General features: G+C 45.2%; 10 protein-coding genes, 1 long non-coding RNA gene and 1 pseudogene across 21 annotated transcripts in view; 7 read left to right on the top strand and 5 right to left on the bottom strand.

The window, feature by feature from the left end:
- Positions 1 to 3,376, top strand: part of nos1 (nitric oxide synthase 1 (neuronal)) — a 40,946-nt gene extending 37,570 nt beyond the window's left edge. For 4 of the 5 annotated variants that reach the window (XM_058069603.1, XM_058069602.1, XM_058069600.1 and 1 more), the window contains one exon: positions 1 to 568. This exon is cut by the window's left edge and continues 553 nt beyond it. Coding sequence is in view for 1 of the 5 variants with exons in the window: in XM_058069601.1 (XP_057925584.1) it covers positions 599 to 614 (16 nt within the window). In the remaining 4 variants the exon portion in view is untranslated. Of the gene's footprint in view, positions 569 to 598 lie in introns of those variants that run through there. The other variant, XM_058069601.1, reaches the window with a different exon arrangement.
- A 9,282-nt stretch (positions 3,377 to 12,658) lies between these two features.
- On the top strand, positions 12,659 to 14,593 carry LOC131127605 (zinc finger protein with KRAB and SCAN domains 8-like). Its single transcript, XM_058069663.1, has 2 exons — positions 12,659 to 13,007; positions 13,460 to 14,593. The coding sequence occupies exons 1-2, from the start codon at positions 12,836 to 12,838 to the stop codon at positions 14,398 to 14,400; spliced, it is 1,113 nt and encodes a 370-aa protein (XP_057925646.1). The 5' UTR covers positions 12,659 to 12,835; the 3' UTR covers positions 14,401 to 14,593.
- A 166-nt stretch (positions 14,594 to 14,759) lies between these two features.
- LOC131127590 (gastrula zinc finger protein XlCGF57.1-like) lies at positions 14,760 to 18,243 on the top strand. The gene is made up of 2 exons (XM_058069639.1): positions 14,760 to 15,010; positions 16,058 to 18,243. The coding sequence occupies exons 1-2, from the start codon at positions 14,827 to 14,829 to the stop codon at positions 17,596 to 17,598; spliced, it is 1,725 nt and encodes a 574-aa protein (XP_057925622.1). The 5' UTR covers positions 14,760 to 14,826; the 3' UTR covers positions 17,599 to 18,243.
- Positions 18,244 to 21,654: 3,411 nt separating this feature from the next.
- LOC131127778 (zinc finger protein 135-like) lies at positions 21,655 to 37,644 on the top strand. The gene is made up of 6 exons (XM_058070005.1): positions 21,655 to 22,096; positions 22,964 to 25,329; positions 26,127 to 26,984; positions 28,674 to 28,744; positions 28,967 to 29,528; positions 35,122 to 37,644. The coding sequence occupies exons 2-6, from the start codon at positions 25,158 to 25,160 to the stop codon at positions 36,450 to 36,452; spliced, it is 2,994 nt and encodes a 997-aa protein (XP_057925988.1). The 5' UTR covers positions 21,655 to 22,096; positions 22,964 to 25,157; the 3' UTR covers positions 36,453 to 37,644.
- Positions 37,645 to 59,208: 21,564 nt separating this feature from the next.
- Positions 59,209 to 81,545, bottom strand: LOC131127777 (uncharacterized protein K02A2.6-like; annotated as a pseudogene).
- A 6,072-nt stretch (positions 81,546 to 87,617) lies between these two features.
- LOC131127631 (uncharacterized) lies at positions 87,618 to 92,888 on the top strand. Its single transcript, XR_009129533.1, has 3 exons — positions 87,618 to 87,732; positions 87,823 to 88,164; positions 91,691 to 92,888. It is a non-coding gene; the product is annotated as an uncharacterized LOC131127631 (long non-coding RNA).
- On the bottom strand, positions 88,762 to 91,223 carry LOC131127614 (gastrula zinc finger protein XlCGF57.1-like). The gene is made up of 2 exons (XM_058069673.1): positions 90,814 to 91,223; positions 88,762 to 89,871 (listed from the first exon to the last, which is right to left on the bottom strand). The coding sequence occupies exons 1-2, from the start codon at positions 90,989 to 90,991 to the stop codon at positions 88,934 to 88,936; spliced, it is 1,116 nt and encodes a 371-aa protein (XP_057925656.1). The 5' UTR covers positions 90,992 to 91,223; the 3' UTR covers positions 88,762 to 88,933.
- Positions 92,889 to 95,275: 2,387 nt separating the features above from the next.
- LOC131127616 (gastrula zinc finger protein XlCGF8.2DB-like) lies at positions 95,276 to 98,393 on the top strand. The gene is made up of 2 exons (XM_058069676.1): positions 95,276 to 95,530; positions 97,018 to 98,393. Exons 1-2 carry the CDS (start codon positions 95,353 to 95,355, stop codon positions 97,866 to 97,868), a joined length of 1,029 nt encoding a protein of 342 aa, XP_057925659.1. The 5' UTR covers positions 95,276 to 95,352; the 3' UTR covers positions 97,869 to 98,393.
- A 4,551-nt stretch (positions 98,394 to 102,944) lies between these two features.
- On the bottom strand, positions 102,945 to 107,816 carry LOC131127622 (gastrula zinc finger protein XlCGF7.1-like). Of its 4 annotated transcripts, none has more exons than XM_058069687.1 (3): positions 107,393 to 107,816; positions 105,142 to 105,534; positions 102,945 to 104,519 (listed from the first exon to the last, which is right to left on the bottom strand). In XM_058069687.1, the coding sequence occupies exons 2-3, from the start codon at positions 105,317 to 105,319 to the stop codon at positions 103,756 to 103,758; spliced, it is 942 nt and encodes a 313-aa protein (XP_057925670.1). In that variant the 5' UTR covers positions 105,320 to 105,534; positions 107,393 to 107,816; the 3' UTR covers positions 102,945 to 103,755. The 4 variants fall into 4 exon arrangements, with proteins under 4 accessions (XP_057925670.1, XP_057925671.1, XP_057925669.1 ...); XM_058069688.1 differs by having other exon boundaries at positions 105,142 to 105,418; XM_058069686.1 differs by lacking the exon at positions 107,393 to 107,816 and adding an exon at positions 105,712 to 107,281.
- Positions 106,686 to 110,667, top strand: LOC131127580 (zinc finger protein 3-like). 3 transcript variants are annotated; one of them, XM_058069622.1, is made up of 4 exons: positions 106,686 to 107,268; positions 108,157 to 108,272; positions 108,817 to 108,865; positions 108,944 to 110,667. In XM_058069622.1, exons 1-4 carry the CDS (start codon positions 107,019 to 107,021, stop codon positions 110,587 to 110,589), a joined length of 2,061 nt encoding a protein of 686 aa, XP_057925605.1. In that variant the 5' UTR covers positions 106,686 to 107,018; the 3' UTR covers positions 110,590 to 110,667. The 3 variants fall into 3 exon arrangements, with proteins under 3 accessions (XP_057925605.1, XP_057925606.1, XP_057925607.1); XM_058069623.1 differs by having other exon boundaries at positions 106,687 to 107,268; positions 108,947 to 110,667; XM_058069624.1 differs by lacking the exon at positions 106,686 to 107,268 and adding an exon at positions 107,286 to 107,944.
- On the bottom strand, positions 110,145 to 116,662 carry LOC131127776 (zinc finger protein 691-like). Its single transcript, XM_058070004.1, has 4 exons — positions 116,320 to 116,662; positions 112,401 to 114,416; positions 112,213 to 112,271; positions 110,145 to 111,996 (listed from the first exon to the last, which is right to left on the bottom strand). Exons 1-2 carry the CDS (start codon positions 116,660 to 116,662, stop codon positions 113,560 to 113,562), a joined length of 1,200 nt encoding a protein of 399 aa, XP_057925987.1. The 3' UTR covers positions 110,145 to 111,996; positions 112,213 to 112,271; positions 112,401 to 113,559.
- Positions 116,663 to 124,617: 7,955 nt separating this feature from the next.
- On the bottom strand, positions 124,618 to 129,782 carry LOC131127584 (gastrula zinc finger protein XlCGF57.1-like). Of its 2 annotated transcripts, XM_058069628.1 has the most exons (2): positions 129,510 to 129,782; positions 124,618 to 128,779 (listed from the first exon to the last, which is right to left on the bottom strand). In XM_058069628.1, exon 2 carries the CDS (start codon positions 128,526 to 128,528, stop codon positions 127,095 to 127,097), a length of 1,434 nt encoding a protein of 477 aa, XP_057925611.1. In that variant the 5' UTR covers positions 128,529 to 128,779; positions 129,510 to 129,782; the 3' UTR covers positions 124,618 to 127,094. The 2 variants fall into 2 exon arrangements, with proteins under 2 accessions (XP_057925611.1, XP_057925610.1); XM_058069627.1 differs by lacking the exon at positions 129,510 to 129,782 and having other exon boundaries at positions 124,618 to 129,490.
- Between the last annotated feature and the right edge of the window lie 12,061 nt (positions 129,783 to 141,843).

Here is a 141,843-nt window from a genome sequence, read left to right as displayed (position 1 = left end):
TAAATACAAATATAGATGTACAGGAAGTCAACATGTTGACATACATGGGTGGACTTTCACTGGAATACGAATGATGATGATAATAAACGTTGGCGGCACAGATTTATGACGACTCGTACATCCCGTTATGGACAGGAAATGTACACACATGTACACACATATACACACGTGTACGCACGTGTGTACACAGGTGTACACACATGTACACAGGTGTACACACATGTACACAGGTGTACACACATGTACACAGGTGTACACACATGTACACACGTGTACACACGGGTACACACGTGTACACACGGGTACACACGTGTACACACGGGTACACACGTGTGCAGGCTGCCAGATTGATGATACTGTAGCTTTCTTTGTGTTTCCCTCATGAATGCGTGGGCTTTTGTACCACGCATTTCCACTCCTCCAAGTGTCTCCATCTTCCATCGAAGCGCTGGAAACGCACACTGACTGTAAACATGTCACCACGTCAACACACATGCAAACAAGTGTGTAACCATGGCAACACGTGGGTAACGCGGCAAAGCTGGGGCCCGTGTGCTGGTGGTGTGCTACGTCTCTCTTTCTGTGTGCATCCCCGCAGGGTCTTCTGCTCCTAGGCCCGCCACGTGACAGCGATGGTGACGGCGGCAGAAGGGGCGCCAGGATGCAGCAGCTCCATTTCGACAATACTGTGCCAATTTTTCTACTGTAAAAAAAGAAAGGAAGTAAGAAGATATATATAGATATATATATATATATATATACTGTATGTTGATGTGTTTCTTTTTTATACCGTCTGTTCCGCTGAGGCTCGTTATGCTGATGGGTCGTCTTTACTTGTAACCACCTGCCTTCATTGTGAATGCATGACCTGAGACTCAAGAATATAATCCAAGTCTGTGTGTGTCCGTGCTGCACCGCAGGCTTCCTGTTCCGTTTGTGGGGCGTGTAACTGCCACAAAAAAGAAAAAAAAGGGGGGGGGGGGGGGGGTGCCGCAATGCATGATGGTATGTGTGAGTGTCCCTTGTTTGCGTGTGTTGTCCAGGGACGTAGACAGAGGCCATGCTATAATCCAGCAAACACACAGCCCACGGAAGCGTGATAGTTCAGTGAAGGACATCATACCACTACACTACCTGGTTGTTCCTTTCACTGTCAAATGAAAACGCAGGAAAACGTGTATGGTATCCTCACCACGCCACCACTCCCTCTAGCATTCGCTAGCATTCTCCCCTGTGGCCAGCAGGAGGCGATGTTTCAGCCAAAAATGCACTTCCATTGATGGCCCACAGGGGCGATGTTCTCCGGTCGGAACTCTGACCACAGCGTCCATCTTGTTCCACCTTTGAATCAGTCACTTGTTTGCTGTAAATGGAAGTGCCATTCTAGAACCTTCTAAATCACATTTTATTTGCATTTGCACCTTGCACATTTGTTTGCCTCGTCGTTCGCGTTCTGAAATCCTTTGCTTCAACGGAAAATGGCCCCGCTTACATTTGCAGTTCATTCATTGTCCATGGTCAGCAGGGGGCGGTGCTTTGTGTTTCAGAAAATGATGGACAGGAGACCCTGGACGGATTTTCTTGTTCAGATTTTCAATCATTATTAGCCAAATGGAATACATCTCTTCCATATGTTGGACTTTTAAAAGATTTGGAATCAATGAATATTCTCCCCCAAATCCTTTTTAGCTGTATTTCATTTAAAAAACAAAACAAAACAAGAAACAGATTTGTCAGATTTTGTTCAGATTTTGAATCAGTGTTTGGTTTTCCTGAAATCTTTTGCTATTTTCAAAGATCTACATATAAAGTCGTTTTTACAGCGCCTTATTTTTACCTATTTTTGGGCGTTCATGCAGGCTTTGTTCAGATTCGGAATAAATGACTATTTTGGAATAGGTTTAAGTTCTATTTTATGAAAACGAGTTATACTGACGTGTCATTTTCAGCAAAGAGATTTTGTTCAGATTTTGAATACATTTGGATTTCCCTAAAATGTTGCTCCATTTTAGAACATTTACTTCCAAGGTTTATGACGTCAACCTTATTTTCCAAAGTCTCATTTTGACTTGTTTGAAGTCCTTTCAAGCAGACTTTGTTCAGATTTTGAATCCGAGATTTCTTTTTGCCCCATCAGAGGAGATTTCATGTGATATTTGAAGTCATATTTCAAAGACGGTAACAGACAAAGCCGTATTCAGTCGGCTTTGCGGTTTTGCGTTGTCAACTTCTGGATTCATGGTTGTTTGGCTTCCACGTCATTTTCTCCCAGAAATGTCGGCCAAATCCAGAGCCGTCGCTGGGAAAACAATTCAAGTTGTGGGATTCGGCGAGATGTAGATGAAAGAAAGCGGCCTCGGCTCGGTTCTCCTCAGCCCAGGCTGACGTTCCTCTGCGGGGAACGTGGTCTTCAAGAGAACACTCCCACGGATGAAGGTCTCCTCTGCGTCTTTGTTTGTTTGTATGGGAAGGGGCGTGGTTACGTTGGCGGTGTAAAGTGTGTAACGGCCTGACTCGTACATACAGTACCTGTACTCATAAGACAGTATAGAGTACACAGTACAGTATATAGCCTCTATAGAAATATAAACCACTTGGGTCTTTTCCCAGAATGTATTTTGAATATGTCAAAGGGTAAAAGAAGATCAAGACAAATGCATGGTGATGTTCTCGTGCTTGTGTATGACCAGCACCGTGTCGGCCCGTCTGTGTCGTGACTTTCTTTGTCCGGTGGGCTTTTGGGCGGCTTCCTGTCCTTCCCGCCTTCTCTGCTTTCTTTCGTTCTTTCTTTAGGGCTCTAATTTTGTAGACCAGGCACAGGGCGTGCCAACGGGTTGAGGCCAGCGCACTTTGCAAATTTAGTGAGCAGCGCAGTCTGGCGCAGTGCCGCGCAACCACGCCTCCACGCCTCCATCCCTCCCACAAAAAGGCAAAAATGTCCATGCTGGTTCAGCCGCTGACATTCAGTAGTGGTTGCTGTCATTGGTTTTTACGCTGAAATGTGTGACACTCTGAAAAATCTTCGCTGTGCCTGCGCTTCGCCTGCGCCCCAATCAGACCAGGTCTAGCGTACTGTTTTGTCACAAAACTGTCAAAATGTGGACTCCTCCCCTGGTGCGCTGCGTCCATCTCAGCGCAGTCCAGTCTACTGAATGACCAAATTGGCTGCGCACAGTGGCGCCCTGGACCACGTCACCACTGCCTGGGCTGCGCCACAAAATTAGAGCCCTCAGTGTCTTTGCGTTTTTGGCTGCTGCTCTAAAGAACACATGTGATCCCGTTGACTTTGATGGCCTCCATTGCCAGGACATTCCTACATCGAATGTGTCCACTGCAAGGACTTGGCTTTGACCAATAAACCACAACATTTACCAAATACTCTCTCGCCTTCCTCTCTTTCTTCTTCACATGTACTCCTACACCAGCACACTGCTCCTCTCATATAGAGGATCTTTGACTCGCCTTTTTTGCAGCAGATTCCCAAAAAAAGCATAGCGCTCCTGCCCTACACCACATTGGTGTCTCGAAATAGGTTCTAAAAAAACAGCACACCCCTCTGTCATTGAAAGGATCTTTGACTCATTTTTTGCACTCTTCTTAAATAGAGCACAGTGCTACTACTAGCATAGAGGATCTTTGGCTAGTGTTTTTTCAATAAGTCACACAGAGGATCTTTGATGAGCACTCCTGTCAAGTAGAAGATCTTTGATTAATTAGGTCCTTAACAGAGTCTGTTCAAAGCAGGATCTTTGTCTACGTAGGTCCTGAAATACTCCTGCCATATAGACCATCTTTGTAAGTAAGATTTTTTTATTTAAAAAAAAAAAAGCAGAGCACTCCTGTTATGTTGAGGATCTTTGCGTGCAGCAGAGTGTGCGGTGAGGGGTCAAGGGTCGATAGTGCAGGTGGACGTGGATAAGATGGGAGGCGTCCCATGGCAGCCAGTCAACAAAGCCGCCTCCGTGCGGTGCAGGGATTGAACAGGAGGAAGACAACATGACTTCTCAAGTTGCCTCGTTGTGCGTACGTGAAGAAGACGTGGAAGCGTCCATGGTGGACCTTCAAGGGAGACCTTTACCTTGCTGAGGAAACTTCTAGAAAGTCAGGCGGACGCGCTGTCATCGTGAGACACGGCGTCTTCACCGCTCCGCTTCAGGCCGGTTCAGACGTTCGGCGAGGACGCCTTCTCGTCGTCTCCGTCGTCCACTCGCCATACGCCAACCTTGACGGGAGGTGGCATGCGTGGGGTGACGAGCCACTGCGCCGCCCCGATGTGGATGTTTCAGACAGAGGTGAAGAAGACGCTGGATCTGAAGGTGCTGTAGACTGGACAAAAGAATTTGGACACAGATGCTGTCCTCTGTTGTCTCATCCCGCTTGTCTCATATCTCATGTTTGGCATCTGTCTCATGCCTCATGTCTTCTCTCATAGCCCGTCTCAAGTCTCATCTCTGATGCTTCTCAGCTCATCTCATGTCTCATACCTCCTGGTTGAAACATGTCTTATATCTCATACCTCATCCTCAAACCTCCTGTTTGAAATTCGTGTTATGGACTTTAAAAGCTAAGCAGGCTGAATGAGAATGAGAAGATTGACGTGAGCGTCGAGCATTGCGGCGTAAAGGACTCATTAATTCCAAGTCAGGTCCCCCCCAGGAGGACGGAGCGTGTTAAGTCCTCTCATTCCAGCAGCTCATGTACGTACATAACCTCACACGCTAACGCCACCCCGCCATCTGCACACCTCAAGTGGACACACGCTGACTCCTCCTCCTTCCCTCTTCCTGTGCAGCTTCGACGTGTCTCATATTTCGTATCACCTTTCTTGTCTTATGTCTCCAGACTGAGGCTCTCACGCCTCATGTGTCATCCCTCCTGTTTGAAACATGTCTTTTGTCTCATGCTTGTTGGCATTGATTCACGTCTCTTGTCTCATCCCTCATGTCTCATACTTGATGCCTTACTGTTCTTGTGTCACATCTCATACCTCATGACTCATATCTGTCCTATGTCTTGTCTCATATCCTTGGTCTCGTCTCTTATGTTTCTTGTTCCACGCCACAAACCTCATGTTTCACATCTGTCTCATATCTCATACCTCATGTCTATCTCATATCTTATGTCTCATGTTTCATGTCTCACATCTCATGTCTTACATCTGCCTTATGTCTTATATCTCATGCCCAATATCTTACATCTGTCTTATGTCTCTTACCTCATGTCTTACATCTGTCTTATGTCTTATATGTCATGCCCGAAGTCTTACATCTGTCCTATGTATCATATGTCATGATTCAACTCTGTCTTGTCTATGTCTTGTCCAGGGCCCACTGGTGCAGGTTGTCTCCGTGGAGACAACGCTGTGGTGTTATGAAACGTGTTCTTGGAAGTGTGCAGCTGCCAGTCATGCTGCTGTGTTGGAATAAAGGAAAAGTCCTCCTTGGTCTTTCTGTCAAATGTCTTTTTCCCTGAATCTTCCTCACCCGGCTGGCTGGGTGTTCTGTTACAAGGATGATGATGATGATGATGTTTGTAGGGGAGCAAAGCGCTGGCGGTCACCGTGGCAACCAACACTTCAATCCTCAGCCTCAACCTGCCACATAATGGCCTGGGGGGGTCAGGCGGAGCTGCCGTGGCCCACGTGCTGACGGAGAATCGTCACATGACAGGTGCTTGTCTCACATGCACACGCACACATGCACACTCTTTGTTGTGTTAAATGTCAGTTGGCACATCCTGTACAGATGCTGTTCATAAGTATTTGGACAGTGACACACGGGGAGAACCACCATTTTGCAGTAGGTCCTTAAAAGCCGTAGAGTGCTCCTGTCACATAGAGGATCTTTGCCCAGTGTACCTCGCATTGACGTTAAATCGGAAATAAGAACCCCCACCCTGGGAGGCCCCCCAACCCCATTTGTGTGAATGTGGCGGATGTGCTTGGCCAGCTGGCTGATGAAGAGCAGCAGCGTGCAGCGGGTCTACACATGGCGAGGTGAGGATTTGGGGAGATGGAAGAGCGAGACGAGCGTCTGGATGGGGGGGCCGCCGGCAGACTGTGGCATTCAAAGGTCAACCGGGTTGTCCCTCATTAAGCGGCCTTGGGGTTGTCACGCTTATGAGCTTCGTGGCGACACCGCCATCGCATCGTGTTCGTTGGGGGGGCACGGCAGCGTGGAGCCGCTTCTTCGGTGCACGTTGGAAATGCCATTTCCTGCTCTTTTATACTGAAAGGACTCAGACGCTGGCCTCCAACTTTATTGGAAAGTTGTTTTTTGTCCGTCTCAACAAACTTCATCAGCTTCTGTTCGGGAAGTTTGCCTATTATTATTATTCATTCATTCATTCATTTTATTAATCTTATTATTATTAGTCTTATTACAACTTCTTCCCAAAACCAATTTGACCAAAAATTAAATTTTATTTGGGTTTTTCATAATATTGCAATTACTTGATGTTATTATTCCTCCTGATATTACCACTTTCATATCGTAAAATTGGGACTTTTTTTCCATTCGATTATGATATTGGATTTTAATCTCCAAAAATAAACAGCATTTTTTTCCCATTTTTGCTGTTTTTTTCATTTAATCATTCTTTGAAAGTCAACTTTGTGCATTGTGCAAAAAATATTATGACTTTATTGCCATCATGTTCCCAAAAATGACAACGTGATCTTGTTGGTTTTTCATAATCTGACTTCATATTTGAACGTTCATCTCAGAAAATTACAGCAGTTTTTTTCAATCTTTTCTGTTGTTGTTCTGTTGTTTCATTTAAAGTACTTTTAGAGTACTTTTGGGGACAGATGCAGAAGACAGGTTTGGATGGAGGTTGGACGGGGGTTGGATGGAGATTAGACATGGGTTGGATGGAGGTTGGATGGAGGTTGGACAGAGGTTGGACGGGGGTTGGATGGAGATTAGACATGGGTTGGATGAGGGTTGGACAGGGGTTGGATGGGAGTTGGACAGGGGTTGGACAGAGGTTGGACGGGGGTTGGATGGAGGTTAGACGTGGATTGGACAGAGGTTGGACAGAGGTTGGACGGGGTTTGGATGGGGGTTGGATGGGTGTTGGACGGAGGTTGAATGGGGGTTGGATGGAGGTTGGATGGAGGTTGGACGGGGGTTGGATGGGAGTTGAAAGGGGGTTGAAAGGGGGTTGAAAGGGGGTTGAAAGGGGGTTGGATGGAGGTTGAATGGAGGTTGGATGGGGCGCTGTCTGAGTAGTTCCTCCTTCAGGGTGAGCCAGGAGTTGGAAAACCTATAGGAGGCGTAAGGGCCATCCCGGCCACGCTCAGCATCCGTCACGGCAGCAGGATCTGCATGTTCAGGAACACGCAAGCTTGAGAAAGTTCTTCTTTTTTATTGTGGGGGGGGCTTCAACGGTTGCCCTGTGGACGTAGTGAAGGTTCATTGTCCTTTCTAGCTTCGCCCCTTCCCTTCATACGTTCTACATGAGTTATGAAACATGTATTAATCCAGCGACGATCTAATTGGGTGTTACGTAATGTCAGTGGGTAGAATAATAGCCCCCTCATTGTGTCAACACAAGAGAAAACGGCCGCTGCCACAAAAAGGCTTGAAGTGGCATCAAATAGAGAGCAGGCGGCTAGGAGCACAACCGGACGCCACTCACCCGCAGCTCCCCCATTTTCATGGGGGTGGGGGGGGGGGGGGGGACTGCTATTCTGCTAGAAACTTCTCTGCAACCTCTTTTTACAAAAAGACACCACCTGTCATCTCACCAAAACCCTGCCATTGGCTGGCCCCGCCTCTCCCCCAAGACAGCTGGGGTAAGCTCCAGCGTTCCCCCACCCTGGTGAGGACAAGTGGCCTCGAAGATGGATGGATGGATCTTATTCCCCGAACAGGGCAACTTTTGTCTCCAATATTTCTTTTTGGTTTGTTCCATGGGCCAATCATCAAACAGCTGCCCCCGAGCCACTCTTTGGGGAAACCAAACGTTGCCACTCCCTCCCACATTTTTGGGGTGAAAAGCAGAGTTGAGATGACGTTTCAGCTCTGGGATGCATATAAGACGTGTAGCGAAGCCTGGCCTGTGTCCTGGGCGGAGCCAAGGGATGAATCGGCGTGTTGCCACCCCATGTGTTTACCTCGTAATGACGGGCCGATGGTCTGAAAGCGAGTGGCTAAAAATAGTCCCCAATTAAAGCCTCACTGACCTTCAAAGTTTGTCGCCTCCAAAAGCTTTGGCGAGTTGAAAGAAGCGAGTGACTTTGACAGGACTCCAGAGTACCTGCCCGCGTCTCCTAATCCGCGCTAATCCAGCAGCAAAGGCTGTGATGTCGACTTTGACATTGAGGAGGTCTTCCTGAGGATTTCTTGTTTTGCCACTTTGGAGGAAAAGAAACCCCCCACGCAAACAAGACCGCCACGCATCCCACCCTTCCTGGAGACCGCAGGAGCCGCTGTGGCATCTGTAAAGCTGACCTTTATCCAGTTTGTTTCTCAGCAGGACCTTCTTACCTAATGCCCTTCATCATCTGGTCCTTGTGTATTATTCTGGGAATAAGATGAGAAGCGGTCACAAGTGTATGTGCGGACTCAGGAAGGGAGATGTCGGGGGGCCAAACTGTGGCCTGGGGGCCATTTGCAGCCCGCTGATCTCACTGTTCTCGCTGTTCTAGGAATGTCAGGTAACGAGAAACCTTGAACCAAACTGGAAACATCTGCAGTAACTCCACAAGAACAAAGTCTAGTTGTTCCTGGGAAAAATATTTAAGAATTGATTTATTACGACAGAAAAACAAGAAAACGAATGAAATTAAAATATGAAGTCTTATATGAGAGAAGAATATCTTCCACAGCACACGCTTGGAAAAGCACTGAAAAAGACCCCACCAATTCATAACATGGACCAGAAGAAAATCTTTAACAATGGAAGAAATATGAATAATATCTCATAATTTCAGGCTGCATGGCGATGGAGTGGTTAGCGCACAGGCCTCAGAGGTAGGAGACCCGAGTTCAATTCCACCCTCGGCCATCTCTGTGTGGAGTTTTCTCCAGGTACTCCGGTTTCCTCCCCCTTTCCAAAAACATGTTAGCTTCATTGCCCCCCCTCCCCCCCAAATTGTCCATAGGTATAAATGTGAGTGTGAATGGTTGTTTGTCTATACAGTGAAGAAAATAAGTATTTGAACACCCTGCTATTTTGCTATTTCTCCCACTTAGAAATCATGGAGGGGTCTGAAATTTTCATCGTAGGTGCATGTCCACTGTGAGAGAGATAAACTAAAAAGAAAAATCCAGAAATCACAATGCATGATTTTTTAACAATTTATTTGTGTGATACAGCTGCAAATAAGTATTTGAACACCTGAGAAAATGAATGTTAATATTTGGTACAGTAGCCTTTGTTTGCTATTACAGAGGTCAAACGTTTCCTGTAGTTTTTCACCAGGTTTGCACACACTGCAGGAGGGATCTTGGCCCACTCCTCCACACAGATCTTCTCTAGATCAGTCAGGTTTCTGGGCTGTCGCTGAGAAACACGGAGTTTGAGCTCCCTCCAAAGATTTTCGATTGGGTTCAGGTCTGGAGACTGGCTGGGCCATGCTAGAACCTTGATATGCTTCTTACGGAGCCACTCCTTGGTTTTCCTGGCTGTGTGCTTCGGGTCGTTGTCGTGTTGGAAGACCCAGCCACGACCCATCTTCAATGCTCTGACAGAGGGAAGGAGGTTGTTCCCCAAAATCTCACAATACACGGCCCCAGTCATCCTCTCTTTAATGCAGTGCACTCGTCCTGTCCCATGTGCAGAAAAACACCCCCAAAGCATGATGCTACCACCCCCATGCTTCACAGTAGGGATGGTGTTCTTCGGATTGTACTCTTCATTCTTCTTCCTCCAAACACGCTTATTGGAATTATGACCAAAAAGTTCTATTTTGGTCTCATCTGACCATAAAACTTTCTCCCATGACTCCTCTGTATCATCCAAATGGTCATATGCAAACTTAAGACGGGCCTTGACATGTGCTGGTTTAAGCAGGGGAACCTTTCGTGCCATGCATGATTTCACATCATGACGTCTTAGTGTATTACCTACAGTAACCTTGGAAACGGTGGTCCCAGCTCTTTTCAGGTCATTGACCAAGTCCTGTCGTGTAGTTCTGGGCTGATTCCTCACCTTTCTTAGAATCATTGAGACCCCACGAGGTGATATCTTGCATGGGGCTCCACTCCGATTGAGATTGACCGTCATGTTTAGCTTCTTCCATTTTCTAATGATAGCTCCAACAGTGGACCTTTTTTCACCAAGCTGCTTGGTAATTGCTCCGTAGCCCTTTCCAGCCTTGTGGAGGTGTACAATTTTGTCTCTGGTGTCTTTGGACAGCTCTTTGGTCTTCGCCATGTTACAAGTTAAAGTCTTACTGATTGTATGGGGTGGACAGGTGTCTTTATGCAGCTAACGACCTCAAACAGGTGCATCTGATTCAGGATGATACATGGAGTGCAGGTGGACTTCTAATGGGCAGACTAACAGGTCTTTCAGGGTCAGAATTCTAGATGATACACAGGTGTTCAAATACTTATTTGCAGCTGTATCACACAAATAAATTGTTAAAAAATCATGCACTGTGATTTCTGGATTTTTCTTTTTAGTTTATCTCTCTCACAGTGGACATGCACCTACGATGAAAATTTCAGACCCCTCCATGATTTCTAAGTGGGAGAAATAGCAAAATAGCAGGGTGTTCAAATACTTATTTTCTTCACTGTATGTGCCCTGTGATTGGCTGGCCACCAATCCAGGGTGGACCCGCCTCTCTCCCCAAGACAGCTGGAATAGGCTCCAGCACCCCCTTGTGAGGATAAGCGGTAGAAAATGAATGAATCTCTCCATGTCATCATCATCATATCATCATCATGTCATCATCATATCATCATGTCATCATCATATCATCATCATATCATCATGTCATCATCATGTCATCATCATGTCATCATCATATCATCATCATCATGTCATCGTCATCATATCATCATCATCTCATCATCATATCATCATCATGTCATCATCATCATGTCATCATCATGTCATCACTCGCCTTTATGGCAAATGTTGACTAGAAATCAGAAGGAGGCGGTTTTCTGAGCGTGCCATACAGTCACAGCAGATTCTCATCCAAACCGGACCATCAGCTAGCGTCACACTGGAGGGAAAATGCGGCGATATTTGGCTTTCGGCCCTTTCCAGGTTTGACGACCACATGGATGATCCCGCCCACATCCGTCACCGAACAGCCGCACGGTCTTTTAACACACACAGCACAGCAGCACGGTGAGGTTCTACCTTCTACACGCACTCGCATCGCCTCGCTCCGCCTTTGGTGGAACTTTCTTTCACACCATTCCGATCACGGCACCAAGAGGATGCTGGGAAAGATGCCTGCTACAAAGAACCAAAGTGCTTTAGGAATGGAACGTCTTCCTCTCCTATAGGGCGGCTGCACGTGACCGCCTCTTTTATGAATGGAACATCTTACACTCGGGGTGGCTGCACGTGACCGCCTCTTTTAGGAATGGAAACCTTCAGCGCTCCAGCGAGTCGCTGGCGTGTGGTGCTCTTAAACATCCACTCTGGGATCAACACGGGCTCGAATGTGCTCGGAGAAATCCGTCACCGTCGGCAGCTTCGGTGTTTTTTGTTGGCGTTGAGAACTGAGCCAATCTCTCGCGTGCGAGTCTCAATCCGAGTGTGAAATTGCTTCTTGAAGAAGAATTGGATTGTTTCCGCTGATGTTAGACGGCTGCTGATTCCTTTTTTGTTTGTTTGGTTCCAGAGGTTGAAACCCGAGCTCCCGGAAGCCGACGAATTTCCTTTTTATTGTCTTTCAAACGTTCCGACTCCCCTGGGAGCTCATTGGCTGCTTTTTCCTTGTGGTGGGAGAACATTCACGGGATTCATTAAGCGGGAAATGGAAGTCATAGCCGTAATGAGTGCAAAGCATTTGCACCCTTTCCTCCTGCCTGGGGGGGGGGGGGGGGGGGGGGGCACCCAATTTTCCAAAAAAAAATTTTTTTCCAATTTTTCATTGTTGTTTCTTTCTCATATAGTTAAAAAATAACTTTTAAATATTTTAACTACTAAAATGACTCAACTCACATGTAAATTATTCTTTATTCATGAAATTATTCTTACATTTCATATTTAATTTGGATCATTTTAAGAATAGAATTTTGTTTTTTTTAAGACAAGACCTGAGCACACAAAGGAGAGTCTTTCCCGCGCAGAGCCACACTGACATCTGCTGGTTTGTCTGCGCAGTCGAGATGCGCGAGTCCTGAACGAGTCCTTCGAAACTCGCGAGTCTTTCATTGAATTGGGACTCACGGGTACTCGTCACTCACCCCTGCAACCGCTAGCTTCAATTTGTGCGCATGCGCTCTGTGGTGAGTAATTGGAGTGAGTTGAGTATCCGATTCACATAGATACCTTCATCCGTCCATCCATCCATCCGTCCATCCATCCATCCCTCCACCCATCCCCCATCCATCCCTCCATCATCCGTCCATCCATCCATCTATCTCCTACAGCGTTTGTCCCCATTAGGGTATTAGGGTATGCTGGAGCCTACAGGCAGGTTTCAATGCATTGGCTCTTCTTCTTTCCCTTCGCTCATCTTGAGCCGCCGTCCTTTGTCGCCGCCAGGTGGCAGCAGTGTGTCGTAATCTATGCTTCAACCGTCGTAAAAAAAACCTCGAAGAGGAAAAAGGCGGAAGTTGGCAGAGACACGTCAAAGGGACCCCAACCGCAGACAAAGCGCAAAGACGGCCGTCGAGTTGGGGGGGAAAGGTTCAAAATGTTGAGAGTGTTGGTCAGGGAGCGATTAATCGCCGCAGCTGATGAAATAATTGGCCTTTTTGAAAGCACGATGGCGTCGTACGAGGAGGAACTTTGTCGAACAAAAGAGGAGAACCAGCGGCAGCGACAACAACTGGAAGCTGTTTATACGTGCCGACTGCACGTCAAGGGTGTGTGTCCATCTTGGCTGACCTTCTGCTTCTTTATTTTTCACTTTCGCTATGGATCGCCAATAGTCACTGTTGTCTGGACAAATGTCCTGCGGGGACAAATAAGGCTAAAGCTAGTAAAGCCGCTCCGACCAAGTAGCCCCAATTTCCTTTCGGGGGACTTCTGGTGGCCCATGGTTACGTTTCCGTTTGTTGATGTCATACTTTGTCGGGATGAGCAGATAATAACGTGTGTGTGCGAGCGCGTGTGCCTGTAGCTTGCTATGCTATGCTAGCAGCCGTCTTTTGTCCCTGCGGAGATCCCATTGCCCATTGATGTGAATGTAAAAAAAGAAACATCATGTCCACAGTATTGTTGATTTATAACATATTTGTTAGCTTCTCTTTCTGCTTATGAAATATTCCTATTTGAGGACAATATCATATCTGACATGTCTTTCTGTGTCCCTCAGATGACCAGCAGCCGATTGGTCGTCCAGAGGGAAGTCCCCCTCCTACGCAGAGAGGGAGCTCGGCTTGGGAGCGAGAGGATCCCCAGCCCCCGAAGGTGAAAGAGGAAGAGGGGGAACACTGGACCACTCAAGGGGGCGAGGGCCTCGTCGGGCCGCAGGGGGCCGATCTGACCGTCGTCGCCGTGAAGACGGAAGATGACGAGGAAGATGAACCGCGATGCGACCTCTTAGCTCCGCTGTCAGACAGCGACGACGCAACATTGTGGTCCCCCGAGGCCGAAGGCAGGAAGGACGCCCGAGAACCCATGAGCGGCGAGGCAAACCATGCGGGTGAAGCGAGGACTTATGCCGGCTGCAAACCATCGGAATTAACGGACAAGAAGGCAACTCTGGGCAGCAGCAACCAAACACAAGCCAGATGTCGAACGGCTAAAAAAAGCTTTGGTCGCTCTGTTTGGGGGAAACGATTCCCTCAGCATCCCACTTTGGTGTTGCACACGGCGCCACACGCGGAAGGGAAGGCTTACATTTGCTCTGTTTGTGGCGACGCCTTTTCTCGTAAGAGCAATTTCACCCTCCACATGAGAACGCACACCGGGGAAAAACCTTTTACTTGCCCAGTTTGCGGTAAGAGGTTCTCTCAAAAGTCCAACATGGTGTCACACATGAGGATCCACACGGGGGAGAAACCTTTTACCTGCTCGCTTTGCGGCAAAGGCTTCTGTCAGAAGACAAACATGCTGTCACACATGAGAACCCACACAGGAGAGAGACCTTTTATTTGCTCTATTTGCGGCGAAACCTTCGTCCAGAAGGTTTCTTTGATTGCTCACGAGAGAACACACACAGGAGAGAAAGCCTTTGATTGTCCCGTCTGCGGTAAAAGCTATTCCTATAAGAAAACTTTAGCAGCGCACATGCGGACGCACACTGGAGAGTAAACGCTAAAATTCCAAATTCCTTTTGGCGTTGTGTTCAAACGTCCCTGGGAAGCTCTTCCTGGCCCGTTTGTGCTACAAGGTTGTCCGATCGGAGAAGTACACCCCCACATTTGACGACCCCCCAACAAAGTAGTGTTGATGATAAAGATGTTTGCTGTAACCATGATTATTGCTAATAAAGCTTCTACCAATCCGAAGGCCTCCATTTCGATGTTTGAGCAACCATTTTACTTTCCTTCTCTGTCCCAACACCGTAAACCTCAGACTGGTGCTTTCTTCGATGCCGCCGCAGGATGGCAGCAGCGTCTCGCCATGGACGTTTGATAGCAGCACCGCCTCCGCCGAAGAAGATAGGCGGAAGTTTGCAAGCGCAGACGACGACAAAGCGCCCGGTGACCGTCATTTCATCGCGGAGATAAAAGAGAAATGTCGTTTATCAAAGAGTTTGTCAGAGAGCGCCTGATGGCGGTCGCTGATGAAATATTCCAGATGTTCGAAACGACTATTACGTCGTACGAGGAGGAACTTTCGCGAACGAGAGAGGAGAACAAGCTACAACGACAGCAATTGGAAGCTGTCGGCAAGACATACAACGCGATGCCACGCAAAGGTAGGATTGTTCCGGTGTTTTCGTCATGCTTCAACACGGCTTCTATTGCAACATAAAGAGGTAGAATTCAAATCCTTCCCACACGGCACAGTCCAATCCATAATCCAAGATGGCGGCCATTGTATCTTATTGACGGGAGAAACCTTCCTTCCCTCTCGCCCATCGTACTGCTGTGTGTTGCTATTCTTATACGGTGCTATTCTCACTAAATCGGTCATTCGTCAACTGTTTGGTGCTTGAAAAACCGATAAGAGAGCGGTGGTGTCCAAACTCTGGCGCCAATTAAGCGCCACTTTTATGCGATCAAACGCATCTCAGCTTTCAGAGTTATTAGAATCAACTTTGATCTTTGCTCCCTCTCCCCCATTTTTGCTATTTTGTGTCTAAATATTTTCTTCTTATAATATCATTCTTATTTTTCTTTACTTTCCTATTTTGCTTTGTTTTATTTTGAAGTGATCGCGTTCATGGAAACTGAATTTATCTATCTATCCTTTTAGCTGTTTTTATCAATACAAACTTATATAAACACTTTTAATGCTATTGTGGTTCGTGTTAAGATGCTAACGCCAGCATTTCACCATTGCTAACATGAGCATAGTATAATTTTTTTGCCATTTTCATCGGTGTTAACATCGACAGACACCTACTGCTATCGTGCTAGGTTTAGCATGCTAATGTTGAGATTGTTAACATCCTAACACGAGCACAGTGACACTGTCATGATCACGTAAGGTGTTAGCATGTTAGTGCTATCATGCTCGCATGGGCATAGTAGCTCTCCCATGCATGCTACATGTTAGCATTGTTATGCTTACATTAGCATAGTAGCATTTTAGCTGTTTTTGTGAATAGAGACTTGTGTAAACACGCGATGCTACCATGCTAGGTAGCATTCATACGTCCGTGCTGTGAAGCATTCACTGTCTTCAGACAGACGAGTTCGGGAAGCCTCACTGGATCTCCTGAGTTCCTTCCGTCCACCAAAGGAATGAAAGGCGACGACGCTACGATTGTTTGACTTCAAGTGTTGTTTGTGTCCTCCAGATGATCAGCGGCTGATGGGTCGTTATGAAAAACACTCCCTTCGGCCGCAGGGAGGGGGCTCCACCTTGGAGCAGGAGGCTGCCCAGCCCCCCCATGTTAAAGAGGAAGAGGAGGAGCTCTGGATCACGCAGGAAGGAGATTGCCTTCGAGGGCCGGAGGAGGCCGATCTCACCAAGTTGCCGCTGACCGTCGTCTCTGTGAAGGCCGAAGACGACGAAGAAGAGCCTGAAGCGGACAACCTCCTGGCGCCGCTGTCAGATAGCGAGGCCGAAGACCGGACCGACGACCCCTTGAGCAGCGACGCAGACTGCGAAGGCGATGTGCCGGCTCGCACTGACATCGAAGACTCTGAATGCTCGAAAACGCTGACAGGAGAAAAACCCTTTTGTTGCTCAGTTTGTGGGAAAAGGTTTTCTTTCAAGGTGAACATGGTAACACACATGCGGACGCACACCGGGGAGAAACCTTTCAGCTGTTCGGTTTGTGGTAAACGCTTCTCTCAAAAGGTCACGCTGGTGTCCCACATGAGGACCCACACGGGTGAAATGCCTTTCATGTGCTCGGTATGTGGCGAAAGCTTTTCGTACAAGCGCAATCTGAGTCGACACATGCGTGCGCACACGGGAGAGAAGCCTTTCAGTTGCTCAGTTTGCGGGAAAAGCTTTTCTCAAAAGGTCACAATGGTATTGCACCTGAGAACGCACACTGGAGAAAAACCTTTCAGTTGCTCGGTGTGCGGCGAAAGCTTTTCTTGCAAGAGCAACTTGAGCGGACACATGCAGACGCACACGGGGGAAAAACCCTTCAGGTGTTCCGTTTGTGATAAAAGATTCTCCCGCAAAACAAGCATGGTATTGCACATGAGGACGCACACGGGAGAAAAACCTTACAGCTGTTCAGTTTGCGACAAACGATTCCCTCAAAAGATAACACTGGTGACGCACATGAGGACGCACACCGGAGAAAAACCTTTTAGTTGTTCAGTTTGTGACGAAAGCTTCTCTCACAAGTACAGCCTGAATCTACACATGCACAAACACGCCGGGGACGAACACGTTACTTCCTCGGACTGTGAGGGAAAGGTCTCCCCGAGGTCGCGGTTTACAGCGGCAGCAGAGAAACCCTTCTCCTGCTCGGTTTGCGACGAGAGCTTTTCTCACGGAAGCGCACTGACGCGACACATGCGGACGCACAGCGGAGAAAAACCCTTTGGTTGCTCGGATTGTGGGTTAACCTTCTTCCGGAAGTCCAGCATGGTCTTACACATGCGGACGCACACGGGGGAGAAGCCATTTAGCTGCTCGGTGTGCGGTGCCAGCTTCGCTCAGAGGTCCACTTTGAACACACACATGAGAAGACACACGGGAGAAAAACCTTTCAGCTGTTCGGTGTGCGGGGATAAGTTTGCTCAGAGGTCCACTTTGAACACGCACATGAAGAGACACACGGGTAAAAACCCTTTTAGCTGTCCGATTTGCGGGGAGGGCTTTGCCCGGAAGTCCTTTATGACGGCACACATGCAGACGCACGAAGCAGAATAAGCATTTCCGGTCTCTGCAAGCTTAGTCGTGGCCACAAAGTGACAGCGTCCTGATCCCCCCCCCCTTTTGCGGGGTGAATAAATAAAGACCCCCGCTGTTTAAAATAGAACAGCATGAACGTTTGAGCCAATTGCAGTAAGGGGTGGGGCGGCCACGTGCAGCGAACTGCTGCCATCTTCGGTCGGATCAGTGGAAGTACAAGGAATGTTGGAAGACTTGGAATGTTTTAGTAAGAATTAAACAAAAAGTAATGCTGTGAAATGTCTTTGTTTATTAGGAAAATTCCATATTCACAAATCCAGAGTCATGTCATGCAAGCCAAATATTCACCGGTTTTCTTCTGAACTGAAAATATTATATGAATCAGTGAAACTGATATTCAAAAACAGAAAAGCACTGAAAACCTTTCATACATTGGAAAACGTTCTAAAAACAATTCATATGAAGAACAAGCTTAAGTCACATGTTTTCTATTTTCATTTTGTTGTTCTTATTTTTAAGCAATGTCCCTCGCACATTCCTTTTATTTAAAAAAAAACTTTAATTTTAAAAATTTAAATTTATATATTTTATTTATGTTGATATTGTTCTGTAGAATTGCACTTTTATGTTCCTGTAATTCTGCTTATATTGTTACTGTTTTGTACAATTGAAGCTTGTAATAAAATATTTAAAAAATTAATTAATTAATTAAATAATTTAAAAAAAGAATTAAACAAAAAGCCTCCTAGGGAGACATTCGTTGTGCTTTGCCTTTTTGAATGAACTGTCAATCAACCTCGCTTTGCATTGCTTCAGGTGTGTGCGCCAATCCAACCGAACTTGATCTGCCAGAAGGACGTTTTGCGCATGCGTGCGCCACCACCCCTTCCTGGAAACGTCTACGGAACACCGTTGGTGTCAAAATAGGATTTCTACATTTCGTCTACACAACATCTGTCACTGCTTTATTATTTTTTATTATTGTTTTTATTTTTTTATCATTTCGGAACTACGGAGAGCTTCCGCCGTTTTTTAACGGTCAAGCCTCGAAGAAAAGTTAGTCTCCGAGCTGTGAGGCCTGCGCTAACCACTCGGTGTTGATATTGTTGAGGAATACGAATGTTTTCTTACAGCAGTTGTTGCAAAGGGGATATAATAGCCAGACACACAGGATGGCCTCCGAAGCCGGTAAGACGTTTTCAAAAGTTTTGAAATCACTCACTCGCTCAATATTGATTTCAGAGGCTATTCGGGGTTTTTTTTTACATTCCCAAAACCCGTGTATTGATATGTTTAGTGGATATAATTCTTCCGGTCATGTGGTTTTACAGGGGGGGGGGGAGTATTTTATGTATGTATATATATATATATGTGTGTGCATATATATGTATGTGTGTGTGTGTATACATATGTATATATGTACAAGTAGCTCGAAAGTATTTCTAATGAAAAAATGATCATTCTATTCATGATAAAATGTATAGTATATAAAGTATATACGTACTTTAAATCCAAATCTAAAAGCAGTTCTTTCCGCCGCCAGTCGGCAGCAGTGTGTAGTCACGGATGCCGTATATCTCCGTCGAAGAAAAAGTTAGCATCGCCGCTGCAACAACGCGAGGCGGACGTCATTAAACATTAAAATAGACATTAAAATGTTGAAAGAGTCGATCAGGGAGCGACTATTGGTGGCGGCCGATGAAATATTCGTACTGTTGGAAAGAACGATGGCGTCCTACGAGGAGGAACTTTCTCGAACAAGAGAGGAGAACGAGCGCCAACGGCGACAACTGGAAGCTGTTAGCAAGACTCGGTTTGTGCTCCAGGTTGAAGGTATCGGTACACGCCCTACTTCTAGCGGTGTTTAGCAGTGTGGTACATTTACGGAGAGTACCTGAACCAGATTGAAGAGATTGTTTCCCCCAGAAAATCACAGTGTAGCAAATGTGCAATCCAAGATGGCGGCCAACGTACACTGAGCTAGGCGAACAAGATGGCAGCTGTGGTTTAACAAGTCATCCCACAGCAGGAAGGAAAAATAAACAAGGGCCTCCTTCTTGGTCCACATGTAAAATATTCCTATGCGGCGGACTAAGCAATACATGTCTGAGCTGCAGTGTGTTTGTGTCCTGCAGGCCCCCAGCGTGTGGTTGGTCATCAAGAAGAACGTCCCCCTCGGCCTCAGGGGAGCGCCACGTTGGAGCAGGAGGATCCCCAGCCCTCCCACGTTAAAGAGGAAGAGGAGGAGCTCCGACTCACTCGGGAGGGAGAGTGTCTTGTCAGGTCAGATCTGATGGTTATCTCTGTGAAGACGGAAGACAACGAAGAGGAAGCGGAAGCAGGCATTCTCTTGGCGCCGCTGTCAGATGGCGACGACACAACCGAGGATGAAGACGGGGACGACAGCAGCGATGCTGACTGTGAAGGTGATATGACGACTGACGACGTGCACACCGAGTGCTCAGAGAAGAAGACGGGTGAAGAACGTCTGACCTGCTCAGTTTGCGGCAAAAGGTTTTCCAAAATGGGCGATTTGACTCGACACACGAGGACGCACACGGGAGAAAAACCCTTTGGATGCTCGCTTTGCGGTGAAAGGTTTGCTCGAAAGGTGTCGTTGATGACGCACGTGAAGACGCACACGGGGGAAAAACCTTTCAGTTGCTCCATCTGTGGCGATAAGTTTCTACAGAGTTCCACCTTGAGTACGCACATGAGGACGCACACGGGAGAAAAACCTTTTGGTTGCTTGGTTTGCGGCGACGCGTTTGCTCAGAGGGCCAGCTTGAACGGACACATGAGGACGCACACAGGAGAAAAACCTTTTTGTTGTGTGTTTTGTGGGAAAGGCTTCTCTGGGAAGAGCAACATGAACGTGCACATGAGGACGCACACGGGAGAAAAACCCTTTTGTTGTTCCGTGTGTGGTAAAATTTATTCTCATAAGAAAAACCTGACGGCACACATGTTGACGCACAATGGAGAGTGAGCCTTTTCCTGTCCTGACAAGGTCAGTCTGGTAGGTTGAGGAAAACGTGGATGGAAGCGTTTTTTTCATCTTCTATCTATCTACTAAAGTCTTCTATTATATCACACCTGACCTGTTCTCCACCCGTTTCATCCTGCCTGCACACGCTTCTTCACCTCCTTTTCACCATCTCCATTCTTCTGGACTGTTGACCCCAGGCACTTCACATTCTCCACATTCTGTATCCACCCGGGTCCCTCTCCTTTCCAGGGCAAACCTCCACTCCTCTAGCATCTCCTCCACCTGTTCCCTACTCTCACTCCAAATCCCAATGTCATCTGCAAACATCATAGTCCATGGGGATTCTTGTCTCAGCTCATCTGTCAGCCTGTCCATCACCATAGCAAACAAGAAAGGGCTCAGAGCTGATCCCTGATGCAGTCCCACCTCCAGCACATCTTACCCCTGTCTTCCAGTCCTCATACATGTCCTGCACCACAACATACTTCTCTGTCACTCCAGACTTCCTCATACAATACCACAGTTCCTCTCTAGGCACCCTGTCCTAGGCTTTCTCCACATCTACAAAAACCTTCTCTGTACTTCTCTATGAACATTCTTAAAGCAAATACTGCACCTGGAGTACTCTTTGTTGGCATGAAACCATACTGCTGCTCCCAGATGCTGACTTCTGCCCTTAGTCTAGCTTCAATTACTCTTTCCATATCTCCATGGTATGGTTCATTAGCTTTATACCTCTGGAGTTGCCCCAGCTCTGCACATCACCTTTGTTTTTCAAAATGGCCACCAACACACTTCTCCATTCCTGGGGCATCTTCTCACCACCAACATCCTATTGAACAACCCGGTCAGGAACTCTACTGCTACCTCTACCTCCATACCTCCACAGCTAGACCATCAGGACCAAGTGCCTTCCTGCTCTTCACTCTCAGAAGTAACAATAACTACAATGACATTCATAATAATAAACACCTGAAAACAATGATAAACATAAACAATGATTACAACTTTGTGTTCCTTCAATGCATTAAGCCAACAGTAAGAAGCCATAAATAACTGTACAGTTAGTGTTGACTCATGTGGACAACATGGATGGGGGGGGGTCCTCACGTTGACATCACATAATTAGTTTCTATATTACTGCAATAAAATCAATTGCATGCATTTGAAATAAAGGCTCTGTAAATGGGAGCCCTTCGTCTTCCTCAGCTTGAACAACCTGCAATTCCGCCACTAGGCAGCAGCATCGTGACGCTCAACAGCCGAAAATCTCAACCGAAGAAGAAAAAGGCGGACGTTAGCAACTCTGTTGCGAAACGCAAAGCGAAGAGAGGAGGACGACATAGAAAATGTTGAAAGAGTTGGTGAAGGAGCGACTCCTGGCTGCAGCCGATGAAATATTTGCGCTTTTTGAAAGAACCATAACGTCCTACGAGGAGGAACTTTCTCGAACGAGAGAGGAGAACGAGCGACATCGACAACAACTGGAAGCTGTTAGCAAGACTCAAGTTGTGTCTAAAGATGAAGGTATGTTTGCACGTTGTATTTAACGGAAACGACACGAGCTACTTCTGTTTCTTGAATCACAGAAGTGTCAATATATCATCCAAGATGGCGGCCAGCGTACTATTGCAACTGAGCTAGGACGGTGAACAAGATGGCGGCCTGAGGGGCTGTGGCTTCCCTGTGTGGAAGATTTGCAATAACAGATATAGCAATGTACACCTCAGAGATTTATTTTTGGAGTGTGTCTGCGTATGGATAGGTTAATTGGGAAAACAACCATGTCATCTTAGTAAGATCTTCTTGAAATATTCAGTAATAAAATATAAATTTTTAAGGTCAATATGAGAAACAAACAACAAAAATGAGAGGGAGAGAGAGACCAAAGTGGAGGAAGAAGAAGGCTGGGGTGGGTTACAATATTATGGAACTAAAAGAAATATTTTGGGAAGAAAATGTCCAGAAATGATTGAAGAAGGAAATTGCAAGACTTTATATGTGGATACCTTTGAAAATAAAAAAAGGCTACTATGCTAATGTTAACAAAAATGACAGTTATGCTAGCAATGCTAACTTTAGCATGTTTACATGCAGCATAATAATGCTAGGTGCTCATATGTGGCTACGGAAAATGGCTAAAAATGCTATGTTAATGTTAGCATGGGGAAAGGCTGAATTTGGGGGATTTTGAATCACCCCAAATCACTTCTTCCATATTCCGTTTCTGACAATTCCTTAAAATTTCATCCAAATCCAAGCAGAACCTTTTGAGTCATTTTGAAGACAAAAACACAACCGGAGGTAACAAACGCAAAGCACCCGGACCGTCCAACCATTGGTCGGCGTGTCGTGACGCTCCCAGCGTTTCTCTGTATTGTTTGTGTCCCGCAGATGTCCAGCAGCCGATTGGTCGTCCCGCTCAGCCGCTGGGAGGGAGCTCCGCTTTGAAGCAGGGGGCAGCCCAGCCCCCCCACATTAAGGAGGAAGAAGAGGGCGAAGGTCTTGTCGGGTCGGAGGAGACCTCTCTCACCAAGTTGCTGCTGACCGTGAAGACGGAAGACCACGGTGTCTTCCGTCAGACAGCAAGGATGACGACATGGACGACCCCCACCAGTCGCTGAGCAGCGGCACGGATGGTGAAGGCGATACGAGCGGAAAACGCTCGGAGCGCTCCAAATGGCTGATGGTTAAAAAACGTTTTACCTGCCCGGTCTGTGACAGAAGCTTTTCTTTTAAGAGGGATTTGAACCGACACACGCGTGTGGTGATGCCAAGCCCCGCATCTGTCTGGAATAGTTGGTATATAATAGTATACGTATAGTATACGTATAGTATACGTATAGTATACGTATAGTATACGTATAGTATACGTATAGTATACGTATAGTTTACATATTTGGGGGACTAATTAGGAGAACATTTTTGTGTTGTCTCAGACATTTATCTTATAGGAGTGGGATGACATCATATGTTGATTGAATTGATATTCCTGATCACAAAGTCTTGTCTCGTTACGATTTTGATTTGATTGGCTTGAATTCTGAGGCCTGCACTGCAATCGACACGAGACCTCATTTGTCTCTTGATCATTTTTGTCATTTTTTTTCACTCTTTCTAAAAGCAAGCTTATGGGATCCCGGTGGACATTAGCCTTCAGCATAAGGACCCGGATTTTGATGACTTCCTCACATTAAGCTCAACTGATGACCTGAAAAATATTTGCATACACGCCGTACCCAAGTGATGCAGTGTGCAGTTGCAGAACTCTCATAAAGGAAGATCCATGTTTGAAGGAACCAGGATCTTTCAATGGTCTCTATGATGGCAACATTACAGAGGCAGAGTTCTACAACTTAAGGTTAATTATCTAAAGCACAAGAGTCCTGAAGCTAATAAACCAGCTATGAATGTTAAAAAAAAAGCCAGGAAGCTGAGGTTAACATTTGGTGACTTTGTCCCTTTATGACAACGCACACGGGAGAAAAACCTTTTAGTTGCTCAATTTCAATCGTCACGAACGATTTCCTCGGTGGTCAAAGCATGGCGTCGCACAGGAGAACGCACACAGATGAAAAACATTTCAGTTGCTCCTTTTGTGGCGAACGATACTCCCAGAAGGCAATCATGTCATTACACATGCAAACGCACACAGGGAAAGACCTTTCAGTTGCTCCTTTTGTGGTCATAAATCTACGGAGAGCTCCACTTTGACCACACACGAGAGGAAAATGTTCCCCTTGCTCCGTCTTTTCTCCAACCAACCGTAATGTGAGCGTGTGTAACGAGAGCCAGCTGGCGCAGCTTCGTGGAAGTGCGACGGTCAATCCCACCGCCTGACACCGTAAGAGTCCCACTCCGTAGATCGGAGTTGACATCTTATTTTTCACTTCAATGATCACGAAAAAGCCTTCGCGTTATGGCAGTTCCAGATGTTACTGCAAAAGAACGCCCGCACATAGTTTGAAAGACTATTATCAATGGGATAAGTGGTTAGCACGTAGGCCACACAGTCAGGAGATCGTGGGTTTTATTCTCTGTGTGGAGTTTGCATGTTCTCCCCGTGCATGCGTAGCTTTTCTCCTTCCTAAAATATGCTGGCCTCATTGGCAGGCGTGTAATTTGCATGGCGGTGCTATATACCCCCCAATATAATCACATCATTCTAATTGAATAAAAATAAACATTACATTATCTTGCATTACATATCTTGCATCTTGTTGACTTTATTTGATATCATTTGCCAGCAGTAGCTGGCAAAAGCTGGCAGCAGTAGTTTAATTATCCGGTAATGTAGCCCCCCTCGCCCGCTGCATACTTGGTATTACCCCTTACTCCCCTAATGTTGTCACTGTTGCTGACGTTGCTATGATACTCTGTGTTGCCTCGCTCCCTTTTTTCTTCTACGGGTCCTATTTGCAGCTCGTCTTTAGTACATCCCGTCACACGGTGGCAACAGTGTGACGTCATGGATGCCGAGCAGCCGTAAGGCCCCATAGAAGAAAAAAAAGCGGAAGTTAGCAACGCTGCTACCAAAACACTAAACAAAGGGGCATCCAGCGAAAAGGAAACATTTTAAGATTCCAGAATGTTAAAAGAGTTAGTGAGGGAGCGACTCATGGCGGCAGCTGATGAAATATTCGCGCTGTTTGAAAGAACGATATCTTCGTACGACGAGGAACTTTCTCGAACAAGAGAGGAGAAGGAGCAATGCCGACGACAACTGGAAGCCGTTCGCAAGTTTGTGGTACACACGGAAGGTATGTTTACATGTTGGACCTCATCTGTCGCAAATGTACGGAGTCTACATCAGGAGTTGTTTTTAAATCACAGAGTCTACAATCAAAGATGGCGACCACCGTGTTTACCCACGCTCGTTTAGCTACTAATGCGAACAAGGTTGTTCCCAAAAGAAGCCACGAAGAGCCACAGTAGAGATGTGCAATTATGACCGAATCATTCAAAGAGTTTACGGAATTGCTGGGTCACGTGACTTTACATCCGGTTGTTGTCACGGGCTCAAGGAGGTTAATCTTACAGCAGCAATTGGCCACTTGACTCTATTAGTGTTTTTCCAGCACATATTCATAAAGCTTGTTTTGTGGTGAAATTGGCCTATTAGTGGTAGAAAACTTGCATACTCAAGCAAATGTATTCTATTTCCTGCTGATATGAAGCATGTTTTAGCATAAAAATGTCCAAATGAACTAACATAGAAATGTAAGGCATTCAGAAGATGCCTTTAAAGACACTAGGATATGTAATATTCTACAGTGGCTAGTAGGGGTCAATGATGTTACGGTAACATTGAGCTTCTGACGATTTCACAACAGGCACAATGAGCCCCAACAGGGGCGCAACCCACACCAAGCTAAAGCTCAACTTCCTGTCCCCTGCAGATCAGCGGGACTTGGCTGAGTGAGAATCGACGCATTTATTCAAACGCTTCATCCCGCTGTCCTTGAATCCCAATAGACCAGGATGTGCAGAAGATGTGCCATAGAATATTTTACATTATTATAATATTTGACGTCTGAGTTGTGTTTGTGTCCTGCAGACGTCCAGCAGCTGATTGGTCGTCAAGAAGAACGTGCCCGTCCGCTGCAGGGGGGGAGCTCCGCTTCGAAGCGGGAGGATCCCCAGCCCCCCCACATTAAAGAGGAAGAAGAGGAACTCTGGGGGCCTAAGGAGTGTCTTCTCGGGTCGGAGGAGGCCGACCTCACCAAGTTGCCGCTGACTGTCGTCTGTGTGAAGACCGAAGTCCATGAAGAGAAACCACCAAGCAGCAGCCCACCACCACAGCACATGACAACAGAAGCCGACGGACACCACCGCGGAGGCTCAGCAGCAGTTAGCCTCTTTGCTCCGCTGGCAGATTGTGAGGCTGAAGATGGGGACGACGACCAAGAAGCTCTCAGCAGCGATACTGACTGTGAAGGCGTCACGCGGAGTCACACGGACAACAAACACTCTGAATGCTCTCAAAAGAAGGCAGCGAAAAAACGTTTGACTTGCTCGGTTTGCGCGAAAAGCTTCTCTGATAAGTGTGACTTGACCCGACACATGAGGACGCACACGGGAGAAAAACCTTTTCCTTGCTCAGTTTGTGGTAAAAGATTCTCTGATAAGTCAAATATGGTGAAACACATGAGAACGCACACGGGAGAAAAACCCTTTAGTTGCTCAGTTTGTGGCAATAAGTTTGTGCAGAGCTCCACTTTGAACACCCACATGAGAAAGCACACGGGAGAAAAACCTTTCTGTTGCTCGTTTTGTGGGAAAACCTTCTCCTGTAAGAGCAATATGAACGTGCACATGAGAACACACAAACTACAAAAATCTTTTAATTGCTCAGTTTGTGGTCAAATTAATTCTCGCGAGACAGCTTTGACAGCGCACATGTCGACGCACAGCGGCGAATAAATCACCTCAGGAATTCGTACAGAACTCGTACTCGTTAAGGCGTTTAGATTTCACATGTTCCGGTTCCGATTTTAAGATTTGCGGAGAACAACGAAGAAATCCTTTTTACTATATACACAAGGTAATCGTGACAAATGTGTCTGTACCTTTAATGGGCGGGGCTTGGGAAGTGACGTGTCCGACGTCACGCGCAGGAGTGGGAACAGTGTTCTCGCTCGGTGCTAGCTGGGGGGTGAGAGTGGATGAAAACCGGCTTGGCGTGGGTTGTGGCCGACAGCGGTTCTCGTGTTTCTGCTGTTTAATGAAGCGGTTGAAGTGCATCGGCGAGTCTCTCCTTCACCTCAACCAGGGGCGTTACAGGATTACCCAAGATGGCGTCCAGCGTCCAGGTCTACACTTTTGGTCGTTGAAAGAGGACGGAGAACAAGGTGGCGGCTTGTTTGGAAGTCTCAAATGTTTATTTGAATTAGTGCTGTCAAAATTATACATTAACAGCGGAAAGTGATGTATCGCATCAACAGAGAACAAAAATCATATTAGCTGTTTGAATATGTCATTTTAATCAATAATTTTAATCAATTATTCCATAATTAAAAGCAAAAGTAGAATAACACCACTACAATAAATCTAAACCGAGGAATGTACTAATGTAATAAAACTGCAAATGAAATAAGAACTGCATACATTATTTGAAATAAAAAGTATTTGTAATACGACCTCTCTGAGACTGCTTCTGTCGTCCTGAGCTGTTTCCAACTTCGCCACCAGGTGGCAGCGTTTAGCGTCATGGATGCTTAGCAGCCGCAAATCTGCGTCGAAGAAGAAAGTCAGCTATTAGCAAGGCAGCTGCAAAAACACTAGACAAAAGCGGGATATAATCGGGATTAAAATGTTGAAAGAGTCGATCAGGGAGCGGCTAATGGTGGCAGCTGATGAAATATTCGCGCTTTTTGAAAGATCGATTGCTTTGTACGAGGAGGAACTTTCTGGAATGAGAGAGGAGAACGAGCGGCTACGTCAACAACTAGAAGCTGTTAGCAGGACTCAAACTGTGGTCCACGTCGACGGTATGTCTCCATGTTGTATTTAACGATTTGACACATCATCTCGACGTGAATGTGTTTTATGTTGACATTTAAATCACATTGAAGTAAACGGTCAATCCAAGATGGCGGCCAACATATAGCATTAGTAATACAGGACGGGACTGTAGTTTGGGTCAGGGGCTAGCAGGAGTTTTATTCCCGTCCCAATTGGGGTATTTACTCTCATTATCTCACCTCAATTGGGAAAACTAGTGTTACGTCATTTATAGCCGCCATTACAATGCCGTGATGAGACAGTAATCATTGCAGGAAAACCAAAACAACACGGAAAAGTTATGTCTCCTTTATTCGGTGATAAGAGTGTCAGGGTGACTGTAAGGGTGGTAGTTCGTCCGTGACTGAGTCGGAGCCTATCCCAGCGGACGTCCGGTGTGTGGCGGGAACACCCTGGACTGGTGCCGGCTAATCACGTGGCCAAAATTGCGTATGAAGGAAATATCGGAAAATATATATGTACTGTTATCACATTTATTTTTGCATTTTTCAAGACAAATCTTAGTTAATCACACACTCTCACACTGCCCCCTTGTGGCCAAACTTGAGATAGCTTTCGTGTTTGCCCAAACGTGTTCCAGCTACTCAGTCTGCACACAGCCACCACACAGTGCACATCAGTGACGGTTCATCTGCAGTTTTCAGCCTTGGGGTATCTTAGTCCTTTTACAACTTGTTACAAGAGATTACTGCCTGCAAGCCAAGTAAAGCTCTAAGAACATACATGGCCACGGAGTATTTCTTTGGTTGTTTGCTATCTGTCTAGCCTTGGTAGACGTCACACCATCGTGAGGACAGAATAGTAAAAGGACTGTTACACAGCGGGCTAAAACACCATCTGCTGTTACTAAAGCACGTGTCCAGATGATACAAGATGGAGCAGCAAAACGAGTCGGACCAGCCGCAAAAGCTCTACGACACCAGGTCAGTCGCCTCAAAAACAAAGACTTCAAGGTCCAGCAGGTCCTCAACCAGCTCCGCAGCCACCAAAGCAAGGGCTAGAGCCGAAGCAGCCCTGGTGGAGGCGAAATATGCAGCCCGAGAAGCAGAAATGATGAAAGCAAAGGCTAAAATAGAGGCTGAAGCAGCACAACGCAAAGCAGAACTGGAGGCCAGTCTGTATGTGCTAAAGATCGAGAGAAGTGCCACGGCAGCCGCAGCTGAAGCAGCAGTCTATGAAGGCGCAGCAGCAGTGGAAGGCAGCTCTCTCGAAGACCTGGCACAGATCCCTCCAGAGGACACCGCTCAACGCACCAGCGAGTATGTGAAGGCTCACTACGTGACACCCGACGCTCAGCAGCCAGCTCCGGTCCCACAGCAGCCACTCACCACATCCACGCCAGCACCACAAGCATCATTACCAGCACCACCATCTTCAGTCCAGTGGTATCTGCTCCCCGGCACCGTCACAAACCAGCCTAAGACCCTTGTTAATGGTGAGGCTATGTTTGATTACAATCAAAATAAGTCCTCACATTGTCCTCCTGCTCCAGTGTCTCACACAGCTAGCCTCAGAGACTATCCTTGTGAACCAGCACAAATGACTGATCTTGCTAAACATCTCGTTAGAAGAGAACTTGTGAGCTCTGGACTTTTGAAATTTGATGACTGTCCAGAAAACTACTGGGCCTGGAAAACCTCTTTCCAGGATGTGATTAGAGGGCTTAATTTAACAGCTAGAGAAGAGCTTGATTTACTGTTAAGGTGGCTCGGCCCCGAGTCTTCCACACAGGCTATGCGTATCAGGTCCGCACATGTTCACAACATTACAGCAGGAGTAGCTTTGGTGTGGGAGAGGTTAGATGATACATATGGCTCACCAGAGGTCATTGAGAATGCTCTTTTGTCAAAACTAGAGAACTTCCCTAAAATCTCGAACAAAGATAATCAGCGTCTCAGAGAGTTAGGGGACATTCTTTTGGAGATTCAGGCAGCTAAGTCAGAGGGATATCTGCCTGGTCTAGCTTATCTTGACACAGCTAGGGGGGTAAATCCTATTGTCGAGAAGCTCCCCTACGGTCTGCAAGAACGCTGGATATCACTCAGGTCTATGTACAAAGAAGAACATAGGGTTTCCTTTCCACCATTCACTTACTTTGTAAGTTTTATATCCAGGCAAGCAAAAACCCGAAACGATCCAAGTTTTGCGTTCTCATCGAACTGCGCTGTAAAACATGAAAGATATGCAAAACAATATAACAATCCCAAAACAGTTTCAGTGAGAAAAACAGAGGTAACAGCAAAACCTACAAGTAACAGTGTTAAAGAAAAGAAAACAGATGAGCCAGCAGATCAATGCCCAATACATAACAAGCCACACCCCTTATCAAAATGTTGTGGGTTTAGGGTCAAACCGAAAAGCTTATCTAAAAGAAAACTCAATCTGTTTTCGCTGTTGCGCTACCACAAAACATGTAGCCAAAGACTGTAAAATAGCTGTGAAATGCAAAGAGTGTGGCAGCGACAGGCACATCAGTGCGCTACATCCCGGTCCAGCTCCCTGGTCAACTTCGGCTCAAGTAACGGAGCAAGAGCAAGGCGGGGAGTGTGAAAACAGTTTCCCTGAAGTGACCTCAAAATGCACTGAAATCTGTGACAAAGTGCATGGACTCAGGTCATGTTCTAAAATCTCACTTGTGAATGTGTACCCTGCTGATCGTCCTGACCAATCTCAGAAAATGTACATTGTGTTAGATGACCAAAGCAACCGGTCTCTGGCAAAGTCAGAGTTTTTTGAGCTGTTTAATGTCAAATCAGCCCCATCCCGTTACATTTTGAAAACATGTTCTGGTATTAGTGAGACCACAGGCAGGAAAGCTCACAACTTTGTTGTTTCTTCACTTGATGGTGGCAATCGCGTAACTCTTCCATCTCTGCTGGAGTGCAATGCAATGCCAGATGACCTCAGTGAAATTCTCACGCCTGACATTGTACAGTACTTCCCGCACCTCGCACCCATTGCTGGTAAGATACCACCTTTAGAGCCTGACACACCTATTTTGCTTTTGTTGGGGCGAGACGTTTTGAGTGTACATAAAGTGCGTGAACAGTACAATGGCCCACACAACACACCTTATGCCCAGCGTTTAGACTTGGGGTGGGTTATTGTTGGCGAAATATGTCTAAATGGAGTACACAAACAGACAAAAGTAAACGTGTACAAAACAAACATCTTACCAAATGTCCGGTCTTCTTTTCTTGAGCCTTGCACAAACACAATTAAAGTGAAAGAGACATTTGTCATGTCAAGACAAAAGACTAATGCCTTCTGTGACTTTGAGACTGCTCCATTCAGACAGACTGATACCCTGGGTGTCGATGTCTTTCAAAGAAGTGCTGATGACGACAAACCAGGTTTGTCAATAGAAGACAGAAAGTTCATCGAAATAATGGACAAAGAAATGTACATAGACAATGACAACCACTGGGTAGCGCCTTTGCCCTTTCGTGACCCGCGCCCACTCCTTCCCAACAACAGAGAGCAGGCTCTGAAACGCCTCAGTGTTTTGAAACGGACCTTAGACAAAAAAACATTATGAGAGAGCAGTTCATTGAATTCATGCAGAGAATCCTTGATAATGACCAAGCTGAAGTGGCTCCAGATTTAACGCCAGGTGAAGAGTGTTGGTACCTCCCAATATTTGGAGTGTATCATCCTCAGAAACCGGGCAAAATCCGAGTTGTATTCGATTCAAGCGCCCAGTTTGACGGTGTCTCGCTAAATGACACTCTCCTCAGAGGGCCCGATTTGAACAATACGCTGCTTGGTGTTTTACTGCGCTTCAGAAGAGAACAAGTTGCAGTTACTGTCGATGTAGAACAGATGTTTTACTGTTTTCGAGTGAAAGAATCGCACAGAAACTATCTAAGGTTTCTCTGGTTCAAAGACAATGATCCAAACAAAGCCATCACCGAGTTTCGCATGAAAGTCCCAGTTTTTGGGAACAGCCCTTCTCCAGCCATTGCTATCTATGGTCTAAGACGAGCAGCTGAGCTAGGAGAAAAAGAGCATGGATTAAAGGCCAAAGAGTTTGTCTTCCGCAATTTCTATGTGGATGATAGACTCGCTTCTGTCTCCAAGGAGAGCGAAGCCGTTGAACTTTTAGAGGATGCAAGACACATGCTGGCTGAGTCAAACATTAGGCTTCACAAGATCGCGTCTAATGTTGGTCATGTCATGAATGCATTTCCTCCAGAGGAAAGAGCCACAGATCTTAAAGATTTGGATTTGGATGTGGACCCTCTGCCTCTCCAGTGCAGTCTTGGGGTGAGTTGGGACCTAGAAAATGACAGTTTTACCTTTCGAGTTGCAAAAGACACTAAACCTTTCACCCGGCGTGGCATACTTTCAGTTGCCAATAGCCTGTATGATCCCCTCGGATTTGTTGCACCTGTGACAATTCAGGGCAAAGCATTGTACAGAGGGCTGACACTTGAGCAACAAGATTGGGACGACCCTCTACCAACAGACAAAGAAGCACAGTGGTCAAAATGGACTGAATCACTCAGTGCACTAGAAAGTCTACAGATTCAGAGACCTTTTGTTTCCATTTCATTATCTGAGACACAAACACGAGAGCTTTGCATCTTCTCAGATGCTTCGACGATGGCAATAGCAGCTGTGGCATATCTCAAAGTGACCGACAGAGATGGACAGTGTCATGTTGGCTTTGTCATGGGCAAGTCAAAGCTAGCGTCGTCTTCTGCTCACACAGTTCCTCGCTTGGAACTGTGCGCGGCTGTGCTTGCCGTAGAACTGGCTCAAATCATTGTTGATGAATGTGACATAGAGTTTGATGCAGTTAAGTTTTACACAGACAGTCGAATAGTTCTTGGGTATATTCACAACAGCACTCGCAGATTTTATGTCTATGTGACAAATCGAGTTGCCTAGATTCGTAAATCAACCAAACCTGAGCAGTGGCATTATGTAGCCACAGACCAAAACCCAGCAGACCATGGCACCAGGCTAGTTCAAGCTTCTCACTTGCAAAACACTACTTGGCTTACTGGTCCACAGTTCTTAGCACGGTCAGAGACAGAACAAACAGAAACGTTTGCACTTGTGAATCCATCAGAGGACAAGTTGTTAGGTCAAAATCCAAAGTATCTCAGGCAAACGTTGGAACGTGAAACATTCACATACGAAAGCTGTCATAATCAAATGTGCGCAACAAGAAATCTATCAAGAGGAGATTGAAATACTGTCAAAAGGGAAAGAACTCCCCTCACACAGCCCCATCGGAAAGCTTGACCCCTTTATTGATGAGGACGGCTTACTAAGGGTTGGGGGACGTTTGCAATCTGCAGATCTTTCCGAAATCGAAAAGCATCCTGTGATAATACCAAATTCTCACCATTTAGCAGCTCTCTTGGTCAGACATTATCACAATGAGGTAGCCCATCAGGGGCGTCAGTTCACTGAAGGCGCCTTGCGCACTGCAGGACTGTGGATTGTAGGAGCTAAGAGACTCATATCCACCCTTATACACAAATGTGTCTTGTGTAGGAAGTTAAGAGGCTGCTTTGAAGAACAGAAAATGGCTAGTCTTCCTTCTGATAGACTTACTGTTGACCCACCATTTACTCACGTAGGTCTAGATGTTTTCGGACCTTGGAGTGTCACGTCACGTCGCACAAGAGCAAACAGTGCTGAGAGCAAAAGGTGGGCTGTGATGTTTACTTGTCTCTGTACAAGAGCTGTTCACATTGAAGTTGTCGAGTCGATGTCTACCTCCAGCTTCATAAATGCTCTTCGCCGCTTCCTGTCAATCAGAGGACCAGTTAAAAATCTGAGATCAGATCAAGGTACTAATTTCATTGGCGCCTGCAATGAGTTGCAAATCAATGTGGATGATCCAGAGTTAAAGGAATACTTGCAGGACCAAAGCTGCACTTGGACTTTCAACGCTCCGCACTCTTCTCACATGGGAGGAGTGTGGGAGAGGATGATAGGTCTTGTTCGTAACATCCTTGACGGCTTGCTTATAAAAGGCCCAACCACTCGCCTCACACATGAGGTACTGGTCACTCTTATGGCTGAGGTCATGGCCATAATGAACGCCAGACCATTAGTCCCTGTATCAACGGATCATGAAGCACCTGAAGTTCTCTCGCCTGGAATGCTTCTCACTCAAAAGGCCAGTCCAGTGTTAGCACCCCCTGGTAACTTTGAACTCAAAGACTTATACAGAGCCCAGTGGCATCAAGTTCAGGGTCTCGCAGATTGTTTCTGGAAAAGATGGAAGCAGGAGTACCTCGCTACACTGCAGACTAGGCGCAAGTGGAAGGGAGAGAAACCGAATGTGAAAGAGGGTGACATTGTTTTGTTAAAAGACAATCTTGGACGCATCTAACTGGTCAGTCAAACGCAGTGAATGGCCTCTTGGTACTGTTATTAAGGCCATTCCTAGACGCGATAACAGAGTAAGAAAGGTGGAGGTAAAAATCGTAAAACAAGGTTCTGCTAAAACTTATACCAGGCCTATCACAGATGTAATCTTACTTTGCGCTGAAAATTGAAATCACAATAGTGGTATATTTTTAATATACCAGACGGGGAGTGTACTGTTATCACATTTATTTTTGCATTTTTCAAGACAAATCTTAGTTAATCACACACTCTCACACTGCCCCCTTGTGGCCAAACTTGAGATAGCTTTCGTTTTTGCCCAAACGTGTTCCAGCTACTCAGTCTGCACACAGCCACCACACCGTGCACATCAGTGACGGTTCATCTGCAGTTTTCAGCCTTGGAGTATCTTAGTCCTTTTACAACTTGTTACAAGAGATTACTGCCTGCAAGCCAAGTAAAGCTCTAAGAACATACATGGCCACGGAGTATTTCTTTGGTTGTTTGCTATCTGTCTAGCCTTGGTAGACGTCACACCATCGTGAGGACAGAATAATATATCTGGAAATGTAAATGGGACAGGGGGACAGGGGAGGGAGCGTCAAGTGTGCATGAGTGTGCGTGTGTGTGTTTGAATTCACAGAGCTAACTTGGCTTTACTTGTTTGTGTCCTGCAGACGTCCGACAGTCAATTGGTCATGAGGAAGAATGCCCCCCACGGCCGCAGGGGGGGTGCTGCCGCCACGTTAAAGGGGAAGAGGCTCCCCAGCCCCCCCACATTAAAGAGGAAGAGGAGGAACTCTGGATCAACCTGCCACTGACCGTTGTCTGTGTGAAGACCGAAGACCATGACGACGACCCACCTGAGTTCTCATGGCTCCGTCACAGCCCGAGTGAGGAGATCGGAGGGGCGGAGCCTCCGAGCAACAGCAGCTCACCGCAGCACGTGACAACAGAAGCTGATGGAGGCCACTGGGAGGAATCCCAAGCAGACGAGCTGTTAGCGCCGCTGTCAGATAGTGAGGACATAACGCCACAGTCTGCTGAGGATGAAGACAGGGACGACAACCAGGAAGCTCTGGGCAGCGATACAGACCGTGACGCCGCAACAAGGGCTCACGCAGACCACAAACACTCTGAGTGTTCTGAAAACGAGACAGGAGAAAAGGCTCTGGTCTGCTCGGTTTGTGATAAACGCTTTTCAAAAAAGCGCAATTTGACTCGACACGTGAGGACGCACACAGAAGAAAAACCTTTTAGTTGCTCAATTTGCAGCGATGCATTTGCTCAGCGGGCCTACCTGAACAGTCACATGAGGACGCACACAGGAGAGAAACCTTTTAGCTGCTCAGTTTGTGGAATTAAATTTGTGCAGCGCTACACTTTGAATAGACACATGAGAACGCACACAGGAGAGAAACCTTTTTCTTGCTCAATTTGCGGTGATAAATTTGTGCAGAGTTCCTCGCTGAATAGACACAAGATGACGCACACGGGAGAAAAAAATTTCATTTGCTCTGTTTGTGGTGACACGTTTGTGCAGCGCTACACTTTGAATAGACACATGAGAACGCACACGGGAGAGAAACCTTTTTCTTGCTCAATTTGTGGCAATACATTTTTGCGGAGTTCTTCCCTGAGTAGACACATGAGGACGCACACGGGAGAAAGACCTTTCAGTTGCTCAGTCTGTGGCGACACGTTTGCTCACAGGGTCAGTTTGAACACACACATGAGGACACACACAGGAGAGAAACCTTTTAGTTGCTCATTTTGTGGCAAACGTTTTTCTTGTAAGGGCAATATGAGCGTGCACATGACAACACACACAGGGGAGAAACCTTTTTGTTGCTCATTTTGTGGTAAACGTTTTACTTGTAAGATTCACATGACTGTGCACATGAGGACGCACACGCAGGAAAAACCCTTTAGTTGTCCAGTGTGTGGTAAAAGGTATTCTCATAAAAAGAATGTGACAGCACACATGTTAACGCACGATGGAGAATGAACGTTTTTCTCAGCACTTTCCATCATTTCATGTCCTGTGTGAAAAGTCACCTCGAAAGCGATGATGTCCTGTGTGTGTGGCGCTAAGAAGAACATCTCCACAACTTTGACAACAACAACTCTGAAGCAAACAAGAAATGTTGACAGCCTGATTTGGACGATGGACTTTCTTCACCTAACTTTTTGATGATCATTAAAATGTGTTTGTGTCACAAAATGTAATAAAACTGAAACAAGAACCGCATACAATGACGAGACAGGGTCAAATAATCAAGTAAAACATTTTCAAATGTTGACTAATGGTGCCATTTCTAAAGCTTTGGGACTCCAGCAAACCACAATGAGAGCCATTATCCCCAAATGGTGAAAACACGGAAGAGTAGTGACCCTTCCCAGGATTGGCCGGCCAACCAAAATGACCCCAAGAACGCAGCGAGGACTGATCGGAGAGGTCACAAAAGACGCCACAACAACATCCAAAGAAGTGCAGGCCTCACCTGCCTAAGGTGCCTTAAGGTCGGTGTTCGTGACTGGACCATAAGAAATGCTGGGCAGAAACAGACTGTATGGTAGAGTTCCACGACCAAAAGCACAGCTGAAGAAAAAGAACGTTAAGGCTGGTCTCCATTTTGCCAGAAAACATCTTGATGATCCCCGAGACGTACTCTGGTCTGACCGCTTGGAAAGCCACATTGCGAAGTACGCCTTGCTGACCTTTTGACCCCTGTCCTATACAAGATGCCACAGGTTGTCAACAAGTCGTTTGTGTGTCTGCTCGGATGCTTGAAGAATTGTCAGGAACTTTGGCCATCACGTCCACTAGAGAGAGATAGAGAATAGGGTTTATGACAACATTTGATTGATGGCCCCACCCGCCTGAACCCAGTTGACCTTTTGACCCTGTCAAAATCTGATGGATGACCGTGGCAACCTTGCTGACCCTGTCAAAGTTTGATGGATGACCATGGTGACCTTGTTGACCCGATCAAAGTTGGGTGTCTTTTTCACCCCGGTCAAATGTGATTTATGACCCCTCCAGGGGACCCCAGGGGTGGCATCGCATCCTTTGTTGTAAACATGATGACATCATCATGTGATTTACAACCCCCCAGGGGCGACATTGCATCCACGGTTGTAGATATGACGGCATCGTATTGTGATTTATGACCCCCCAGGGGTAGCATCACAGCTGCCGTTGTATCAGGCTATGACGTCATCACCTGGCAAAGGCCTAGAATCAAAAACGCCGGAGATCAAAGGATAATTCGGATTAAACATTGGGGTTGGATTAATGGAACTGAATATCTTCTAAATCACACAACACCATGTTTAGCCATTGTAGCGTGCCTGTGCGTGTGTGTGTGTGGGCCTGCGGGCCTCTTGCCCCCCTTTACCTTCCCCCCGGCCCTCACCCCCCATCCGGGGGACTCTCTCTGTAGCCGTTTATATTAAACAAATGAATATCAAAATAAAAAAATACATTATTGAATTATACCAGTCCAGGGTGTACCCCGCCTCTCGCCCGAAGACAACTCAGATAGGCTCCAGCACCCCCTGCGACCCTCGTGAGGAAAAAGCGGTAGAAAATGAATGAATGAATGAATTATTGAATTAAAGAAATAATTCCTACATTACCTTGGAGATCCTCCGGCAGTCCTCCGGCTGTCCATCCAGCGGGGGGGGGTATAACGTGTGATAGAATAACTATCAAACCCCCCTTAACCTAAGAGCCACCCACCAACACGCCCCTTAGCTTCAGACCCTCCCACGTACACGTCCCAACAACACGGCCCCACCACGGCAAGCCCCTTAGCTTCAGACCCTCCCACAAACACACCTCTTAGCTTCAGACCCCCCCAGCTACACGCACACACCGACACGCCCCTCAACCACAGACCCCCCCCAGCTACACGTACCGACCAACAAGCCCCCACCACATCACGCCTCTAAGTCCAACCTCAGACCATCCCACCATCATGCCCCCACCGATCAAGGGCCCAACACAGTTGTAGGAGGAGGGTACCATAGGACCCCCTGATATATGAATGACCGACACATGTTGAAAAAACAACAACCGTAGGCATTAGCGGTTTGACCCCCACCCACCCCAGACTCAAAGAGTTGGGATCAAGATGATCCCGATCTCATATGACTGTAAGATATACGACGCACTGTAAGATATACGACGTGGACCGCCACATGTTTTTTGTTTTAAAAACAGCGGTGAACTCGACATGAAGGGATCATGAGAAACTTACACATGTACGGACATGTCCAAATTAAAAAAATAGTGCAAAAAGTATACAAAAAACTATATGAGACACTTAGACATGTACGGACATGCCCGAATTAAAAAACTATTGCAAAAAATAGAAAAAACTAATGCAACATCAGCATGACGTATCGGGGCGTGGAACGTAATACTCAACAAATAAAACCTGGACCCAAACCTCCCATCATCATAACCCTCCACAGTGCTCATGAAAAAATGCTTCACGTAAAACCATCATGTTTCTACAACGAGTCCAAAAACACCCAAATTACCCTCTGGGTGAGTTGGACCGAGAATGTGAGGAGTGGGAAATGTGTGGGAGTCCCCCGAGGGTGTCAAAAAGTGAATTGTTTGGTCTTGTTGAAGGTCAGGTTATGAGTGGCTTGGTAAGTCAGGATAAGAATAAAGAAGACAGATGGTACGTAAGACATGGGAAGTGTGAGATGGACAGAGTTGTGATAATATTGTGAAGGTTCAGGGTAAGTTCAGACGGGAGGAGGGAAAGATTATGAAATAAATAAGACAGGTGGAGGAGAAAATTGAGCAGGCGTCATTCTGGCAGAAGTCAGAACTTAATAAGACGCTGAAAAAATTGGAAGATTACAGGCGAATGATTCATTCGATGGGGATGGCAAGCTTGGCTTTGGCCGCCCCGTACATGACGCGGGAAAAACAGTCGAAGGCGAGAAGGGCCCTAGTGGTCACGCCATCGGCACCCCCGCCCAATCCAAACCCTCCCAGTGGAATCTATCCTACTCTAAGATTCCAGGGAGAAGTAGACCTTGATGGGGAGGAGTTAAATAGACACGTTCCGACCCTACAACAAGCAAGGCGCCATCCCCCAACAGACATGGGCGATCCCATGCCACAGGTTGGCGACCCATCAGTGGAGACTGGCGGTGCGACTTCCTGCACGGGTGCGGCGCAAAACATGTCCCTTGTAGATTCGGCCAGACACAGCAAAAGCGTATCTAAGATTTTTAAAACAAATTGACATGTCTAATGTGTTGCCAGAAGGCAGTACCAGGCGCCGATACACTGCTGAGATGGATTACGGCAGGCGCCAGCCGGCGACACCTACGGCGGAACGGGACACCCAATCGGATGATGACATGTCCCTAACGCCGTCTTCACCAACCCCTGTGAAACGGGACAACACAGGGGCTCGATCTAAAACAGTTATGCCTTGAAAAGTTGACGTGGCGGGCCAGCACACAGAATACACACCTTTTACCATAACAGACATTGACGGCATGTGTCGTAAGTGGCCTCCACTAGCCCGTGGAGCAGACCCATGGATCAACGAGGTATTGCGCCTCACAGCTGGCCTCAGTTTGGCCTGGGGAGACGTCCGCTGTCTGTGACCACACTGTTTTGAGCGGCAGTGCTAGCTGGAATGCCCTCGTCAGTGGCTAATAAATTAAAAGATGTTCCTAATCTGTCAGTCGAAACAGAAAAATCATACAAAGCGATCTTGTTACACCACATGCGCAGGCACCGTGAGGAGGAGGACGAAAAAGATAAAACACAAAAGGATTTAGCAGCACAACTGTTGAAATTACAATTGGCTAAAGAACGAGAAATACACCTCAAATAAAAAGAGAGAGGAAAACATAATGTGGCAGGGGTGTGGTGGCATGTCTAACCGAGGTGGGAGAAGGGGTGGACCGTATCAGGGCTACACTGGCTGTTTCGTGTGCGGAGCTCTTGACCACTGGGCACGTGATTGCCTCACCTGCACTGGACAGTGGCCACCATCAGGACCACTGCAGTCGCTCCCACAACAACAGCAGCAGCAACCATGGGCTCATCAACCACAAGGCATGCAGTCACAAGGAGGCTCACGTTGGCGGGGCGGCCCATTCCACCGACCTCAGCAACAGCAAGCGGCTTCTCAACCTTCCCCTGCTGGTCAACACTACCAAGACCAGGACGGCGGTGCCAACTGGTTTGAACTTGATTGGTCGTGACATATTGACTGCTTCTAATGCTACTATTTTGTGCACAGACTCTGGTTTAACCCTGACGTTGCCAGACGGCACGACAGTGGACTGCAACAACCAAAGTACAGGAGGACAATACCTGCTCAAACAACTGCCGGCAACCACAACAGCCGACATTTATTGGTGCCTTCTGACTCGGACTTCGTCACCGAGCAGTGTGGTGTCCGTCTATGAGACGTGGAAACCATGGCTCCTGTCCAAGGCCACGTATATGTCTCCCACCACCCCGTTACATTGCACATTGTTTTACGACACACAACAGGATATGACATATCAGGAAGAAATTTAAGGTATGGAGTGGTGGTTAAATTCTTCTCGTCTTTTCGCAGGTCCTGAGGGGGTGGCGGCCAGCATCTATTTTGTTAAGTTGGAACAGGCCTGGTACAAAGGCACCCCTGATTCGGCGCCACACATCTCTTTGGCTGTGGCCCCAGGACATGAACAACGGTCCTTGGGTCCCATGGTGAAACGGTTGTTGGCAGCTAAAGACTGGACGCCGCTCCCTGAGGTACCGGAGGTACAACACTCTCCCTCGGAGTCGGCGTATCGTGTGGTGTGCCAATGCACAGACGTGTCCGTTGTTCAACATCGCTTGATTGACAGGTACGAGCTAAAACACTGACAGATCACGAACTCTCCAGACCCATGTTGGACACCATCCCGGAGGGGGTGTGGTCCAACGGTCCATTTGACGTAGGTTGTTGTGAGTTGAAAGTATTTTGCTTTCACCTATCATGGCCAACGGTTCCAGTACACCCGCATGCCCCAAGGTTTCAAGAACAGCCCTGGTTTGCTCAATCATCATTTGCGCCAGGTGTTGTCAGTTTTGCAGCTTCCAGATGGATGGACGATCTCCTCCTCGCCACTGACTCTGCTGATTGTTGTTTGCAGGTCACAGAAGCTGTGCTGCTGTGCCTGTACGAATTGGGTTTCAAAGTCTCACGCAAAAAGCTACAATGCTGCAGGAAATCTGTCACCTTTCTGGGTCGTGTTCTCTCAGCTGCTGGCTACGCCATGTCGGACGCCCATCGTGCGTCCATCCTCAGGCATCCCAAGCCTTCCACGGTGGGTGAAGTGCTGTCCTTTTTGGGACTGTGTGGTTACAGTCGACAGTACATCCCCTGCTAGGCGGAACGCACTGCACCCTTGTGCGCGTTAGTCCGTGCCAAGGGCTCTAAGCATGCCAACGCCAGGCTGGCCTGGGACTCGGAGACTTCACAAGCCTTCGTGACCCTAGTTCAGTCGCTGGCCTCTGCTTTGGCTGCGCAGACAACCGTTGTGTACTCGTTACACCGCGGGGGTCGCGACTCTCTTCCAAAAGACCACCCTGCCCCGGAGGATGTCTCATGTCTTAGGTCGCCTCGGTCTGCATTGGATGCAGCCCGTGAGGGGGGAGGTGGTGAAGATGTCGCTGCCCTTGGCGATATCCCGAGCCCTGGGGGCTCCTCCTCCCCAACCAACAACTGAGGCGATTTCTGCATTAACTAACGCACACACACACACACACACACACACACACACACACACACACACACGCACACACACTGATAGTTCAGCCCCTGATTGCACTGATACTGTACAACATACATGCAAGTGGCAAACTATATTACATGACACTTATGATAAGCTTCCTGGCTTTGTTTTGACATTTTTGTTATTAGCTATAGCCCTTTATCTCACTCTGTGTTCTTTTCGTCTGTAGGTGTGGTCGGAGGCCCAAGAACTGCCACGGTGGTCCCAGACGGAATGGTGTCCACCAGTGCTTCTAAACGTTACAAGAGAGAGTTCCAGACGAATATAAACTAGTCAATCAGATTGCAGCAGGTTTTGAGTCAATTATCCCTTGGATCACCGTTAATAAAAATGTTGATTGCATCAATTATGTGCATTACAATCTACAGCGCCTCTCCAATCAGACCGAAGAAGGCTTCAAGGCGGTAAGTGAACAGTTGCGGGCCACGTCTTTGATGTCCTTTCAAAATCGTATCGCTCTCGATATGTTATTGGCAGAAAAACATGGCGTGTGTGCAATGATTGGCACGGAATGTTGCACTTTCATCCCAAACAATACGGCACCGGGTGGTCGTTTGTCTCGTGCAATTGAAGGTCTCACAGCTTTGAATAAAATCACATGAAATCACATGTCGGTGTGGACACCAGCCCGTGGGACTCGTTGATGAGCTATTTTGGTAAGGGGAAAGAGTTGGCCTCCGGCATTATTATTACAGTTTTAGTGTTTCTTGTTTTGGCTGGTCTTTTCGTTTGTTCGTTGTCAGTTTGCTGTTGTCTCCCGTGTTCCAAGTGCCTTTTCCAGCTCATCCTGTCCAGGGTGATGGTGGCCGATGGGCGAGGTCAATACCAGTTGGCCCGCCTGCATCCACCGCCCCCACAGGGGGACCAGGTGCTTCTTCCCTTACTCTGATCCGGTATTTCACCTTGTGGCCTCTGTTGAGGCCATGAGGGGGATTGAAGGATTTCATGTGTGTTTGTCTCCTATTTTTTGTGTCTCATGTATGTTTGTCTCCTATTTCTTGTGTCTCACTCATATAACTATGCACTACATTTAATCAAGTAGAACCAAGCAGCCTTGGGCAAATCACAGGACACATAATCGCTTTCAGGCACATACAGTTCCGGAGCTCTCCTACACATCCACAATTTTGACTAACAACAGATAACGGGAGAGCATGACGTCGGCAGCCACGGCCTGTCGATAACGGCTGGTTCCACTGCTCCACCCCGCTCACCTTGCGTTGGTGAGAAGACGTCGGCCGAGGAGAGGGGGGTCGGGGGCACCTGTGATGCGCCAGAGATCTACCGACATTTCTTAGCATAATAAAAGCCGGGCAGGGACAGTTAGCTGTACTCATTTGTTCTGACCTGTAAGTAAAGCCTACGTCTCTGCAGGTATTAGGGAAAGACTTATGAGCCCGGAGCTCCGTGTAATCTGACTGGTCTGAGAGTAAACCACATAACTGACAAGTTTGTTGTCATCTCTTGCATCCAACACGACACCCACAGGAATCACTGACCTATGAACAGGAGGTCAAATTCCAACAAAACGCAATACAAAAGTCATTACTATAGAGAAATTGACATGATGATACTTCATACAACAAACGGAGCGTCCTGTTGCGTCAAATCGTGAAAATCCGCATAACTGAAAAGCCTTGAAATTCCTGTAAGTGATACCGCACACTACGGTAAGTGCACCGTAGTACACCAAAGGAATGGCGCCAGTTTGTAAGAGTTTAACAGCAGCACTAATATAGAATATTGACTTCACCAGCAAATATTTTGAGAGCTTTAGGGGCCATCCATAATTTTCAACATTTTCACAAGAGTACAAAGAGTACTCTTTTGAGCAACCCCCCCCCCCCCCCCCCCCCCCTAAAAAGAGTACAATCCCAAATGAAAAATGTTGATAGGTCCATGACCAACTGACCCAATACAGCCAGGAAATTCGAACATGTCCAATAGTGTTCTCTGGCTGTATTTTGGGACTCTGGTCAATCAGTCACTGCCCATCAACATTGTATTGAACACGAACAAGATAAAAAATTATATCAAATGCCTTTTTTGTATTTTTCTTTCAAGAAAATACAAATGTATTACAAATTTGGTCTTTTTGTATTGTTCTTTCTATCAAATGATACATGTAGAAAAGTCCTGATGCAACAACTGTTTTCCACAGGATTTTTTAAACAAGGGAATACTTGTATACACACATGATTACTCAAGGAGCAGAAGAGTTGCCCCTGGTTTCCAAAAGCCTGAGGAGATAAAATCTTCTTTGAAATGATGGACACAACCCTTGAACTCAACTCTATGCGAAGTATGCAATAAAGATGCCACAACTGTTTTGAAAAGGCTTAACAATCACACCTATAGTCTAATCCAGGGGTGCTCATTAAGTCGATCGCGATCTACCGGTCGATAGCGGAGGTGGTACTGGTCGATCGCGGCGTGACATTAAAAAAATATCATCCTCGCATCAATGCCGTCACTTGATTGATATACAGGGCAGCCATTCAGATGACAACTGAATGTTGCCCTTCGGGTGACCAATCAAATCAAACAACGTCTCTAAGTGCAGCAGAACTTACGATGTCAGCCTATCATCCATCCCCGTTACTTGATTGACATACAGGACAACCAGTCAGATGACAACTGAATTTTGACCTTTAGGTCACCGCTCATGCGCAAACAGCGATGCAAAGTGCTAAGCTAGTCGGCGAATTGCGTCAGATTTTAAGCCCTCGCTAAAGTTTATGGCCACTAAAATGAGTGATAGTAGCTGGACCAAGTAAAAAGGCAAAAACATATCACTTCCATACGGAATGGGAGGTGGACTTTTTTTTCCACAATGTCTTTTTCGAAGTGCGTTTGCCTCATATGCCATTCTACCATCGCAGTACCAAAGAAGGGAAATGTGGAGTAATGTGGAGGTAATTACAAAAAAAATTAATTGTTAATTATTTGTGTTTTGCAATATTGGCTCATTTGGTTATGTAAGGTACATCAACATACAATGTACGTACAAATAATCCTCAATACATTTGAAAATAAATAGATGTTTTGCATTTTTGTAGTGGGTAGATCATTTTGACTCGGTCATTTTAAAAGTAGCTCGCATGCTGAAAAAGTGTGAGCACCCCTGGTCTAGTCAGTGTATCACAGGAAGTGAAAATCACATTGATTATTACTGCACTGTCCACAAAGTCAAATTCACCACCACAGAGTAATTCAGAAAATGGCAATCACAGCCAGGTCCATGCCCAAATATAGAAAATAAACACAGAGCTGGCAAATAGATTCAGGATGGTCGGTTTAGTTTTGATCTTCTCCATTTTCGCAACGGCACTTCGGAACAAATCCGCCCTGCTCGAGTCCTTCGATTTGGAACCTTTCCAAGCCGCCTGGCCAGCCGCTAAAGCGTCCTTCCGCTTTCTTTCCGAACGCACAAAGCAGTAAACATTGATGTATTGTTCGTATGCATTCCTCGGTGAGCGATGAATGGCAGCAATTCTCTTTTTGATGAACGAAAATAGGTAATCGAAATCACCGGGGTCGGCCATTGTCTGATTGTTGTGTTGGAATGAGAAGCACGCAGAGCCACGTGAAGTATCGCGTGGACTGGTACGCTCTCGCGCTAGCACACGACGACATTTTAGTCTACTCGCGCTAAAATTTGACTGCGTCCCGCGGTTCGAACATACAGACATCGACATTTTCTGGTTTTCAAAAAAGCGTACGTTGATGTCTTAACCCCCTCCCCCCTTTGTACGGTTTGTACGCTCGTGAAAATGTTGAAAATTATGGATGGCCCCTTACTGTTTTGTATCTAAAGTCGTTTTCAAACATTTACATCGAGGGGCGCCAATGTGGTGCCCGTAGGCAGGTAGCCCGCATGACCTCGGACGGTTTTTCTTTCGGTTTCCGATTATTCATGTAAGATTGCTAGAAAGAAATGCATTCTGATATACAAAATGTGAGTTGTGGCAACTGGTATTTTTTTAATCTTCTGGTGAAACACGCATATTTGGCTTGTTTTGGTTGAAACTATGAAAATAAACGGGACAAAAATTTGTAGCTATTGGCCTGTTTGTACTCCTTTTGGACATGTGGAACTGTGAATTGATTATGTGATGTATTCCCTTGTATGTTGATGCATGTTGAAATAAAATGAAACCACATTGTAGAAACATGATGGTTTTACGCGAAGCATTTTTGGTGTCATCCTCCCCGCGATGATAAATAGAGACCGGTATTTCGTTGATCATGTCGTTGGCTTTTTCAGAGTTTTCACTCGCAGGCTTTCATGAACACCATGGAGGGTTGTGATGATGGGAGGGTTGGGTCGAGGTTTTATTTGTTGAGTATTACATTCCACGCCCCCTGATACGTCATGCTGACGTTGCATTAGTTTTTCTATTTTTTTGCAATAGTTTTTGAATTAGGGCACGTCCGTACATGTCCAAGTGTTTTATGTAGTTTTTTGGATATTTTTTGCACTAAAAGCTAACAATAACCCTTTGCCTAAAATGTCATCCGATACTTGTCACCAAGAGAGGAGAAATATGATCTCAGGGGAAAACTACATTTCAACCACTTCTATGTGAGGACAAGGTTAAAAAGCTACAGCATTTCAGTATTTCAGTTTCAGGAAGGGATTGGTTACGGAAGTCAAACAATGTACAAGGATGAGGGAATTCAAGAAACAATACAAGCAGTTGATGTTTGCTAAATACAAGGATGAAGAGTCTTGATATGTTTATTTGTTGTTAAAAATCACTCGTTTGATGGTTATTATAAGATAAGATATGCCTTTATTCATCCCTCAGTGGGGAAATTTGCATATTTATGGTTACCATAATGTCATTATGTGGTTACATCACCTTATACTTCTGTATGTGTAAAAACAAAATTATACCAGGAAGGCAGGAAGTTACCAAAAGCAACAGTTACGGACTGTAAAGTAATAGATGGAGGGGTAGGATTCAATGAGCTTTGCTTTTTCTTACTCCTTTTGGACATGTGGAACTGTGAATTGATTATGTGATGTATTCCCTTTATGTTGATGCATGTTGAAATCAAATTAAACCACATTGTAGAAACATGATGGTAACAGGGCTACTGAGAAAAAACTACATTATATTTTTGAAATAAAATACATTAAACATTTTCCATCAAGGCCTGTCAACAGTGGAACCCAACAGAAATCAAATGAACCCAAAATCAAATGAATGATATGAAACTATTGATGAGAAAGGTTGAGTCTTAAAAGAAAAACAAAGTTGTACATACTGTATTAGTCCTGATCATTGCTACTCACTTCGAAACGGCCAAACTAAAGGTTATTTCCCACACAAGTTTCTCGTGAACCCTGCAAGTCAACAAAAAAAAACAAACAAAAAAAAACACATGTCCCCGCTGTATATATTGTATTTATTGCTTCATTTATCTTAGGGGCCATCCATAATTTTCAACATTTTCACGAGCGTACAAACCGTACGAGGGGGGGAGGGGGTTAAGCCATCAACGTACGCTTTTTTGAAAACCAGAAAATGTCGATGTCTGTATGTTCGAACCGCGGGACGCAGTCAAATTTTAGCGCGAGTAGACTGGTCCCCTGTCGTCGTATGCTAGCGCGAGAGCGTACCAGTCCATGCGATACTTCACGTGGCTCTGCGTGCTTCGCATTCCAACACAACAATCAGACAATGGTCGACCCCGGTGATTTCGATTACCTATTTTCGTTCATCAAAAAGAGAATTACTGCCATTCATCGCTCACCGAGCAATGCATACGAACAATACATCAATGTTTACTGCTTTGTGCGTTCGGAAAGAAAGCGGAAGGACGCTGTAGCGGCTGGCCAGGCGGCTTGGAAAGGTTCCAAATCGAAGGACTCGAGCAGGGCGGATTTGTTCCGAAGTGCCGTTGCGAAAATGGAGAAGATCAAAACTAAACCGACCATCCTGAATCTATTCGCCAGCTCTGTGTTTATTTTCTATATTTGGGCATGGACCTGGCTGTGATTGCCATTTTCTGAATTACTCTGTGGTGGTGAATTTGACTTTGTGGACAGTGCAGTAACAATCAATGTGATTTTCACTTCCTGTGATACACTGACTAGACCAGGGGTGGGCAAACTACGGCCCGGGGGCCACATCCGGCCCGCCAAGTGTTTGAATACCGTTCTTTCCAAAGTATTTCATTTAAAGTCAACATACAAGCTGGCATCATGGCTTGAGACGACATTTTCATGGTTTTATCAATTTCGTTATTTGATGCGTTCTGTTTATATTATATTATTATTATATATTATTGTAAATGTATAACCCACTTTACATCAAATAAATTATCTCAAAGTGCACATATAGCAGATTGCATAACACTTTTACAGATACAATAATTTCGTTATTTGATGCGGTCTGTTGTTTACTAAGTGCTCCTGAAAAAAGGGACACAGGCACATAATAATAATAATAATAATAACAAATAATAATAAAATAATAATAACAAATAATATAAAATAATACTAAATTTATTCTTCTTATTATAAATGTATAGTGCACTTCACATAATAATAATAATAAAAATAATATAAAATAATAATAAATAATATCAAATAATAATAAATTTATTCTTATTATTATAAATTTATAACGCACTTTACATCAAATAAATGATCTCAAAGTGCACATATAGCAGATTGCATGACACAGATTTAATAATTTCGTTATTTGATGTGGTCTGTTATTTACAAAGTGCTCCTGAAAAAAGGGACACGAGCATATAATAATAATAATACAAATAATAATAACAAATAATAATAATATAAATGATAATACATTTATTATTATAAATTTATAACGCACTTTACATCAAATAAATGATCTCAAAGTGCCTATAAAGCAGATTGCATGACACTTTTACAGATACAATAATTCCAGCTGGACTGTTACGTGTAAAATATCGAGTCTGGCCCCCCCCCCGTCAATTTTGTTAAATCAATGCGGCCCGCCAGTCAAAAAGTTTGCCCACCCCTGGACTAGACTATAGGTGTGATTGTTAAGCCTTTTCAAAACAGTTGTGGCATCTTTATTGTATACTTCGCATAGAGTTGAGTTCAAGGGTTGTGTCCATCATTTCAAAGAAGATTTTATCTCCTCAGGCTTTTGGAAACCATGGGCAACTCTTCTGCTCCTTGAGTAATCATGTGTGTATACAAGAAGTATTCCCTTGTTTAAAAAATCCTGTGGAAAACAGTTGTTGCATCAGGACTTTTCTACATGTATCATTTGATAGAAAGAACAATACAAAAAGACCAAATTTGTAATACATTTGTATTTTCTTGAAAGAAAAATACAAAAAAGGCATTTGATATAATTTTTTTTATCTTTTTCGTGTTCAATACAATGTTGATGGGCAGTGACTGATTGACCAGAGTCCCAAAATACAGCCAGAGAACACTATTGGACATGTTCGAATTTCCTGGCTGTATTGGGTCAGTTGGTCATGGACCTATCAACATTTTTCATTTGGGATTGTACTCTTTTTAGGGGGGTGGGGGTTGCTCAAAAGAGTACTCTTTGTACTCTTGTGAAAATGTTGAAAATTATGGATGGCCCCTTAAACATGATGAGTGAAGACAATTTAGTTATTTTGAGTGTGCAGTACTTAACTTACATATTTTGTTACGTTCATGCAACTTAACAAAATTAAGTTATCATTTTTGTGATTATTATTTTTATGTGTCTTATTTTTTTTGTGTTGTCTGCACTGATTGGAACTAATTTAACACTACTTAAATCAATCACTGGCCACAACTTAATTCTCAGTTCTACTCACTCATTATTTTTTATGTTCACCTAATGGAAAAAAAACTAAATTTCCTTGAAGTAAGAGAAACAAAACAAAATGTATCTATAAATGCATTAAGTGAAGTGTAATTACCCCTCAAAATAATGCATTGAAAACAATCTTTAGTTTGCTCCAGTAGCATTAAAACTTTTATTTTCAAATGCCACAAAAAGTAATACAACAAAAGTTGAATTTTGGACAGATATGGGCTGAACAATAAATGTGTATAATATTGCCATTTTATTAGGATTATTTCAACACTGTCCAATTTAAATTGAATCTTAAATTAATTTAATTTAAATTGAATCTTAAATTAATTTAATTTAAATTAATCTTGTACATTGTCTGTATGTGTATTGTATGTAACCATTACCTCAAACAACAGCGGAACATAACATTTGCATTACATCGGATAGTCAGACAAAGTAAAACCCCTTTTATGCATTTTTCCTTAATAGAAGGACCTATTCACAATCTGGTGTCATGGTAACTGTTCACCACATGACTGTGAAAATATTTAAGTGCATTTCTGATGAAGCTGACTACAACAAACATTTTTTTAATCAAATTTAGCATCAGTCCTGGGTTAAAACAACACTTTCCTAGAAAAGATCAACACACTTAGGCATTTGGATCACATATCAGAAAAACTTGATTAAAACCTTTCAGAGTATACATGAAAAACCGATTCCTCGATGCATTTCCGGCCACTTTTTCTTACCTCCTTTGTCTTACTTTTCAAAACACTATCACAAAACTCGGACTTTTCTTTCGAGTAAAAATTAAAGTATTTAACTTTCCCTCATAACAATAGAGAGGATATTTTCACAAAGTATAAAACCTTGCACTTATAACAGTAGAGTTTAACATTTCACAAAGTATTCAACGCTTTTATCACAAACATAATGTTTCAACAAAGTGCTATGTGTTAGGGTATGACTCTTCACTGGTCTAAGCAAGTAGACTGTTTTTCAGAGTAAGCAGTTTTGGTGGTAAGCTTTTCTTTCCCAGCCCAAGCATCACAGTCTGAATGAATTTGAGTGTATTTGCCATGCATTTTGGGTAATCCAAGTGTAAAGCATATGTCAGCCCAAATAACAGGCAAACCGCTTGAGGAAAATCTTTAATGTTGTCAATGACAATACCTCCCTCAAGTACGATGGCTGTGGCGATCGGCTGAAGGTGCTTTGAGCTTGGATCCTCTTGAAGACCGTCTTCGCTGAGAACAGTGAGCACACCAACTGTAACAGATGCTAGGGCCTCATCTCTTGTTGAATCCTAAAAAAGAAACAGAACATATATCAGCAAGTTATGCTTGTATCCCAATGGATTTATTTATAAATTTTTATATATTTATCTCATTAGAATATTTTATATATTATATATATATTATAATATATAGCATACCAGTAAGTACATTTTTGACCAGTGACACTCATTGTTCACTACTAATTCCTACTCCTGCAATTTTAAATGAATTGATGACTATCAATTTTAATTAGTGTTTACATATCTATCAGAACTTGAGCCCAAAACATTTGTCACTGTTCAGAAACCTACATACTTTCTTGGTTATTGTGCAGACATAGTTAGGCATTAGTTATTCTGAGTAATGAATATGATTTGTCAATTATTAATGTACTTTGTACTTGTAGTAATGTACTTTTTTGTGTAGAAGAACTTACCAAGCATGTCTTGTAGAATTCACTGGAGTCATCGCCGACTATAATGGGAATGCCTTTGAGGACAATGGAGCGCAGTGAAGTCACATCTGATGTCTAATGATAGAGGTACAAAAGATCAGCGAGGAGACAAATTTACAAAGCACAAGCTAAGCCAGACAAGGAACGAAATAGGTTAGTCTGTATTAAGGTTCCAATTTTGAAGTAGTGTTATAAATATACATGTAATTAACAATACCATAACGATATGAAATTACTTACCACCAAGTTGAATTGCTGCATTAACTCGGTCAGTTTCTGTCCAACGGTTCCTGTAGGAGCCATGAATGAATTTGGATTGATTCTTTGTAGGTGAATGATAGTTGAATACTTGAATAGTGGTGTTTGTTATTGTTTATGATATTATTTAGATTCGTTGTGATCACGTGGACACGGGAAGTAGGTCAATTGGTTATGGGCGGTGACATTTCGTTAATATAGGCACCTGTTCACCTGTGTGGCCAGAGAGAGACAAAGAGAGAGGGTGAGCAGGGTTGCTGTATTTTTTGTTGACCGCTAATTCATTTAATCTCTGTGATTACTTTGATTATGAGTTTGTGCACGGTATCATAAGTTGATCATTAATTTTCTTTAATAAGAGGTTGAACTCATTTTTTGTATCTCAGAGATTTTTTATGTGTGGCGCGTCAGACAAAGTAAGGGCCCGGCTTCAGCCTCTCAGCGACTCTTTTGGATGAAGTCGCTATATTTTGTCAACAAAAAAAGGCATGTAATAGGAAACACCAGGACAGCACAACGGATCAAGAGGACAAAAAAAGGAAGCTGATTAAATCCAACAACCATCGGACATAAAGTACGGAGGTAGGCGCTGGCTGTCAAACAAATTTGGAGCCGTGCAAAGCGAACTACAGCCAGGCAAGCTCACCTGTGGATGTGCGCATGAAGCTGTATGTTAATGGAAGAAATGCGGCTTGTAAATTGACTGCTGTTTGTTATCGGGAATGATTGCGCGATGGATTGAGGACTGAATCTTTCGGCGCATCGGCGTTATTTATTGCAAGACATCCTGGTGCTGAAGTTATCTCCATGCTATAAATATGTGAAATATCGCTCTCTCGTTCCGACGTTGCTGCTGCTCTGCCGTTATGTGGGATGATTTTTGAATGAATTTCCTTTTTGGCTGTGGATGCAATTTAAATGCACAAAGAATACATTGAAGAAAAACCCAAAAGGAAATGAATGGAGGAAACGGAGTCAAATAAATGCTGCTGTTGCAAGTTTTGAAGTCCATGTGTTTCAAAGGTGCAAACGAATAAATCAAAAGGATGTGTTTTAAAGGATCTCAAAAGGAGAAAAATTAAGTGAAATCAAAATATAAAGATGAGTGAAATAAATGCTGGTGCTGGTGAAATGGAGTGTGGAAAAAGAGAAACGAAACTCACAGCCAAGGCCTGCAAATTGAAAAACTTCAGCATGAATGCAAAACCTTTGTGAATAAAATTAAAGGGCTCATACCTGAAATCAAAACGCTTATGAAAAGCAAGGGAAACGTCTCACATGTTCAATCTCACCTGGAGTTCTTTCAACTTAATTCAACTTTGTGAAAATGCTATCACATCACATAATGTGTTGATTCCTTTACTTCCTGAGGACGAACTAAATAAACAAAATGAATGGTTTGCCAGCATCATGAAATATGGTAACACATTTGAAGAGGATGTTAAAAGGTGGCTTAGTGAAGCCGAGGAGCCACAGCAAAATAACAGCCTTGGTCAACCAGATCCTGCTGCAGTCAGTGAAGAAGTGCTTCATTTACCAACTGAGGATGAACATCAGGCACCAACTCAGGCTGTGTCCATAATCATGACAGAGGACATGCAAGATAACATAAAACCAAGTGACAGTGTATCAAACGTGGGAAGCAAGAACTATGTTACTGGCGGAAAGTCTGTTGTCTCTGCTGCTTCTTCGGCACGTCTTAAAGCTGAGGCTGATTTGGCAGCTTTAATGGCAAGACAGAGACTACTGAAGGACAAACAGGAACTGGAGGAGCAGGAGGAACAACTGAGGAGAAAGAAAGAGCAATTAAAATTGGATGAAGACATTGCAGCGCACATGGCTATGTGCTACGATCTCAGAGCATCTTAAGTGGAACCTCATCCAAGCGCTCCGATGGAATGAACTCTAACCTGGAGAAAGGAAAATCTAAACCAAAAGCTCTCAATGCTAACGCAAAAACATTTACTCCACAAACATCACCGAAACAAAAGGAAACCAAACATGATTACATGGATCCAGGTGCAAGGGGAGAAAGCTGTACCCCAGTTCATCTATTCTGAGCCTGTGTCACTTAATGAACCCAAACAACGTTCAGTGAACCACCGCGCTCATGGAAACACTCAAACTCGAAACGAAGATTTATGGAGTGCAGCATTTGAATCAAAAAATGAGGATCAAAACAATATGCTAGGAATTATGAGGAAGCAAAATGAAATAACAACGCTTCTGATACAACAGCAATGCCTCTCATCATTGCCAAAGAGAGAGATCCCAATTTTTGATGGTGATCCATTAAAATATCAAGCGTTTACTAAAGCTTTTGAGAATGGTGTGGAACGAAACACTCAGAGTTACAGTGATAGACTTTATTTCCTGGAGCAGTACACTACAGGTCACCCTAAGGAACTGGTTAGAAGCTGCCAGCATTTTAACCCAGAGAGGGGCTACGTCAAAGCCAAAGCTCTATTGAGGGAGCATTTTGGGAATGAGCAGAAAGTAGCCGCAGCATATATGGAAAGGGCTCTTTCATGGCCTTCCATCAAAATGGAGGATGCAAAGGCTCTCCAGGACTACAGTCTTTTCCTCAGAGGCTGTTCTAACGCCATGGCAGGGGTGGGATATTTGCATGAGTTAGATCTGCCTGCCAATATGCTCTCCATTATAAGGAAGTTGCCTTGCAAATTCAGAGACAAGTGGAGAACCGTAGCCTGTGAGCTGCAGGAGAGGCGCAATCAGAGACCAACGTTCAATGACATCACCAATTTTATTGCGAGACAAGTGAAGATCTTGACTGATCCAGTGTTTGGAAATATATATGATGCTCCCCCAGCGACAATAAATAAAGGTGTAAGCAAATTCAAGCAACAGTCTCGTTCTGGAATGAAAGGAATCAGCTTCGCCACCACGGTAGCTCCTGTAGAAAACACTCATTCTAGAACCAAAGAGAAAGAACAATTTCAAGCTGCAAGGAGGATGTGTCTTTGTTGTGGAGGAGGACACATATTGGATTCGTGTCCCCAGTTGGAGAAAAGACCCCACAAGGAGAAGATGCTTCTTACGAGAAAAAGGTGTCTGTTTTGGCTACTTGTGTATAGGACACATTAGCAGGGATTGCAGAAAACGAATTTCTTGTGCAAAGTGTGGTCTTTTACATCCAAATGTTCTTCATATTCCAAAGTCAAAGGACTCTGATCAGGCCGAAGGGAAAACAGAGAAAGCAGTGGACAGCACCCTGGTGTCAAGTGGTCTCACTGGGGCTGGTGATCATGATTGTAAACTTCCCATAGTCCGCGGACAAGTTAAGTCGAAGAAGGGCAGCAAGATTATTATAACCTATGCTTTCTTTGATCAGGGAAGTACAGCAGTATTCTGCACAGAGGCACTACTGCACAAGCTGGGCCTCACAGGAAAGAAGGCACGTATTCTCTTGCGGACCATGGGCCAAGAAAGGGTAGTGAGCAGCCATATTGTGTCAGGACTGCAGGTGGCTGGTTTAAACTGCGATAATTTCTGTGATCTGCCCAAAACTTTCACACAGGAGTATATGCCCGTCCACAGTGGGAACATTCCAAGACAGAGGGATCTTCAGAGATGGCCACATTTGAAACATGTCCCGTTGCCTGAGGTGGAGGCAGGGATTGAGCTGCTGATTGGGACAAATGCTCCCAAGGCTTTGGAACCATTGCAAGTCATTCATAGCGTCAATGGTGGGCCCTATGCAATTAGGACAATGCTGGGCTGGACTGTGAATGGACCTCTAAATGGAGAAAGTGAGGAAGCAATGGATTGTGAGCATCCAGAGTTATCTGTGAACCGAGTGTCAGTTGTGAATTTGGATGAACTTTGGCAGCAGCAGTTCAAAGTGGATTTCCCTGAATGTAGTATGGATGAGCAACCTGGAATGTCAAGAGAGGATCAGAAGTTTATGGACTTGGTTAGAAACTCAGCAAAGCAAGTGAATGGTCATTACCAGATCAGATTACAGATTATATACGTATATATGTATATATGTGCATATATATGTGTATATATGTGCATATATATGTATATATGTACACATATATATGTATATTATTCACTAATAATTTTGTATGCTTTTATTGAAGTCATGATTTGTATTTCAGAAAGTCCCTTCAGTACATAGAGTATAGTCCATGTATCTACTGTATATATTGAAGTTGTGTATTCATGTCATTTTGCTTCCGCTTTCCTTAAAGTCGCTTTTATGATAAGATAAGATATGCCTTTATTCGTCCCTCAGTGGGGAAATTTGCATTGCACAATAGCAAGAGTAGAGACCTGCATGATCTATTTTTATTTACTGTCAAGAAAGATTGACTTCATTGTTTTTACACTTTGAAGTCATTTTCAAATATTCATAAAGAAGCTGTTAATTAATTTTTATGAGAATTAATAATTGTGAGAATAAAATAAGATGCAACGTTTTAGCAGCGGTACGGTGAAATGGTCAAGAAAAAGAAATATTTTGAAGTTGTAGTATTGCAGTAGTATTGCAGTATGAGAAGCGACAAGCTTTTGGCCAAAACTTAGTGGTGTGGTGAGAAGACGGCTAGCATTCCCGCTAACCATGGAAGGTCATGGCGCTCCTCGCTGAAAGGCGGCGCCATGATTGATGCATAAAAAGCAGAATGTCATCACCCTGAGATTCATGTGTCTCTGTCCCCCCCTCCTCCTCAGACCACCCAGGGATGAGTCCAGGTAAGCGGACCAATGAGTGTTTGTGTTTTGTACGTACGAAGACGTGAAGACAAAGCTCATTAGCGGCCTGAGAGCACCCACACGTCTTCTTCTTTATTGACTTCTCCTGCAGTCGCTCGCCTGGTGCGGAGTGTCAGTTGTGAATTTGGATGAACTTTGGCAGCAGCAGTTCAAAGTGGATTTCCCTGAATGTAGTATGGATGAGCAACCTGGAATGTCAAGAGAGGATCAGAAATTTATGGACTTGGTTAGAAACTCAGCAAAGCAAGTGAATGGTCATTACCAGATCAGATTACCATTAAGGAATGAGGAACTCAACATGCCAAATAATAGAATAATTGTTGAGCAACGTGCAAAATACCTGAAGAGGAGGCTTCTGAAGGACTCGTCATTCCACGCAGAATATACAGCCTTCATGAATGATCTGGTTGCCAAAGGTTATGCCGAAGAGGAGTTGGACCACTGTGATGGCAAGGTTTGGTATCATGGTGTCTATCATCCGAAGAAGAGGAAAATCAGAGTTGTTTTCGACTGTGGAGCGAGTTTCCAAGGAACATCTCTTAATGCTGAGCTCCTGCAAGGACCGGACCTGACCAGTTCATTGATTGGAGTGGTGACCAGGTTCCGGAAAGAACCAGTGGTGATCATGGCAGATATTGAGTCCATGTTTCACCAGGTAAGGGTACCAGTTGTTGAGGTTTCTCTGGTGGCCTGGTGGGGATTTAAATCAAGAACCCAGTGACTTCAGGATGATGGTGCATCTCTTCGGGGCAACTTCGTCTCCCAGCTGCGCCAATTTTGCTCTCAGGAAACGTGCAGAAGATAATAAGGAACAGTTCAGCCAAGAAGTGATTGATAAGGTCCTACATTGCTTCTATGTTGATGATTGTCTGGTGTCGGTGACTTCAGAGGAGGAAGCTGTATCTCTCCATCATGACCTTGTCTCCATCTGTGCAAAGGGTGGTTTTAAGCTTAGGAAATGGATAAGCAACAGACGTGAGGTTATGGTTGCAATACCTGAAAGCCACCGAGCAACAGACATGACAGACTTGGACCTGGATCAGGATCAGCTACCAGTGGAGAGAGTGCTGGGTGTGGAATGGTGTATTCAGTCGGACACTTTTAAGTTTAAGATTATTATTAAGGACAGACCACTCACCAGGAGGGGAATTCTCTCAACTGTCAGCTCCATCTATGATCCTCTTGGAATCCTGAGCCCTGTAGTATTATTGGCTAAGAAAATCTTGAGAGATCTGTGCAGGAGATCACTTGGCTGGGATGACATCATACCTGAACCAGTTGTCAAAGAATGGCGTGGCTACAGGAACTGTGCCGTCTAGAGGGTTTTAACGTCATGAGATGCCTGAAACCACTAAACTTTGGAGAGATGACCACAGCACAGCTGCACCATTTCTGTGATGCAAGTGAAGAAGGCTACAGGGTAGTGACTTACCTGCTGTCACATAACAAAGACTCTCAGGTACACAGTGCTTTTGTCATGGGAAAGGCTAGGGTGGCTCCACTTAAGTCTGTTACCATCCCTCGTATGGAGCTAATCGCTGCCACTATGGCGAGCCGTATTGATGTCCTGTGGAGGAAAGAGCTACATTTGGATCTTCAGGATTTTGGACAGACAGTGCATCTGTACTCAAATATATCAAGAATGAGACTTCCAGGTTCAAAGTTTTTGTTGCCAACAGGGTCTCAGAGATTCTCAAAGTTTCACGGTCTTCTCAATGGAGGTACGTAGACACTGCAAGTAATCCAGCAGATGTGGCCTCGAGAGGCTTGAAAGTGGATGCATTCCTCAAAAATCTAACATGGGTGTCAGGTCCACCTTTTCTCCATCAACCTGAGAGTACGTGGGCTGTTAATCCTGAGGATGTGCAACAGCTTCCATCAGATGACCCTGACGTCAAGAAAGCTGCTGCAGTGAATGCTGTACAGGCCAGCGAGAAGGATGATGCTTTCATTCGCATGATCAGTTATTTCTCATCTTGGACTGGTCTGAAAAGGTCTGTAGCTTGGATGTTGAGATTCAAGAACTGGCTTTTGGCTTGCTGTCAGAAAAGGAAACAGTTGACCACCGAGCTTGCCCAGTCTGATTTGGATGTGATACACAAGGAATGTTCTTTGAAGAAGAATATGGATGTTTTCAAAAGGGAGAATCGTTCAAGTTGTCTGTCAGTGGAGGAGCTGGAGAAGGCCGGGATGGAAATCATCGGGTTTTGCCAAAGGAACAAGTTTCCAGAGGAATTCTCCAGGCTACAACAAGGCAAAAGTGTTAAGGGCCATAGCCATATTTATAAACTCTGCCCACCGGTCGAAGATGGTGTTCTGAGAGTTGGCGGTCGACTGAGCAGGTCTTCTATGCCTGCAGAGGCTAAACATCCCATTATATTGGCTAAAGATTTCCATATCTCAGACATTATTCTAAGGCATATTCACCAGGAAGTGGGACATGGTGGCCGTAACCACATGCTCGCCAAACTGCGGGAGAAGTATTGGATCACTGGGGCTAGTTCAGCCATAAGGAGAGCTCTGTCTAAGTGTGTCATCTCTCGGAGACTGAATGCTCAGCCAGTGTCCCAGCAGATGGCAGATCTACCTGCTGAAAGAGTGACTCCAGACGAGCCGCCTTTTACTCGTGTTGGAGTTGACTATTTTGGACCGTTTGAAGTGAAGAGCAGAAGGAGCGTTGTAAAGAGGTATGGTGTTATTTTTACCTGTTTGGCCATACGGGCAATTCACATTGAAGTAGCATCTTCATTGGACACAGACTCCTTCATAAATGCACTCAGACGCTTATAGCAAGACGAGGTCAAGTCCAGGAACTGCGCTCGGACAATGGGACAAACTTCATTGGAGCAGAGCGTGAGTTGAGAACCGCTATTGAACAATGGAATCAGTCACAGATTAACAATGCACTTCTTCAGAAAGGAATAAAATGGACCTTTAACCCCCCCGCTGGCTCACATCATGGAGGATCTTGGGAGAGGTTAATCCGGTCTGTGAGGAAAGTCCTAAATTCTAATCTGAACGTGCAAAATCTGGATGAAGAGGGCCTTCACACGGTTCTTTGTGAGGTGGAGTCCATCGTTAACAGCAGGCCGATTACCAAGGCATCTACAGATCCGAATGATCTGGAGGCCTTGACGCCAAATTACCTGTTGCTGCTGAAGACCTTACCATCTTTACCACCAGGAGACTGCCAGGCAGCTGACCTTTTACGCTCGCAGGCGATGGAGGCAGGTGCAATACATATCAGATTTATTCTGGAAAAGGTGGATTAAAGAATACTTACCACAACTGCAGGAGCGTCAGAGATGGTCCAGAGTGAGGCGCAACATTGTCCCTGGAGATATAGTGCTTATTGTGGACAACACAGCACCTCGAAATTCCTGGGTTATCGGAAAAGTTCTTCAAACCTTTCCAGATAGAAGAGGATTAGTGCGGCAGGTGCGGATCAAAACAAAGGGCAGTTGCCTGGATCGTCCAATAACGAAGATCTGCCTACTACAGGAGGCTGAAGATTTGCCACAGAATGATGGCTAAAATCTTTTGATTGAGCCTGATTATTGACTTCACAGACTTTGGATTCAAGAAGAAAGAAGACAGAAGATAATATATGTATTATGGACTTTAAATATGAAGCTTTTAATTGTTACATGTCTCCTATTGATATGAATATGGGTAATTATTATGTGTGAACCTAATAATTAGGGGCTGGAATGTAGGAGCCATGAATGAATTTGGATTGATTCTTTGTAGGTGAATGATAGTTTAAACTTGAATAGTGGTGTTTGTTATTGTTTATGATATTATTTAGATTCGTTGTGATCACGTGGACACGGGAAGTAGGTCAATTGGTTATGGGCGGTGACATTTCGTTAATATAGGCACCTGTTCACCTGTGTGGCCAGAGAGAGACAAAGAGAGAGGGTGAGCAGGGTTGCCGTATTTTTTGTTGACCGCTAATTCATTTAATCTCTGTGATTACTTTGATTATGAGTTTGTGCACGGTATCATAAGTTGATCATTAATTTTCTTTAATAAGAGGTTGAACTCATTTTTTGTATCTCGGAGATTTTTTATGTGTGGCGCGTCAGACAGAGTAAGGGCCCGGCTTCAGCCTCTCAGCGACTCTTTTGGATGAAGTTGCTATAGTTCCCTTTTTGGACCTGAAGAGTTTGATGAAACGTGGCGTGTGCTGGTCAAGAGCCTCAAAAAATTCTCCCTCAAGATTCTTACTGGCAATTCTATTAAACTCAACAAACACCTGAAAAATAAAAGGAGGGTTGTCTGCTTACAACATAGAAAGTTGAGGTATGCTTCCAGCTTACTAAAGGTGTAACACCGTATAACAAATGAGAATAGTCCATGCCACTTTCTCACCAACAGAAAATACTGATTTGTATTATCTTGTGTAAAACAAACAAAACAACAGTTTATGTTCCTACAAGTGATATTTCTGGCCTCACGGCTTTGATTATGGCCCACCTGTCTTTCAGTGAACAATGCTGGCCATCTTTCAACCATGTTCTTCACCTCAGGCTCATTTTTAACAATCTCTTGTCTGCGTAGTGGGAATGTCTGGTCCATCACTTTTGATATGAGGATGCCATTTGGTCTTCTTTTCTTCATTTCCTCAACAAGAGTCTGTCTGTCATTTTCAAGACTTGTTTCATCATGTCCTTCTGGTAAATTCGGCAGATAGTTTGCTTCGCCCCTTTTTGGCCGTTTAATGTTCTTGCTGGATGAGTCTCCCTCTGGGTTGCCTTTGCTCCTTTTACCCCCGTTTAATGTTCTTGCTGGATGAGTCTCCCTCTGGGTTGCCTTTGCTCCTTTTACCCCCATTGATTGAGACATCCTCACATCCAGCTTTTTCGAAGTTTAGTTCGGTAGTTAGCCATCTTAAATTTAAGACTGTTCTTCCAGCCGTACCATCCAGGCTGAGGACCAGGCTCAGTTAGACCAGGGTGCTTGCTAATCAATGCTTTTGCAACATTGCTGAAGTTGTCATCTTCAGGATAAGCCTTGTAAGAGTACATTGTCTCTGCAAGCTTTTCCAGTATGTCATGCTTCATATCTCTTGTCAGAGCTGTTCGTGTGCCATCTTTCATATAAGCAAGATCTCCTTGTCTGAGTCTGTATGCAACATCAACTGAGAAATTTGGTATGTCAAAGAAATCTGGCCACTGTTCCCTCAACAATGGTGATGTTCCAGCACTAGAGAGGATCTCAGTGTTTGCGTTGCTGCACTCTGTGTCTGAAGTTGTGGTTGGTGATGACAGGGCTGTTACATGCAGAGTCACGAGAGGGATGATTTTCAGTGTAGCTTTATCAGGCAAGTCTGTTATTTCAGTGAGATTGCAAAGAGCATTACTGAAGTCTTGATCTTCATACTGCAGTTTAAAGTCATACTGCAGCAATAGTTCATCCTTCAATTGCATTTTTAAATCTTCAATGGAATCAGGTCTTTCATTTAAAGTTACTTTTCTAATATCTTCTTCATCAATGACAACTCTCAGCAATAACTTTTGGTCCATTTTGATAACTTAACCTGAGAAAATAGGATAAATCTGTGTTGGATTTTTACATTTCAGAGTTTGTCACTCAGCATACAATCAATTACAATGAAACCACCACACTTTCCTGACCATAAATTTGTTGTTTTGACTACCTTTGAACAGCACAATAGGTTTAAAAATAGGAAGTAAATTAAGACATCTGTTAATTTCAGAGAGAATATGTTTATGGAGTCACAAGATAGGAATAAACACATTTTAACTTGCTGAATTTATTTTAATTTTGTTGTTATCCAACTTACTAAAACTCATAAAATAAATAGAAGTGCTTAAAGATAGTTTAATTTGCAGATATTAGGTTATATCACCTTTTAGTGTTGGATGGAATGCCCACCAAACCTTTGAGCCGCAAAACTGCAAGAGAAACAGGGTGCAGGTGAAAAGCTATGTCAAAGACCTATAAACCACAAAGACATTTCTAATATTTACATTTATATATCCTTGACATGAGCAACATGAACAATAATCTAGCAAGCCGAGTATGACACCCAATATCTCAACTACTGTAACGGGTTATGTCACTTTGTTAAATACATACTCACGGACGAGGACAAATCGACATGTGAACAGTTGAATTCGCTGCTCGAAAAGAGTCCGGGTCTCTCTATATGCGGCAGCGGACTGAGCTGGGTGAAAGCAGACCCGCTGCCTCGGCAGCTCGTGGGGCAAAAATAAAAAGCAAAAAAGTATCGCGACGCATCCTAGCTGCATGCTGTGGGGTCGGTTGTATTAGCTAGAGCACCCCATAAACGTATTTTATCGCAATGGTTAAAATTTGCAACAGGATGTCGCCACGGTTGTATGGTTTAATGGTAATGGTTTAATTTCTATCCTTAAATGTGGCGTTCTGTTGCTTTTTTTCTTGACAGATTTCAATAGTTATGCATTCTAAGATATTGTCAATAGCAAGTGACATATTCTTTACCGCTTTGTAATGTAGTTGTTTGTCCACATACAACTCCTCCTCCCCTTGTGTTGTTGTATGGCTCAGTTAAGCTAACATTAGCCCGAATTAAAATCTCAATGAACTGCGCACTTATTAATAAAAAGACAATCGTTCATCTGTGAAAGAGTGACATATTTACTTACCAAAGCGTTCGAAGCACAGGAATCAAAGCAATCCCGACAAAAGTGACCACTTCAGTAGCATGGACATCCGCTCGCTGGACTTGTCGGGACGCGGAAGTTAATTAAGCGCCAAATAGATGAGGGCTCCTTGATGGTACTTGCTTAAATTGAGTGTTCGTAACAAATTGACGAAAAGTTAGTTAGGTTCACTTGGTATTTTTTATTAAGCTCCATGTTATGTTTTACAGTGTGGCTGTTGCAGGAAAGACTCACTTGTTTGTCTTATGCAGAGCTTTATTTCTTGACGGCTCAGAAACCACACCCAATATATAGTGCTAACATTTACGCGCCAAAAAGAGGGATCAAACCACGCCCCCAACACGCCTACCGACTGGGTGAGAGACCTGCCCCCTAGTGTCCACCACACAACCCCCCCCCCCGAACACCCAGAAGGGAATACTAGGGAGAAGGTGAAAACCTAACACCATCTGCCTCACCAGCCTGCCACCACGGCTGCGATGACCATCAGTCGGAGGAAGGGGCAAAACCTGCAAAGGGGAAGAAGGACAGTCCTCTCTGATCCGTGCAGGGTTGGTCGGGGACCTCGGGGGGCGACCACGACGAGGGACCTGTGCCGGCAACATCCCTTCCCCCGCTACCATGTGCGCAGGTTTAAGCCTATCCACCGTAACAAGCTCGTTGCGGCCGCCAAAATCCAGCACAAAACCTTTACACCCACGCTCGAGCACTCGAAAAGGACCATCGTAGGGGGGCTGAAGGGGTGACCGGTGGGCGTCATGACGTACAAAAACAAAACGCGCTGAACTGAGGTCCAGTGGCACGAACGAACGTGGAAAACAGTGGTGAATGGGCCCAGGGGCCCCAGGGCCCTTGGACACGAAGGGGCGCGGAAGTAGAGCTCTCGGGTAAAAACTCGCCTGGAATGCGAAGCGGTTGTCCGAGTACCAATTCAGCAGGCGCGGCCTCCAGGTCCTCCTTGGGAGCCGACCGCAACCCCAGCATGACCCAAGGCAAACGGTCGACCCAGTTGCCATCGGTGAGCGAGGCCCGCAACGCAGCCTTGAGAGACCGGTGAAAACGCTCACATAAACCGTTAGCCTGAGGGTGGTAGGCTGTAGTGCGGTGCACCTGCACACCCAAGGATGCAGCCAACGCTGACCAGAGCTCCGATACGAACTGGGGCCCCCTATCTGAGGTGATATCAGACGGCGTGCCAAAACGTGCAACCCAGGCCGATAGAAATGCGCGGGCTACGTCAGCAGAGGCAGTGGCAAACAACGGGACCGCCTCGGGCCATTTGGTGGTGCAATCCACCATAGTGAGCAGGTGCGTATACCCCTGCAAGGGAGGTAGAGGGCCCACCAGGTCCACATGCACATGGTCAAACCGCCTGTCTGGAATCGGGAATGGCTCTAGGGGGGCCTTCGTATGCCGGTGGACTTTGGCACGCTGACACGCCACACATGCAGCTGCCCACTCCCTGACATCCCGCCGAAGGCCAGGCCAGACAAACTTTGCACTGACCAGCTTGACAGACGCTCGAACCCCTGGGTGCGAGAGGGAATGCATCGCATCAAAAATCCGGCGCCGCCAACCCACCGGAACCACGGGCCGGGGGCGGCCAGTAGAAACATCACAGAGGAGTGTGGGACCACCATCCTGTACCACCACGTCCTCAAGCTGCAGGGCAGTGCTCCCGGACACAAGGGATCGGATATCGGGATCGCCGGAAAATGGCGGCATGCCAGGTAAAGCGCCAATAACTCCCGGTCAAAAACGCTATACTTTCGCTCGTTGTCATGCAGCTTGCGGCTGAAAAATGCAAGTGGCTGCCACACACCCTCTCCTCGCTGCTCGACTACCGCACCAACGGCAATGTCAGACGCGTCTGTTGTCAAGGCCACCGGCGCTGCAGCAACGGGGTGAGCAAGAAGCGCAGCGTCGGCGAGGGCGGACTTAGCCTGCTGGAAAGCCTGGACCCGCTCAGAGGTCCAGTCAAGGGGGTCGTTAGCCTCTTTCTGCCGCAAGGCTGCGTACAGTGGTTGCAGGAGGTGGGCAGCGCGAGGAAGGAAACGGTTATAAAAATTAACCATGCCCAAAAATTCCTGCAGCGCTTTGACTGTAGCCGGGCGGGGAAAGTCAGCCACTGCCTGTACCTTGGCCGGTAAGGGAATAGCACCCTGTGATGAAATGCGGTGGCCCAAAAAATCTATCACCGGCAGCCCAAACTGGCATTTGGCCGGATTAACAATGAGGCCGTGCTCATCGAGGCGACGAAAAACCTGCGTAAGGTGCGAGAGGTGCTCCTCAGCCAAAGGACTGGCCACCAATATGTCGTCAAGGTAGACAAACACAAAAGTGAGGTCACGCAACACCGAGTCCATCAGCCTCTGAAAGGTCTGCGCCACCCCCTTGAGGCCGAAAGGCATGCGCAAAAACTCGAAAAGGCCGAACGGGGTAATTACTGCGGTCTTGGGCACGTCCTCGGCACGCACAGGGACCTGGTGATAACCGCGGACCAGGTCGACCTTGGAAAAAACTGTTGTCAAGCGGGCGGAAAAATCCTGAATGTGCGGAATGGGGTAGCGATCGTGCGCAGTGATATTGTTGAGGCGGCGGAAATCGCCACATGGCCGCCATGACCCGTCCGCCTTAGGCACCATGTGTAGAGGTGAGGCCCACGGGCTCTTAGATCGCCTCACGATGCCCAAGCGCTCCATCATGGCGAACTCCTCTTTGGCCGTGGCCAATTTAGCAGCGTCAAGGCGACGAGCGCGCGCAAAAACCGGCGGTCCCCTTGTGGGAATGAAATGCTCAACACCATGTAAGGTATCCGCGGTAGAAAAAGATGGTGTGATCAAGGCCGGAAATTCCGCCAACAGACGCTGGAAAACGTCACCCGACGTCAAAAAGTTAGCCTGTGTTAAGGGCCCAAGTCCCCCCGTCTTGCACGGAAATGTGGCAAATGACACAGCATCAATCAAACGGCGATTGGCAACATCCACAAGTAATCCATTAGCACACAAAAAATCAGCGCCGATAATAGGGACAGTTATAGAGGCAATGACAAAGTCCCACTCGAACTCACGCCCGTGGAAACAGTCACCGACCTTGTGCCAAACGTGTCGATGGATGAGCCATTTGCGGCACTTAATAGAGGCCCGCCGCCCGCCGAAGCACACTGACTTGCGAGCCGGAGTCCACCAAGAAACGCCTTCCCGACAGCGAGTCATTAACGAAGAGCAGCTCACTCCGTTCACCGGCGCCCACAGCTGCTACTGGACGCCGGCGCTGGCGTTTCCCGGAGCCCCGAAAGCGCAGGGGGGAGAACAACGCCGAGCCTTTGCGCCGAACCGCTGGTGAAAGAAACACAGGTCCTTCCCGCGCCGCTTCTGAGACACACCAGCCACCACTGCCGAGTCCGCGTCCTCCGCAGACGGTGGCGGACCCTCCGCAGACGGTGGCGGAGGACGCCTCCACACCGTGCACCGCGAACCGTCCCGCAGGAAAATGTGCGGGAAAAGGAACCCGCCGTCATCCGAGCCCAACAGCGACAGCATATTGTCCATCAAGTCCGCGGCCGTGCCATCACCCAAGCCGGGCAGCGAAAGCAGTCTGTCAGCCCTCTCCGCGGGCGACAGACAGTACCTCCTAAGCAGAAGTTGCTTGAGCGCGTCGAACTTCCCAATACGCGGAGGTGCACGCAACAGCTGCATGACACGGCGAGTGGTCGTCTGATCAAGAGCAGCAACGACCATGTAGTACATGGAGTCGTCTGTCGCGATTCCCCTCAAGTGGAACAGCGCCTCGATGTGCTGAAACCACTGGGGCTGGAAGTTGGGGCGACATGGCCGAGTAGGAATCACACTGATCTGCCTCTTGAAACATGTTCAACGGGGTCACCAATGTGGCTGTTGCAGGAAAGACTCACTTGTTTGTCTTATGCAGAGCTTTATTTCTTGACGGCTCAGAAACCACACCCAATCACAAAGATGGAACATCTTATATAGCGCTAACATTTACGCGCCAAAAAGAGGGATCAAACCACGCCCCCAACACGCCTACCGACTGGGTGAGAGACCTGCCCCCTAGTGTCCACCACAACAGTGTACTTACTGGACCAGATCTTACCAATACCCTTGTAGGGGTCTTGTCTCGCTTCCGCAAAGGACAATTAGCCCTCATGTGTGATGTGGAGCGGGTGTTCCATCAATTTCATGTTGCACCAAGAGACCAAGACTACCTCCGATTCCTGTGGTGGGAACAGGGAAATATAAAAGCTCCAGTGTCAGTGTTCCGCATGAAAGTTCACTTGTTTGGAGCTGCGTCATCACCTGGATGCACAAACTTTGGGCTCAAGCACCTGGCTGCAGAAGTAGCAGGAAACTTTAGTGAAGTCACAGTGCGGTTTATACAGCGCGACCTTTATGTCTGTCAGGTTTAATCACCAAACATCTGTAAAGCAATCTGCTCAAAGAGGACAAAGAGACGTGAGATATTTTACTTGCAAGGAGAGTGATTGAAGTCTGCTCAGTAACAACCTCCAAACCAACTCTGAAACAGCCTTCACTCCCCTGCCTTTTTATTTAGGAATGCCCTAGGTCACATGAGGCCTCAACTGCTACGGGAAAGGTGTGCTGACTATCCAGTTGAGACCATTTAAAAACAAACCACTATCTGCCTCATGCACACACATGCTTCTGCTCGTGGTTGACTGCTTGAGCAATCAACTGTCCCCTTCTGCTGGTGCCACATCCTGCAATAAAAGCAAGTCATGCATACATACACATAGAACAAAGCTATACCTATCTTACTAACTTGTAGCTAGAAAGGCAAACAGCTAGACCAGCAAATTGGATAACTTATCTACACAGTTCCAACATTTCCCTCCTGTTTATCCAGTTTGCACTAAATAGGTTATCATTCAATGACCTCTTCTAAAACGATTTTCAGTCATGAAATCATTACTTTAGCACAGCATGTTACACTCAGAGGGGAGACTCGTAGTCTCCTGGATCTGGGAACAAGTCTGGTAGATTGAGAAAGCTATCTTCTCGGTCGTCATCGCCTTTTTCATCTGCTTGGGGCAAGAGTGCATATAATCCTGACACTTCTGTTTTTAAAGGTTGCATGGCTGTGGTGATTATTCTAGTGCACAAAACACGAATGCAGGGAATACAACCACATCCACATAAGGTGAGGATGGCTGCAAATACAGCTACTGATATTATAATGGTCATTATTAATTGTTTCCATTTGCCGAAGATTTCTCCAAAACTATCCCACATTGACGTGTCAACTCCAGAATGGTCTTTCATCTTGCTGTTAAGGGACCTGAGCCCTTCTAAGGCCTTGGTGAGGCTCCCATCAGCTGCAGTGTTGTTCGGAATGAACGTACAGCACTGGTCACCAAAAATGGCACACACTCCTCCTTTCTCTGCCAGGAGCATGTGAACAGCAACACGGTTTTGGAAAGCCATGAGGGAGGTAGCTGACAGTTGTTCATGGATAGCGGAGAATCCTTCCTGAGTTTCGTTACCTAATCTCTGCACGTTATAGTGGATGTAATTTATTCTGTCTACATTCTTGTTTATAGTGCACCACCAATAAATAGATGAAATAGATTACTCAAATCCTGCTGCTACTTGATTTACTAATATCTAATATTTATCAATATAGGTCGGATCCTCTGCACTCCATCCAGATCTTTTTTGTCTTTTCCAGGAGTGTGGTAAAATGTTACTCACAGATTTCATCAAGTCGGTGACAGACATTGGTATGACATGTACAGGTAGTAATAATGTTATCACTGCACATAATCCCGTTGTGTTGAATGGCAATCGGTCATAAATTTTGTCTTCCCCACACCACCACCATATGTCACTATGCGATACTGGTCTGAAGTAGATGTCCACTGTTACCATAGTTGTACAGTTGGTGTGGCTTAAAATTCCCATTTTTTTACCTTCTCCTGTTCTATTGACACATGTGAAATTTCCTTTTGCAATTTTGTTAGAAAAGATGGGTTTTCTTTTTTCTGCCGGTGTTATCGGATGAATGCTATCCCAAAAGGTACATTTTGATGCTGGTCTGGTACTATTCATAACATCAGTCAAACAAGTGGAATTTAAAGCCGCCGGAACTACCTTTAGCATGGGCCTTGCTCCCATACAAATGACGCAATCTGTTCAGCCATCAATAACCAATTGTTGTCAATTTTTTGAAATTCCCGTGGTTATTGTGAACCAGTCGTCAACCTTGGGGTCTGTATATACTTTTATTCCAGCCCGCAACGTCACCATGGTCATTTCTGGTTTCTCAAGATGCACCGTAAAGGTTTGGCACAACGAAATGGGGTAGCACCTATCATACCCTGTTTTCCATTGGCACAGAATGAATTCCCAGCAGGTGCAACCTAACCATACACAAGAGATATCGTTGCTGGACGGGTTTGGGTCTAGGTGCTGACCTAAGGTTAACCCAATCGTTAAGATTAGGGTCTTGCCACTGTTTGATTCAGATAATGAAATTAGTGGCCGTTGATGTTTCGCAGAGGTAGTATCCATGTAGGATTTCCAATCATAACCTGGGGGGTCTGCTACTAAAGATTCCCAACAACCTTCTCTATCATTTAACATGTACCAGGGTCCTTCATTTGGGGTAGCATATATTCCTTTGTGACGGAGTTGTGGACAATCTTCACCGGGTTTGAGACGACTGCACACTAGAAGCACAGCCCCCTTTGTAGTCGGACTTCCTTTGTAGCTAGGTGAAAGGTTGCAGTTCTACAACAGATACCACAGGGCTACAATAATTACGCAAATGAGCAACCCTATATTGAAGATTAGGATTGAAATTGAAAGCTTAGTCATAACTTATCACCTTTTTACAGTGTGTTAAATGTATCCACGTGTTCCTTTCCGCTATTTTGAGTGCAGTGGGTGTTGTCAACAGAACCTGGTATGGACCTTCCCACTTGGGTGAATACCAATGCTTCTTTTTTATGCTTCTTATCAGGACCCAATCTCCTGGCTCCACTAACTGGTTTTCCTGTTGGGACACAGAGGTTGTATCATCACTATCTTGTTGATCTATCAGTTGTTTTTGTTGTTGTAACATCTTTCTCATGTATTCTGCTAGGGTACTTTCATCGTCTGTCCCCCATACGTTCTTAAAATATGGTACGCTATAAGGTCTGCCAAATATAGTTTCATAAGGCGTTAGGCCATTGGAGCTGGTAATGTTGATGTATAGTTTCACTAAATCTAGACATTTTGTCCACGGTCTTTTTGTCTCCTCCATACACTTTCTTAGCCTGTTTTTTATTGTGCCATTCATTCTTTCTACCAATCCTGCGCTTTGCGGGTGGTAGCCACAATGATTTTTTAGATTAATGTGAAACGCTTGACCTATCTTGGTTATGATTTGGTTTACAAAATGTGTACCATTATCGCTGTAGATTGTTTCAGGAATTCCATATCGTGGAATTATGTCCTTGCATAACGCCTTGGCTACTGTTAGTGCGTCTGGATGTTTTGTAGGAAACAGTTCTATCCATTTTGAGAATGAATCTATTATTACCAAGCAAAATTTATTTCCTTCACTGTGATTGAGTTCTATAAAGTCCATATGTATGTGTTGAAATGGATACTCTGGTTTAGGGAACTGGCCTCTTTTTGGTCTTAGATTACCTTGAGCGTTGTGTTTTGCGCAAACTAAACATGCCCTACAAAAAGTTTTTGAATAGGAATTGAACCCATAGGTTGTATATATTTGATTTATTAATCCTACCATCCCCCCTGTTGAGACATGTGACTTCCCATGGCTCAATATAGCCGCCCATTTATACAAATTTTTTGGAAGGATGGGTTTGTTGTTAGGTCATGTAAAAATACCATCATGTAGCCTCGCACCACGTGTGGTCCAAAGGTGCTGTTCCTGTTTAGGCGACTGTTGTTGCATGTCATGCAAGACAGAATGTGTCAAGGAATCAGAATTTAAAAGCAGGACACGTATGTCCTGCTGTGCCGCCGCTTTAGCGGTTGCATCAGCGAAAGCATTTCCCAGCGATACTGGGTCGGTACCCGACGTGTGGGCCGCACAGTTACATATCGCTAGTTGCTTTGGCAGCTGTACTGCTTGCAAGAGTTCGGTCAAAAGATTAGCATGAGTGACAGGTTTCCCTGTAGATGTTACCATGCCTCTATTTTTCCAATGTTGTGCAAAGGTGTGGGTAGTTGCGTAAGCATACTGGCTATCGGTGTAGATGGTAGCAACGCGGCCCGACATTAGTTTGCACGCTTCCGTCAGTGCAACTAATTCTGCTGCCTGTGCAGAAAAGTGACGGGGCAATGCTTCAGCTTTTAAAATCTTATCATGAGACACCATAGCATAACCTGCTCTGGGTTTTCCTGTCTCATCCTTTTTAGAAGAACCATCAACAAACAGAGTTTCTCCGTAATCAAGAGGTGTGTCTTTAAGGTCTGCTCTACTTTTTGCCGTCTGCTCCGCCAAGGACTGACAATCATGAGTCTCCCCATCAGCCTCGGTAGGTACCAGCGTAGCTGGATTGAGGGCTGTACATCTCTCTATTTTTAGATGTGGTTGTGATAACAAAATTGACATGCAAGATAAGTGTCTCGCTGGTGACAGGAAGGTCATTTTTGTCTGCAATAGTAGGGCGGAGACAGCATGCGGAACTTTCAGCGTGAGTGGGTGGAAAAGCAATATATCTGCGCTTGAAGTAATCGCAAGGGAGGCTGCGATGACTGCTCTTACGCAATGTGGCATAGCACATGCCACTGCGTCTAGTTTAGTTGAATAATAAGCCACAGGCCGCAATTTGTCACCGTGTAGTTGAGTTAACACCGAGGTCATAAAATGTCCTTTGCAGTCTACCATCTGACCAAATTCCTTCTTGTAGTCTGGTAGAGCAAGTGTACTACTGCTGACCATGGACTGTTTCAAATTACAAAGAGCCTTTTCAGCGTCAGATGTCCATATTAATTTATCAGACATTTTTAACTCTTCCTTATACATGAGGGAATTTAGTGGGGCTGTTATCTCTGCATAATTTGGTACCCAACTCCTACAATAGTTAGTGAGACCTAGGAAGGACATCATTTGTTTTTTAGTCAACGGTTTAAGTGCTTGCAGTATGGCGGTTTTTCTGTCTTCCAGTATTGTTCTGCCCCCTGCACTCAACTGATGTCCCTGGTATTTAACCTTTTCCTGACAGAATTGCAGTTTGTTTTTGCTTACTTTATGGCCCTCTGCTGCTAGATGCTTTAGTAAGGCTATCGTGTCTGCTAGACAATCTTCCTGTGTCTCAGATGCCACTAATATGTCATCAACATATGTGAGTAGCTGACTTTTCCTTGGTGGTTCGAAGGTGGATAAACTAGCATTCATTACTTGAGAGTAGATAGTGGGGCTCTCACAATACCCTTGGGGCAATCTAGTATAGGTGTATCGTTTGTCTTTGAACGTAAAGGCGAACCAGTATTGGCTGTCCTTGTGGACTGGCACTGAAAAGAACGCATTGCTAATGTCTACCACAGTAAAAACCTTTGCCTTAGGGTTAAGTGAGTTTAACAATGTGTGTGGATCAGCCACGCACGGAGATCTCTGGATTACCGCATTATTTACAGCTATTAGGTCCTGGACCATCCTCCATCCTGTGGATGGGGGTGCCTTTTTGACAGGAAATATTGGCGTATTTACTGGAGAATCTGTGCATTCAATTAAAACGCCTGCCTTTTTTAAATCATTAATGTTGTGGAAAAAAATTCTATCATCCTAAGTAGGATAGAGAATGCCTGAAATAAATACATAGCTCTGGCAGTTTTTATTACCTTTGCAAAACAAAGGGGTCAGACAACACACAGTATGCATGGCGGTCTGTAGGTGTCTGGCCAAGAATGGCCTCTTGGCGGGAACTTTTATACTCCATAGCATGCAAATGAATTACATTACAAGAGAAAAGAGACTTTCTTGTCACTCCCCCGATGCCACCCTCATGTATGGGGGTTAGTCTACACACCCAATCTTCTGGCACGGTTTGTCACACCCATGCGAGACAACCTCCTAGGGTCAACCATTTGGTGGGACCTCTTGATGTCCCCTTGTCCCATGAAGGTAAAGCTTTGATCAAAGAATGACCTCCTCCGACACTGCCCCTAACCCCAGGTTACAGATAGCCTCCTGCTGTGCCACCATCTTTGAAGGGACAGCAGGATGTGCCCGGATGCAAATGTTGAAGCTCCACAAAAGGCCGTAAAGTAATTCAAACAATGTGTAAACTATGTTATACCTGTGAAATATAAATTTTCCCATCACACTCCTCCCTTTTGATTATTAATTAATCACGAATTACAGTACATTTACAGATAAACAAACATCAGATCAGGGTTGTCAGTAAATTAATTATCATGAAAGTTAGGAATGTGGAAAACCGTATTATAATGTGTTCAATTGTTGCGATAGATGGTGGAGGTGTTGATCGACAGTCAGTTCAATTTGATATTTGGTGTCTGCCATGTGATTGGTTGGCAGTCTGTGCATCCTCTTGCCCAAAGTCAACCGGGATAGGCTCCAGCCTACCCGCGATCCCAATGAGAATCCAAATTATGTCCTTGTGCCTCTGTTGATGGTTTGCTGTTGTTCTATTGTGTTGTATTCAATCAGTCAGTCAGCCAGCCAATCCTCTTGATTGAAGCACTTGTTCTTCGGTTGCCGGAGCTTGCGGTGCAAACTCGTGAACTCCATCCAAACACGCAGTCGAGAAGGTTGAGTGCGTCATGGACATTTCTTCCGTTCTGGTTGTCGTTGTAGTTGTAGTCCTCTAGTGTTCAGGTAGTGTCTTTCTGCCTTGACCGATCTGTGTGCAGGTCTCTCATATGACCACGCTGACAGTGGAGTCTTCCCTCTGCTGGAACTCCAACACGTCCTCTCTATGGCCCCCAGGGCCAACAGATGTCAGGTCACTCGACACCCACCAAGAACATAGAAAGAAATGAATGAGCAACACAACATTTTACATCTACGTGATACATGTCAGATGTGTTCTCTGCACATGACTAATCTCGCTAATCTCAAGAGCAGTAGGCAACCTAAGAGCAGTAGGCAACCATCATGTAGTGTCTGACTGAATACCAACACTTTGTTCATATTTTGGCCATTGACGTTGATTGCAATTGAGCCTTAAAATTTTCTAATCGTCAGGAGAAAGCCTGCGTAAGCATGAGGAGTACATGAAACTCCACACAGAAAGGTTCTCAAACCTTCTTGCTGTGAGACAGCAGTGCTAACCACTCTGCCATCATGCCACCAATATCTATTTTAACTTTAATTTTAACATCCAGCTCTGCATTTAAGTTTTTGCCAAACAACACAAGGTTTCACTGAATTTAAACCAACACACCATCTGGTCTGAATTTGCATTAAGATGGACATTGTCACACTGTAGTAGTGTTCCTTGATCACAGCTGGAAATTTGGGTTTCAATGGACCATTTGCTCTCATTAACATGACCATTGGCACTATGGAAGGCAAAGTACCAAATACAGTAATATAGTAAAGAAAAAACAAGATACAGTAACTTACCAAAGTCTGCAGCGTGTTGTACAATCCATGGAGTGTCATTACTACTGCTGATCACTGATCATTATCAACCTCTAATGTTGGAACTCATACCTACCTTTGTTTCACTCACTTTGGTTTTGGAGAAACCAATTCTAGCAAAAAAAATATATATATATCATGTCCAATTGTTAACAATGATTACTCAACAAAATGATATTCTCCCCCCTTTTGACACATGTATTTCCCATGTGTCAACTTCCAAAAGCATTGGCAGTTCCCTGTAAAATCAAATGACGTTATATATATATTTTTTTATACATCTGCAAACAGTAATCTGTGAAGCAGGACACATCAAACAAAGTTCAACAATTCAAACTCTGGATCCTGAAGAAGTGTCCTGTGGAACAAACTGAAGTTAATGATGACACACCCTGCTAGGTGTGTGAATGACTTCAAGTGTTACAGTGTTAATGTTAGTACATGTTAGTACTGTTAAACAGTTTTAAACAAAAAAGATGTCACGTTTCGGCCATATATGACATGTCTTCTCCTCCTCCAGGAGAATGTGCTTTCCTAATGTGGAACAATGAAGGTTAGGCTGGAATGGTTCATAGTAATTGATGTCTCTCCACAACACAAGAACAACCCTGAAAGAACAATTACATTTAAATTTCAGTCAATTTAAATTTTAGTCACAGTCCACTGTCCCCCATGAAGAACCCTGCTGTCGGTGTGTTGCACTCATAGTCGTCATGTCAGGATGTCATTTGCAACACTTAAAAGGTCCAAGTTCCTTTGAAAGTCGGATTGTCCTAATTTACAAGGCCTTTTTCGGAATAGCTAATTTTTAGATGAAGGTTCTGAACTATCTACATTTTAGCAGATTTAATTTATGCCTATTGATGCTAAAAGAGCAGAACAGCCTAATATGTTCTTTGCATGTGTCTATTAGTAAACTAATCATTGGGTTTGTTCTGTATTGCAATACATTTGTTTCCTTTTTCCAAAGTGATGGTCGGGGATGGCTTCAGCCTCACATTCACTCACACAGACAAACAAGACAACACAACAATGAAAAACCAGCTGGACAGTCCTTTCTGAGTGTAGTTTTGCCGAAAACACTTTTCAAAAAATCCAATTGCGGACTGTAATAAATTAACAAATTGTTTTTGCATTCCCAATCAAATGTAAAATAGCATGCTTGTACAAAAAAGAAAGGCCCACAATATTCCATTTGTCACTGTGTCTCTTTTAGATAGAGACCCATGAGGAATGGAATCATTGACGTCAAAAAAAATGGTACCTGAGTAACCCAAATGTGCATCAAGGCAGCACTTATGCCCAGAACAAAATATTTGTGAGATAAACATTCCCCTAACAGCTATCCCTATGTCAATATCTTTTATCAAATTTCTCATCACCATAGAAAGGTATGATGTGCATTGAAGACCTTGCAGAGCATCAATTTGCATTAATTGTGTGTGTGTGTGTGTGTGTGTGTGTGTGTGTGTGTGTGTGTGTGTGTGTGTGTGTGTGTGTGTGTGTGCGTGCGTGCGTGAAAGTACATTCTTAACCTCCTCCACCAGTTGAGCACTCATGTCACCAGTTTGCATCTTCCTTTGATATGCATACAGCTGATTGGCATCTTGCTTCACCAAAGTGTGAACATCAGGGTCAGTGTCAGTTTTTACACCTTCACCTCCATCTGAATTAGAAAATAGGCCATTTGGTCCTTTGCACCATATGCCAACAAACTTAATTTTTGAAGATGAATTTTCTCTTAAACAGAAAATCCAATGGTGACTTGTCTTTGGTCCACTTCACCTGATTGGCCAACGAAGTTAACATAATTGCCATTCAACTTTGGAGAGGTTAGGAATTTGTCACTCTTAGTGAGTGTGTTTCATCAGAGTCGAAAGGAAAAGAAATGACCTTACTAAGTCGTCTTATAGCATATTCTAAAAGAGAGAAGTAGATCATATCCTACATAGTTATCAGCAAGAGGGGCTGATTTAAGCCAAGACTCTAAACAAAAGGAAGAAAAGGACAGGGCATATAGATGTGTATGTGTGTGTGTGTGTTACTGTCAACTTCAGTATCATCCTTGGCATCAGATGAGTCAGAGTAGGCATGATCCCATCACGCCCCACCTCCTTGCTTCCTTCCACCATGTTTAAGAAAGTCCTCCATCAAGTCTTTGGTCCAAAGTCTCCTTTGCTGCACATGCCAGGGTCATATTGCTGTCCCAGTCTCTTCTCTGGATGTCCTCCTTGCAGGTGGCCATTTGTTGCCACCCATTGATTCTGGTACATGGCTTGTCCTTGCATCAAAGGTGCGATACATCCAGTTCTAAGTCAGCCACATTCCGTTTTAGTGGCTGGTGATGTGATTGTCGTCACCGTGAACACCATGTCAGCAAACGTCTTCAGAACTCCTCAGTCGTCAGGGAAAGTGGGACAACTTCACTAAACACAAGCAGGGCTGTTATGGCCTCCCCACACGCCTTCCTTACACCATTGTCCCACTCATGGTCTCCACCGTCATTCACAAGATACTTCCTAAGCATCTGTTTGGATACGAGTGACAATGCATGTCTGGAAGGGATCGTTTGCAGTTAGAACACAGTTCATTTGATGAATCTTCTTTAGGTCTTGGTGAAGATGAAACTGGACATAATGGCATGGCTGATGATATTGGACTCATTGTGCATGTTGTTGTATCAGGATGTTGTTGTCAGGTTGTTGGCAGAGCAAGGGTGGAGGTGTGCGATCAAGATCATGGTCCACTCTGAGACACTGAGGCACTGTAGGAGAAAGAGAAGGAAGACCTATTCTGAGAAGTCTTGTCTGTTCTTTTCATGTCAGTGTGTGTTGCAGATCTTCATCATCTATGTAACGATCATCATTACAAGTCTTAGTTGCAAGCCGTGCTCTCTGCTCTCAATGGTTTTTAGCCTTTTTCATTTTTTTTTTCTTTCCCAAAGAGTCCATGCCCTAAACATAATTCTTGAATGCTCTTTGATTTTCTCTCAAATAATTATTTTTCTTTTAAACAATGCAATGTGATGTTTTCCCTTATCACCATTATTCCCAACAAAAATCTCACTTATCTATTTTGTTTAACTCACTTTCTCTTGTTCTCAAAAGTTCCCCATATTAGTGGTTTTTTTTATGCATGCTTTCCTCATTTTTTTTTTCTTCTTTACCTATAGTTGCATGTTTACCAGATTTCCCATATTTACAGATGTCACTCGGTTGTGCACAATTCCCTTAAGACAAGGTCGTCACCCCGAATCCGTGTTGTTCCTTCGGCACAATCCACGACAAAGCCGAGCTGTATCCAATGAATAATGCGTAATCCACTCTTTATCACTTCAAGATTTTGTTCGCATTAATGTATATCCAATATACAATTGTGCATGATTCACTCCTATTGTCTAATCTATTACTATCTATTAATCTATTACTGAGGTCTCATTAGCACAAAACAGCTACAAGCGCAACTCACTCTTTGTTATTACAGAGGTCTTGTTCGCCCAATGGTGCGCGACTCACTCACAATTTTTTTGGTTTATTTTTTATATTATTGAGGTCTTGTCCGCCCATACCATGCGTAACTCACTCAATGTTGTTACTGAGATCTTATTAGCATGAAAGTATACCCAGTATACTCTGATACGCGATTCACTCATGTTCCAGAGATCTTATCCGTACCGACAAGTGACCAAATGTGCATATGGGAAACACTACAACACTTACATATAAACATGCAACTAATGCTCAAATATAGTAATTATTTCAGGATTCTCACCATCAAAAAAAAAAAAACGTAGTTCCACTCTTGATAAGAGATTCCAGTGGTGATGGTCTGGAATCCTGGACGGTCAGCCCTGAAAATCTCTGAATGTCAATGACAGAGAGGCTGGAGGAAAAAATTAATTCCAGGATGATCAGTCGCTGTCCGCCACAGGTCCAGATCCAATCAGCCAAGGAATCCCACTTCTGACACCAAATTGTTGTGGAAAAAATTTCTATCATCCTAAGTAGGATAGAGAATGCCTGAAATAAATACATAGCTCTGGCAGTTTTTATTACCTTTGCAAAACAAAGGGGTCAGACAACACACAGTATGCATGGCGGTCTGTAGGTGTCTGGCCAAGAATGGCCTCTTGGCGGGAACTTTTATACTCCATAGCATGCAAATGAATTACATTACAAGAGAAAAGAGACTTTCTTGTCACTCCCCCGATGCCACCCTCATGTATGGGGGTTAGTCTACACACCCAATCTTCTGGCACGGTTTGTCACACCCATGCGAGACAACCTCCTAGGGTCAACCATTTGGTGGGACCTCTTGATGTCCCCTTGTCCCATGAAGGTAAAGCTTTGATCAAAGAATGACCTCCTCCGACACTGCCCCTAACCCCAGGTTACAGATAGCCTCCTGCTGTGCCACCATCTTTGAAGGGACAGCAGGATGTGCTCGGATGCAAATGTTGAAGCTCCACAAAAGGCCGTAAAGTAATTCAAACAATGTGTAAACTATGTTATACCTGTGAAATATAAATTTTCCCATCACATTAATTACCGGCTCTATTCCTGCTAGGGCATCGGGTTTCAATGGGTATTGTTTAATCCTAGGTCTGTGTTCGGTTTTAGGTCTAATTACTACGGGTAAGGCACCTTTCACTAGGCCTACGTCGGTGGGCCCTTGGGACCACAATGTAGGAGTTTTTTTTTTTGTTTTTTTGTTTTTTTACAATAACTATGGGACCTGGTGTTGCCATCAGAGAATTGATGAAAAGCGGTCCACTAAGTTAAAGTTAATTTCCATTTAAGGACCGAAATAATACTAATTGTTTTAAGTCAAAATAGCAACTAAATGCTGATTAATATCTTTCTTGAATATATCCATATTTGGTAAGGTGGGAAAGGTGTGAGCTGGCAGCGAGTCCCTTGGTACGTAAGAGGATTGGTGAAGATGTGTGCGAGACCTGGGGATAGTTACACAGTATGGATGTGCAGTAGAGGAGGATCTTGTTGACCTCAAACTAGCAAACACCGGGGGGATGATCGAACCAATTTCCAACGATGGCTTGAAGAAGAAATGTCTGTAAAATGTGCAGAGAGTAGCAACATCTCTTCTAAGCTCCAAGGGGTAAATACCAGCATTGATTGGGTCTTCAATGTTCAGAAGACGCAAGGTCTTCCGCTGTAGTCTGCATAGAATACTGAGAGCAGTATTGCCAGCTCCACTCCAAATGGGTGATGCATACTCCATGAGGGGTCGTATGTAGGCCTTGTAGATGGTAACTCTGGCCTTGAAGGGGAGAAGATCCCTTGACCGACTTAGGATGTAGAGCCGCTTTGCAGTCTTCTTAGCAAGATATGTAATATACGGGGTCCAAGTATAAGCGTGTTGGTAATAACAACACCAAGAAGGGTGATGCTCTTGGTAGGCTTCAGCTGACTGCCCATGAAGTGAAGAGGGGGGTGTGTCTTGTCACGCTTCCTGCTGATAATCATCTCCTCTGTCTTGCTCGCATTGAAAGTAATGCACCAGTCAGATGCCCACTTCTCAATTGCGTGAAGGTCTTTTTGCAAACTGTCAGTGCACATGGCACGATCTGCAGGATTCTTGATGACTGCATGGAGAGTTGAATCATCAGCAAATAGGTGAAGATCGTTGTCAAGGTGTGAAGCCAGATCATCTATGAACATCAGAAAAAGAAGGGGACCAAGGACACTTCCCTGTGGCACGCCTGCAGATAGAGCTTTAGGAGTGGAGATAAATCCATCCAGGACCACAGCCTGCTGACGATTAGCTAAGAATGAAGATATCCAGCTGTGTAAGTCACCACAAATACCAAAAGATGTAAGTTTGGCTAGTAGACCATGGTGCCATTCTCGATCAAACGCCTTCTTGATATCGAGAGCAATAATCCGAACTTCTTGTTGAGTATCTAGACAGTCATTCCACCACTGAGTTGTATATGCCAGCATGTCAACAGTAGACCTCTTCTCCCGGAACCCATATTGAGAGTCACATCTCCTCCTGTTCTTCAGTGAGAAAAATGTGTCAAGTTACGTTAGCTTCGGCAAGATGTACTCCCGATTGGGCGTTCACTGCCCAAAAGAGGGATTTTCTGAACAGATGCGTTTGAGCACTGTACCAGGTATTCCCGCTAACTTCAGTCCAGTCACGTGCGTAGTGTCCCCTGGTCACTAAGTTCCCTAAGTCTTTCCACGTCGTCCGTTTATTTTTGCATAATGAGATGTGTGGTTCGTTGTGCTGCTTGAACAATGGTTTTACGTTGTCAGGGAACATAACTGCAGCTGCGGCATTTGATTCGTCATCATAGTAAAGATATGACACTGTCACTCTGGTAGGTGTTACCCTGTCTAATTCGTGTTTGTACTGAGGGTCGGGTTGGTCAGTGAACCACATGGTTACATGTAAGTCCTCTGGTGACATCTGATCTTGCACTCTCTTAACTGCAACCTTGCCCATGTTCACAAGGGATGCCCCCATGGATGTGGGTGGTTTGTTTACTACATCAAGAGTGTAAAAGTAGTTGGGCTGTCCTGCACCTTCTGCAACAAAAATATCTTCCAGTATGTGCCTATAGATGCGCAGTCCGTTGGGAGTAGGCGCTATAGCTAGTCCTAGTTGCACTAAAGCATCTTGTCCTAGTAAGTTTACCGGACACTCTGACAACACAAGGATTGGTATTTGGCATGACTTCCCCTCTGGATCACGAACCCACACTGGTTGTGTGTATTGAGCCTTTTTTAGTGTGCCCTGCGCTGACCTAACCACAGCATAGTCTTGGCTTAGGTGCGGTGTCACACGCACTACTGTTTTACATGCACCCGTATCACAGAGGAATTTAGTTGGGACTCCCTGTATTAATAAGGTTATTTCTGGTCTGATTTTCTCTTGATACAATAAGTCTTCTAGGTTCAAGATGTCTTCCTCAGGATAATCGACTGGATCTGCTTTGTCTTCTGTCTGTTCTACGCCTAGTCATGCACTATATTGGCTGCTTTGCTCTCGTTGACCTTGCTGATTTGACTTTCCTTGCCATGTAGGATTACTCCTGCATTCCCTGGCAATATGTCCTGGTCTCCCACAGGACCAACAATTTCTTGGATCCACTCCCGGGGGTGGTCCAAACCCTCTACCTCTACCTTGGCCTCTTCCACGGCCTCTACCTCGGCCTCTGCCTTTTTGTTGGAACAGGATGGCAACGCCGTTGTCATCACCGTCTCCATGGTAGAAGATAGTTTCTGTCGATTTGCCTTTCTTATTCTTGTCTTTGATAACCTTTTCAGCATGGAGGGCATGATCTATATATTGTTGCAGCGTTCCTCCGCTCATACCAATGTAATGACGGTCAACCCATCCTCGTATGGCATCAGAGGAGTGGGCATGAAGCGCATTTTTTAGTTGTTGGTTATACGGGCCCTGCTCTTCATCACTTATTTGAAGCCCGCTGTGGCGTCTAAACACCTTTTCCATTTTATTTCTGTACTCATCAAATGACTCACCATCTTTTTGTTTGCATCTACTAATTTCTGTGTAATTTGCTTTCTTTCTGTATTTTGTCCGTATGCGCTCTAGGAGAGGTTCTACTTCGTGTCTTAATTCTGTGGAGCCTGGCTCCAAGACTCGGCCACGTCGGTCTGTTGGAGAATAACCTCCTTTGACTTGACACCAGTCTGATCCGAGTTGGCACATCCATACCTGCTGGACTTCCGTCCCATTGAGATGGTACGAGCTTCTAAGGTTCTCCATTGCTATTATGCATTCATCTACATCCTCCTTGTGAGGAGGAATGCCTTCCACTGCCTTTTTGATGTCTTCCAATGTCCACGTCCTGTATACTCTAATTATAGGCTCCTCACCGTCTTGTCCTGCACGTGGATTAGGCAGAGGAAAGATTTGGGTCTCTTCCTCAGTGACCTTTGGAACCCTTGGGGCTGGCGAGAGGACCTATCCCAGCTGCAATATTTTTTGTCCACTCTCCTACCCCTCCCTGAGATCTTGTAAAGGGTGTTTGTGGTGTGTCATGTGCGGCTGGGGAATATTTTGGCGGCTCTTCCTCTACTGCCTCAGGGGCAGATGCTATAGCTGCATTCAACTGTTGCCTCGCTTCATTGTATGGCCCTACATAATTATTATCTTCCTGTCTGTGGAACAGTATTGTCCCTCCATCTTCCCTTTTTGGAGCGTTTGTCCCTATCTCTTCCTCTTTTTGTTTTACTTCCTCATCCATCTGTCTCTTTTTTTCTTCTTTCTCATGTCTTCCTTCCTTCCTCTCGCCTTCTTTTCTTTTACCTGCTATTTTCATCCATGTTCGCTCAAAGCCTCGTTTGTTCATCGATTTTTTATTTCCCTTTGTGTCGTTTCTAATTTTCTGTTGTAATTCTTTTATGTGTGTGGTGGATAACTTGCCATTGAAGCCATATTGTGTTATCCAAAAATGGAGTGGTTTTACTGCGTCTGGATCTTCTAATTGTATCACCGTCCAATCTTTACACGGTAACTCGTCTATTATTTGTTGTTTACTTTGTCCTTTTCCCATTTTGAACTAAAATTTGGGATTCAGTGGGTCTCAACACCTAGGGTGTTCTAACACTGAATGGATTCAGCAACAGGATGGTGATAAACGTCCGCTTTGTGGTAATCTCACTTCGACCTTTTCAGGTGGAGATTCCACAACATCCACAAAGGGTCATCATTACCCTGTTGTATTGGTATAAAATATAATTACCTAGTGGTAAGTATATTTTCAATCACACGATCACATTCACACTCGCGCGTCTTGTTTTTACAGACTAGAGGACTCCGCCATCCTTTACAGAATTTAACGTAGTTTATTTCAACTAGAGGAGTCTGCCCTCCCACGGATTTTAACTGTCTGACCTGATGGAGTCTAGAACTGTCAGGGTTTTTATTTTTACTTCGCCTAACTCTCTCCCTATCTTGGCCCACCAAGATCTATTTTATGTCAACTTTCATCCACACTCTTTTTATTAAAATCCGTACTCACAGTCTCTCTGTCCTTGGATTTCCCGTCAACCGTCTGATCCCAGCCCGAGAGGGAGTAACCAGTCCCGGAAAGGGTCTTTTGCCGTGGCCACGGACTTGTCTGGGATCTCACTCACACGCTGGAAGCGTCGTATCTTGGGATCCGGCTCGAAGGACCATGTAAATGTCAGGTTTAATCACCAAACATCTGTAAAGCAATCTGCTCAAAGAGGACAAAGAGATGTGAGATATTTTACTTGCAAGGAGAGTGATTGAAGTCTGCTCAGTAACAACCTCCAAACCAACTCTGAAACAGCCTTCACTCCCCTGCCTTTTTATTTAGGAATGCCCTAGGTCACATGAGGCCTCAACTGCTACGGGAAAGGTGTGCTGACTATCCAGTTGAGACCATTTAAAAACAAACCACTATCTGCCTCATGCACACATGCTTCTGCTCGTGGTTGACTGCTTGAGCAATCAACTGTCCCCTTCTGCTGGTGCCACATCCTGCAATAAAAGATAGTCATGCATACATACACATAGAACAAAGCTATACCTATCTTACCAACTTGTAGCTAGAAAGGCAAACAGCTAGACCAGCAAATTGGATAACTTATCTACAACAGTTCCAACAATGTCGATGATGGATTGACAAGTTTGGACAGTGAAGCAGAAGCCATCCAGCTTGTCAGAGAGGCAAGAGAACTGTGCAGTGCTGGTAAGCTCCACTTGCAAAAATTCATCACCAACAATCGGAATTTGCTTGACACAATCCCAAAGCAAGAACAGGCAGAAGGTGCAGCTGATCTGGACCTGGCCCTGGGAGAACAAAGAATGGAACAGGTTCTTGGGGTCCAGTGGTGCATATCGCTCCGATATGTTCCAGTTTAGTGTGAGGATAAAGGATCATACCTTTACTAGAAGAGGAGTATTGTCGACAGTTGCCTCAATTTTTGATCCTCTTGGATTTGTGGCACCGGTCATCTTGAAAGGTAAGCAGATTCTACAACGGATGTGTCAAGACAAGGTAGGATGGGATGAGCCACTTCCTGATCACCTCAGACCGCACTGGGAAGCATGGCTCCAAGACCTCCTTAATCTGTCTGAGGTTGAGATTCCACGGCACTATATACCACTAACAACCAAGGAAGTTCAGTGCTATGAACTTCACCATTTTTTGGATGCCAGTGTTTCTGGCTATGGAATGTGTTCTTACCTCAGGGCTGTTTCCAAGTCTGGAGAAGTCCATTGTGCTCTTGTCATGGGGAAGCCAAGGGTTGCACCAACAAAGATGACAACAATCCCAAGGCTAGAACTTTCAGCTGCACTAGTGGCAACGACGACAAGTGATCTGCTGAAGACAGAGATGGAGATGGAATCTATACAGGAATACTTTTGGAATGACTCCATGGTTGTCCTTGGGTACATTAATAATGAGGAAAAGAGATTTCATGCATTCGTCACTAACCGAATCCAGCAAATAAGATTAAGCACACAACCAAGTCGGTGGCGATATGTTGCTTCCGAAAATAATCCGGCTGACTATGCTTCTCGTGGACTCTCCACTAAGGAGCTTGCAGAGTCTAACTGGACCTAGCTTCTTGTGGAAAAATGAACTTCCTAAAGAGGAAGAAATTAAGGTGGGAGAACTCAAAGACGACGATCCAGAGATCAAAAGAGCACTTGTTCATATAACAAAGACAAAAGAACAAAGGTCTCTCGCGGACAGACTTGATAAATTTTCAGACTGGAGGAGTGCCGTGAGGGCCATAGCAAGGCTTAAACGTTTGGCAAAGGAAGTGAAAGGACTTAAAGCGAGTTGCAGTGAAACAACACTTGAAGAAAGAACGGGTGCTGAACAATTCATCATCCATATAGTTCAACAAGATGCATTCAGAGATGAAATCAGGTCTCTAGTCCAAAAGAAAGGATTACAAAAGGTCAAAGGGTCAACTCAGCTGTACAGGTTAGACCCATTCATTGACAGCAAAGATATACTGAGGGTGGGGGGAAGATTAACAAAAGCAACACTCCATCCCCACATCAAACATCCAGCTATCCTCCCAAAAGGACATCACGTATGTCGATTGCTGATAAAGCACCACCATGAGAAGGTCAAACATCCAGCTATCCTCCCAAAAGGACATCACGTATGTCGTTTGCTGATAAAGCACTACCATGAGAAGGTCAAACATCAGGGTCGTGGAATGACTATCAATGAACTGCGCTTCAATGGAATTTGGATCCTCGGTTGTAGTAGTGAAGTGTCAAAGTTCATTTTCAAATGCGTCAAATGCAGGAAATACAGAAAGTGTCATCAAGAACAAAGGATGGCTGACCTTCCAATGGAGAGGATGGAAGTTACCCCTCCATTTACATACAGTGGCATGGATTGCTTTGGACCATTCCACATTAAGGAGGGAAGACCTGAAGCGATACGGTCTCCTATTCACCTGCTTGTGTTTCACATTGAAGTATTGGACGACCTTTCTACTGATGCTTTCCTGAATGCATTGCGATGCTTTATTGCTATAAGGGGCAATGTAAGTCAACTACAAAGCGACCAAGGCAGGAACTTTGTGGGAGCACGCAATGAATTTCAAGAACTAATGAAAGGAATGCAGAATGAGCATTTAAAAAGGCTAGGATGCAATTTTGTCATGAACCCGCCTGCATCAAGTCACATGGGCGGTGTCTGGGAGAGACAAATACGAACCGTGAGGAGCGTCCTCACATCCATCTCAGACCAGGCGAGTGGACGACTGGACTGCTCTTTATTAAGAATCTTTTTGTACGAAGTGATGGCTATAGTGAATAGTCGACCATTGACCACGGACCATCTCAATGATCCTTTGGGACCAGAGCCCCTGACTCCAAATCATATATTGACTATGAAATCATCATTCATTGCGCCACCTGGAAAGTTTGTAAGGGAAGACCTCTTATCTTCAGAAAAGGTGGAAGCGAGTTCAGTTTCTGTCCAATGTATTTTGGACCAAGTGGAGGAAGGAGTATTTATTGAATTTGCAACAAAAACTCAAATGGAACAAGGCCAGGAGAAATGCCCAAGTGAATGACATTGTCCTGTTACAAGATAATGACACACCAAGAAATCAGTGGAAGCTGGCAAAGGTAGTTGAAGTTTTCCAAGGACTCGACGGAAGGGTCAGAAAATTCAAACTGCTACTTAGTGACACAACATTCGACAGTAAAGGCACTCGCACATGTAAGCCAGTTTATTTAGAAAGGTCTATACACAAGACAGTACTATTAGTTGAGGCTGAGTAATTAGTTTAGATTTCAATTAGTGTGTTCAATGTTTGAAGTCATACCTGTATGTTATTGATGTGTTGCAAGGCTCATTAAAGGGCCAATTTTCATTGTAAATCACACGTTGTGTGATGGTGGGAGTGTGACTGCAGCTGTAACGCTGTTAATTTGAAATGTATACTTTTATTTTGAATTATAGCAAACTAACTTCATCACTTCCTTAAGTTAAGGACAGTTACGGCCGTTAGGTGGCGCTCGTGCATTTTGAGAAAGGTATAAGAAGGACAACTGCTCAAGAGATGTAAATGTCACAATAAAAGGATTCTAGACACTGTTAAGAGTAGAGTTTTGTAGAGTTGTGACTCCACCATTGATTGAGAAGCAGGCTAAAGTGGTGAGTGCTGTTTATATTTGTTATTAACAGCGACAGTGCCGCTGATTTTTAACTGCCTGGTGAATTTTCACGTTATTTTTTGCACATTAGTTCTACGATGTTCCATGACGAAAGGAAATAAACATTTGTAAAAGGAACTGGAGTCTATGGATCAATCGAGTGGCGGCACAAAAAGAGTTGCTGCATAGCCACATATGTTCCTGTCTTGTGCACGAAGGACAGCCATGAGGCTTCCACGGAGGTTTCCGGGCGTCCCAACACTTCACGCCAACTTAAGGCAGCAGAAACAACAACCGTCCACGTCTTCCCTGATTGGTGCGCTCCTCGGATGTAAATACGCACTTCTATTCAGGCCCCGCCTTTCAGCGAACACGATGGCATTTCATAGGAGGATCTGGAAGAGCGGCTCCACTGGTTGGTCCTGGGTGGCAGGTGATGCTTTTTTCAAGTCGTTACATTTCTAAACATCTACTGTCGCAATAAGACCAGTCCCATTGTTGTGACGCAGCATGCTAGCCTGGAGATCTGGCTTCCGGCATTTCCGTGTGGACTTGGCGTGTTTTCTCCGTGCTTGCGTGCGTTTTCTCGGGCACTCCGGCTTCCTCCCGCGTTCAAAAACAAACACGTTACACCAAACCAAACTGCCGTGATGCTTTCTGGTGGACCCAAGTATTGAAAAGGGTTTTTAACACATGGCGGCATCTGCTGGCCGAAAGTACGAACAGTAGCTTGAAAGAACCGGTTAGCGGCTTCTGTTTGATATTCTGTCCCAATTTCCTTGGGCTCTTCTGTGGACGATGAAAGACAAGAAATATCTGTATGATAAGTCATAATTGTGACATAAAAAGTCATTATTATGGGAAAGGTCAGAATTAGGAGAAACGAATGTCAAGATTGCAAGATCTAAGTCCTAATTCTGAGATATTTGTGCTTATCTAATCAAGCAGTGTACTGTTATTGATATGGATGTAATATTTAATTGTAACTCATATTCCCGATATTCCTGATGTATTTGTCTATTGTACACAGACACAAGGTGAGGATGGAAATGCTCTTTATTGTAAACAATGCAATATTAATAACACACAGCATAAACACTGTTCATTATCACTGACATATTCATAATCATCCACCATCCATCCATCCTCCGCGGGCTGACTCGCGACGCTGACTCGGAGGTCATGTGCCCTCATCATGGCGTTCATGATTTGGGGAACCTTTCCTGAGCGTGGTGTGTTCGCACGTGAGCGGTCAGATTGTAGCGTCGGGTGAAGGTTTTGGCACAGAGTGAGCAGGAGTACGGCTTCTCTCCCGTGTGCGTTCGCATGTGTCGGTTCAAGCCCACCTTGAGGGAGCAACTCTTGCCGCAGACGGGGCAAATGAAAGGTTTCTCTCCCGTGTGCGTGCTGGCGTGCGACAGCAGCGTGGCGTTCTGGGAGAAGCGCTTGCCGCACACGGAACAACTGAAAGGTTTCTCTCCCGTGTGGGTCCTCATGTGCGACTCCATGGTCACCTTCTGAGTGAAGGTCTTGCCGCACACCGAGCATCGAAAAGGTTTTTCCCCCGTGTGTTTTCTCATGTGCGACAGCATGTTTGCATTTTGGGTGAAGGTTTTGCCACAAACCGAGCACCGGAAGGGTTTTTCTCCTGTGTGCGTCCGCATGTGTCGGGTCAGGTGGCCCCTTCCCGCAAACCCTTGAGCACAAAACGAGCAGGTCAAACGTTTCTTAGCCGCTTTCTTTTGAGAGCATTCGGAGCGTTTGTGGTCGGCGTGCATCCTGATATCGCCGTCGCAATCCGTGTCGCTGCTCACGCTTTGTTGGCCATGCTCCCTGTCTTCATCCTCGGCATCTGACAGCGGAGGCAAGAGGCTGCCCCCTCGCACCCCCCCACGGTGGTCTCCATCCCCGTCCTCCTCGCTCCGACTGTGACGAAGGTGCGAGGGCTCGGGGGGCTCGTCTTCGTCGTCTTCCATCTTCACCGAGACGACCGTCAGCGGCACCTCCTCCGGCCCGAGAGGACACGCCCCGTCCAGCACGGCCGAGACTTCCGCCTCGCCTTCCTCTTTCACGTGGGCGGACCTGAAAGTGGAGCCCCCCCGCCGTTCTTCTTGATGAGCATGCACCAGCTTCTGGTTGTCTGCGAGTCACAATAAAACCCAAACATATTTTTTAAAGAATGAAACATGAAACAACAAATAGAGTTTTGGAAAATTAGGCTGTGAAAAAGTGGCAGTAACTTTACAAAAATAAAGTCTAAATATTAGAAGAGAAAGAAATCTCGACCTGTAAAGCGCTTTCAGGCTCTTTTGTGATGAAGGCGTATGTACTTGATTTGACTAAGTCAATCCAACCTGTGATATTGTGAGGAAAGATGATGTCATATTTTGTCTGGTTATCAAAGAGGAGCCTTGATAGTCAGGTGGATTTGTACTTGTGTATTTTTGTGTCCATTTGTTGTTCCTGAAGCTAAACATTGACATTCTTGATGACTTCATGTTATTTCAAGAGAACATTTTTCCATTTCCGAAGAAAGAGGCGGAAATGACAAATGTTTAATCCAATCCTTCAATAGATGAAATGATGAATGGAATGTTCTAACAATCATTAGGCGCAGCCCTACAAGACAATATTAAGAAGAAAGAACAAAACGTGGCAGTCTAGAAAAACCGATGTAGTTATTAGCATCGAGCATATTAAATATGAACATGGAAAATTAGCTTGGTGGTAAAAATGGTATAATCGTCAAAAAATATGATTAAAGTCTTAATATGACGAGAATAAAGTTGAACTATTAAAAAACAATAAAAACGGGAACAAGAGTAAAGCTTTTTAATGCGAGATGAAATATATAACTTGTTATATAACATTTTTCAACCGTCGTGTGCTCATGTTGATGTTTATGGTTATTTTTATGGTGATGTTTATGTTATACGCCCTGCTCGATATTGTACATTGTACTTTGGCCGCCATCTTGGATGGCATCCTTCCGGAAGTGTCGCCTAAAAACCGCATTCCGTATCGTATATAAATCAAGTCTTTTAAATGCTTCACCAGCAGGTTATCGAACATGCAAACATACCCTCAATGTGGAGCATAACGCGAGTCTTATAAACAGCGTCCAGTTTTCGCCGATACCGCTCCTTCTCCTCTCTCGTTCGAGAAAGTTCCTCCTCGTAGGACGCTACGGTTCTTTCAAACAGCGCCAATATTTCATCGGCCGCCGCCATTAGTCGCTCCTTCACCAACTCTCTGAGCATTTTGATGTTTCTTGTAGCGAGTATGGTGCTTCGCCGTCCCGCTTTGTCTCTCGTCCTCCTCGCGAGCGTTGCTGCTCACTTCCGTCTTCTCTTCATCTTCTTTTGGTTTAATGGCGGGTTGCAACCATGACTTTGAAAAGGGTGCATACCGCCACCTACTGCACCAGAGTATGTATCTATGGGCACTTTACTTATTATGTTAATAAATATTCTAATATTCTATAATCTTGATAATGGTAATCATTATTTTAATAATCTATATTCTTTTATACAGTCCCGTGTCCTTTAAATACCTTATCACCGCCCTCTGTATATCTCTAACACCCTCACCAACTGTCCCTAATATACTGTCCATGCTCCACTCCTTTCCTACTTTAGTAATCCTTTCACTTAGCTTCATTCGCTCTTCCCTATATTCCCTACAATGTAACAGTACATGTTTCCACATTCTCTATGGCCTTACATTCTATACATACTTCACATGTGCTTTTACCTACGTTTTGTTTAACCCAGTATGATCCAATCGTAGCCTTGTTAAGGTAGTTTCCTCTTTTTTGTTTTTCATCTTCACCCCGTGTGTTTTAACATCTTTTTGTACTTTGTCGTATTGCCTTCCCTTTTTATCAAATGTATCATCTGCTTTGCCATTTCCCATGGTTTGCTTTTTGATAATTGCCTTTATTTCTCCTTTACCCATAGGTACATTGATCATGTCCATCATTCAAGTCCCTCTTTTACAGATGGCTCAAAAAAGGAAGAAGGGAAGGTTGGGATGGGAGTTTATATACCCTCAATGAATTATAGTATTGCAAAAAGAATACCAGATCAGCTCTCAGTTTATACAGCTGAAATGATGGCAATCATTATGGGATTGCAATGGATAGAGGAAGTTAAACCAGAGAGAGTGCTATGTTGCGTAGACTCTTTGTCAGCTATACAGCTATACAATGAACAATGCACCAACAAAAGGCAGACGCACCCGGCTGAACTAAATACAACAATCAAATTAGAAACAGGTGCGCGTAGAAGAGGGTGTAAAAGTGACAGAACACAGGACAGCCCAACACAGGAAAATTACAAAATAAGGGCATGGAAGCAGGAACTAAGGCAGACAACGTGAAACACAAAACTGTCACACAGGAAGCGATGCAGATGGTGACAGCGACATGAGGCGGACCACAGTGGGCCTGAGCATCTTGTCGGGGTCTGTCTGGACATTCCCACCCCCACCGATGTTGGGATTTATCGTGAATCCCCCAACACGGTGCCCCCTCTAGTCTGCCATTTGTCCAGCGAGCCGGAGACAACCAGACGACTTGTTTAGATCTTTTGAGAAACTAGAGTTCCTGACATAAATTTACTGAAAAGAAAGCATTTCAGTCTCAAGACCTGCTGGGGAATCAGCTAACGGTCACATGGAACATCTGCGTGGTGCTCCACCAAAACCACATCAGCAAATTCACATTCTCATCACAAGCACAAACTGAGCAACAAGAAGGTTTTTCCTGTGTGAAGAGGACCATCCTCGCAGCCACGAGCCGGACGACGAGGAGGGCCGAAGCGATCCTGCTGTTGGACGACAAGAGTTTGTCTCGTGATGAGAGATGCGACTGAGGAGGAGCGCTGAAGATCCTCATCTGGAGACGGCGGAGGTCATCGATATCCCAGCACCGAGGAATGAAGGAGACGCTTGGTGATGCTTTTTGAAGGCGTCACCTGACGCATTTGGTTAGGGTTCATGTTGATGACCTTTCAGTATTGAAGGTCAAACTGAGACGCTGAGTCCATGGAGGAAGACAGCGTGATGGGAGTGAGAGGAAGATCCCGCGGCGCGGTGAGCCAAATGGTTGGAACACGGGGAGAAAAATTCTATTTATTTTTATAGCTTGGAGAAGAAATGTGGGTCTACTAAAAGAATTGATAAACTTTACATAAATAATGTTCTTATTTCTGATAACAAAGCAATTAAAACATATGCGTCAAACTTTTATCAAAAGCTGTACTCCTCATCTTTTGATAGTGAGGAATGTAAATAATTTTTTCAAACAATTCATCCCTTCATACCAAAAATATCTTCTTATAACTCTGCCAAATGTGACAGCCCCATAACAATAAATGAAATGGATAACATTGTAAACAAAGTACCCCTTAATAAAAGTCCTGGCCCTGATGGTTTACCTTTTGAATTCTACAAAACATTTTGGAATGAGATCAAAGATTTGCTTTTGTGTGTTTTCAGTGAAGCTCTAACTAGAGGCCAATTACCAGAAACAATGAAGCAGGGCATCATCACTCTTTTGTTGAAACCCAATAAGGATATTCTCTATATTGAAAATTGGAGACCCATTACTTTGCTGAATTCAGACTACAACATTTTGACGTCCCTATATGCTAAAAGACCACAACCTTGTTTGGAAGAGATCATCTCAGTTACACAGTCAGGTTTCATGAAAGGCCGTCACATACCTGACAATGTCCGTCTAGTGCTGGATATGATAGATTATTCACATCTTGTTGATGATGGAGCACTCATTTGTTTTTAGATTTTTACAAGGCATTTGACTCTGTGGGACATGAGTTCATATATACAGCTCTGGGCCACCTGGGCTTTGGAGCTGGCTTTAAAAAAATGGTCCAGACTATATATAAAGGTATTGATAGTAGCGTCGCTTTATCTGAAGGTTCCTCCCGAAGATTTGTACTTAATCGAGGTAAAAGACAAGGTTGTCCAATTTCTCCTTATTTGTTTTTAATTGCAGCTGAGATGTTGAACCTACACATTGTGAACTGTATTCATGTGCAAGGGATCAGTATTGGAGAGCACTCATTATTAATTAGTCCACTAGTAGATGATACGTGTATATTTCTAAGAAATGATCAGCAGATCCCATCAGCCTTGGAGGGTTTGGAGGCTTTTCCCAAGGTTTCTGGTTTAGTCATCAATAGAAAGAAATGTGAAATTTTGTTCATTCATGAGACAGACAAGCAGAATTACTGTTAAAAACTCTCTTCGGCATCTTGGGGTTGCAATCCAAGTGAGCGGCTAACTGAGAGCTTCTCTCCAAAAGTGTAAAAGGCCAAATCTATATTTAACTGTTGGCTTCAGAGGGACCTCACCTTACAAGGAAGGATAATGCTCTCCAAGGCTGATGGATTTCTAGAATGGTTTATCCTGCCCTATCACTATATGTTGACAGAAAAACATCCTCCGCCATCAAGACTACATTATTTCAATTCTTATGGAGAAATAAAACAGAGCATATTAAGAGGAAAACAATGATTATAAATTATTCTGAAGGAGGATTTAATGCCATTGACTTTGAAACTCTCAACCATATGTTCAAAATCAAATGGGTCAAAAAAATGTCTGATGTGTGACAAAAGTCCTTGGTTTGTTTTTCCCAACCTTTTGTTTGAAAAATGTGGTGGCCTCAAGTTCCTGCTGACTTGTAACTTTAACTGTTCTAAGTTACCTGTTAAGTTATCCCTTTTTCACAAGCAAGCCCTGGATTCATGGAAGTTGGCCTTCAAACACAACTTCTCTCCTCACAAATGGATTATGTGGAATAACCAATACATTTTGCACAGAAACAAGTCCATGTTCCACAAACAATGCCTGGAAAGGAACATCATTTTTTTCTCTGATTTCTTTGACAGAAATGGAACATCATACAACTATAACATGTTTGTTCAAAAACATAATATCGACATGGATCCTGTTGATTATGAACGAGTGATTAAGGGAATCCCAGCCCAGCTTTTGCTGCTGTTTAAATCATCTCTCCGAGGTGGGCTGGTGGAAGGAGTTTCTCCAGGTTTCATGATTGGTGGAAGGAGCATTCTTGACAGTAAACGTGATAACAAACACATAAGGAACACGCTTAGTTTAGAAGTTTGCTCCTGAACTCCCGTTCTTCTCGGCTTCACGGTGTTTTAGCTTTTAAGCTTTTACTTGGAGATGAATCTCCTCGAGGTCATTCTCCTTTTATTCATTGCGACTTCACGTTTTCAGGTTTAAACTGTTATGACAGGTTCATTCATTCATTCATTTTCTACCGCTTTTCCTCAGGCGCGGGGGTGCTGGAGCCTATCCCAGCGGTCTTCGGGCGAGAGGCGGGGTACACCCTGGACTGGTCGCCAGCCAATCACAGGGCACATATAGACAAACGTTATGACAGGTTTTATTTCATTTTTTAGCCTCAGAATTCCGAACGTGATGTACGAGGGTGGCGCTGTTGCACAAGCGTATTTTGCGTCGACCCTTAAAATATAACGAAGAAGAAGACGAAGAAAAAAAGCAAGGCGACACCGGAGGCAAAGCGTCTGCTGGACGGAGTGAAATCGAGTTAAAACTCACCAGAATGTTGAAACAGTTGGTGAAGGAGCGACTGATGGCGGCGGCCGATGAAATATTGGCGCTTTTTGAAAGAACCATAGCGTCCTACGAGGAGGAACTTTGTCGGACGAGAGAGGAGAAGGAGCGGTATCGACAACAACTGGAAGCTGTTAGCAAGACTGGAACGATGCTACACGTTGGTGGTATGTTTACATGTTCGCTAACCGTCACCTTAAAATGTTCAACACACTGGCTTTAGCTAATAGCTAGCTACGTTGTAACCACGTGACTGCATGACATCACGGCATTTTTTTTCTCTGCAGCAAGAACATCGAGGGGTGTGGGTTGACGTGTACCGTCGGTATTGATCTATATCGGTATTTTCCACTTCACTGCTATATTTTATTTTCACTAATTGCAATGTTTCCGAGTTCCATCATGTGGTGGTACGGTACTAGTCCTTTTGTACACGCAGTGTTTATTTACCCCACAAGAGGGCGCCAACGTCAGTGTTCACATTCAAGATGGCTGCACGGACACGAACGTAAACAATTGTGACGAAAGGCTGCTTTGCTACGTAATAATTAAAAGCTAGTAATTTTATTATTTACTTGATAGTTTGTCTTACATTGTTGTACTGCAAGATAGAAATGAAGTGTTTATTTGAAATCTACTTCCGGAATCAGGAAAAAGCCGGAAGAAACCAGCAAAACTTCAGCGAGAGCCATATTATGTTTTGACATTAATGTGTGCGTTTTTAACAGTTTTGGAATATAACCCGCCTCTGAATGTATTCTTTTAAATAATGTTAATTTTACAATAATGAAATACTTCTTAGCATTAATGCGACTTCTGGTGCTCCATGGTTTTGCACCTCACTCCTCATCGTCTTCCTTTTCGGCCATCTTCTTGGCCGTGCAGAATTAGCGAACTGACTATTTGACCCAGCGAGGCTACCAAATTATCCAGTAATGATACAGTTGTCGTGTCTGACCCAGAAACTATCGGAAGGACAGCTAGCATTGGTTCTGTAGCGTCTGCATTGCGACCACACTATGTGTTTCTATGAGTTCTACTTATAAAGATGGATCACCGAGTTTGATAGCATGAAGTGTCTGCGCATGTTAGTACCCATTAACGTGGCAAAAAATGCTACTATGCTAATGTTAGCATGGAACATGATGGCAGGAAGTGTCTGCGTATGTTGATATTCATAAAAAAATTAAAATGGCAATATGCAAATTTTGGCACGCTACCATACTCCTATTGGAATGCCAGGATGATAGTGTTAAGTGTCTGTGCATGTTAATACATATGAAAACGTATGTATGTAATACATAATGTATATACTTGCTACTACTACTACTTGCTAAAATGCTACTACGCTAACATTAGCCTGCTAACATGGTAGTGCTAAGTGTGTGTATGCTAATACCTTTTAAAAAATGTTTTAAAATGCTATTATGCTAACACGGTAGTGTCGTGTTAATACTCAGCAAAATGCAAAGGTGTCATGTTTGGGAATCGAGCGAAGCGGACGTGAAATTGGTGATGATTCAACATGATTTTATTTTTTTAAATGTTTTATTTTCAAAATGCTGACATCTGCGATACTGGCGGTGGAATAGATACCAAAGGTAGCAAACTGGCGTGAATGGGCGATATCATATTCAACCTTTTTGTCCTGCAGCTGCCCAGCGGGCCGCCCACGTGAAAGAGGAAGAGGAGGAGGAGGAGTGTCTTCTGGCGCCGGAGGAGGCGGATCTGACCGTCGTCTCCGTAAAGACTGAAGACGACGAACCACACGCAGACGAGCTCTTGGCTCCGCTGTCCGATAGCGAGCACACGACGCCATGCTCTACCGGAGGCAAAGACAGGGACCTCAGTCAAGATGCCCCGAGTAGCGATACGGATGGCGAAGGCGAGTGGAGGACTCACGCCGCTACAAAGAAGATGGCTGAAAAACGTCTGACCTGCTCCGTTTGTCCAAAAAGCTTCTCCAGTAAGCGTCACTTGACTCGACACATGCTGACGCACACGGGGGAAAAACCGTTTCGATGTTCAGTTTGCGGCAAAAGCTGCTCTCAGAAGACAAACGTTCTATCACACATGAGAACGCACACGGGAGAAAGACCTTTCAGTTGCTCAGTTTGTGGAGAAAGATTCTCCTACAAGTGCAATTTGACTCGACACATGCAGACGCACGCAGGAGGAAAACCGGTTCTCGCTTCCGTGTGCAGGACAAAATTCTCGGAAAATTCGATGGTGACAACGCAGGAGGAAGAGAAACTGTTCAGTTGCTCCATCTGCGGTGAAAGCTTTTCTTACAAGTGCAATTTGACTCGACATATGCAGACGCATACGGGGGAAAAACCCTTTGGTTGCTCTGTGTGCGGTAAAAGATTCACGCAGAAGGTGAACATGGCGTCGCACATGACCACGCACACGGGAGAAAAACCCTTCAGTTGCTCAGCCTGTGGCAAGAGTTATTCTCATAAGAAAAGTTTGACGGCGCACATGCTGACACACGAGCAAGAATAAATGTCATCACGTCTTCCTCTGTCTTCATGTGCTGCCCAAATCACATTGACCGGTCAACTTCACAATATCCTAGATGGAAACGGACATTGATGGAAGAAAAGGTTCCTGTGCATCACATCATCTCAACGCTTCATCGTTATGTCATCTCAATGCTGGTGTCACTGTAATAAATGCTCCTCTTTCTAGGAAAGCCAGTTTACTTACATGTTCTCTACTTCGGTTTACTTCCTGTTCTCTTCTTCAGGTTACTTCCTTTTCTCTACTTCAGTTTACTTCCTGTTCTCTACTTTAGGTTACTTTCTGTTCTCTACTTCAGTTTACTTCCTGTTCAATACTTCTTCCCCGGACATGTCTGGGTCCCGTCTGTCTTCACTTCCTTATTCTTGTTCTTTATGAGCAGCAGACTGGCAGCCATCTTGGACGATTCTGGGATTTCAATCCAGCACGCGACCCGTAGAGTTCCACCAACAAGGTTAAATATGAATATTGTATTAAATATTATATATATTATATCATCACAAGGTTTAGGAAGTTGTGATATTTTGAGAATAATCAATTCTGAGGAAAAAGTGGCCCATTGAGGAGAATAGGATGCTAAATTGTCTGATTTATGGAATAAAGTAGGACATGATGGTCAGCGTATGAGACACGTTGGCCAAGATTCCCACCAGGGTTGGCGTGTCCAAGACGAAACCGGCCAGACCTCTAGGACCCCGTGGAGGAAAGAACGGTCTTCATCTGAAGTCCAGCAGAGCAGGGAAGGCATCATGCTGGGAATCATGCTCCCAGGTGACGCTGACACTGGTGGTCCGCCGACTTTATTCATCATCCTGACACCAAGCACCTGCCCAATCGAAGCACGGCGCTACGCAGCGTTTGCCCACACACAAGGAACTGACAAGCCCCCCTCCACAGACACACTCCCACTTTGACAAGGTGGCAGCAAAACACTTTCATTTAGCATTGAAATTTAGCTAGCTAGCCTTTCTCACTTCCTCCTTCCTGACCCCGCCCATGGGCCCCCTCTTCACAGCCGGGACATCAACCTACCCCTTTCCTCTACTATAAGCCTACCACCCGATTCTCACCCCATTACCACTTTCCTTTACCAAACGTACCACCCGATTCTCTAAATCTCAGGTTGTTCCAATGCTCCATCACACAAGGCATTGCATGACACTTCTATGAGGGGGGCTTTATGTGACCTTTGACCTTGGGCAAAGCTTTCTCTGACATTTTGGACTTTTTCTAGTAAATTTAAGACTTCATTCTCCAAAAAGTGCAACTTCATATTTCATAGTACGTTAGCAGCATTTTGTCTTGTGTATTTAACTTTCCAGCTTTCTTTTCCCCTAAATTTGCGACTCTTTTTCCTGTACACTTCTGACTTTTCTGTTTCCAACTTTTGTTGTAATTTTTGGGAAGTACATTTCTCGCAAACGTCCAACTTTTGTTCTCCTAAATTTCAACCTTTTTTTCTCATGAATGAAAAAAAGTTGTTGTAAATTTCCAACGTTTTTCCTCAGACATTTCTCCCATCAATTCCTGATCGCTGTAATATTCCGCCTTCCTTTGCGTGAATTGACACCTTCAGTCTGGGAAATTCCCAACCTTTTTCCTCATCAACTTCCCGCTTTGCTCTGTGAGTCCAGGGTGGTTTCTTTCCCAAGCGTTCCCAAGACTCAGCATCCACACCACGACGAGTCGGGATGAGCTGAAGGCCAAGAAGCCGGCGGGCGGTCCCTGTCGGAAGGGACCGTGCGTCGTGATGCGGGCGGGCCTCGAGGAGGCGAGGTTTATTGTCCGTCATGTGTCTGCATGTGCGCGGTCAGACTTTTCTAGTAGGAGTACGTTTTGTCACAAAGACAGCAAACGAAGGGTTTCTGTCCCGTGTGCTTTCTCACGTGGCATTCCAGGTTGATCTTGTCCGAAAACCTTTTCTCACAAGTCGGACAACCGTAAGGTTTCTCTCCGGTGTGCGTCTTCGGGTGTCGCATCAAGGGGAACCTGTCGCCGCAAAGCGAGCAGCTGAAAGGTTTCTCTCCCGTGTGCCTCCTCATATGCGCCACCCGGTGGGATTTCTGAGAGAATTGTTGGCCGCAGACGGAACAAGCGAAGGCTTTATGAGATTAAGATTAAGATATGCCTTTATTCGTCCCTCAGTGGGGAAATTTGTAGGTGGAAATGTAGGGAAATTTGAGTGTCGGCTCAAGTAGTGCCTATGAGAAAAGCTCTTGGCGCAGACAGAACAAGCAAAGGGTTTCTCTCCGGTGTGCGTCCTCTTGTGAAATTCCATGTGCACCTTTTAAGTGAATCTTTTGCTGCAAAGTGAGCAACTAAAGGGTTTTTCTCCCGTGTGTTGTCTCATGTGTGAGAGCATGTTCGCCTTCAGAGTGAAGCTTTTTTCACAAACTGAACAGCGAAAAGGTTTTTCCCACGTGTGCGCCCGTGTGTCGAGTCAGGTCCCTCCTAAAGGCGAATCTTTTAGCACAAACCAAGCATCTCCAGCAGTTTTAGCCGCGTGCTTTCTGGAGCCTTCAGAACACGTGACATCCGCGTGGGTCCACACATGACCTTCACGGTCCGGCTGGCGGCTCAGAGCCTCGTGGATGTTCTAGCACCTCTTGAAGACACGTGAGATAGAATGCTCGATGGGTATTAGCCCGCCCCCCAGTAAGCAGCGGTGTTAGCTAGCTTTAGCTAGCATCCCACTCAACGTTACAAATAATGTGATGCTACCTGGGAAGTCCCCATCCCACATCGGATGCGATCATCAGACATCCGTCGTTTTGGTTCGGATTTCCACGCATGTCCATTTGAAGTTATGGGTATTATTTTTTATTTATATCACTTTTAATTGAGTGGATTTTTAGTCATTTACAGAGCTTTGTTTATCATCAATGAATGATTCTCGTCATATAGTCATTTGTATTGATTTTGTACAATTTCATTTTGTTTTTAACACTTTTATTGTAGTCATCTTATCATTTCTTATCTTATAATCTTATTCTTCTCATCATTTCATACACTTATTAAAGTCATTTTAATGGTCACTTTCCTTTATGTGACTTTTATTTAATTATTGTTTAGCCTTTGACTTCGGTCACCGTTATGCAGTATTTGAAGATGATTTAGTATTTATTTAATGACTTGCATTTGTGCTGGTGTCATTTGGCCGCCATCTTGGATTGCAGTGGTTGCAGTGACTTCAAATAAATCAACTTCATGTTGTATCACCGACTACGTACATTAGCCGCACAAAAGATCATCTAGGAGGTTAGTAAACATGGCATACCGTCATTGTGTAACGGAAAGTCAGTGCTGCTAACAGCTTCCAATTCTCGTCGATGTCGCTCCGAGAAATTTCCTCCTCGTAGGACGCTATGGTTCTTTCAAACAGCGCCAATATTTCATCGGCCGCCGCCATCAGTCGCTCCTTCACTAACTCTTTCAGCATTTTGAGTGTTTTTTGGTTGTTTTGAGTCGATTCAACGCCGCCAGGCAGTCGCTTTGTCTCGGGCTGTCTTGCTAACGTCCGCCTTTTTCTTCTTCCGTTCAAGTTTTACGACAGTCAAGTCTCCCTGGCGGCTGCTGCCATCAGACGGCGGCATTGAAGACTGCAGCTGCATGTTGTAAATATATTTTCCAAGAAGTGCACTTAAAGTGTCATAAAGATTGAAGTGTGTGAAGTGTCATAGAAAGAAGTGTCATAAAACTGAAAAAGCCTACTATTAATATCAACCTCACTCTTTGCTCTTTTAATTCCCAATATTTCCATTTTCCTATGAAATCCTCTCCATCTGGTCATTTTATTTGAATCTTCATTCTCCTGTTATATCTGAACATGAGTTCCAGGAGTTCCAGGAGTTCCAGGAGTTCCAGGAGTTCCAGCAGTTCCGGCTCCATCTCTCTTCAATTGTGCTGTGGTGCCGAAGGACGCCAACCAGCTCAATGCTTGGGAAAGAAGCCTGATCCGACGTGGCCGACGTGCGCCTTATGCTCCCGGAAGTATAGGATGCACTTGCCACCGGTGGCATCATGACAGACGCTCCGTAGGCGCGGCGCAGCCTCCGGCCTGGCCATCAGGACGCCGCAACGACTTCGCCACCATCTCCTGCTAGGCAATGTGAAGAATAAATGACATTCATTCATTTTCTACTGCTTATCCTCACAAGGATGGGGGTATGCTGGAGCCTATCCCAGCTGTCTTTGGGGAGAGGCGGGGTCCACCCTGGACTGGTGGCCACATATAGACAAACAACCATTCACACTCACATCCATACCTATGGACAATTTGAAGGGGGCCAATGAAGTTAACATGTTTTTGGATGGGGGAGGGCATGCATGCACGGGGAGAGCATGCAAACTCCACACAGAGATTGAACTAGGGTCTCCTAGCTGTGAGGCCTGCCTGCTAACCACTTCACCACCGTGCAGCCGAATAAATGACGTTCTATTCATTTTTCATTCATAACTGTCATTTGAAATCGGATGGGACAACAAAATGGGACATTTTCTGTGAAAATGTAGCATGAAAGATGTCGTGTCTTTGACCTGTTTCAGTTTTATGACTTCACTTGGTGAAATTCATGTTTATATCTTACATTTTGTATTTATAATGTTCGATCATGGAAAATATTATATACTACTTTTTTCGTTATGTAATTTTTTCATATTTTAGATTCATTAAAATATATTCAGCAATATGACAATAGTTTTACCAAAATATACAAATTATAAAACAATTAAAATGAAAGAAATGTAAATATACACATATATTACAAAAACAGGGTTGTTATGTCATGTCTAGGGGGCTCTAATAATGCTAAAAAAGTGTATTGAGAAGGTGGTCTACTATATTGGCTAATGGGAGTGTAAATGTGTCAGGTTGTTATGTCATGTCCAGAGGCTCCATTCATGTTTAGAAGGTGGTAAAGAGTTTTGGAACGACATAACTACAAAATATTCCAGGTATTCATATCGAATAGTGGAAAATCAGTAATGCGGTCGGGCCTCAAAGGAGCAATTCCCAAAAGCGTCAATCAGGCTGAGGAAGAAAGACGAGCTGAAAAGAGGTCACCATCCAAACGCTTTTTATTTGAAAGAGCGCGTGATGGCAACGATCGAAGAAGTGTCTTCTGACGTTGGAAAGAATAGCATGCTAACTTGGTATCGTCCCTTTCCAGACCAAACCGGATGGGGGGGGGGCTTCTATTCTCCGCCGTGCGTCAGCATGTGCGCTGCAAAGGTTTTCTTATAAGAATAGTTTTTCCCACAAACGGAGCAACTAAAGGGTTTTTCGCCTGTGTGCGTCCTCGCGTGGGACTCCATGTGCGCCTTCTGAGTGAATCTTTTGCCACAGGCCGAGCAGCCAAAGGGTTTTTCGCTTTCGTGCGTCCGCATGTGCTGAGTCACGCTGTACCTGTGAGAAAATGTATCACCGCATACTGAGCAACTAAAAGGTTTTTCTCCCGTGTGCATTCTCATGTGGGACACGAGGGTGGTGTTGTGAGAGAATCTTTTTGAGCAAACTGAGCATCTAAACGGTCTTTCTCCCGTATGCGTTCTCATGTGGGACTCCATGTGAACCTTCTGAGTGAATCTTTTGCCACAAAAGGAACACCTGAAGGCTTTTTCTGTGTTGTGCGTCTGCATGTGTGCGTACAAAGTGCTGTTGTAAGAAAAACTCTTATCACAGACGGAGCAGCTGAAGGTTTTTTCGGCTTTGTGTGTCTGCATGTGTTGCGTCAAGTTGGATCTGTTAGAAAAGCTCTCGCTGCAAGTTGAGCAACTAAAGGGTTTTTCCCCAGTGTGCGTCCTCATGTGCGACACCAGAGTTGCATTCTGAGAGAATCTTTTATCGCACACTGAGCAACCGAAGGGTTTTTCACCCGTGTGTTCTCACGTGCGACACCAGCGTGGCATTCTGAGAGAATCCTTTCCCGCAAACAGGGCACCTAAAGGCTTTTTCCGTTTTGTGGGTCTGCATGTGGGCATTCAAATTACTTTTATAAGAGAACCTCTTCTCACAAACCGAGCACCTAAAGGGTTTCTCTGGTTTGTGTGTCTGCATGTGTGCACTCAAATTGCCCTTGTATGAAAAGCTCTTGGCGCAGAGTAAACATGGAAAGGGTTTCTCTCCCGTGTGCGTTATCATGTGCGACGCCATAGTGGAGTGGTAAGAGAATCTTTTGTCACAGACTGAGCATGTAAAGGGTTTCTCTCCAGTGTGCGTGCTGTGTGTCGACCTCTGAGCAAACCTGTCGCCACAAACTGCGCAGCTAAATGGTTTTTCTCCGGTGTGCGTCTGCACATCATGCTCCTTCAAATGGCTCCTTTTGGCAGAGCTTTTCCTGCAAACGGAGCAGGTCGGACCTTCTGTCAGACCTTCTTGACCGGCGTCCTCGTCGCAGCGCTCGGGCTGTCTGTCGTCAGCGCCTTCGCCGGCTGCGTCGCCACTCAAAGCTCGTTGGACCCCGCCCTCAGCCTCGCCGTCCGACAACGGAGCCAAGAGCTCGGCTGCTTCCTCCTCTTCGTCGTCTTCGATCTTCACCGAGAAGACGGTCCAATCCGCCTCCTCCTCCTTCACAGGGAGGGGCCGGGGGTCTTCCCGCTTCAAAGCTGACCCCACCCCCTGCAGCTGCTGGGCGTCTGCGGGACAGGAACACACTTCAAGACAGAAGAATTTATCCACCTTTCACCGCACCTGACGCAGGAGATTGGCTCATTCGTGGAGCAGCGAGGCCAAAACAAAACGTCGGTCAAACGGCAACGATGATCGCCGGGCAGCCAGGTTTTCCACAAGTACGCTGGGGCAAGAGGGGATAGAAAAGCAGCAACGGCTTCACCAAACATTTTCACGTCAGCCGATGCCCTGCCCCCCCAACGTCGCGCCACGGACCACTAGATTAGCGAAATAGTGGGTGGGTGGAGTGGGTGAGTGACACACAGTGTGTCACGTGCGGTGTGTTCATTTATTCCTGAATGGGTTCGATCAGGCCATCACAATTTCATCAGGAACAAATGGAAGATTCTGAATCTTCTTTTGTGGTTTAATAACAGCAATGAAAAATTCCAAAATGATCTTCAAAGTACCAACCGAAGTCCTGTCACGTGACCTACGAGCCTATTGGTTGGTGGGAAAGCCAAAATGGCTGCCATTTGCGTCACTCCGGGTCACTACAAACCTTTCGGGATGTCCTAACCCTATTAGCAAGTGTTGATGAGCAAACTGAGGCGTGCTAACACGAGAACAGCAAACGTGTGAAGTTACCTTGAACTGCTTGGACACTTCCGGTCTCGCTCACCGAGTCCAGTTGTTGTCGTTGTCGCTCGTTCTCCTCTCTTGTCCGACAAAGTTCCTCCTCGTACGCCGCGATCGTTCTTTCAAACATGCCGAATATTTCATCGGCTGTCGCCATTAGTCTCTCCCTTATCAGATTTTTCAACATTAAAAAAAACTCGATTAGCCGTCTTCGTCGTCGTCGCCTTCGCTCTTTGTCCCGATTCCTGAAACGTTGCTGTTTCCGCTTTTTTCTTCTTCTGTGGTTCTACGACCGAGAAAGCATCCGTGATTTACGCTGCTGCCATCTTGCGGCGAGATTGAAAATGACTCCAGACGAGAGGGGAGGAAGAAAGCGTCCATTTGTGACGTGCAGATTATCATCTATAACAGATTATCATCCATGGTATACAGATTATAATCCATGGTGTCCTCAACCAATCACGCTGTTGAATGATACTTTGATATATTTGTAAGATACATACGATATTTTTGAATACAATTATATTATTATTGATTATATACTGAACTCCTGACAAGCACTTCATGATCAACACTTACGGGGGTCCCGAGGGGACATGGAGGGAAAATTTGATGGGTTAAAAAAGACTTCCGGTCATAGCTTGCCTCCAGTAGCAAACATCATCTGGTAGCAGCATCATTTCATTTCCATCTGCAGCATGATGGTTGCAATAAAATAACATCCGGGAAGGAAGTACATCGTTTAGCATACGTGGGCTCCTTCCGCTTTTGGGAACGGCTTGTCCAACAAGTCAACACGTCTGCTCTTAATTGGAACTTTCAACGTCGTGTTCCCCCAGGGGACAGTCAATCTGATACACACTGGCCGCCATCTTGGATTGTATATTTACGTTCCTACGATGTATAACGTAAAACTAAGAGCCAACTCGCCATGTAAAGTCTTGGAAGCGGTCGCGTTGGTCAGTCAACGTGTCACAAGCGTGCTCTTGGAGAACGTTCCTCCTCCTACGACGCCATCTTTCTTTCAGCCACCGCCATCGTCGCTCCTTCGCCAACCCTTTGAGCATTCCTTTGAGCATTCCCGTTAAAACCGTCAAGCAGGCGCTTTGTCGATATGTCGTCTTGCTAACTTTCGCCCATTGTCTTCTTCGACGGACGCTAAAGTTCGGTTAGCCTGCCGTGACGTCACATGTCGGCACTGAAGTGGTGGGCGCTTCACTTTCATGAGTCATACAGAAACAAACACGTGTATGAATACTAACGGGTCAATCGTGAATCAAAAAAGGGTTTTATGAAACGATGACCTGGTCTTGAGCAAATAAGCGGACACTCGGGACAAAACTACAAGAAAACGGGTGTTGATGATTGACATTGTTCGACATGGTAGCATCCGATCATCCGTCACTTGAATGAGTCACTCGACTCGCAGGCGAACGCCACGGCTCTTGGAACATTCAAAGTGGTGATGGGAAACTCGATTCATTTTACCGAATCGAATTCTTATGGGTCACTGGCACTTGTGAGTCGGGTGCTCAATTCCCTCGAATCACTCGTCACGGAGCGCATGTACAACAACCCGCGTCGGTCCGGTACTCGCTGCGACCACCCATCGCGGAGCGCATGCGCGTAAAGTTCCCGCCGTGTTGCTGGATTTCCTTTTTAAAACGAGCCGGAGTGAGCGGACGGGTTGACAGAGATCAATACCCGTGAGTCCCGATCCAGTGAACATTTGCGCGTATCGAACGGCTCTTTCAGTAGTCGCGCATCGCGATCACAAAGCGGGGACGTTTTGAGGAAGCCATGTTGACGCCGCATTTGGACTAAGCTGTAAATTCTGCTCCAACGCGGGCTCCTCGTCGCCAAGCGTGAAAGACGAGCACCCTACGATGTCAGCGGACGACTTCCAGACCAAGTACGCCTCCTTTATGGAGGGCATAGTGAAGGGTACGGTCGCGGAAACTACTAAACTTTTTGAAACCATGGTCGACGAATTAAAGGCGGAATTATCCAAGGTCAAGATGGAGAACGAGGTCCTCAAAACGACACGCAGAGAAAAAGAAAATGGTCAAAGCTCGTCGATCAGCGAGTCCTGCCAAAGCGTGGGCCCGGAGATGCGTGACACGGCGGTTCAATGCGGTGAGCCCAACCACAAACCCCCCCCCCCCCACACACCGGGAGTCGCCAAAGGCTCACGGAGCCTATTGGATTTGGCAAAGTTAGCAAGTGGAATTGCGTTCGGGATCAGGGGGCCGGGACTTACGTAACGTTACGTTGCTGCCGTGTGTTTCCCACACGGCAAGACGCCGACACCATTTTCTAGATGGAGGATCCCATCCACGTCACGAACCTGCTTCCATGGCACCACAGGCGTCGTGAAGGCAAATGTTCCTTCTTTAGTGGAAGATGAAGCCCGTAATTCCACTTCCGGTAGCAAAGCTTTGTGTCGCGTGAAGGCCGCACCCCTTCCTGTCCGATGACGCCAAGTCTCGCGAGAGAAACCGAGCATCAGCCAGGATTCCTACATGATAGAGGTTGTTTTCTATTCAGCTAATGTAACGCCGCGACTGTTGGTATTTTAGCTTTCATTTTATTTGCCAAACATTTCTACCATCTTATGATGTCACCTTCCTAGAGTCTTATCGTGGCGTTATTCCCGTCCTATTCTAACTTCCTCCCCGACCCGTTTTTCCAGAAGTTGGCTCCCTTTCTTGCCTGTTTCTGCTGGCATTATGGTGTGTCTTTTTACTCCTAAGATATTCCTTCCCCTGACAATGGAACAACTTTATTGGCGGGGCATTGCCACTTTGTTGTGGTGAGAATACGAGATCTTTCTCAGTGTTTGGACTTTATTCCAAACTATTTTATACTATACTACCAAATAATTTATTTATGGACTTTATTAAGAACCTTTCCTGCTAGCCATTCTCCTTGTGTTTATTGTATTAGCACTTTAGGAAGACTCTTGACTGTTTCATGTACGCTAGGAAAGCCTTCCCATCATTTTGTGTGTGTTGACGTGTGCAGACCTCCTTCCCGGCCCCCCCCTGTTGGCTGGGCTGGACCAAGCCGCCGATCAGGAGGAGATGCCTTTCACGCTGCTGCTGGACCAGGATGACAACGAGCAACCGGACAAAGCCGAGGTGCGTTTCATCACACTGACTCCACTGGCCGTTTTCCTTGGCCCCATGGCAGGTTGTCTGGCCCTGGCACGGACGGGGGTCAGCCATACGTTGTCACAGGGCGGGGGTGTCCACACTTGGTACCGCTGCATATTTCCTCCCTGGCAACGCCTCTTCCCAGATTTGTTTAAAATGTGCTCAGTGGGACCATCAGGTCCAAGTAGGCGCCGGCAGGACCACCAGGAGGGCCGGCAGGTACTAGTAGCCGTAAGTCACATAGTGTTGTCTTGATAGGTCTAGAATGCAATATGTGGCACTAAAGGAGGAGATCAAATGGACGTGCCTCGGTTAGCGTCATTAATCCCTTCCAGAAGATCCAACTTAAACCGAGGCAGGTCCTCCATAGAAGACCTTTAGGACAGAGCACATATTGAGGATACGTTCTAGAAGATGATGCGAAAGGAACGAAAAGGAGCATTGAACACGTCTTTAGCAAAGAGGTGATGAAATAAGTCGATGACTGAATTGATTATTGATCACCTTCCTTCTCCACTGTGACCTTAAGGTGTGTGAGCCCACAGTCGGCGGCGGGGAGGTCTGGTGTGCCACTGCAGGTAAGAAGTCCACATGCTGCGAGTCACACATCCGTCAGGCGCTGATCGGCGTTTACCCGCCACTCTCGTCTCATTCAGCAGCAGAGGACGCCCGGCCGGAGCAGCGATGTTCACCTGGAGTTCCCGCAGGAAGCACGCCGCATGACCACGGTTCCCATGAGACACGGACACACTCGGCCCAGTCGCTCGCCACACCCGCGGCACAGCTCCAAAGTCATCCACCATTGGCGGGGGAAAGCGAGCCAGCAGGCGTCGCCGTGCAGCAGTGCGGCGGTCTTCCTCTTCCACAGCATCTGCAAGTTGATACGCCAGCCAAGGAAAAGAGCAAAGAGCCCTCCAGAAAGGTGAAGCTCCTGCAAAGGACTGCGAGAAGGACGGCGGTGCTTTCACCCTCCAGTGCAGGACACGCCGAGGGGGGGACATCTCTTGGCGAGGAGGAAATGTGTCTGAGGTCAAGTACAAAGACCACACCCCCGCCTGGTAGTCGTAAGCGGCGTATCTCCACTCAGGATATTGACGCACGCTACAAAAAGAGCCAGAGAAAGGAGCCCCGCCGGGACGGGGCCGCCCATAGAAGGCACCAGTCCTCCAGGACGAGGCTGAGTGGACGTTTAGCATCCGTCAGTCGCAAGGAGTCCACTCTGGTGAGAGTTGCCGCCAGACCCAGAAGGCCTTGCAGTTCCACCTTTGCTGAAGAGGAGCACACCCCCCGGCACTTGAAAAGACCGTCCCACCATTCCCTGTTGGAGAAGACCGCCCCCTCAGCGACCCATTGGGTCAAACTGCCTCAAGGCGCTACCAAGCCTGGAGAATCTGCTGCCAAGACCTCCAGACTCAAACCCAATTTTAGCATCTCCGAGAACGTGAAGCTCCGCAGCGGCCAGAGATTAGCTCAAGCGAAGATTAGCAAGGTGAAGAAAAGCAACTGTGCTGGCGATGAGGTGGCTGCATCAGCTCCTCCAGCGCCAGCCGGAGAGGAGTCCTCCTTGAGGAGAACAAGGTCTTCCTTTTCACCGGCACTGTCCCTGAGATCCCAGAACCACGCCGTGGTCTTTCCCCCCGATCCTCCTCGGCACCCGGCTATGGGCTCAGCACTGCTGCCTTTGCCCGTCACGGGGGGCCCCCTGCTCAAGAACCAGTGCGGGGAATGTGGGCGCGTCCTCAGCAGCGGCGCCGCCCTGGAGAGCCACCTCAGTCTCCACAAAGGCCACAGACCGTTCTCCTGCACGGTCTGCAGGAAGAGCTTCCCTGACGCCAAGGGTCTCAGGCGGCACGACAGAGTGCACCGCAACGGCAGGATCCACACCTGCCAGCAGTGCGGGAAGGGTTTTGTCTATGTGTATGGTCTTACCAAACATCTCCAGATGGTCCACGTAAAGTTTAAACCCTTCGTCTGCCAGATCTGCAACAAGGCATTCTTCACGAAGGGCGACGTGGAAGACCACATACGCCTGCACACGGGGGAGAAACCATTCCACTGCCACTTGTGTGAAAAGAAGTTTGTGAAGAAAGTGGAACTGAAGGTGCACCTGAAGTGGCACAATGGAGAGAAGAGACACTGGTGTCCGTACTGCGGCAAAGGCTTTTTTGACTACAACAACTGGAAAAGACACAAGTACATCCACACCGGAGAGAAACCGCATTCTTGCCCACACTGCCCCAAACACTTTAAACAGTCCAGCCACCTGAAGAAGCATGTTAGGAATGTACATAAAATCCAATGAGAATTTCTACACGTCGTTACGTCATCACATATTTTTCCTCAGCATGAGAAAATGTCTTCAATAAAAAATAGAAAACCATCATCTTGCTTCTCTTTGCTTTCTTTTCTTTGTGCCTCGTGCGGCCGCGTTAAGACTACCACATTCTCTTTTCTTTAGCACTTCGGATATGAACTCCGTACCATTCTGGACCTGTCTGGACCATCGAAATCTACAATGTATGCACCCTGACTGTTTACTTGTGGAAAGGTTCCCTTAACGTTTTCCTTCTTTCAAATCAGAGAAACTACATTTATGCTCTTCTCTCACCTGGATTCTTTTTGCCAGCTGCATGGAAGCCTTCCCATCCGGGCCACACGGGGAAGGCCCGATCACCAGGCCACCACGCCGGTCTTCTTGACCAGTCTTTGGCCCGTGGCCCAGGATCTGCCAAATGCCGCGAGTCGAGCACGTCCTCCTTCAACCAGGTCTCTGTGACCACAAGCAGGCCTAGCGTTGGCTCTGAGGTCCTCGTCCGTGTTGACGTTTCCTCCTTTCACTCCCACCGCCAGGCTGGCAGCAGCAGTTCAAGAGCATCCTTTAGACTTCCGTGACGGGGCCAGTGTTTGGGGAAAGGGCCCAAGCCTCAACCATGTCAGACTGGTTGGCGCCATGTAGGACCGGGAGAGAACTTCTACATACGGTATAGCGACAGCAGAGAGGGAAACCCAGTGTGTGTGAAGATGACAGATGAAGACATTGTTGCTGTGGATAGAGCAGATGTAGTACAGATGTGAGGCAGGCCACTCCCCCGTATGACTTCTGAGTCATCCCATCTCCAGACGGGAGGAACACAGTTTGAGAAACAAAGCATAAGTTTCTCCAGGAATGGGACCTGGGTGAGAAGAACTACTGACAGTGGGTCTAACGTCACCTGGAACAGTCTAACAGTGCCATAGGTCAGCTTTGTAGCCCCAAAATCCTGATACATGCCAAGGTCCACGTCCTGCAACCCCAGCGCCATGGCGGCCTTCGGTCAACGTCCATGACAGGAAAGAAGCCAACTTGGCGAGGACAGGTCTGACTGATGGCCATCATGGCGGCGAGTCCTCCATAGACAGGATGACACCACTTGGCATTCCCTTTTATTACAAATGGACACCACAGACAGTGCAGCGGCCCGGAAAACCTCCACCAGACCCCCCAGGTACCAGTATCATATCATACCCACCCAAACGTCTGCTGCTTCAGGTCCATTCAAACCTTACCTGGATGGAACACCGTAGGTCCCGATGACCCAGTGTGAAATGGGTCCGCTGTGTTGGCCCCCTTTAGTTCCCTCGGCACGACGTGGTACTGTCCTTACTCCCACCTTTGGACGGCCTGGTGTGGTCACCTCTGATCATTGGCGTGACGAGTGGTCTTTGGTGCCTGTGAGGGAAATACTTTGGCATGATTCTGTTGAGGGACGCGTCTGGACTGGTATCTGGCACGCTGACTCCAGCTGCATCGGAAGCCAGCCTACGTTCTGCTGTCTTCTTGAATGGAGGCCATGTTTGATGATACTCAAGCCCGGCTTCATGATCAGGTTAGCCAGGTGGTCCCAAACCAATCCAGAGGGGTCAGATGGCATCTTGGGCATCTTACCTAGAGAAATGCTGACTCGTTGACTGATCTTCCTGCTCTGGAACACTCCTTAGAAGTTCCTGGCAATATGAGCAGGCAATGTCAGCAGCAGAAGGACTGACGGCTGATTAGATTTTCACGGCGACTTGGGCCACCATCATCCATCGTACAACTGCTTTCCAGAAAAGCAAACAGACGTACACACATACCTCTTCTGGAGACATAGTTTGTCCGTGGACAGCTGACCCCCGGGATGGGCGAGAGACCGGACCCCAAGAGAGCCTGGCCCAAATATGGCTACGTCGGTTTGATGAAAGTGCTCTGGGCTGCCGGTCTAACATTGTCATTATCACTGACATACTACTTCTAGTAGTACTGCTACTAACAGACGGAAGGTGATGGTACACGTGGTGGTCAGGCTTGGCGTTACCAGCGCGCCTCCGACTGAATCAGAAGCCGTTTAAGACACTTTTACTTACAAGCTAATCCTGCTACTTGGTTACGTCAGTACTGTATGTTCTATGTATCCATGTACATGCTCTACCAGCACTAACCATTATCCCCTAGTCCTCTTATTTCTAGCGAGCCATTGGCTTGGTCTGCAACAAAGCGTCCATCAGCAGGTGAATATTTTGTTGCAGCTAAAACACAACGCTAACAGCTGGGCTTCCATGGACGAGCAAGCAAATTCAATGAGGTTGACATGACATGAAAAACACCCATGGTCCAACGCCGTAGATAATGGATGAATTGCCGCAGCGCTACAGATTTAGGAGATGCTATCAACTTCAGCCTGACTTCCACAAGTAAAGAAAGATGGCGGTGGACCAGACACAGGAAGTTTACAGCAATTGCATGAAACTTTTACAACATTGGACTTAAGATTGGTGGCCTTCAGGTGTGAATGTCTGGAGTTCAATTATTCTTTGAAGTCGGCCTTTATATGAGTGTAAAGAACAACAGAACAGAACTGCAGGGGTCCATCTGTCTCTCATTTGTCCATTGTTGTCTTAAAGCTTCCTCTTTTGGAAAAGAACCATCCATGACTGGGATACCATGAACATCCAGCAGCAATACAACATCTTGGCATGACTGCTATTTGGATGACAAATATCCTGAGGCGAGTCGTTGTTCTCTCTGCTTTAGCTGAGATTAGCTGACGACCACTCAGCGTGTGCCCTGCCTCTCAACAGCTGGGATAGGCTCCCGCACACCCACAACCCTAGTAAGGACAAGCTGCAGAGAAGATGGATGGATGGTATCACCCACTTCCAGAAAGGAGAGTCAAGTGGAATCTGGCGGTGCGGTGTTCCCTGTCGTAGTCATGGGGGTCATTAGTACCACTTTGCCCACAAGCATCAGGAGCATCTAGAAGGTTTTCTCCCCCGCATGCGTGCTCATGTGTGATTCCATGTTGGACTTTCGGGCAAACTCTCGACCACAAACTGAGCAACAAAAAGACTTCTGTCGCGTGTGCGTTTTAGTGTGTTTCCCCATATTGGTTTTGTCAGAGAATCTCTTCCCACACACAGAACAACTATAGGGTTTCTCTCCGGTGTGTGTTCTCATGTGAGACAGCATGGATTCCTTTCGAGAGAATCGTTCGCCACAAACTGAGCAACTAAAAGGTTTTTCTCCTGTGTGCGTTCTCATGTGGAATATCACTTGCACCTTCTGGGAGAATTTTTTATCACAAACTGAGCAACTGAACGGTTTTTCACCGGTGTGTGTTCGCATGTGCCGTGTCAAATGGCTCTTCTGAGTAAAGTTCTTTGGACAAAGCGGGCATGTAAAATGTTCTCCTGTGTGTGTTCTCATGTGTCCAGTCAAGGTGCTCCTTTTTGCATAACTTTTATCACAAACGGAGCAGCTCAGCGCTTTTTGACCTGGCTTCTTTTCTGAGCAAATCCTCCTGCCACCTTCGCAGCTCAAAGGTTCTTGGGTGCGACCGCCGTCTTCATCCTCAGGAGAGTGTGGCGTGGTGTCGTCTTTGTCAGACAGCGGCGCCAAGAGGCTGCCCGCTTGCGGTTTGTCTTGGTGGTCTTCAATCTTCACAGAGACCACCGTCAGCGGCAACGTGGTGAGATCAGCCTCCTCCGACCAGAGAGGACGCTCTCCCTCCTGAGTGATCCACAGTTCCTCCTCTTCCTCTTTCACATGGAGGGGGCGGGGATCCCCCTGCGGCTGAGGGGGACGTTCTTGACGACAAATTATCTGCTGCTGGTCTGCGGGACACAAACACACTCCAGCTCAGACATGTCTTTTATTCTCATAGTGCTTTTTACTCATCATTAGCTAAAGGGGCTACGCTACAATTCCAACGTCTCAGACGCAAACGGAATAAACAGCATGAAGAGCATGATTCCATCGCTGACTGAAAGCCTTAAAGGAGTTACGGATGGTCTTGAATGCTTCATCACGCACAAGAAAGATGACAGACGCCAGGCTGGTGGCGGTTCTGCTGCATGAACAAGCGTGTGCGTCTGATGGTCAGGTGGTGCATTCATAGTGCTTCCATCATGAAGACGTGATGATTATCATGTGCCAAGTCAGCTCTGCAGTGGCTAACACACACTTCTATCTTTCTGACTGGATGGCACTATGCTATTTCTCCACGGAGAGAGTGAATATTCATGCAGTAGAAGTGTAAATTCCACTACACTCACATATACGGTATAATCATACGTGGACGGTTCAAATTGTTAGGAATGAAATATGTTCATATTTGTGGCACAGACAACCTAAATAAATTTTTAGCATCCTAAGAGCCCTCTAGACACAAAATAACACCCCTATTGTCATCTTTACACCGCTATTACCAAATACAATAAAGATTTTTTTAATACAGTTTACCTTGTTGGGGGGCAGAATGGGTGGCTGACAGGAAGTGACATGGGGGGGGGGGTGTCAGAGTTAAGTTTGAGCTTTTCATGGGTTACGGCCACCAGAGTACTCCATGACATGATGATGATGATTATGATGCATCCATCCATTTTCTATGCTGCTTATCCCCACTAGGCTGAAGCCTATCCCAGCTAACTTAATATCTTACATTTCATTCGGAACTGCGTGGTTGACTACATATTTTCTGAACGAGCACAGGCATTACAGGAAGTGTTTGCAGTGGCTGGCACACCATTAGAAAGGTTAGCCAAGTCACTAACACTTAGCATAATAGTGCAAGTGTTTGTATAAGTGCCAACCTCTGAAAATGCTAAAAATGTTAGTATACATGCAAACACTTAGCATAATAGCATCTACCTATGAAAATTGGCTGAAAATGCTAGGCATGCTAACACCTCGCACGTCTGTGCTAGTGTTTATACGTGTCTACCCATGAAAACGGCTAAAAATACGACTATATTGATATTAGCATGCTATTCTAACATTAGCATGCTAACACCTAGCATGATAATGCTAAGTGTTGTGTGTACCCATGAAAACGGATAACATACTACTATGCTAGTATTAGCAGGCTAGCAATAACCCGCTAACGTTAGCATGCTAACCCCATGACAGTGCTAAGTGTTCCTACGTGTCTACCCATGAAAACGGCTAAAAATACTATGCTAGTGTTAGCAGGCCAGCAATACTAACATCAGCATGCTAACCTCAGTACCACAGTGAAGTGTTTATACGTGTTTACCCATGAAAACGGTTAAAAATACTAAGTGTTTCCATACTGTGTGAATCATGCTCGCATTAGTATGCCATACAATATTACATTCATGAAAAGTGGTCTCAATGTAGTAGTATCGGTACAAATGGGATGGTGTCTGAAGTACGTATGCTACGTGAGTCCCGATGCGCCAGCCGGATGGAGACGTATCAACCACAGCCAATGCTGGGCCGGCAGCCCAAGGTGCATCCACTACTTACGGAATAGCGATGTGTAAAAGCCTGTTTTTGACGTGATATTTCCTTCTTTTTCCTGCTAAAAATCCAAACTACGGTGAGCGTGGCAGCATTCATGAAGCTACAAAGGCTGCCTATCGAGGCTGTACATCGGCCGCCATCTTGGATGATACACCAGGGCACCGGGATTTTAAACGGTCGTGCTAGCTCACCGGATCCTTGTTTTGCCGACATAAAGTACTTCCTAACGACGTAGAGGGTTTGTGAGCATACCTTCGACGTGTAACATAATGTGCGTCTTGTAAACAGCTTCCAGTTGTTGTCGATGTAGCTCGTTCTCCTCTCTCGTTCGGGAAAGTTCCTCCTCGTAAGCCGCTATGGTTCTTTCAAACAGCGCCAATATTTCGTCGGCCGCCGCCATCAGTCGCTCCTTCACCAACTCTCTCAACATTTTGATGGGGTCTCGTAGCGTCTTCTCCCTGCGGCCGTGCTGCTCTTCTTCTTCGATGGAGAGCGTCCGTGATGTCACGACGTTACACGACTGCCCCCTGGCGACCGTGTTGAAGACGCAGGATGACAGCGGTTGCCTGTGTTGATGCTGACATGAACTCAACATGAACGATTAAAAACAACTAAATAATGAGAAAATAACTGGATCAAATGTGATGGAAAGGATGTCAATTTGGGAAAAAATGGCCCATGGTTTTATTCAAAATGTAGTATGCCGTTATAAATGTTTAATCCCACATTTGGCCGGTCCTTGAACGCACCATCTAACTTGTGTGGTGAAGCTAATGCATTGGGGTATCAGTGCTAATGTATTTGTCCAGGCTGGTACTATTGAATGCCGGCTCTGGGTTCTTTTCCTGTGCATGACACCAGCCCCCAAAGGGGGGGGGGGTATACTTTGGTTCCAGACTTTGCTTCCAAGGACATTCCAACATCCAGTAGTAGCACATATAGGAATAACACGCGAGATGATATCATGAGGGCTGCCCTGTGAAAAAGTAGTTAGCATGCAGGCCACACAGCTAGGAAACCCAGGTTCGATTCCCCACTCTGGCATATGTGTGGGGTTTGCATGTTCTCCCCATGCGTGCGTGGGTTTTCTTCATCATTCTCGTCTTCAGCAAGACACCCCAATTATTATCATCATCATCATCATATTCTCATCTTGGATGGTTTCTTTAGTCTCCCTTGGATTCCTCTCAGCAGGGTAGATGTCTAGGAAGTACAGATCATCTTTCTCATCTCAGTAGATGTCTGGGAAGAAGTACAGATCATCTTTCTCATCCCAGTAGATGTCTAGGAAGTACAGATCATCTTTCTCATCCCAGTAGATGCAGTTTTTACCATTTTTTTATTGGAGCCCTGAAGACAGGAAAAAACATAATCTTGAACATGTTAGCATTGACAGCGTACTTCCTGGTGGCCGGGTTAGAGTTACATTACAAAAGGACACTCTTCAACAGGAGGATAGGACTCAAAAAGCAAACCAGAGGCAGAACTTCGTCTTTTTCCGTAAAGGAGGAAAAGTGTCAGGTTTAAACCCCAACACTTGCAAAAAACACTGCCTGTACAAAAGAAGACACAGAGAGGTGAGTTTCTTTTACTTGCAAGGAGAGTGATGGAGACTGCTCAGTTACAATTCTCCTACCAACTCTGAAACAGCCCCCATCGCTCCTGCCATTTATTTAGGAATGCCCTAGGTCACAGGAGGTCTCAACTGCTACGGGGGAAGGGTGTCCTGACTATCCAGTTGAGACCATTTAAAAACAAACCACTATCTGCCTCATACACACATTCTTCTGCTCGTGGTTGACTGCTTGAGCAATCAACTGTCCCCTTCTGCTGGTGCCACATCCTGCAATAAAAGCAAGTCATGCATACATACACATAGAACAAAGCTATACCTATCTTACCAACTTGTAGTTAGAAAGGCAAACAGTTAGACCAGCAAATTGGATAACTTATCTACAACAGTTCCAACATTTCCCTCCTGTTTATCCAGTTTGCACTAAATAGGTTATCATTCAATGACCTCTTCTAAAACGATTTTCAGTCATTAAATCATTACTTTAGCACAGCATGTTACACTCAGAGGGGAGACTCGTAGTCTCCTGGATCTGGGAACAAGTCTGGTAGATTGAGAAAGCTATCTTCTCGGTCGTCATCGCCTTTTTCATCTGCTTGGGGCAAGAGTGCATATAATCCTGACACTTCTTGCTTAATTGGTTGGATAGCAGTGGTGATTAGCCTGGTGCACAAAACTCTAATGCAGGGAATGCACCAACATCCACATAAGGTGAGAATAGCTGCAAATACAGCGATTGACATTAAAACTGACATTATCAGTTGTTTATATTTGCCAAATATGTCTCCAAAACCATCCCACATTGACGTGTCAACTCCAGAATGGTCTTTCATCTTGCTGTTAAGGGACCTTAGACCTTCTAAAGCCTTGGTGAGACTCCCGTCTGCTGCCGTGTTGTTCGGAATGAACGTACAGCACTGATCACCAAAAATGGCACATACTCCGCCCTTCTCTGCCAGGAGCATGTCAACAGCAATTCTGTTTTGGAAAGCCATGAGGGAGGTAGCTGACAGTTGTTCATGGATGGCAGAGAACCCTTCTTCTGTTTTATTACCTAGTTTCTGCACGTTATAGTGGATGTAGTTGATTCTATCTACATTTTTGTTAATTGTGCACCACCAGCAAATCGATGATTCGAACCCTGCTGCTATCTGGTTGACTAATTTATATTCATCAGAGACTCCTCTTGGTACCCCTATGCTGTCTGTGTAGGTGGGATCATTTTTATCCCATCCTGACGTTGATCTCTTTGTTCTGTCTTTCCAGGTGTGTGGGAACACGCGTTGTCCTATAGCCACTAGTTCTGTAATGGTGATAGGGGTGATGGATACTGGCAAGATCAATGACACTAGGGCACAAAATCCTGTGGTATTATTTTGTTTTTAGCTAGGGTCATAATCGCCCCTCCTTCTTTCACGCATCCTAACTTGGTCTTCCCATATTAGGCCTATGCCCATTATTATGATCACGCCTATTAATCCTCCTAGCGTGAATAACGCTTTTCCTTTTAGAGTGGGCATGCTGACTGCAGTTCCGCAACCCTTCCTAATAGCATACAGAGTTGTGGACAATCTTCACCGGGTTTGAGACGACTGCACACTAGAAGCACAGCCTCCTTTGTAGTCGGACTTCCTCTGTAGCTAGGTGAAAGGTTGCAGTTCTACAACAGATACCACAGGGCTACAATAATTACGCAAATGAGCAACCCTATATTGAAGATTAGGATTGAAACTGAAAGCTAGTCATAACTTATCACCTTTTTACAGTGTGTTAAATGTATCCACGTGTTCCTTTCCACTATTTTGAGTGCAGTGGGTGTTGTCAACAGAACCTGGTATGGACCTTCCCACTTGGGTGAATACCAATGCTTCTTTTTTATGCTTCTTATCAGGACCCAATCTCCTGGCTCCACTAACTGGTTTTCCTGTTGGGACACAGAGGTTGTATCATCACTATCTTGTTGATCTATCAGTTGTTTTTGTTGTTGTAACATCTTTCTCATGTAGTCTGCTAGAGTACTTTCATCATCAGTTTCCCATATATTTTTAAAATATGGTAATCTGTAAGGTCTGCCAAAGATAGTTTCATAAGGTGTCAGGCCGTTGGAACTTGTAATGTTTATGTATAGTTTTACCAAGTCTAAACATTTAGTCCACGGTCTTTTAGTTTCTTCCATGCACTTCCTGAGTCTGTTTTTTATTGTTCCATTCATCCTTTCTACCAACCCTGCACTCTATGGGTGGTAGGCACAATGATTCTTTAGGTCTATATGGAATGCTTGACCTATTCTTGTTACGATCTGATTCACGAAATGTGTGCCGTTATCACTGTAAATTTTTTCTGGAATACCATAGCGTGGAATTATGTCTTTGCATAGAGCTTTAGCCACTGTTAGTGCATCTGGATGTTTTGTAGGAATACAGAATTTTTTTCCTTCACTGTTGTTGAGTTCAATGAAGTCCATGTGTATATGTTGGAACGGATAATCTGGTTTAGGAAACTGTCCTCTTTTTGGCCTCAGATTACCTTGAGCGTTGTGTTCCGCACAAACCAAACATGCTCTACAAACATTTTTTGAATATGAATTAAAGCCATAGGTTGTATATGTTTGACTGACCAATCCCACCATCCCTCCTGTTGAGACATGTGACTTCCCATGGCTCAATATGGCTGCCCATTTGTATAGGTTCTTGGGTAGGATTGGTTTGTTTTCAGGACATATGTGTATTCCATTTTTTATTTGTGCTCCTTTCCTTTGCCATTGTTCTTGTTCTTGTTTAGGTGACTGTTGCTGCATTTCTCGTAATATTTCATCGGTTATTTCTTTTTCAGTTAATGTTAGGATTTTTATTTCTTTTTGTGCTGCTTCTTTGGCTGTTTTGTCTGCAAATGCGTTTCCTTTTGATACTGGGTCAGTTCCAGTTGTGTGGGCCGCACATTTGCATATTGCCAGTTGTTTTGGCAGTTGTACTGCTTGTAATAACTCTGTTAAGAGCTTTGCATGTGTCACAGGTTTTCCCGTTGATGTTATCATGCCTCTATTCTTCCAGTGTTGTGCAAATGTGTGGGTTGTAGCGTATGCATACTGACTATCTGTGTATATAGTCGCAATCTTATCTTTCATAAGTTTGCAAGCTTCAGTAAGAGCTACTAATTCTGCTGCTTGCGCTGAAAAGTGTTGAGGCAATGCTTCTGCTTTTAAGATCTTGTTATGTGTTACTACAGCGTAGCCTGTTTTGGTTTTCCCTTTTTCATCTTTCTTAGATGAGCCATCTACAAATAGGGTTTCTCCTTGCTCAAAGGGAGTGTCTTTTAGGTCTGCTCTGCTTTTTGCTGTCTGCTCTGCTAGAGATTGACAATCATGAGCTTCTCCTTCATTTTCTGTGGGAACCAGCGTTGCTGGATTGAGTGCTGTGCATCTTTCGATTTTTAGATGCGGTTCTGACAGTAATATTGACATGCAAGACAGATGTCTTGCCGGTGACAGGAAGCTCATCTTTGTCTGCAATAGCAGGGCCGACACTGCATGTGGAACTTTTAGTATAAGGGGATGGAAAAGTACTATGTCTGCACTTGAGATCACTGCCAGTGATGCTGCAATCACTGCTCTCACACAATGTGGTAAGGCACATGCTACTGCATCCATTTTAGTTGAGTAATAGGCTACAGGCCTTAATTTATTTCCATGCATTTGTGTCAACACTGAGGTCATAAAATGTCCTTTGCAATCTACCATTTGTATGAATTCCTTTTGATAATCTGGTAGGGCGAGTGTGCTGCTGCTAACCAAGGATTGTTTTAATTTGCAAAGGGCCTCCTCAGCTTCAGTTGTCCATTTTAGTTTGTCTGACATTTTTAATTCTTCTTTGTACATGAGTGAGTTTAATGGTGCCGTCAATTCTGCATAACTTGGAACCCAACTTCTGCAATAGTTTGTAAGTCCTAAAAAGGACATCATTTGTTTTTTGGTCAATGGTTTAGGTGCTTGCAATATGGCGGTTTTTCTTTCTTCTAATATAGTTCTTCCTCCTGCACTCAGCTGATGTCCTAGATATTTGACCTTTTCTTGACAGAATTGTAGTTTATTTTTGCTCACTTTATGGCCTTCTGCAGCTAGATGTTTTAGCAAGGCTATAGTGTCTGCTTCACAGTCTTCCTGTGTCTCAGATGCTACTAATATGTCATCCACATACGTAAGTAGCTGGCTTTTCCTTGGAGGCTCGAAGGTAGACAGACTTGAATTAATCACTTGAGAATAAATTGTGGGACTTTCACAATACCCTTGAGGTAATCTGGTATAGGTGTATCTTTTCCCTTTGAAAGTAAATGCAAACCAATATTGACTGTCTTTGTGTACTGGTACTGAGAAGAATGCATTACTTATGTCTATCACTGTGAAGAATTCAGCTTTTGGATTTAGTGAATTTAGTAGCGTGTGTGGGTCTGCAACACATGGAGATCTTTGGATTACTGCGTTGTTTACTGCTATCAAGTCCTGAACCATCCTCCACCCTGTTGATGGAGGTGCCTTTTTCACAGGAAATATTGGTGTGTTTACTGGGGAGTCAGCACATTCTATTGATACACCTGCCTTTTTTAGATCTTCAATCACTGGCTCTATTCCTGCCATTGCATCTGGTTTTAGGGGGTATTGTTTTATCCTGGGACGATGTTCTGTTTTGGGTCTAATTATGACAGGTGCTGCTCCTTTCACTAACCCTACATCTGTTGGTCCTTAAGACCATAGCTCTGCTTCAGTAGCTCTTCCTGTTTTTCAGAGAAGAATATCTCTCATTTTTGAATCTTTGCTAAGTGTACTCCTGATTGGACTGTTACAGACCAAAACAGTGCCTCTTTTGTTAATTCAGTGGATTCACTATACCAAGTGTTGGTGCCTGTCGCTCCCCAATCACCTGCTCTTTCACCTCTGTCCACCAGCTTCCCAAGATCTTTCCATCCAATATTTCTGCTTTTGAATAGCGAAATGTGAGGCTCGTGGTATTGTTTGAATAGTGGCTCAACTTGTTTTGGTAAGGTAGCAGCTGCTGCAGCATTGGCTACCCCATCGGAGTACACATAGGTCACTGTTATTTTGGCTGGAGTGACTTTGTCAAGGTTCTCTTTATACTTGGAATCAGGATAAGCGGTGAACCACGTAGTGACATGCAGGTCATCTGGTGACATTTGGTCTTGCACCTGCTCTACTGCTTCCTTTCCTTTAGTCATGAGGTGAGCTCCCATGGATGTGGGAGGCTTGTTTGGAATATCTAATGTATAGTAGTAGTTAGGTTTCCCTACCCCCTGTACTACATATGCTTCCTCTGGCTTTTGCCTGGTTATTTTTAGTCCCTCAGGGGTTGGTACTATAGCTAAGCCTAAGGCGACTAAACCATCTCTCCCTAGTAGGTTTACTGGGCATTCTGGTAACATTAAGACGGACAATTGGCATGACTTGCCGTCCGAGTCTCTGAGCCACAAAGGCTCAGTTTCTTGAACTCTTTTCGTGACACCTTGCGCTGCACGTACTATGGCATAGCTGGAGCTAGGCCGCGCATGTGGCAATGTTTCTTTAATGGTAGTCCTGCACGCACCAGTATCACAAAGGAATTTGACTGGAGTTCCTTGAACAAACAGTGTAATTTCTGGCCTAATTTTTTCTTCGTAGAATAGATCTTCTAAATTTAGGATTTCTTCCTCTTCTAGTATTTCTTCAGGTTTCTCTGATCGCTGTTCCCGTACTAGTCATGCTCTTCGTTGGTTATGTGGGAAGGGGTTGGTTTTGCAATCTTTGGCAATGTGACCCTCCCTCCCACAAGACCAACAAGCTCTAGGGTTGTCATTTGGTTGTGGTCCGAATCCTCTACCTCTACCTCTGTCTAGTCCTCGTCCTCGACCTCTACCTCTGGACTGCTGATAAAAAACAGCAACTCCTTCTTCCCCGTGGTAGAAGACTAACTCCTTTTTCCCTTTTTTACTTTTAATAACCTTTTCAGCATGGAGGGCATGATTTATATATTCTGCAAGTGTCCCTCCACTCATGCCTATGTAATGGCGATTTACCCATCCATTAATGTCTGCTAGAGAACCTGAGTGCAGTGCATTCTTCAATTGTTGTTTGTAGGGTCCAATCTCGTCCTCGTTGGGATCTAACCCACTGTGTGCCCTGAACACCTTTTCCATTCTTACTCTGTATTCATCAAATGGTTCATCTGGGTTTTGTTTGCATCTCCCTATCTCAGTGTAATTTGCTCTTCTCCTGTATCTTGTCCTAATTCTCTCTAAGAGTGGATCCAACTGCATGGCAAGTTGCACGGATCCAGGAGTGTGGATCTGGTTGTTTTCTCCAGTTGGGGAATAGGTTCCTTTAACATGAAACCATTCTGGCCCAAGTCTGCACATCCACACTTGCTGTACTTCTACTCCATTTAAGTGATATGACCTTCTCAGATTTTCCATCTGTGTCACACACTCAACATCTTCTTTAGGGTGAGGAATGCCTTCTACGGCTTTTCTCACATCATCTTGGGTCCAGGTTCTATAGACCCTGATTACGGCTCCCTCTCTCCCTGACCTGCACGGGGGTTAGGTAGCTCTATTAAGGGAAACACATGAGTTTCGTCTCCCTCTTCTGTTAATGCTGGCATTTTTGGTATTGGCGATAGTAATTTTCCTATCCCTTTTTGCAATGTTTTGGACCAGTTTCCTACGTCTCCTTGAGAACGGGTATACATTTTTCGTGGTGCGTCTGTTATTTGAGGTGTATACTGCGGGGGTTGTGCTCCTAATTCTTCATTTGGTGCTGAGGCTCCCACTGGCTGTTCCAATTGTTGCCTCAACACGTTGTAAGGGCCTGAATATTCATTATCTTCCTTCCTGTGAAACATTACGGGTTTTTCTTTCTCTTCACTTTCCTCTTCTTTCTGTTCACTTTCTTTTTCTTTTTGCTGTCTCTCCTTCTCCTGTTTTTTCTTCTCTTCTCTCTCCTGCCTTGCCCTTCTTTCACCTTCCTCTCGCTGTCCTGCTATTTTCATCCAGACTCGTGTCTGCTCATAACCTTCCTTTTTCATTTTCTTCTCGTTTTGCTTACATTTCTTTTTTATGTTTTGTTGTAACTCCCTAATACATGCCGTGGATAATTTTCCGTTGAATTTGTACTGTTTTATCCAATAATATAGGGGGTTTACTGCTAGACTATCCTCTTTTTCAACTACCTTCCAATCCTTACATGGGAGTTCTTCAAGGACCTTTTGTTTTTCTTTACTTTGTCCCTTCCCCATTTTGAACTAAATTTGGACCCAGTGGTTCTTAACACCTGTCGTGTTCTAACACTGGGGTTATTTTCAACAAGATGGTGATCAACAACCTTTTGTGGTAAAATTCTCTTCAACCTTTTCAGGTGGAATTTTCTTGCCTACAAGCATCCACAAAGGCTCACCATTTGTTTCTTGTTGGTTTGGTATAAAACACAGTTACCTAGTGGTAATTGTATTTTCATTCATACATTCACACTTTCACACTTCGCGCGTCTTATTTTTCCAGACCAGAGGACTCCGCTCATCCTATGTAGAGTTTAACTAGTCTGCGGGGTGTCTACTCCGCCTACGGAATTTAACTGTCTGACCTGATAGAGTCTAGAATTGTCAGGGTTTGTACTTCTTCTTGTTTTTATACCTTTTCTCTATTTTACTATACTTTTTTTTTTTTTTACTTCTTCTCACTTTAATTCCTTTTAAACAAAATTTGTACTCACAATCTCTGCGTCTCTGGATCTCCTTCAACCCTCGGATCCCAGCCCGCAAGAGAGGGACCAGTCCCGGAAAGGGTCTTAATGCTGTGGCCACAGTCTTGCCTGGATCTCGCTTGCCCGCTGGGATCGTCAGGTGTCTTGGAATTCCGGCTCGAAGGACCAAAATAAATGTCAGGTTTAAACCCCAACACTTGCAAAAAACACTGCCTGTACAAAAGAAGACACAGAGAGGTGAGTTTCTTTTACTTGCAAGGAGAGTGATGGAGACTGCTCAGTTACAATTCTCCTACCAACTCTGAAACGGCCCTGCCATTTATTTAGGAATGCCCTAGGTCACAGGAGGTCTCAACTGCTACGGGGGAAGGGTGTCCTGACTATCCAGTTGAGACCATTTAAAAACAAACCACTATCTGCCTCATACACACATTCTTCTGCTCGTGGTTGACTGCTTGAGCAATCAACTGTCCCCTTCTGCTGGTGCCACATCCTGCAATAAAAGCAAGTCATGCATACATACACATAGAACAAAGCTATACCTATCTTACCAACTTGTAGCTAGAAAGGCAAACAGTTAGACCAGCAAATTGGATAACTTATCTACAACAGTTCCAACAAAAAGCCGTCTCCGCCCCTTTTATTAACTGGGTACAAGTTTGGCATTTCCATTCCAACAAAGCATAAGGACATTTGTCATGAGCTTGTCTTGCCTGCCCAGGTGTTGGTTCAGTAGATTATACAATAGCTAAGGAATACATGCCTTTGGTGTGATAACTTTGGAGATTTTTCCATCCTACTGCCACCTAGAGAAGCTGGAGAAGAATACTCTGGCCATGCCCCGCACTGGCTTCATGCCAAGCAGAGAAGACACACAGGAGCTGCTGTCCGCCGCTCTCTGCAGTGTTACCCTGCCCCTAGTGCTCGGCTAACAGTCAACTCTCACCAGTTGACGTCACTTCCCAGACCTGGCTTGTTAAAGGGGCGCTTTTGTGGCATGACGAGGAGCTGGGGGGATAGTGTAGCTGATGTAAGATAGGCCTGGGACCCTGCCCAAGGCAGACACGGTCATTGGAAGACATTTACTGTATGTACGGGGCAGAGACGAGAGTTACTATTGAGAAAAGATACCATTTACTGCTGTCAGCTTTTCTACACACAATGTTCTTAAAATACAAGAAAGAATGGATGAGCACAAAAACTAAATGCAAACCAGCACTTCCTATACATGATAAAAAAGAACAATGATAAATACATAAAAAAAAAAACAGCAGCTGGGGAAGGAGTCATGCCAACCGTGGCCAGCGATTGGCTGCCTGGAAGTGAAGTGCCCAGCCAACGCGGGAGGTGCAGCTGGGTAACCGCGGAAAGGTTCTCCAGACCCAACAGCACAGTAGCAACAACAATAATGAAACCTCAACTCTGAACTTGGCATCACTTCCTGTCCTCCATGGCTTCCTTTCGCTGCTCATATCTCATATACGGACCATGCTTCACTGGCTGATACAAATGTAAAGGTGACCATTTCCTGCCGAGTTGTGTTCAACACTGTTGTAAAGACAAAAATACTCAATTTCTAAAGAAGGAATTCGACTTGGGGGAAATGGACACCAACCGCCATCAACGCTTTCGCCATCCTCCCTTTTGCCAGGCTGACTTGTGTTTGTGTCCAGTGCCGTGAATACTTTCCCATTTCATCATCACCTGGGACTGTCAGAAAGACCATTCGAAGCCTTTCTGGTTCCAGTAATGCTTGGGCTGACCACGTGAGGCTGCCCCCAGCCCCTCTTGACCAGCTCCAGAGGGGTTCGTACCCGCCTGCCTCCCAGTCAGACGCTCTCCTGCGTGTTTCCGCGTGTGATAAGCCAAGCTGGGTTTGGAGAAATACATTTTACCACACACCGAGCAGCTAAAGGGTTTTTCTCCTGTGTGCCTTCTCATGTGTGATCCCAGGAGTGACTTTCGAGTGAATCTTTGGCCACAAACAGAGCAACCAAAAGGTTTTTCTCCAGTGTGTTTCAGCATGTGAAAAGACAAATACTGCTTGGAGCAAAAATGTCTACCACACACCGAGCAACCAAAGGGTCTTTCTCCTGTGTGCTTTCTCATGTGCGATACCAGTTGGGAGTTCAGAGGTAACCTTTCACCACAAACGGAACAGCCAAAGGGTGTCTCCCCTGTGTGTTTCCGTGTGTGATAAATCAAACTAGATTTGTAAGGAAATTTTTTACCACACACCGAGCAACCAAAGGGTCTTTCTCCAGTGTGCTTTCTCATGTGAGATACCAGTACTAACTTTTGAGGGAATCGTTGACCACACACAGAACAACCAAAGGCTATTTCTCCAGTGTGTTTCATCATGTGAAAAGTCAAATACTGCTTGGAACTGAAGTTTTTACCACAGACTGAGCAACCAAAGGGGTGTTCTCCTGTGTGCTTGGTCATGTGTGACACCATTTGTGACTTTACAGGAAACCTTTGACTACAAACAGAACAACCAAAATGTTTTTCTGAGTGTTTCAGCATATGATAAGCAAAACTGTTTTTGTGAGAATAGCTTTTACCACAAACTGAGCAACGAAAGGGTTTTTCTCCTGTGTGCATTGTCACATGTGACTCCATGTACGACTTTTGAGTGAATCTTTGCCCACAGACATAACAACCAAAAGGTTTTTCTCCTGTGTGCGTCCGCATGTGTTGGGTCAAATAGCACTTAAAAGTAAATCTTTTAGCACAAACTGAGCAGGTGAAACGTTTCTTACCCGTCTTCTTTTCGGAGCATTCAGAGCGTTTATTGTCAGTTGTATCTCCTTCACAGTTCGGATTGCTGCTCGGAGTTTCTTCATCCTCAGAAAAGTGTGACGTCGTGTGAGCGCTATCTGTCAGCGGAGCCAGGAGCTCGTCTGCTTGGGATCGTCCGCTGCTGCCTGGAGGCTCCGCCCCTCCGTTCTCCTCACCGGGACTATGATGACGCTGTGAGGACTCGGGTGGTTTGTCTTCATGCTCTTCAGTCTTCACCTTGGTGAGATCCGCCTCCTCGCTCTCCTGAGTGATCCAGAGTTCCTCCTCTTCCTCCTTAACGTGGGGCGGCTGGGGGTCCTCCTGCTTCCAAGTGGAGCTCCCCCCCTGCTGTTGAGGACCAATCATGTGCTGGACGTCTGAAGAAGACGAGCAACGCAAGGACTCGGGTGGTGTGCCTTCATGCTCTTCAGTCTTCACAGAGACACTAGTCAGAGGCACCTTGCTGAGAGCCGCCTCCCCGCCCTCCCGAGTGATCCAGAGTTCCTCCTCTTCTTCTTTAGCGTGAGGGGGCCGGGGCTCCTCCTGCTTCAAAGCGGGGCTCCACCCCTGCGGATGAGGCGGAAGTCCTTCCTGACGACCAATCAGCTGCTGGACATCTGCAGGACGCAAACGACACACACTTGAGACTCGCTGCACACGTTCCATGTAGCGCATGCGTGTGTTGTGGATGTCCATCATCGGCCTGTGTCACAAATCTCCGACATCGGAGCGTCGACAAAAGCAGTGGATTCCAGATTCCCCCCAGCCGTCCATCCAGCAGTGCTGGCGTTTGCTAGCATGCTAACAGTAGTGGGAGGGATATCAGACGTGTGGCGACGCAGAACGGAGGAGGTTTGACTGCGGACTGTTGGCGGTCCAAAATATGCTATGTTACATTTAGCGGCTGAGAGGGGGGGGGGGGCTTCTTGCGCGGAAAGAAACAGCCATCCCAGGTGGAGTGACTGTTTTGTCATCTTCTACTTTCCTCCTTGCTAACACTGAGAATGGCTTATGCCTGGGAGGTGTAACAGTCAAAGGGGCGTCTCTCACCGAGTCTGCCACGGAGCGATGGCAAAATGTTCCGAAAATCAACACATGCTGACAGAATGTACATGGTGGTGTACTGATGAGGTGAATTTGCTTACGTTCCTCGTGCTAGCATTCTTTCACTCTAGCCACAGAAATAGATAAATGTGTGCTCATGTCCCACAAGGATTATGGACACAAAAGTGAAGTTTTACTTGGTAACTTTTCGCTTTTCCAGTGTTTTCATTTGTCCAGTCAAATTCTTTGTGAAAAGCTCCGCCGCCTCCGTCAAGCTAACCATCATGGCGGCTCTTTGTTTACCTTTGTTTGGGGCTTTTTGTCCGTTGATGGTTTGCTGGGAGTCGGCGGCTCTGATTCTCTTTGACTGGACGTCGCCATGTTACCATAGCAGTTAGCATCGCTCCACATTCTGTCTCGTCTTCACTTCTATCTTGTCTAGCACTCCAACGCTCCAGTGTCAACTTCTAGTGTTACGGTCGCCGTGAAACTATACAACTGTTGAATCGCACATTTTAAACGTCTGTCTGGCGCCTCGGAAAGGGACATCCGCTCAGGTCGCCTTGTGCCGCATGATCCCTCTGCGCATGTGCAAAACACGGCGCCAGCCGGCCAGCTCGTACTACGCATGTGCAAAGTTTCAGTCCTGCTATTGATTGGTTTCACGTGACGTCACATGCGTTTTTTGTCAGCCTCGCCTCAAATGAGGGCAAATACATAAGCTAGTTACAAATATTTGTAAGTAGAAGACAAATCAGAGCAGAAATACTTCACACGTGTTTTTATAAAACCAAACTACAAACGGAGAAAAAAAACACTCTGGCCAGCTATTTTTGTTGTCATTAGAATAGTAAAAACAAAAGTACCTCTGGTTGTGGCAAAGTCAAGAAATGAAGTGAAGAATCAGGCTGGTCGGATTCAGACGCAGACCCTCGTTGGGGCGCAAATTTTGAATGTATCATCATTCTGGGAACATGTTTTATTCATAAATGCCGATTTGCCTCAGATATAGTCCACTATATAGTCCACTATCAGATACAATTAGTGGGAACCCCTAGTTAAGTTATTTATTATTTATTTCCCCTCCCTTATTTGTATTTTGTTACTTTAATTCCCTTTTATCCTTTTGTCTTTTACAATAGCCTACTTTGTCTTTATTCTGGAATTAGTATGTAGATACTCAAGTGCTACCTGACTCCACACGATCTCAGTCACACGGCGGAGGAAGCTCTTATTAGCTGGGTCTGCGAGAAGGTAAACATGGCGGAAGATCGCTGGGTTTGGGCTAAAGGTTCTTCTTATCAGAAAAGCTTGACGCCACACATGTGAACCCACAAGAGAGAATGAGGCCCTTCCTCCTCCTGGAGTCCAAGGCTCCTCTGTCCTCCTCTGTCCTTTTAGTCAGTGACACCTTGCTCCTGGGGGACTTTCTAGCATAGGAGCCACCTCCTCTCCAACGGAAGGAGCCCCCTCCGGATGACCAGCGCCTCATCCTAGATTTTATAAATACAGTTTTTCATGACGACTGACCTAACAAGCTTAGATTCCCATACAAACTGTATTTATGTGTTGTCTTCAATACTCACGTGTTGTCTTCAATACCGCCGCAAGATGGCGGAAGTGTGACGTCACGGACGCTGTAGCTACCGCAAAGCTTCCATGGAAAGAAAAGGCTTTAAAATGGAAGGGAGGATAAAGGACATGTCATCGAGGCAGTGAATGCATCACCTTGGGCCACGCGTGAACGGCCTGAAGCATTTATTTGGTTGGATCCACACCTTGCTGCTTCTGGATGAGATGATATCTCGCAAGCAAAGGAGAAGCTCTGCCCCCCACCCCCAGGAATGATGACCTGATAAAACTGGTGAGATAAAAACCTGATCTCAGCAAGGTGCCATTGATTGGTGTCTCTGTGAAGACTGAAGACCATGAAGACAAACCAGCTGAGTCCTCACCACTTCATCACAGTCCAGGTGAGGACGATGGAGGGGCGGAGCCTCCAGGCAGCCACTCAGCACAGCACATGACCACATAAGCTGATGGAGACCACCAAGGAGGATCCCCAGCAGACAAGCTCTTAGCTCCGCTATCCGATAGCAACGACGTAACGTCACACTCTCCTGAGGATGGAGAAGCTCTGAACAGCGATCCGGACTGTGAAGGTGACACAAGGACTCCCGCTTGCAACAGACGCTCCACAGCGAGCACAAGGAAGAAGGTCACACGCTTCTCAGGTTGTTCTTCTAAAAGGCGCACTTTGACTCAACACAGGTCCGGGCATTTAGGAGAGAAACATTTTGTTTGCTCAGCTTGCGGTAGAAGCTTTTCTAAAAAGGAAACTTTGACCATGCACGTGAGAACGCACACCGGAGAGAAATCTTTCACTTGCTCCGTGTGCGGCCACATGTTTGCTCATCGGGCGACTTTGATGACACACATCAGCACACACGGCGCAGACAAATTGTTCACCTGCTCAGTTTGTGGTGATCCGTTTGCGAGGAGGTGGAGTTTGATGCGGCAAGACACAGCGGAGAAAAACCTTTCGGTTGCTCCGTGTGCGTTACGACATTTGCTCACAGGGCGACTTTGGCCAAACACACGACAACACACACTGGAGAGAAAAACTTCACTTGCTCCGTCTGTGATAAAAGATTCTCTCAAAAGGTTGGAATCACGTTGCACATGAGAACGCACGCTGGCGTGAAACCATTTAGCTGCACCATCTGCACCAAAAGTTTCTCTTATAAGCAACATCTGACTCACCACATGGGGACACACACCGTCAAAAAATCTTTTGAGTGCTCAGTTTGTGGTCAGAGGTTCTCTCAGAAGTCTCATAAGGCGGTACACATGAGGACGCACACGGGAGAGAAACCTTTTGGTTGCTCAGTTTGCGGCCATACATTTGCCATACGGCGCTGAGGTCCACTTTGACAAAACACCTGAGGATGCACACTGGAGAGAAACCTTTCAGGTGTTCTGTTTGCGGTAAAGGATTCTCTCACAGGGCGAATATGGTATCGCACATGAGAACGCACACCAGAGAGGAAACCCTTCAGCTGCTCAGCTTGCGGGAAGCGTTTTTCTTGAAGGAAGAGTTTCAGCATTCACATGCGGACGCACGACAGAGGTGACGGTTCCCTGCCCGGTCTGTGCTGAGGGGGTGTCGGGATTCGGTGGTGGGTTGTACTTGGCGTGTTGCCAAGACCAGCAACTCAAGTCGTCCGGGAGCAGTACGTCAAGGAGACTGACAACGTGTGTGACTTTTTCATATGTTATATATATTTGGTCTGTTTCTGCTTTTATGCTGAGAGGAGGTCATCGCTCCTTCCGGGTGTAGGACAAGCCACGTGATCTGCCAGTGCAACGCGAAGCCCAGCTTCAAACGTCACACTAAGCTGGACTAGTTCCGCATGTTGGGAGACCACACGGCCAGACTGACCAATAAAAATGACCCCCAGGTGGGACCACTTGACCTTTTGACCCCTGGCATGTTTCAAGCTTGTACAAGGGAGGAAACCTAGGCACGGTTTCAGCTATGGTAAACAATTCATTTGTAAAACTCTGCCCGTATTTCTTGTCAGATACACCTCTCACTTTAGAGATTCCCACCAGATCCCCTTGTTTGAAATTAAAATGTAACTGTTTTTGACACCTGAGGGGAAAGGTTCAGTAAAGATTTAGAAAAACCTGGAAAGTATTTTCTGAATTAACTTGATTCGGTTTCATTTTTAGACTACTATGGTAAGCATCATTGTAGCTATTGACTAAATCCTAGACTATATCTATGTATCTCTGCGTATTGTTAGCCATGAAAAATTTAGCCATCCTGGTCTTAAGACTTCTGTTGAAACGTTCAATAACTGATGCTTTCAGATCGCTGGCTGTGGAGAAATGAACGATGCCGTGCTTTTTCAGCAAAGCTGCTAACTGTTTATTGAAAAATTATTTGCCTAGATACGTTTGCAGCTTCTTAGTTATTTGGTTTTCTAAAAAGATGGACTGAAAAGCTTCCACAACTTCAGCAGCTGTCTTGTCTCTCAGCACGCGCACACAGGCTTTTTTTGAAAACACATCTATGACGTTTAATAAATATTTCTAGCTGTCGTTGTGATCAGCAAGCGCGCACATATCGCAAAGATCCGCTTGAAATTGATTTAAAGGTCTTGGTACAAACACTTTGTTCCTGGGAAAGTGAACTCTGGCCGGTTTGTGCAGAGTATACGCATCTTGCTTGGATAAAAAATCTTTCACTTTGTCAAGTTTCACATTGTGACCCACTTCATTCTGCAAAGCTTGATGTAAGCGGTTCACCCTGCTGAAGCCTGCAGGGTTTGTGGGGTCGTAAAATACAGTGCATCCGGAAAGTATTCACAGCGCTTCACTTTTTCTACATTTTGTCATGTTACAGCCTCATTCCAAACTGTATTAAATTAATCTCTTACCTCAAAATTCTACACAAAATACTCCATTATGACAATGTGAAAAAAGGTTTTTTGACATGTTTTGAATTTATTAAAAATAGAAAACAAAAAAATCATATTTACATAAGTATTCACAGCCTTTGCTTAATACTTTGTTGATCCACCTTTGGCAGCAATTACAGCCTCAAGTCTTTTTGAATATGATCCCACAAGTTTAGCACACCTATCTTTAGGCAGTTTTGCCCATTCTTCTTTGCAATAAGTCTCAAGCTCCATCAGGTTGGATGGGAGACGTCTGTGCACAGCCATTTTCAGATCGCTCCAGAGATGTTCGATCGGATTCAAGTCTGGACTCTGGCTGGGCCACTCCAGGACATTCACGGAGTGGTTCTGAAGCCAATCTTTTGAGATCTTGGCTGTGTGCTTCAGGTCGTTGTCCTGCTGAAAAATGAACCTTCGCCCCAGCCTGAGGTCAAGAGCCCTCTGGAGCAGGTTTTCATCCAGGATATCTCTATATATTGCTGCATTCATTTTTCCTTCTATCCTGACTAGTCTGCCAGTTCCTGCTGCTGAAAAACATCCCCACAGCATGATGCTGCCACCACCATGCTTCACTGTAGGGATGGTATTGGCCTGGTGATGAGCAGTGCCTGGTTTCCTCCAAACATGGTGCCTGGCATTCACACCAAAGAGTTCAATCTTTGTCTCATGAGACCAGACAATTTTGTTTCTCATGGTCTGAGAGTCATTCAGGTGCTTTTTGGCAAATTCCAGACGGGCTGCCATGTTCCTTTTACTAAGGAGTGGCTTTTGTCTGGCCACTCTACCATACAGGCCTGATTGGTGGATTGCTGCAGAGATGGTTGTCCTTCTGGAAGGCTCTCCTCTCTCCACAGAGGAATGCTGGAGCGCTGACAGAGTGACCATCGGGCCCTTCTTCCCCGATCGCTCAGTTTAGAAGGCCGGCCAGCTCTAGGAAGAGTCCTGGTGGTTCCAAACGTCTTCCCTTTACGAATAATGGAGGCCACTGTGCTCATTGGGACCTTCAAAGCAGCAGAAATTTTTCTGTATCCTTCCCCAGATTTGTGCCTCAAGACAATCCTGTCTCGCAGGTCTACAGACAGTTCTTTTGACTTCATGCTTGGTGTTTGTGCTCTGACATGCACAGTCAACTGTGGGACCTTATATAGACAGGTGTGTGCCTTTCCAAATCATGTCCAATCAACTGAATTTACTGCAGGTGGACTCCAATTAAGCTGTAGAAAGATCTCAAGGATGATCAGTGGAAAAAAGATGCACCAGAGCTCAATTTTGAGCTTCACGGCAAAGGCTGTGAATACTTATGTAAATGTGATTTCTTAGTTTTCTATTTTTAATAAATTCAAAAAAGTTAAAAAAAAACTTTCACATTGTCATAATGGAGTATTTTGTGTAGAATTTTGAGGTAAGAGATTAAATTAATACAATTTGGAATGAGGCTGTAACATGACAAAATGTGGAAAAAGTGAATCGCTGTGAATACTTTCCGGATGCACTGTATTTTGTGCATGCGGCTATCACTTATAGTGGCGATGATAGTGAATGACGTGGTTCGGCTTTAACATCCTAATTTACAGGCAGAGTGAGACACACACACACACACACGCACAGCCCACACCAGAGGAGCAGACGGGGGTTGGAAGAGGTGGGGGCTACAGTGGTCACACGGTAACAAGTATGTAAAAATGTATATTTTATTCAAACAACCCCTTATTTATTGATTGTGTGATAAATGCACGGCTACATCTGTGCAATAAAAATGAACGGACACATCTGTGTGAGACAATGTGTATATTTTATTACATGGTCACAAAGACATACATGGATTGAATACAATGACAAAACATACATGGATTGAATACAATGACAAAACATACATGGATTGAATACAATAAAGCTACTCTAATTAACATTAAAGATAATAAAAGATTGTAATGGATGTTGGATTGGTCTGGGAAAAAAAGACTCACAAACAGTATTGAAATCCAACCTAGCCGCTTGTTGTAGTATGATCATCAGATTGATGCAACTGAGCACACCCCAGTCGTTGGAATTCAAAGTCGCCGGGTCGGGGCAAGTCAATATTTGATCATCATCAGTTTGAAAGAAAGACAGCTCACTTTCCAACAACCTCTTTTTGGATGCTTGATCTTAAAGGCCACAGGAGAGTCATGAGAGGTTAGGAGCCACCATGATGGTTAGCTTGACCAAGTTCTCAGTACACTCCAAAGACTTTTTTTCTAGTTTCTTTATTGGTCTTTTGGTTCTCTAACTGTAACTGTTGTCCTTTGTCTTGGATCTATGTACGTGAACAGGCACAGGAGACGTTTACAGGTTTTAGAACTTCATCTTTGATGGTTATGTTTATATTATTTGACTTTGTTGTCTGTGTGTACCGTCATAAGTTTGTGCTTCACACATTCTTTGCCGTTAAAGATTGTCAGCTAATGGCAGCGTCCTCCTCCGCTGTTGTCTTCGATACCGCTGCAAGATGGCGGCGGTGTGACGCCATGCGTGCCGCTAGTCAATACCGCTCCAAGATGGCGATGTGACGTCACGACTACCGTAAAGCCTTCCGTCGAAAAAAGGAAAAGGCGGAAGTTAGCAATAGCTTCCAAAACAAAGCGAGCACGTGACTGACGGGAATTTATTTCATCAAGCGCAACGTTAATAAAAATGTCCTTCACCAAAGAATTTGTACGGGAGCGGTTGATGATGGCTGCTGACGACATATCCGACATGTTTGAAACCACGAAAGCGTCGTACGAGGAGGAACTTTGTCGAACGAGAGAGGAGAACGAGCGACTTCGACAACAACTGGAAGCTGTTAGCAAGACTGGAACCGTGCAACACAGCAAAGGTTATTTTGGTATTTGGATTTGGACATATTTGCCATACATTGCAGTGATGGAAACAATACTGCGGTTTTAGCCGGAAACAAACGTTTGATGTCAGTAATTCAGTCCTACAGATCAGTAGCAATGTGATCATGAAAATATTTATCGGGAAAACATCAACTGCAAACATGGAATATTCTAATATTCCAAAATAAAGATGCAGACGTGCTGGAGAGAGATGCATCCCTTCTTTAAGTTACTCTCCAGAATTTGGGAGGTTTTCTGTTTTTCCCATAGTCTTCTTTTGCTACTTAGCAACCATCTCTAGTGACTATTTGGCAGCTTGACATTTTACAGCATTCTCCAAGTCTTGATGGCAGCTGGAAAGAACATGTCTTCCGTTCCGTAAGTGGTTATGAAAGGTCACCTGGTGTCTAGACAGGACAGAGATGTGGTTCCACGTGTCACGGCAAAGATAACAGGCCACCTAGGAGGATGGCGCGGGGTCATGAAGGTGTTGTTTTCTGCCAAAATGCTGGACTAGAGTCCACGGACCGGACTGGTGGTCAGCCAGTAGGCGATAGCTCCAGTCAAGCTAACATGCTATTATGTTTTTGGTCTCCTGACAGTATGGCCGCTGTGCTAACTCACCTGACGTGTCTTGTGTGCCGCAGGTGTCCAGCTGATTGACGGTCAAGATGAAGGTCCCGCTCGGTCGCAGGGGGTGCCGCAGCCCCGCCACATTAAAGAGGAAGAACTGTGACCCGCTGGGAGGGGGGGGGCTGCTTAGTTTAGGCTTCTGATGCATGGATCCACGGTCCTCCTGTATGAGTGTCTTTGGAATAAACGCCATTTTGTAGTTCCCTCCTTGCGCTCCTCTCTCGTCTTAGTCATCTTGGGTTCGGCGTCGGGCCAAATGCCAGGCTGGCGACGGCCTTCAGCACCTTCGCCCCCACCCAGGTACGGCAGCAGGTTCCCTCTCCACGCTTGGCTCCACCACAGAACCTGGACAACGCAGCGGGGGGCGCTGAGCCAAAGGCCACGCAGGGTGGGACTTGGACTACAAATTCAGGGTACAGTCCTCCCTTGCTTATTGTGGTTCCAGGCTGGAAGCTCCCTAAACCCCAACCCTCCGCCGTGGTCAAGTTTAGTCATAATAATTAAAGTTCATGATATTCATTGTTGAAGGGTAATATATGATAATAAAAACATTTGTAAAATAAAATATGAATTTTACAGTAAAATTATACAATAAATAAGCTGTGTATGATGTGTTCTGCAATTGACAGCAGAAGATGCCCAGTCACGTGACCCACACGTCATTGTCCTATTGGATAGTTGTTGTGGCGGCCGTCCGTCTGACTCAAGGTCACAAACTACATCTTCTTCTTCCTCTTTGGGCTTTTCTCTCCAGGGGTCGCCACAGCAAACCAATCTCCTCCATCCAAGCCTGTCTTCTACACCAACTACCCTCATGTCCTCCTTCACTACATCCATAAACCTCCTCCACGCCTCCTACCTGGCAGCATCCTTCTACCAATATTTTGACTTTCTCTCCTCTGGACATGTCCCAATCATCTCAGTCTGGCCTAAAGGACTTTATCTCCAAGGCCTCTAACATGGAATGTCCCTCTGATGTACTCCTTCCTGATCCTATCCATCCTGGTCACTCTCAATGAGAACCTCAGCATCCTCATCTCTGCTACCTCCAGTTCTGCTTCCTGTCTCTGGACCAAACAACATGGCTGGTCTCACCGCACTTTTGTATACCTTTCCTTTAGCTGAAACTTTTCTATCACATCACGCCTGACACTTTTCTCCACCCGTTCCATCCTGCTGGCACACGCTTCCTCACCTCCTTTTCACCATCTCCATTGTCGCCTCAATGGAGTACAAGCCTTGTACGAGCCTTGTTGTGCCAGTCCCAAGCAACCTAAACATTTTGCCAACACTATGCAAACAATGTTTTCGCCCATAGTAACGAAATAAACTGCTGAAAGGAGCGGGATAGTGAAAAACAAATATAAAATAAGAGTTGTAGTAAAACTCCACTCTTGTAAACGGCTTCCAGTCGCTCCTCCTCCCTCGTTGGATAACGTTCCTCCGTAGGACACTGTGGTTCTTTCCAACAGCGGCAATATTTCATTAAAAGTGTCTCCTTAAACAGCTTAATTTTTTATATATAAATAAATAATATTTTTAATAATAAATAACATTAGGGGAGTGCCGCCAAGTGACGGGAACACTTTCGTGCTTCAAAATAAAAGCACATCCCATGGGGCACAAAATCAGGATGTCACAGAATGTAGCTCACAAGAGTCCCATTCTCCATCTCAGCACACATTGATCTACAACCTCGCCGAACGGGTAGTCATACCCTAAAAGTATTTTCCAATGTTACCTTTTATTAGATGAACTCTGGAAGAAACCTTCCTTCTCCCTTGACAGTCCTGATGGCTTCCAAACATTCCTGGCATAACAAGGAGATCCCACCTGAGATCACACCATCATCATCATCACCCTTCAATGGAACAACAGAGCTTCAGGTCCGTGACCGAAGGCCCTGGTCTTGACAAAGGACTTCTTCCAGAGGAATAAGCCAACTCTTTTGGACCATCCCGCGTCTTCCCTCACCTCCATCCATTGGATCTAAGATCCAACTGTGCCATTTTGATGAGGAGTGACAGCATGAAGGATCTGTGGCGTTGATGGACGTCAGAAAGACCACTCAAAGTCTGGTTCCAATAATGCAAGGCCGACGCCAAGCCTTCTTCACCAGCTTTTCCTCTGTGGTGGGTTCTCATGTGAGCTACCACGTTGGAGCTGACAGAGAATCGCCGACCACAAACCGAACAGCTAAATGGTTTTTCTCCTGTGTGGGTTCTCATGTGCGATGCCATGTTTGACCTTTGAGTGAATCTTCTACTACAAATGGAGCAACTGTAAGGTTTTTTCTCCTGTGTGGATTCTCAGATGCTGCATCAAAGCAGATCTGACGGCAAACTTTCTGCCACAAAACGAACAACTAAAATGTTTTTGTCCTGTGCTCTTCCTTTTGGAGCGTTTGCTGTCCGCTTCTTCATCCTCAGGGGAGTCCGACAGCTCGTCGGCTTGGGGTTCGTCTTCACGTTCTTCCGTCTTTGGTGTCGACTCGGTGAGACCAGCCTCCCCGCCCTCCTCTTCCTCTTTAAAGTGGGGGGGCTGCTTCACAGTGGCACACTGAGGGAGAAGGTCTTCTTGACAGCCAATCAACTGCTGGACGTCTGAAGGACACAAACCACGTGAGAATTCTGGTGGTTTGTCTTCACAGAGACACCTTGGTGTCAGTAGCACCTTGGTGACACCAGCCCCCCGAGAGATACAGAGCTCCTCCTCTTCCTCTTTCACGTGGGGGGTGCGGGGGTTGTCCTGCTTCAACGTGGAGCTGCGCCCCTGCGACTCATGTGAACATTCTTCCTCATGACCAATCATCTGCTGGACGTCTGCAGGACACAAACACATGGCTTATATGTAGATGATCTAAGTCAAGACTAAGACGACTAAGTCACGCTAGGCTGTATAGATACATATCCATACATATGGATATACAATATGTATATACCGTCACGATACATGATTCACGTTTGAACCACTACATGTGATATATAGTGGGGCAGAGTGAAGCACATTAGCTGAAAACAGGAAGTGCCGGTGTATATGTTGTTACAAGCTGAGATCAGCAGAAGAAGTTCGTGTTTTTTCTGTGTAGCACTTTGTGATTCTGAATAATGAAAAGGGCATTATAAATTGAATCCATTATTATCACCAAAAGAAAAAAATACAAATGTAATTGAATACGAAAAATACGAGAAATCACATGGGAGAAAACTTGTGCAAAAGTAAAGCAGCCACAAAGCCGAAACAAAGTTTCTCTATTGGTTGGTTGATTAATCAACATGGCGGCCGTCCGTCTCACTTGAGGTTGCTAAAAACTACATCTTCGCCCACACTGATAAGTTACTTGCTAAGTAAAATGGCCTAAAAGAAGCAGGACATTGAACATACCTCCGATTTGTAGCAAAGCTCCAGTCTTGCTAACAGCTTCCAGTTGTTGTCGAAGCCGCTCCTTCTCCTCTCTCGTTCGAGAAAGTTCCTCCTCGTAAGATGCTATCATTCTCTCAAACAGCGCCAACATTTCATCGGCCGCCGCCATTAGTCGCTCCTTCACCAACTCTTTCAACATTTTGTTTCCTCGAAGCCAGAAGGTAACTGAAATGTTTCCGCTTCGCCTCTTGTCCCCTTGAAGATTGACCAATAACCTGCTTTTTCGACTTGGAAAGTGGTTTTACGGAAGCTAAGCCGTAAAGCATCCATGATGTCACACCGCCGCCATTTTAAGGCTGCCCAATTTTTTTTTAAATATTTTATTTCAAACTTCAATTGTCAAAACAAAAGTGCAATTTTACAGAACTATATCAACATAAATAAAATAAATTAAATAACAAAGAAAGGAACGTGCGAGGGATATTGAAAATAAGAACAACAAAATAAAAATAGAAAACATGTCACTTGGGCTTTTCTTCATATGAATTGTTTTTAGAACGTTCTCCAATGTATGAAAGGTTTTCACTGCTTTTCTCTTTTTGAATATCAGCTTCAGTGATTCATATATTTTCAGTTCAGAAGAAAACTGTTGAATATTTGGCTTGCATAACATAACTCTAGATTTGTGAATATGGAATTTTCCTAATAAACACAGTCACGGCATTCTGTAAATCTTTATGAAGGTTGCATTGTAGAAATAAGACCATTTCCATGTTGATGTCAATGAGTATATTCAAAGACATAAAAAGTAAAATAGAAACTTTGGTCCAAAACACTTGAGAAATCGGACTTTCGTAGAATAAATGCCTTATTGATTATAAAATAATAAATAAATGTAAATTCAATTATTATAGTGTTAAGTTATCACCCTTATATCCGTTTGCTTAGACAATAGAGTGTTCCTGTCTTGAGTGTCAAAGGCAGGAACATTCTGTGACCCTGACCAGCAACTCCCAACACCACTAATCTTGCAGGTGCCTGGGAATGCCAGCAGCAACCTTGAAGAAGTTTCATCATGCAAAATGTGCCAAGATAAGAACACATGCACAAAAACTAATTATTCTCACATACACACACACACACATAGACAACAAGTGCAGCTTGTGCAACTGCTTGCTTCCCCCTCCCCTTTGAGTTGCACGACCATGTATTAGGGACCTCCTAAAGAAAATAAAAAGAGAGGAGCATGAATGGCATACTCAGAGTGGAGCGGCATTGGGTATGTTGTTTCACTCTCCTCGCTGCGAGAAACTT

Source organism: Doryrhamphus excisus, chromosome 4 (assembly GCF_030265055.1).
Source record: "Doryrhamphus excisus isolate RoL2022-K1 chromosome 4, RoL_Dexc_1.0, whole genome shotgun sequence".
Taxonomy (NCBI): Eukaryota; Metazoa; Chordata; class Actinopteri; order Syngnathiformes; family Syngnathidae; genus Doryrhamphus; species Doryrhamphus excisus.
The sequence above is the reverse complement of the archived record's forward strand: the minus strand, read 5'-3'. Positions and strand labels throughout refer to the sequence as shown.

Excerpts from the sequence above, each read along its gene's own strand:
- LOC131127584 (XM_058069627.1), bottom strand. The coding sequence starts at position 128,861 with ATGATGGACATCCACAACACACGCATGCGCTACATGGAACGTGTGCAG.
- LOC131127614 (XM_058069673.1), bottom strand. The coding sequence starts at position 90,991 with ATGCTCAGAGAGTTGGTGAAGGAGCGACTAATGGCGGCGGCCGATGAA. Across the intron at positions 89,872-90,813 it reads CGTTATGCTCCACATTGAGG|ACAACCAGAAGCTGGTGCAT; the intron begins GTATGTTTGCAT and ends TGTGACTCGCAG.
- LOC131127605 (XM_058069663.1), top strand. The coding sequence starts at position 12,836 with ATGTTGAGAGTGTTGGTCAGGGAGCGATTAATCGCCGCAGCTGATGAA. Across the intron at positions 13,008-13,459 it reads GTGCCGACTGCACGTCAAGG|ATGACCAGCAGCCGATTGGT; the intron begins GTGTGTGTCCAT and ends TGTGTCCCTCAG.
- LOC131127580 (XM_058069622.1), top strand. The coding sequence starts at position 107,019 with ATGTCAGCGGACGACTTCCAGACCAAGTACGCCTCCTTTATGGAGGGC. Across the intron at positions 108,273-108,816 it reads AGCAACCGGACAAAGCCGAG|GTGTGTGAGCCCACAGTCGG; the intron begins GTGCGTTTCATC and ends TGTGACCTTAAG. Across the intron at positions 108,866-108,943 it reads GGTCTGGTGTGCCACTGCAG|CAGCAGAGGACGCCCGGCCG; the intron begins GTAAGAAGTCCA and ends CGTCTCATTCAG.
- LOC131127778 (XM_058070005.1), top strand. The coding sequence starts at position 25,158 with ATGTTAAAAGAGTTAGTGAGGGAGCGACTCATGGCGGCAGCTGATGAA. Across the intron at positions 28,745-28,966 it reads CTGCAGTTTTCAGCCTTGGG|ATGGAGCAGCAAAACGAGTC; the intron begins GTATCTTAGTCC and ends AGATGATACAAG. Across the intron at positions 29,529-35,121 it reads GCCTAAGACCCTTGTTAATG|ACGTCCGACAGTCAATTGGT; the intron begins GTGAGGCTATGT and ends TGTGTCCTGCAG.
- LOC131127616 (XM_058069676.1), top strand. The coding sequence starts at position 95,353 with ATGTTGAAACAGTTGGTGAAGGAGCGACTGATGGCGGCGGCCGATGAA. Across the intron at positions 95,531-97,017 it reads AACGATGCTACACGTTGGTG|CTGCCCAGCGGGCCGCCCAC; the intron begins GTATGTTTACAT and ends TTTGTCCTGCAG.
- LOC131127622 (XM_058069687.1), bottom strand. The coding sequence starts at position 105,319 with ATGTTGAAAAATCTGATAAGGGAGAGACTAATGGCGACAGCCGATGAA. Across the intron at positions 104,520-105,141 it reads AAGTGTCCAAGCAGTTCAAG|ACGCCCAGCAGCTGCAGGGG; the intron begins GTAACTTCACAC and ends CCTGTCCCGCAG.
- LOC131127776 (XM_058070004.1), bottom strand. The coding sequence starts at position 116,662 with ATGTTGAGTTCATGTCAGCATCAACACAGGCAACCGCTGTCATCCTGC. Across the intron at positions 114,417-116,319 it reads CATTATGTTACACGTCGAAG|ACCAGCAGCAGATAATTTGT; the intron begins GTATGCTCACAA and ends TGTGTCCCGCAG.
- LOC131127590 (XM_058069639.1), top strand. The coding sequence starts at position 14,827 with ATGTCGTTTATCAAAGAGTTTGTCAGAGAGCGCCTGATGGCGGTCGCT. Across the intron at positions 15,011-16,057 it reads CAACGCGATGCCACGCAAAG|ATGATCAGCGGCTGATGGGT; the intron begins GTAGGATTGTTC and ends TGTGTCCTCCAG.